General features: G+C 42.5%; 2 protein-coding genes across 3 annotated transcripts; one reads left to right on the top strand and one right to left on the bottom strand.

The window, feature by feature from the left end:
- The first annotated feature begins 13,414 nt into the window (after nucleotides 1-13,414).
- LOC103061524 (lipopolysaccharide-induced tumor necrosis factor-alpha factor homolog) lies at nucleotides 13,415-17,524 on the top strand. The gene is made up of 4 exons (XM_025169532.2): nucleotides 13,415-13,670; nucleotides 13,806-13,880; nucleotides 15,940-16,099; nucleotides 17,416-17,524. Exons 1-4 carry the CDS (start codon nucleotides 13,415-13,417, stop codon nucleotides 17,522-17,524), a joined length of 600 nt encoding a protein of 199 aa, XP_025025300.2.
- An 11,821-nt stretch (nucleotides 17,525-29,345) lies between these two features.
- USP7 (ubiquitin specific peptidase 7) lies at nucleotides 29,346-101,318 on the bottom strand. Of its 2 annotated transcripts, none has more exons than XM_088152846.1 (31): nucleotides 100,646-101,318; nucleotides 68,044-68,148; nucleotides 63,569-63,767; nucleotides 61,999-62,137; nucleotides 61,221-61,309; nucleotides 59,434-59,542; nucleotides 55,299-55,429; nucleotides 53,950-54,004; nucleotides 53,036-53,116; nucleotides 52,860-52,950; nucleotides 52,069-52,151; nucleotides 50,730-50,839; nucleotides 49,547-49,703; nucleotides 48,712-48,856; nucleotides 46,576-46,706; nucleotides 45,193-45,327; nucleotides 44,939-45,040; nucleotides 44,120-44,225; nucleotides 42,707-42,799; nucleotides 42,295-42,362; nucleotides 39,833-39,933; nucleotides 38,627-38,780; nucleotides 38,419-38,486; nucleotides 37,049-37,157; nucleotides 36,871-36,948; nucleotides 36,220-36,320; nucleotides 35,793-35,892; nucleotides 32,696-32,815; nucleotides 32,222-32,293; nucleotides 31,175-31,265; nucleotides 29,346-30,962 (listed from the first exon to the last, which is right to left on the bottom strand). In XM_088152846.1, exons 1-31 carry the CDS (start codon nucleotides 100,755-100,757, stop codon nucleotides 30,856-30,858), a joined length of 3,342 nt encoding a protein of 1,113 aa, XP_088008972.1. In that variant the 5' UTR covers nucleotides 100,758-101,318; the 3' UTR covers nucleotides 29,346-30,855. The 2 variants fall into 2 exon arrangements, with proteins under 2 accessions (XP_088008972.1, XP_088008978.1); XM_088152852.1 differs by having other exon boundaries at nucleotides 37,049-37,151.
- Nucleotides 101,319-114,285: the final 12,967 nt, after the last annotated feature.

The raw sequence follows: 114,285 nt of genomic DNA, 5'->3' as shown, positions 1-114,285 counted from the left end.
ACTTTAAGATGAGTGGACTTCAACTCCCAGAGTCTCTCTGGGAGTCCCAACTTCTGGGAGTTGAAGTCCACTCATCTTAAAGTGGCCAAGTTTGGACAACACTGCTTTAGACTTTTGACCAATTTATTCTCTTCAATTTAATTCTTTTTAAATGGTAGTCCATGCTGTTGTCCATGTTTATAAAACATGCCCTGCTTCAGGATTTTTCATGATGAAAGTGGGAAAGAAATTTTATCAATAGTTTTTAAAAAATCAGTTGATATGTAACTTTGAATTATGACTTGGGATAACATTGGTCTGTGCAACCCGTAATCCTGGAACCGGTTTTATGTTGTTCTTGGAGTTTTCTCATTAGTTTAAAAATGAGACATCTGCAAACTGTAGTTTAAGCTACAGTTTAACTTACAGCTAAGGGTGTCTGCCAGGAATGTCAAAAAAGTCAATATGGCAGCCATAATGTTTACAAGCAATGTCTGCACAATACCTTTAATACAGTAATCAAGTTCACACAATACATTTTTAAAAATATATTTTTATTAGATTTTAACAAACAAATATCAGGTAACTACATTAACATAAATCCAAGCTACATATAGAAAAAAAAAAGAAAAAATATAGAAAATAAAAAAGAGATCTACTGCAATGAGAATAAAGAGACAGGTGCTATACATATAAACATTTGCCATATACATAAAATATATCAGATTATATTCTATGGCTATTGAGATAAACCATAAAATCCATCCAGATTTGTTAGAATTGTGGTTCCTGCCTCTGATGTCTCATTAATTTAACTTTGTGATTTTTTTCTGATGTAGCCATCGAAGAGGTCTGGTTAATCCACAATTCAATCGTTATATGATCTAGAGTTTTCCAATGTTGCACAATTTATTGTGCAATAAACAATAAAGATTTGCACAATACATTAAACAGAAACTAACCAGATAGAAACGTTCACACAACACTGAGCCTCACACATGCCAAACCAAACCAGAAAGAACTAACCAAACTTATAATACTGTGTGAATGCCGCCCTGAGATTTTTACCTGATCTGCTTAAAAGTGTTATGGGAAGAAAACAAGTGTAATTTAAAAGCATGCATACCCAAACAAAGCCAGTCGTCTTGCAAAAAAATCAGGGGAAAGCAGCCCAGAAAATCCTACCAACCTAGGCGGGTGCTTCTCCACCCAGCACACCATTCAAAGGTCGAGGACACCCATGACCCCTAAACTTTACACAAGGTGGATATATATCACATTTTCCCAAGCTGGACACTCTCCAGATGTTTGGATTTCAATTCTCAGAATTTTCAGTGACGGCCAGGTGGGCTAGGAATACTGAGATATGGAGTCTACACAACCAGGGGAGGTTGAGGTTGAGGAAGACGCAATGTGGAGAAAGCCAAGGTTTTCTGGGGGGGTTTCTCCCTTGTACTATAAGGCGAGTTTGGATTTTCTTCGTTTCATAAATTACATTAAGACTGTTTTAGGTTTTACGCCATGGAGGGGTATGTTTCCCGTCTCAAAATAACAGGAAACTGTAACATCTATTTTGGGTGACCCTATTCAGAGGTGGCTACAAAAGAAGGGGGGAAGAGGCCAGATGTGGGCCTGAAGCCTCAGATTGCCCACCCCTGGCCACTCCATGAGGCTTTCCTCCACCTCCCAAGAGTAGGGGAGGTGCAAATAGCTGAGATGGTAGGAAAAGAGCCTTCTCCATCATTACTCCCATGCTGTGGAACACCCCCCCTAAGAAAGGCCCGTTGGCATTTTCTCTACTGGCTTTTTGCCATTTGACCAAGAGGGCTTGCTTAGTAGCCCCTGACCTACTGAGCTGAATGACTGATTTCTATTTCAGCCAGGAGAAGGCAACCTGGTGTCTTCTAGATGTTCTGAATCACCGTTTGTAGAATTCTTTGGCCAGTTAGGTTAGCTTTACTCTGTTCTACATAAATCATCTTCCTAGAGATTATTTTTACTTTTAATATGTTGTAAACATTTTTTAACCAGAGGCAATCTAGGCGAATCTATAAATTATCAGTAAAAAGCTGATCACTTTAGTACTAAATGCAAAGGCATGCGTGTAGGTTTGGGCAGAAATTCATCAAGCACAAATAGAGCAGCAGCATCGCCCTTGTTTGCTTCTGTGAAATGCGGAATGCTCCCTTGTTCTTGTTTAAAGAACAACCTGATTCCTGCCCCAGCCTGGTTCCTCCAAAATATGTTGGACTACAGCTTCCAACATATTTTGGAGGAATCCCATATTCATTAACTCCTCTTAGTTAATGAATATAGTCATTTGGCAATAACTAGCTTGGGTGTCAAGCTTCACCCAACAGGCAGGACCAGAGCCACCTGATAAAGCCACAAGAATCCAAGACGAACTCCTGATAAGTAATCTTTATTGAAGAAAAGCTAGGAAGCCATTAGGAAAGAGTTCTAGCGACTGCTATGTTTCAAGAGCAAGCCCTATTTATAGAAAAACTATGGAAACCCTTTGTGCCTCTTTCTGGTTTCTATCCTATGTAATGGACTACCAACCCCTTTTTTGTGTGGGAGAGCCAGTTTTCATCTCTCCCTTGTTTTTGTAATATATTTGTTACCATGCTGTTTTTCAGAGGCCACGTGAGATATAACTCATACTGGGGAAGGCTAGATTTTCAGATTCAGTGGATTTGTTATCCCCTCCAAAGACTAGCTTCTTTCTCTCCTCTCCTCAAAGATAGTGACCAAGAAGTGGTGAGTCTGTATCGCCATGAGCCTCCCCAAAAATTAATGGGGAGGAAATGCAAGAGGGTGCGATGATTCCCAAATTACTGGTATGACTGTGTTAGGTTTTAAGAGCTGAGGTCACAGCCACTTCATAATCCAGAGGAGGCTGATATGTTGGAAGTCTGAGTTTCATCACAGATTACAGAGGAGTGCCCAGAACAGCTGAGATGATTCAGACTCTTAGCAAAATAGAGATGTGAGTGAACAACCCTCCAGTCTCCAACTCTCAGCCCCGATTTGCCCAGAATTGATGATGCTTCCATTCAGGGATGCTGTGCAAAGCCAGTTCAACCAACTCTTTCAAAGCAATAAACTGTCTGAACTGATGTATCCAGTATGATCAAATCCAGTATCGGTATGCTTTCCTGACGTCGTCGGTTCCATTGAAGTTAGCGTTGAACTGCAACAAATTGAACTGGGTCAGAACTGAATATTTATCAGCCAGGTTTATATCCACCTTTTCTTCTGAACTGAAGCCTCACACGGCTTTGAACCAGTCTGGAAAATAGAATCCGCTCCATCTGATTTGATGTTTAGTCCTGAAAGGTTGGGATGAATCAGCTTGCTTACATTCTGACTCAATTACCATTCTTTGAATCCAATTGAAATGAATTGGCAATTCAAAGCAGATTACAGCCAGTCTACACACCCAGTTGTTTTTTCTTTTTTTAAACACGCTAAGTGGCAGGTGAGCTCTGCCAAAAGCATTATCTGTTTGAGACGGCAAGCAGATTTGGTGTGCAACGGCCCATCTGCACGCTCAATTTCTGTGTCACAATCCACTGGCCGACAGGAGTAGTATTTTCATTTACGGTCATTGACCAATCAAATACAGCATAGAAAAATGCAACGAAAACATCCTGTTGTTATTACAGCCCATTAAGTTAATCCTGACTCCTGGTGACCACAGGAACAAGTCCCTGTGGCTTCCTTGGCAAGGTTTTTCGGAAGTGGGTTGCCCTTGCCTCCTTCCTGGGGCTGAGAGGGAATGGCTGGCACCAAGTCACCCAGTTGCAATCCAGAGTCTCTCGGCTACTATTCTCTGACTTTAACCACTACACCCAACTAGCTTTCAAAAAACATCCTCGAAAATGAAACATAACCGTAACGGACCAATTAAAAGATAAAGATGTGGATAAATTTATGGAAGAATGGTTCCCTTTCTTGAGTTACATAGAAGAATCACAAAATATAAAAATAACTGATACTTAATGTAATAGTAATATAGAAGTGAAATAAGTATATAAAATAGTATAATGAGACAAGAAAATAGTAAATTAATGGTAATAGATTCATTGTGAAGAGATTTGGAAATCACTGTATGTATTGTTCTATGTGTAATTTTGTAATTAATGTTAGTATATGTTATGTGTTTTATGTATATAAGTTTATTTATAATTACATGGTTATATGTTTGTTTTTTTAAAATAATAACGTTTGTTTTTAAAAGAAAAAAAGAAAAAGAAAATGAAACATAACAGTAAAGTGAAAAACAAAATTACAGAATTACTAAAGGGAAGAGGAAAATTACATTAACTAGATAATTTCCTATCAAAAAATTCATTTGGACTGAACACATTTTCACTTCTGAACCCTGGGCTTCAAATCTGGTGGTGGCGGTGGTGATTTCAGACCTGCAGTGTGGTATAATTAGCAGTCTGAATGGTTGTAAATGTCTGGTGAGACTCCAGATGAAACTCGAGCATGCATCCTCATAGCTGCTAAGCAACATTTGGCTAGAGAACATGTCACATTGGTCTGACAGTCTGACAGGAGAAATGAAATTTACACCTTGTCTCCTCGGCCTGGTGAACAACCTAGTGAATCTCCGAATGGCTCAGGGAAATGCTTTACACTGTTCACACTGAACAGGTTTCCTTGCTTGCAACCATGAAAGATTTTGCCAGATAAACGGGCTTGCAGTGGGAGGACGCAGAGCCACAGAGAGGCCCCTTCTAAGTCCTTCCAATCGAGTCCATTTGCTGCAGTTGCACAAGATAAACGGGTGCCGTTGTGAGAGCGAAGCTGAAACATAATAGTTCTCAGGGCAGAGATGCCAGGGATGTCAACAGCCAACAAAGGCTTGACATCAAGACCATGAAACAGAGGGCAAAGAGTCCGTTGAAATGGGTGAAAGGCAGAAAGAAAAAGCAATAGGCTTAAACTGACCTGAGCAAGAGAGGAAATTGCACCCTTGTGCTGGCACAGGGCAATCACCTCTACGACGTAGCTTAATTCTAGTTTGCAGGAAAGATTCTTTCTTAGCTGTGCTGTGCTGCGTGTCTGAGAGAGAGACAGCTGCCGAGTCTGATCTGTGTAAAGTTGGGGGTCCGAGATTTGTTGCCAACCTGGGAACTTGGCACCATAGAAGTAAGGACTGATTTCTTTATGCATCCAGACAGCGTGTTTTATTTATTTACTAGATTTATTCCCCGCTTTTATTCTATACAATTCAAGGCAATATACATAGTGCTCCCACCTCCTGTCTTCACCACAATAAGAACAACCCTGTAATGTAGGTTGGGCTGAGACGGAGGGCCTGACCCAGAGTCACCCAGATGGCTTTCACACCCGAGGGAGCACCTGAACCTTTACACCAAACTGGCTCTCGGAATGATGAACTGAGATAGTGACCCATTCCAAGGAGAAGTTCAGGGCTGTGGCCCCATGCCTCCTTTGGCAGAAGAGCCATAATGGTGGCAACTCAGCATCTCTCAGGAGGCCTTTATCATTTCCTGAATCTGGTTGCCTATGCCCTGCTGCCCACCTGAAGGATCCAGGTCAAGCTGGTGGGTCCAGTCCACTGGTGGCAGAGTTCATACTAGAGAAGGCCTTCCTGCTTACTCAGGGTTTTTGTTTAATCAGTCTTTCCCAACATTCTCTGGAGGGATGACAAATTCCATCCTTTATGAAATAATGCTGCCCCATTGGCTGCGTCCCTGATATCGTTGCTAACCCAGCTGGACTCCTCTGTATCTTCTGAGAAGGATTGAGGAGAGACAGAATTGTGTCTGGACTGGCTCCTTCACGATTTTCCTTGGCTGAATGTGAAGGAAGGCTGAGACATCAAAAGTGTTATGGTACCTAAATCTACCTGCCAATATGTAATTAACTGTTAGGCTTTGAATCAGTAGATCGGAGAATGCATATCAGGGAAGTGGAGAGCATGCTATGGCCACCCTCACAAGTGGTCTCCCCAACACCTATTTACCAGATGGCACAATGACGGCCTTGCTGTCTAATTCCTCTTTTCCTCTTCTAGGATATTTTCTACCACCTTTTGTTTTGTTTTCTGGACACATTTGCAGACTATGTTCTGGAGTGGTACCTTCCAACCTCCACAGTATTTCCTGAACCTGTGTGGCCTGGAGCATATCTTGCCCACAAACATCATGCTGGTGGCAACGGCTTTGATGTGCAGCCTTTTTCCTTCCAATGTCAATGATAGGAAGAGTATGGATGGTCTTGAACTTTGGTGTTGGAGAAGCCAAGAAAACAAACCGACGGATCATCGAACAAATCAATCCAGAGTTGTCACTTGAGGCACAAATGACCAGGCTCAAATTATCCTACTTCAATTTTTTTTCATAGTGGTGGAAGATCAATGTTAATAATTAACAATGAGCTAGTACCAGGACTGAGAAGTAGGGCCATAGCCATTTGTTTTAATGGAGAGATGGGTGTAGATGTTACTCTCAAAGAGGTAGAGATGAGGATGTCTAAAACGTCTTTCAGCCACCCTGGCCCTCTGCTTGGAGTTGCTTCCATTTTGGATGAGTGGTACCCATTAAGCAGGAGATTGTTGACTGTCCGTGTTTCTTGTACCAGAATTATGTCCTTGCTATGCAGGGGATCAGAAAAATTGGAGCCTCTATTGCAATACCAGCCAGCTAGATCCTATTCTGGACACATTATGCGAAGATCCAACTCTCTGGAAAAGGCTCTTGTGCTGGGAAAGGTGGAAGGAAGGAGAAGAAGAGGAAGAAAGGTGGATGGACTGTTACAATGACAATGAGGTCACCATTGGGAGACCTGAAAGAACAAGTTAGGGACAGACTGTCATGCAGAAAATCCATCTACGTGGTCTCTAGGAGCCAAAAATGTCTTGATGGTACATAATCAATCACCTTCCACTGTCACTTTTTAAAATTAAAGATGTCTCTTTAAAAAGGTAAATTCAGTTTTGGGCAAGGACTCAAGACACGACAGATCAGGTGCTCCCTTGTGGTCACCCTGGGGCAGAAGGACCCCACATCCCCTGCCCCCTGTTAGTCCAACAGAGCAAGGTTTGCTTTTGAAAAATCTCTATGTAGGGCAATTTGGTGACTTGGCCATTGGGTTAGTCTCTCTTCTGGAAGGGATGGGTTTGGAGACTGCCCAGTGATTTTTGGACCCAATTCATGGCAAAACGTTGTGAGTTCTTCTTTAAAAAGAAAAAAAATCAGGAGTAGGCAATTTTCCAATATATAGAAGGTGACAACCCTTCTTCTTTCTTGGTTTGCATGCCAAGGTAAGTGGGCAAGCCCATTTTTTTCTCTCTGATTCTAAACTTTAAACTCGTCCAGAAACTGGTCAAAAACACAATCTCTATTCTAAATGACTGGGTACTTAAGCTTTGGCAAAAAAGCAATGTGGGTTGTCCTGTGGACCATTATGACTTGTCTCTGTTTTATTTATTGGCAGCTTAGTTATCAAGTCAATACAGGTGGAACATTAGTAGCCCTCCTGATGTTATGGTTCCTAGCACCCCTCACCCTACTTGGAATTTCGCTAAGAAATCCTACAATATAATCAAGATTTCGGAATCTTCTGTAACTGCAGAGTCCCAGGATCCAAATGCATTTCAGCAAAGGCTTGCAAATTCACCAGCGCTCCCATGAGAAAGGGGTCTTTTCATTTTAAGGTGGCCTCCACTACATGGGTTTTTCAGCTTTTGTCCATCCTCATTTTAAAGGGTTTGTTAATGGATTCGTAATTATGATTGAAGAGGTAGTGAAGAACGTAATTGCAATGTTTCTTTGATGAGCTGACTAATAAGGAACAACATGGTATGGGCAAAGCATGATCAAGCTTTTTTTTCCCAGTAGAAGCAATGAAGAAATCAGCCAAGGGAACATGTGACAGTGACTTCTCCACGCAGGTTCAAACACTTCGTTGAGGTCAGGACCAAGTCATGTTGGCCGGAAAAACAAGGGAGTACAAAAAGGAGGGTGGGGTTTGAATATCCCTTTCCAAAACCTCATGCGAATTAAAGACTCTTCACACCTTAGCAACCCAACCCATGGCATTTAAAACATATCCTGCCACAGTGTGGGTGTGAGGCTGACTTCATACTGATCTACCTGTAGAAAGTATATCTCCCATATAAACACTGCGGATCCGAAAGAGGTCAGCCACCAGCTGACTTCCGGGTGGTGATCTCCCTGTGATTAGCCAAAAGGCAGCAGATCAAGCCACTCTTTCTTGCAATCCCCAGCTCCAAACTGCCACCTTAAGAAGACTTTCAATAGGTCATGTGAATCCCTGAGGAGCTCAGGTACTCTTGAAAAGATCCCGGCTGGAGAGCACATTATGGGATAGCTGCCACCAAAGACCCAAGCAGTTAGACTCCTGTGACCATCTGATGGATCATGAAACAGGGGACCGAAACAGACTGCACAGAGGCTGCTCGTATAGATGGTCTATGTCAGACACTCCACTGTCTAACCCAGTGTTTCTCAACCTTGGCAACTTGAAGATGTGTGGACTTCAATTCCCAGAATTCCCCAGCCAGCCATGAAGTCCACACATTTTCAAGTTGCCAAGGTTGAGAAACACTGGTCTAGTCCAATAACTCCTAACTGATAGCCCACAGACCACATATGGCATGCAAGGGAGGATCCAAGAAATCAAGATGGCAGCCATGTCCAGCCAATCCAAACCCTAACCCTTTTTTCCATGGGGTGGGGCTTTGCTTGTATAGGCACAGCTGCCATGTCTTCACTCTTAACCCTCCCATCAGATGCCCTTGACAGTATGTAATGGTTTTCTGCATGGGCAAGTACCAGCATCTATCTTTTTAATTAATGACCAACATCTTGCAAAAAGTTGAAAACAGGGAGTGAGAATTTCAAGGCTTCCCCACGGATTCCTTCCAAGACAGTCGAGAGGTTGCCCTGAAAAGAAACAGGCTTTGCACCCAGGTGACATTTCATGTGGGAGAGCCAATAAAGTGGTGGGATGACGGTGCTGGCCTGGGAGTGGGGAAATCGAGGTTCAAATCCAGCCTCAGCCTTGGAAACTCATGGGTGAGCTTGCCCGCCCCTCTAGCTCAACCGATCAGACAGGGTTGTTTTGTGGGGGGTGGGGGAAGTAGAAGGAGGGGGGGCTATAAAGGTAGGATATAAATACATTGGCCATATTTTCTTGGAAAAAGTAAAGAACAAATCTGAAAAAGGAGTCAATCTTTTTTGGTTCCTAAGGATAAAAAAAAAAATGTTTATGTTTATAACGTTGCTTTACAAAGGAAAATTCAAGAGCAAAGCCAAGGAAAACTTTACAAAAACACATCTATCTAAAATCAAACAGTACATGTAAATTTATTTTAAAAAGACCGTTCAATTTCCAATTTTTTCACATGAATGTGAAAGGCTGTGCATTGAGGGGTACCATTTGCATGGTAAAAGTTAGATGACCAGAATAAAGGACAAAAAGCGAGTTTTTGAAAAATAAGCCTAGAGGACAGCTTTCTGATATCAAGGACTGCCCTTTAAAATAAAGGACATATGGTCATTGTAGATATAAATCAAATAAATGAATTTGATATACTTAAAGAATGTATTAGATCGTTCTACTCACAAAGTGAGATTCTGGGCTGCATACAGTGTTAAAAAAACCCAAACTCTACTCTGTTTGGTATCTTTTACTAATGTTACATTCAGCATTACTGTATATAAAAATAAGCCAAGAACTTTAGGTTCCAAAACACACCCCCAAAATTGGTTTCAGCTTCTCAACTTTCTACTGAACGCACACTCACAAGTGCACACAGACAAATGCATTGCTTTGAGGCTGATTTTGAAAAATCAGTCCCTTCTTCCTCAAAGTCATAAAACCACTGAGGGTATAATGAGAAATGAAGGCAAGACATTGACAGTTTCAAAAACTGTTCCATCAAGCGTCATAAAAAGACTTCCAGCCATCTTTCTCACTTCAGGGTTTTAAAACGCATTTGATGCTCTTCACGGTGAAGCTCGGTTGTGAAACTGAATTCTTTCTGAAGGCTTGATGTGATTCAGTCGTGGACCTGGGCCTGCCCTGAATTAAAAGGACCAAGAAAGACCTTCCATCCTGATATGGTGATGCTTCCATACAAAACCTCGGGTCATGAAGACGGATTATCTTCAACTGACTTCCATGTCAAGCTCAAAATAAAACACTTGGCTTAAAAGAAATTCGCCAAGTCCTGGCAAACATGTTTTCCCACATTCCTCCCAAGGATATTTGCAAGAAATGTTTGGAGGAGGCTGGAGCACTTGATTAACCTGGCGGGGTAATTAAATGTTCCTGCCTCCCCAGTATTTCCTTCCTGTCACTTCAGCTGATCTCGTTCACTCTTTGGTTCCACGTTGGCCGAGGTCGGAGGACCATAGCATGCTCCCGTTTAAGTATTCAACCCGGGGGTGAAGCGATCAGCAGTTGGGGAGAAGAACAACGGGCCATTCGCAGTTCTGCCCACAAAGGTATGAGATTTCTTTTGCATCCTAGTTCCTGAAAATAGAGATGGGAAGGAAAACCCAAGAGAACAAGAAGATCTTCTTGGAAGTCTTTGGGACTTTCTGATAACTCTGGCAATATGGATCGGCACTATCCCCAATATCTCTTTCCCCCCAGGTTTTAAATCATATCGTAGTAAGAACATTTTTAGTGCACCCTGTTCAGAAGCCCCGTATCTGCTTGGCGGGGTTTATTTTCAGCTACTTGGATGCAAGGTAGCAATGTTATGATTTTCTTTCTTTCTTTCTTTCTTTCTTTCTTTCTTTCTTTCTTTCTTTCTTTCTTTCTTTCTTTCTTTCTTTCTTTCTTTCTTTCTCTCTTTCTCTCTTTCTCTCTTTCTCTCTTTCTCTCTTTCTCTCTCTTTCTCTCTCTCTTTCTTTCTTTCTTCTTTCTTCTTTCTTCTTTCTTCTTTCTTCTTTCTTCTTTCATGCAATCTGAGAGTCCAGTTTTAAAAGTAACACTTGGAAAAAGTTAAAATAGGGAAAAACAGAATCCCAACATTCAGCCAAACGTTTTGAATTTCTCAGAAAGATTCTCAGCTCTGGCTAGAAAGCTGAATAAGCACACATTTTTACTCTATGAGGTTTGGAGGGGAAAGGTCCCCCTTCCCTTCCTTCTTGCTGTGAACTATGGTCATGCAATTTATTTCTCCGCTTGTTTTAATGCACTGAAGTCACTGGTTCAGTAACTGAGAGCGTGGGAAGAAGCTAAAACTGAGAAATATGACTATAGGATTAAATTTGTACTTCTTCACTAGAACGGAAAGTATGGATCGGTCTGATTGTTTCAAATTCTGTAACATGTGTTGGAAAGGCTCCCCTCCAACCCCTGGAAAACCCTTATCGATGAAATAAATTAGGCATGAAACGAATCACAGGATGCTTACTTTCACCACGTTGCTAGAATTATAACTGAACAGCAAGAACAGCCTGTAGGTTGGGGTCTGTGGACGGCTGGGGTGGGGTGCCTACACGAGCACGTTTTCATGATTAAATGTTGGGTGAACCACCCCCAAATGGAAAAGATGCTCAAATCAGGTATATGAATACATGCAATACCTTGTGACCCTGATATCTAGATTCTGGATATAAAATTAGAGTTCTCCTTCTGGTCTTCATATTATGCTTACTGTGTGTATGTGGACCACTTCTGAAGACTATCTCAGCGACACTCAAGGAGTGCAAACAAGGAGCTTAAAATCAAACATGTAATAGATTAATAGCTGGGGCAGGAGAGTGAGGCAAAGAAATCAAGGGGGGAAAGGTCAGGCTGGTTGCAAATGAGAATCACTGTTAAAAGGCAAAGTCAAAAAAGATACACAGAGTAGCTGAGCTTAAAAGGGGAATTTCAAGGAAGAGCGATTCCAAGTTACCTTTTGATTTTTAAAACAGTGACCTCTCCTTTATTCATGATATTCATTAGGAAGAACAGCAACAACGACATTTGGAATTGGAATTTGGAACAATAACATTCTATTAGTAATGAGAAAAGGCATCATATCAGTGTAGAAAAGCAAAAAATTATTATAAAATAAGTTAAACAAAATTGCTCCATTTTCAATACAGTATATAGAGAGATCACTGAAGTATTTTGTAAAGAAGCCAGAGAAACAAAGCTCCAGTTTTACATATGATGGTTGAAAATATATTTACGCATGACTCTGCATTCATCTCATTATTCACAGGTTTATTTGGCACAGAATACAAGAATTTAATTTCATAATCTAATTACAAGGGCTGTGCAAGTCTTCAAAGGTGCATGTGAAAATCCATTTCTGGCAAGGGAAAATAGTGGCAAATGTGCTTTGATCATTGAGGTACAGATGTGTGCTGGCCTTTGATCATGTGTCATCAAGTCAGTTTTGACTCTTAGAGACCACATAGATAGATTTTCTTCATGATGAACTATCTCTAACCTGGTCCTTCAGCTCTTCCAACGGTGCTCCCATCGCCACTGTAACTGAGTCCCTCCATTTTGCTGCTGATCACCCTCTTTCCTTCCACCTTTCCTAGCATTAGAGCCTTCTCCAAAGAATTGGGTCTTCACATAATGTGTCTAAAGTAGGATAATCTGAGCCTGGTCATTGGTGCCTCAAGTGAGAGCTCTGGGTTGATTCGTTCGATGATCCATCAGTGTGTTTTCTTGGCTGTCCATGGTGTTTTCAGGAGTCTTCTCCAACACCAAAAGTGTTGATACTCTTCCTATCCTGCATCTTCAAGGTCCAACTTTTGCTTCCAGGAAGTATCACAGGGAAAACCACGGCTTGCACTAGTCTGATCTTTGTACATCACCACATCTGAATATCTTCCAAGGCCTTCATGGCTGCTGTACCAAGTGCTAGTCTGCAGTGCATTTCTTGAGCTAACTGAAGCAAAATTTGCTCAGTTTGCCCAACGCTACCAATTTCCTGGGTTTTTTTTTAAAGCACTGGTAGTAAAAATGGGAAAGGATTTCTATTGCTCATCTTACTTGAAATAGATGTTGACAAATCTAGGGTGTAAAGAAGCTTGGGATCTATATTTAGGAAAAGGTTATCTGATAATATCTGGCAGATTCTTTGGCAGCATGGGAAAGGGTGGTTATGCATTCTGCTTACCAAAGTCTTCTCCGTGCTTTGGTTTTCTTTCTGGGGCCTCATCTGGCAAGCAAGGTTCCTACACCCGACTGTTGCATTGATCTTTCAGTTCAAGCTTGGTTTGAGGTAGGATGCATTCAGGCCAAGATTTAAGTGCTACAGCTTCTTCAGTCCTTTGCTAGAGATGCCCCCAATGAAGCTAAGTGAGAGCGAATGGGTTAAAATGCAACATTACTTTCAGCACCTGAGATGGCTAACAGGTGGAAATCAAGGCACGTGCCCTCTGACTTGTTTGTTATAATTTGTAGGAAGATGTCTGGAATAAAAATGTCACAAGAGAAGGAAAAAGTCTCCGTTCCTATGGCTATGTTGAATGAGCCCCAGGAACCTTATGCTCCCGGATACGCTGCTTCATGTCCCCCGAAGCTCTACGCACCACAATCCTACACTCCAGGATTGTATGCACCGCAATCCTACAGCTCAGAACAACAAAACTACCCTCCTAAACAATATGCATCAGATTCATACACACCCAAGTCTTCAGGATCTGAGCATCATCTCATCTCAGGTAAGTTACAAGTACATTCCCAGTGGTTTGGATCAAAGATGGAGGAGATTCAGTTTTGGGCTTGATTGGAAATGACCCGTGAAACCCAGTGCAACTCTTTTCTTCCTCCCTCCTCATCCTCTTCTCTCGGTGCAGATGCTTGCTGCTATGACTGTCCATCTCCACCACCTTATACCTGTGAAGAAGTGCCTTGTGACCAAGTAGGACCAGGTACGCTCCAGAAACTTACATGCTGAATATTGATTCATATAATCCTGGGAAGGAACACTGTAAGATGTCTTGTGCTCAGATGTCCAAGTAGTTACTCTTACTCTTTGATGTATGTTCCCAAACACTGAGGGTTAAGGTTTCTAATAGACTTTTCACGGGACAGTCATCAGTACACCGATGATACCAACTATACCTTTCTGTCCCTGGTGACTTAAGCGATGCTGTGAATGTCCTATCCCGGTGCCTGGAGGCTGTGAGGGTCTGGATGGGGAACAACAGGCTTCAGCTGAGCCCTGGCAAGAGTGAGTGCATCTGGGCTTTGGGGCCCTCCAGCACAGGGACTATGCCATCTTTGGTACTGATGGGGTTGTACTACCCCAAGCGCAACTTGACCCAGTGCGCAACTTGAGGGTCCTTTTGCACAGCTTCCTGTTGTGCGCCAGTTGCACCCATTCTTGGACCAGGAGGCTCTGCTCACAGTCAACTCCATCCACTACCACAGTCACTCGTGCCCTGCTGGGTTATTTGAGGGACCGCCTCCAACCGATTACCTCTGCCTGTCCCATCAGGTCCGGCAGAAGAGGTACGCTGCGGGTCCCGTCTCCAAAAGAGTTTCATCTGGCGGGACCCAGGAGGCAGGCCTTTTCTGCCGTGACACCCACCCTGTGGAACATTGTCCTTCACAAGGTGAGAATGGCCCCGTCCTCGCCATCCTTCCAGAGGTCCCTTAAAACATGGCTGTGTCAGCAGGCCTGGGGATCTCAAGGCGATGGTGAATCGATGAGATGGCTGCATTGTTTTTAACATCAGTTCTCTCCACTATCTTGTTAATAATAATATTGCTGATGTTTTTTAATTGTAGGGTTTTTTTTAACATTTGGATTTTACGATTGTTTTTATTTTAAGCTGCCTAGAATCCCTTTATGGTGAGACAGGCGACTATATAAATGTGAGAAATAAATAAATAAATAAATAGTCCAGAATCCTGGAAATACAAGATGTCTCACTCATGGGCATTTGCAGGTGGGCAAAGTGGGTTGCCGGTGTCCACATGCATGCGCATGATGTAATCATGGCTTACTCTGGACAGCTAAGATCTCACGCTAGACAACTCCCTGGAGAGGACAACATCCAGGTCTCCCTGAATTTCCTGCTGAAGGTTCTTAAGAAGGTTCTTCTCAAGGTTCTTCAACTGAAGGCTCCCATTTGGGAAGGGCCCAATGGTGGGGATTGGGATTGGACCAGGAAGAGTCTCAGCACATGTTAACTACCAGGGGATTGCAAATCACCCATTTATCAAGAAGGAAACTTAGGAGCTGAAGTTGCTCCCTTTGTTGGTGTTCCAAGGAAACCCTGGACTGAACTTGTTCAACATGTTTCTTTTCTATGAATGCTGGTGGGGCCTCTGGGAGGCCCAGAGGCATTTGTATAAATAAAGCTGATGTATCGCCCTTACTCTTTTTAATCAAAAGACTCTTATGAAAACATTTAAGGACAGATACAGCAGAGCACCTGCCCGGAACAGGTTGAGAGAGGTGTCCAGGGATGGACTGGCGCCCAAGGCCATAGCATTCAGGTTCCCCTGTTTCCAGCATGGTGCAAATTGTCAACCCATTCTTATCTCACCACATTGTTCTACGGCCTTACATGCATCCCTCGGGGTTGCTTACAATTTGAAACCCTTCCTCCCATGTCTCACAGTCCGAGAACCATAACAGCAATCACAATAAAGTCACAACTATTATTCACTGTACAGTCTCTGTCACCTCCAGCGGGTGACCTCTGTGGCCACTTCCATGTAGTTTTGTCGGCAGCATGCAAATGTGGTTGGCCATTGTCAGGGCGGCCTGAAGTTGTGGGACCGCCGGCGGTCTCCCATCTAAGGACTACCAGGTCCAACCCCTTGCAGCTTTTTCTGGATCAGCCGGTCTTGGCAGTATCTGTAGGATACTGTGAGACTTAACAATTCGAACCTAAGCAGAAGTCCTGTCTACCCTGAAAAGCTCTGGGCGTAATAGATGAAATGCACCTTGATGGCTGTCACCTCTCTGTCCTGTAGTCTGCATGGACTCTTCCCCACCTGTTGTGGTTGCGGGGATCTTCTCGAGTAAACCCGCCTCCACCATCTGCCCCTGCTGCCGACAGATCATCACCACCGAGGTGGTCTTCCGCGTGGGATCCCTAACCTACGCACTCTGCACCGGCATGTGTATGGTGGGGTGAGTGTCCGTGCCTGATGGCTTTGTATTTATTTGTCTTTGATTTGTCCATAGAGCTCATCAGCTAGGTCAGAGTAGCCAAGCTCAGGCCCAACTCTCTTCCCCATGTAGAGACTGGAGTCTTTGCAGGGAGGGTCAAAAAAGTCAAGATGGTGTCCACACCCATGCACTCAGCCCCACTCTTTTTCACCTGCATGGTGATGTCTTGACTTTTTTAATCCCCTCCATGGGACAGCCATGAAATGGAGGCCTGAGGCCAGTGATGGGAAATGTTTTGGTAGCTGAATGCTACCCAGACGTTCATTGGGCATAGCCCAGAGGATGCCATGGGTGGGACGCTGGTGCAGTGGGGTAGACTTGGGGCTTTCTTTTGGCTTTTCTGAGTTGGTAACCCAGGGGCTCCCACAGGGGTGCAAATAAGGAAAGCAATACTGCACCTTGGTGACGGAAGCTCCACCCCTTTGGAACTGCACTGTGACATTTGCATACAGGTACCAAAGGGGCGGAGCTTGTGAAGCTGAATTTGCCCTGTTGTGGAAACCACCGGATGCCTCTGATCTGACCTTGGTCCTCCTAGCCCAGGGTTTCTCAACCTCAGTCACTTTAAGGTGTGTGGACTTCAACTCCCAGAATTCCCCAGCCAGCATGTGAGGACTTCAACTCCCAGAACTGGCTGGAGAATTCTGGGAGTTGAAGTCCACACACCTTAAAGTGGCTGAGGTTGAGAAACCCTGTTCTAGCTCTTATGCAACCTTGGGAAGACTGCTGCTGTAAGGCGCTTACCATCTATAGAGATAACGCTGATGAAGTGGGCGGTTTCTTCAAGGAGGCCATATTTTGACCTAGTTATACTAAAATCTCGGACAGCCTTCTCCAATCAGGACGGGGACTGCAGCCATAAAGATTGGGAACTCGGGAACTGGAGGGTCAACTGCAAAGCACCCGGTTGAGGTTGCAGTCGGCCAGTGTTGTCCAAACTTGGCCACTTTAAGATGAGTGGACTTCAACTCCCAGAATTCCCCAGCCAGCATGGGGAAGTTGAAGTCCACTCATCTTGAAGTGGCCACGTTTGGACAGCACTGCAGTAGGCTGTCTAAGATCTAGAGTTGCAGGGAATGGGTAGGAGGAATAATTCTGTATTTATAGTTTTATACCTTTGGGGACTACGCCATCCTCATACTGCTGGATCACTGGGGATCGTCCTGAGCCAGTATGGATGAGGGTTGGACTGTGCATATTTGAAATGGATTTCTTGGCGTAATAAAAATCCTTCTCAAGTCTTTGTCTGTCTCCCTCTTTTCTTACGTTGCTCTCAGCTGCTGCCTGGGCTGCTGTCTGATCCCCTTCATGAGCAAATGCTGTAAGGACGTTGACCATTATTGCCCTTGCTGCCGGTACCACATCTACCGATACAAAAGGATCTAGCTGCTCTGAAGAAAAGCCGACCCAGTCATCTCCTCGGAAATTAAGTCAGAGCAAAGGCGTTCCCAGCTTGGGTGGGTTCACACGGTCCATCCTGGATTGTCCTTATGTCTGGAACTGGATTGCACTGCGGGATTGGCTCCCTAGTTTGCAGTGAAACTGACTGGGACTTGGCTACTGTCAGTGTTTGCCTTCAGCATTCTTCACAGGCGGTCGACGACCTGCTCTAGGGTTTTCTCAGTTTTGTTTACCTGGTGTTTGTGGTTCGTGTGTTAGCTCCGCTTTGGTTTTTCTTCTTCAAACCATTTCATGCGCTTTATTGCCAAGGCTGCTTAAATCCACCGGTGCCTTGGTCGCCATGGATCTTCTCCGAACACCATGTCAATGATGCGCCACTTAGGTCCTACCGAGCATCTCACAGCTCCGTCCCCACAAACATCCCTTAAAATCTAAGCAGTCGCTTCCCTTTCATGGCCTGATAGCATGCAAGTGACCACTGTTTCATGGTTTATTTCATGGTGGACTGAGAAATCCTACATTTCCCCCCTGACCAACTTTCATTTGGTCGGATAAAAGAAACTTCAGAGGAATTCACAGACATCACTCCGTTTCCTGGCCCACCGAGGGGTCCAAACAGTGAAGATGAAGTCCAAAACCATGTAATGAATGCCCCTCCCTTTACATGCCTTGGAATGCATTTAAAAAGAGGGTGGGGCTTGGATTGCAAGGTTGCGGGTGCCATCTTGACTTTTGGGACCCCCTCCCTGTAGAAAACCCTGACTGCCCATATATTTGGGACGGACATTTGAAAAGCTGTTTGCTCCAGCTCTACTTTTAGGAGGTTCAGTGTTAAGCATCGGGACTCTTTACATTGATGGGGTAATGAGACCCATTGGGTCACTGGACGGGGGAGCAAGACACTTTCTTTGGGTGATGTTCTATCTTGTTGCACCGGTTAAAGAAACGCTGCCTGTGTTGTTCCCTACTATTGTAGGGAGATGGCAGCCATGGGTGGGTGCGAGAAAGGCCCTCAAGAGCAAAGGAGGTGGAGGGCATAAGTAGATATTGGTTTCTGGTCCTCTAGGACAGTGTTCCTCAACCTTGGCAACTTTAAGACGGGTGGACTTCAACTCCCAGAATTCCCCAGCCAGCCTTGGGAGCTGAAGTCCACCCGTCTTAAAGTTGCCAAGGTTGAGGAACACTGTCCTAGGGAGAAAAAGAGAGGAATCGTCACCTGAGCCAGATTTTGAAGAAGATATGGCAGTGCCAGACTCGCTTCTCAACCAGAGAAGATCTAATGTGCATTTGAGGGACTTAGACTTTGCCTGGCCTGTAAACATCCTGCATGTAGAAGGATAGCATCTCAGAGTCTCCTCCATGGACTGGACCAGCATGGCATCACGGCCCCCAAAGGGAGTCCTGGCATGTGCCTCTTCCCAACCCAGTGAGATCTGGGGCGTAAACGCATCACCGCTTGGAGGATTGCCACAGCCTGAATGAACCTACTTAGCTCTGAGCAAACTTCTGCAAGATGCAAAATCAGCTGGGGAAGGAGACGACTTCTCAAGAGGCCAGAGACGGCGGTGGGGAGAAACTGCCCCTGTTTGTCTTTTGATAAGGGTTGTTTCATGAGTGGCCAGAGAGACCCCTGTAATGGGATCCATTTTGGCAGAGCAAGCACAATATGTGCACAGGTATCCCTATGGGCCCACAGGACTGCCCAGCACAGCTTTTTTCACAAGATGATTAAAAATCTGTAACTAATTCACACGTGCAATAGCCTGTCTTTATTGCAAGCTCATTAGCCATTGACCATAACCTTGTAGAGAGCAACACTCATAAAAAAAACAGGCTGAGCTTTGATCATACCATCATGGCTGCCATCTTGACGTTTTTGACCATAATCTGCTACTACTCCTGGAAGGAGATACCAACACCCCACAGACAGATCCTCACTGCTCAGCATCCTGTACTTTGCGTTTGGTGTCCAGGATCCTCCCAAAGACAGACTTTGCAGCAGATCTGAACACATACTGTATATTCTTCTATAACCTGTCAAGCAAAGACACCAAGGACTTGCTTTCTTGGGAATATCATGCCAGCATAAACTGCAGAGGGCCGTGAAAATCCGTTCTTCCGTGCAGAAAATTCAGAGTCGCCCTACGGTGCGTTTGTATGGCTTGCTTATCTGCAAGCTTGTAAAAAGCCAGCATGGTGTCATTGGTGCTGATGCTGGACTAGGAACAGGGAGACCCAGATTTTGCTCCCAGTCAGCCACTGAGGCCCACGGGGTGACTTTGGGCCAGTCCCGCCTCTCATCCCAAATCGGCGTCAGGCCCTGCAACAAGCTGGCTGATAAACGAAACCCTGTTTGCATGACGCATTCGTAGCTTCATGCGAAGCACCAGGTGAGTGGAAAAGACAAGCGTGCCCCACAAACATGCAGGACAAATGCTGAGGAAAGCCACATTTTTCCCGCAAGCATGAATGGAACCACGGTTTATTCAATCCAGTTTTCTGGATCTGCGGAATACACTGAACAACAGGTTAAGTGGGTGGGTCTGCTTTGCACAACGCACAGGGCTAAACTGCAGGTGAATAGCTTATGGTTCACAATACAGTGTCGTGCAAACCTGGTCACAGATTCTCATGCAAATCTACCAGCAAAAATACGACGTTGGAGCCATTCATTTCATGATCCCTATCACTACTACTCTCAGACTCTTACTACTCTTTCTGTCTTGATTAACATAAACCACTGCCGAAACCTGTGAAACTTTTATTTTGTATTTATTCTGTAAAAGATCCACCGAGCACAATTAGAGACGGTATTATATTTCGATTGTTTGCAGAAGTTCAGGTCTGCTCCCCCATTCAAGCTGTGGCACTGAGTGGCATTACACGACGGTACCACTCAGTTGAGCTCATATTTCACTTTGCTTGGGTATTGCAGAAAAAAGGAGAGAATCCCTTTCTGAGGGTGTGTTTCTGAGTTTGGGATTCTCGTACCCTCAAATACAGCCTGTATGTTTATTTTCCTTCTGCTGCATTGGGGAGGGCAAGAAATGCAGCAGAAGGACAATCCCAGTTAATCAAAACAAGTGACTCAAAGCCAGAGTCCAGATTGAAGGGATGATTACAAATGTTATCGTACGGGAAGATTAGGCAAGAGATGGAAACGCCGAGTCAATGGCCACGTCATTCAGAATTTACATTTCAAAGTCCTTTGGCTGGTTTAAAGTCCTGAGTTGAGCAATTCAACCATCTGCCATGGCGCTGGATCTGAAGATGTGCCACATCTGGCTGAAAATAGACATCTTAGTATTTTAGCAAGGAGCACCTGAAGAAAATGCTCAAAAGGGAGAATGCCTCAACTCTGTCAAATTCAACTCATTCAACTGGCATGTATATGATATGGCTGCCGTATAGGTTTAATCAATCAATAAATGTAAAAAGGCATGCTAAGTATGGTGTGTATGTACGTGTGTGCATGTGCGTGTGTAGTGTCAAAGCCACTGTCCTGGATGAAACCCGGAGCATCCAGGAGCACATCAGTAAGATGGTACCAAAGATGAGCTGCTGAGAGAAGGCCTCAGGCAGCAGCAGACAAGGCAGGAGGTTCAAGCAGAGGAAGCACCATGGCAAGAGAAGCCCCTGCATGGGATGTACCATCGGCAGATAGCTGAGGTGGCTGGCATTGGGAAATCCTACCAGTGGCTGGAAAGGGCCGGACTAAAAGACAGCACTGAGGCACTGATCATAGCAGCACAAGAAGAGGCACTAACATCAGATCCATAGACTCAGGCGTCTACCACACTAGACAGGACCCAAGGGGAAGACTGTGCAGAGAGGCCTCAGAGACAGTCCAACACACAGTGGCAGGATGTAAGATGCAGGCAGGAACAGCATATACTGAACGGCACAACCAAGTAGCTGGCATTGTGTACAGGAACATCTGCACAGTGTATGGGCTAGACCCCCCCACGTCCAGATGACAGATTCCACAGAAGGTCATGGAGAATAACAGGTCTAAGATCCTGTGGGATTTCTGGATCCAGATGGACAGGCAGGGACTGGCCAATCAACCAGACATCGTAGTAGTAGACAAGGACCAGAGGACAGCGGTGGTGATAGATGTAGCTGTGCCAAGTGGCAGCAACATCAGGAAGAAGGAGCAGAGAAGCTGGAGAAGGACCAGGGCCTGAAGGAGGAACTAGAGAGATGTGGAAAGTCAAGGCCAAAGTGGTCCCAGTGGTGGTAGGAGCACTCGGGGCCGTGACTCCTAAGCTGGGCGAGGGGCTCCGACAGATCCCAGGAACGACATCCGAGCTCTCTGTCCAGAAGAGGGCAGAGCCAGGAACAGCCCAGATCCTGCACAGGACCCTCCAACTCCCAGTCCTCTGGTAGAGGACCCGAGACTGAGGAAGACACAGACCACCCAAAGGGGTGAGAGGGGAATATTTTTATATGTATATGGGTTGAGTGTGGCAGAGAAATAATGACAAAAGCCCCCTTTGACATAATAGCACAAAATCAGTTCAGCCCAATGATTTCATTGCTAAAATTTATAAGCAATTCCAATAGAAGGGGGGGGGGGATCCTAAAGTTAAACACACACCCACAGCAAGACACACACCCAACGCAACTCATGTCAAAGGGGTGGAAAAAGGGCCGTGGGGGGTCATATGCAGCTCGCCAGCATTCCTCTTGTGATCCCGAGTCCCCTCCAGCAAGAATGGGGCCAAAAAATGGCTTTTTTTGCACGGGGTGTTTGAAGGGCAAATGGATACCTCTAACCTGCACGGTCATGTGACAGTGTGCTTTACAACCGTGTTGCTTAGCAACAGAGTCGCTGGTCCCAATTACCGTCATTAACCAAGGACTACCTCCTGACCACTATCACCTCCATTCAAAAATTGTGGAATGTAATTTCTCATGTCAAATGGACAGATTTTTTTTTTTAAACTATTATATGGAAGATCTGGATGAATTCTGGCATTTTTATTTTACATTGATTTTTGGATGATAATGATCCGTTTTTATTATTTTCTATATTAAGGTACAAATGCTATTTATACCATCGAACAATGGCTGTATTACCAAGTACATCATTTGATGACAATTTGATTTGAACCACTGGAATTTTCAGCTTTAAAGATACCTAATTTATTCAAAATGATCACTAAATCTTTTGAGGGAAAAAAGCCCACGAAATGTGTTTATAGATTCTTGTCATTAACAAATCAAAGTGATGTGAATATGTTAAAGACTGAGCGGAACAAGGAATTGGAGACCTCCACTTTGTCTGAACAATGAGAAACTGTATTGTTTTATATATAATTTTTATTAAAGGTTTTTAAAAAGGAAGATAAAAACTAATACAATTAACAGAAAGTAAGAAAAAGAAAAGAAAAAAGAAATCAAAGAGAAAGCTAAAAGGGAAAGAAAGGGAAAAAAGTAAAAAAAAGAGAAAAGAGATATAAAGTAGCTTTTGATCTTCTTTACAGCAGTTATAAGTACAAGTATAAATTTAGCTCTTGCTTTGTGGTTACAACATAACTCTCTTCTTTCTATAATCTATCCAGTCTAATCATCAAAACCACAAATCATAAGTGCATTTTTTTCCATTTCATGCAAAAAGTCCATAAGGGGTTTCCAGTCAGCAATAAATGGAGATATTTGTTCTCTGATCAAAGCTGTCAATTTGGCCATCTCAGCAAGTTCCATCCTCTTCACCAACCACTCCTCCATGGTGGGTAGTGCTGAATCTTTCCATCTTGGTGCATGCAATAATCTTGCTGCAGTTATCAGGGACAAGAACAACGAGAATCTGTCTTAATGTCAGTATCAATGATTTCTGTAGATCTGAGATTTTAGCAACAAAAGATACTATTTTGGGCCGCAGTGTGTTTGCATAGGGAAGGAATGAGTAAAATGTTGTTGGAGATGCAATGATAATGTTTAAGACACCTTCATTGGAACAAAAAAGTTACATTTTAGGAAGAGGAAATTGCATGTATTAACTCTGAGACAAGGTTTAATATTTCCAGGTGGTCATGTTCTTTTGAACTGTATACCTATTAGGTATGACATTTTCCATCCCTCGTTTTCTGGAAGTCCCTCCAGACCTGGCTTTGCCATCAGACCTGTGGGGTCTAAGGGGACCGGTGAGATCTTAAGGTGGCCTCCTTGCTGGTCTAATCTCTCTCTCTTTTAAATATGACTAGTGTCTGACCTGTTTATTGTTTTATATTTTTTGCTTTACCCCGCCCAGAGTCACTTCTTGTGAGATGGGCGGCCATATCAATTTGACAAATAAATAAATGTGTGAAAATTGACAACTGAACAACGGAAATTGATTGTCCATGCCCGTGTTACTTTCAACATGAAAGATGAATTTATGGCCCAGTTGCTCAGTAGATTGAAGGCCTGATGTAATGTGTGACTTATGAATGAGTTGCTTACAGGCATAAATTATAATTAAATACGGTCAGGCTTTATTGCAGCTGTTGTATAAAACATATGCACTCTCACGCACATATGAGAAGCTCTTATATGATTTTTGTATTGCTTTTTCCTTTCTTTTGTTATTACTTTGTTCAAAACAAAGCCCTTTGTTTTGTTTTATTAAAGGAGGGGTGGAAATGGAGGTTCCTACCAGAGTTTCCATTCTTGCTTCCTTGATTGTGCCGTGATATGACGCTTGACAATCCATTCAGATGCTCGGGCTGACATAGTGGATCTAAAGGAAAAGGAGATCAGCTGAGACCAACTAGGGGGAGAGGATAGATGGTGTGAACTCACATTGGACTACCCAAAGAACTGCAGCTACAGGGAAGTAACCAGTCCTTCATCGTGGTCTGTGTGACGCACCCCCACAAGCAAGGAGCAAGCTTCTTACTTGGAGGAGGTTCAACTCACGATCAGGAGGTACAAGAGGACAGCCAGCCAAAGATCGCATCTTTCTGGGAATGAAGGTGCAGCTAGAGTGCTGGACGGGGGGCCGAGTCTCCGTGGCGGATTCCAGTAGGGGGAATACCCTGGAGGCAGGCTGGCAAGAAGCGAGCGTAGGCCGAAGGTGGCAGGTCCGTTGAGCCAGCTTATAGCAAAGCTGCCAGGCATTTGGAGAAATGCTGAAGATGGCCTGTGGAAGGCAGGAAAATGCACTGCTCCCAGTCGAATGGTGCCGTACGCTCCATCTGAAAAGTGGGAATGAAATATTCCCAATGGAGTTGGGGGCTGAGAAAAAAGTGTCTGACTAATCAAGTGCAAAACCGGGATGGACTTTGGGAGGAAGGCAATACGCGTGGGGAGGACTTCTTTGCCACTATGTGAAAGAGGAAGGAACAATCACTTCATAAGGCCCACAGATCTCCAGTTTGAGAAGCCAATGTCACAGATATTTAAAAAGCTGCCTTCCATGAGATGAAGTGGGAGCGTGCTACGGTCTGAAATCCAAGAAGAAAGGAGAGGTCTCAGGCTGGAAGTGGAGACTGCAGGGTGGGCAGGTGGGATGCCAGAAGATAGAGAGGTGCAAGGGGTTTCATGAAATATTAGTGGCTTAGAAAACAAGATAAGTTTATTTATTTATTTATCAAGCTTATCCCCACCCATCTCCCCCCAATGGGGGACTCTGAGCGGCTTATAACAGATTAAAACAATAAATATATAGTTAAAATTTATAAGAAAACACATTTACACAGAATAAAAGGAAGAGGAAAAATCCAGGAGGCCGATGGAAGCAACACCAGGCCTCTAGCCAACCTCATATCTGATGACCTCCCTCCCCACCCCAGGCCAGATGGCAGAGCCAGGTCTTCAAGTTCCTCCCAACAAAGGAAGAAACTAGCCATAAAGTGAACCTATTGTTTCAGATGCAAGAGAAGGACCAAAATTTGATGGAGCTGATAGCGCGTGGGATTAAGCAGCTGTTTCTGGGCGAACTTCATAAAGGTTTTCCATTAGCTGCATAAGAAGCCCTGGCAGGTTTCTGAGAAGCCCACATAGGTCGCTCTACTTCATTCTGAAGAGGTTGTAGAATCCAACCCTCCAAGCTGTTAAGATGTGAGAATTATTAAGCAGTGGAACAGCTTGGCTCCTGGAGCTGTGGGTGCTCCATCACTGGGGGTTTTCAAGAAACGACTGGACCACCATTTGCCCAAGATGGTATGAGGACTCCTGCCTTGGGCAGAGGGTTCGACTAGAAGACCTCCAGGGCCCCTTCCAACCCTAGGATTCTATGATGGAGAGAATCAATGTTTGAATGGAAGGTTTGACCATGATGGCCAGAAAAGAGGTTGGGTTGGTAAAGCAAACCCTAATTGGCAAAATAAAGCAACAGGGTGAGCCATGCATGCCACGAATATTGAAATGTAGCAAGATGCAGCTAGTCACATCTACATTGATCTTTGCCAGGACTTTGATGAGCATTGGAGGGAGGGGTGTGAGATGGGCATCTAATCATGCCTCTGCAACATTACCAGTTATTACAAGTAAAATCATCCCATTTTTTCAAGATGGAATTTAAACATGTCATTATTGAGTGTTATTAAACCGGTGTAACAAGAGTTTGAAGAACGCACTCTTACAAATCTAATTGTTCTTTGGGACACCTTTAATATGGTCTCAATTATTGTTTGTGCTTCATGAAGAAAAACAGGAAAAAGGAAAAAAACATTATGGGGGAAAATAAGGAATTTTTGAGCAAGATGACCTACCTCAGAATTATCTAAAGATGTAATAATTGCTAAACAGGAACTCTATGCACTCAAAACAAATATTCACAGAAATGTATAAAGCAAAAGATATTGCAATTAAGGTGGGAAGAAAAAACCCCAGGAAATTACTATCTTCTCAGCTGAAAACCTGCAGCAATATAATCTTCTACTCTTATGTATACCCAAGGTAAAATATGAAGAATTCTGACTCAATGTTTATTTATTTATACATCACATTTGTATAGCCACCCATTTCATAAAGCAACTGTGGGCGACTGTATATTTTTCCATTTTTGTTCTCAGCTGTATAGCACCGAGCCCAACGTAGCCAATGCAATGGAACCTTTGCCCTGTCTTACCAGAGAAACAATATATTTGGGGCAAACATAAATGGTCACTATAGGCCAATTTCCATAGAAGTATTTTAAATTATTTTACTAATTAAAAGACATTTGAGTGCACAATAACTTGGCCATGTCTCCAGTTATTCGATGAAGTGAAGTGTTTTTTGTAGGCTGTAATTATAGTTTCATTGACATTTGCAAAAGCCACCACAAGGTTTCTTGGTTGCTTGGATTCTTTGAAGTATCTAAGAATAATTATTCCAAGGAAGCTTCTTCATTCGTAGATGAAAGTAAATCAATAAATCTCAGATAAATAAAATATCCAATTGAGTTTATGGAGGAAGACAAGTATTATTTCAAGATTGACATATTGACATATATTCCTATATTAATACCTGTAAGTTAAATAGATTGACATTTTCTCTTCATCTAAAACATGGTTACCCTATGATTGTGCAGTAACATTCTCAACACTTTATTGATATTGTAATTTCTTCACGCAAGCAAGCAACTCAGAAAACCCGATGGCCACACATTAGGAAATTATGCAGTTCCTCTGAAATCACGGCGGGGCTTAACTTCATTTTTATCAGAATGAGACCAAATCAACAAAAGTATTTTCTTCACAAGATAGGACATCTCAGAGAAAGTTGATGATGAGTTGTCAACCTCATTATGTTGAATGGGTGAAACAGAAGAGGGGACACACCTGCGTGAGATAGGCCCATCTGGTTTTAACATCCTTGTGTTTAATATGTTGTGAAGATTGATACGATTTAAAAATGCAAATGTAGCTTTGAATTCTAAACCAAAAATCTGGAATTTGTCATTATGAAGACTATGGATTTACCAAGTACAAGGCAGAGATTAGTTTTCGAGGTTGGAAAGACAATGCAAACCCATTTAAAATCTTAAGAGAAATATCTTCTCTGAGAAAGATTAATGAAACAAATATTGAATGATATTCCACGAGGCCATAGAATGATGCTAAAAAACTGGGCTTTCTCTATATGTAGTACGTTGTTGTTCCCTTTTGTTTCTTCTTTTCTTTTTGCAGCACAATACAAAAAATTAAAAAATAGTTCCTTTATAAATCGGGCAGCTTAATTTTGCAAAGAGAAGTTAACGTATTTTAAGTTTTGGACCAGGGATTTCCAAGCAAGCATCTTCGCCTCAAAGGCTGACTTGATTACAGAGTATCTTAATTCACTATTGAAAACACGCACCAACTCTTAAAAATACAACTTGTCACAGCAAAGTATTCGCTTAGGATGTGCTTTTGGAAAAATTAGCATCCGAGTAAAAGAAAATTGTTCAAAAGCTACACAGTACACTTTTTACGTCACTTCAGTGCTCTGTTAGAATATTCTGGGATGGGAAATCAGGGAAAAAGTATTTCAAGACCCCGAAACTGTTGTGGTGACAATCCTTTGAAAGTTCACATTTTGCAGAGTTCAAGGCACTGGGGAGAGAGAGACCTCAGGGGTCAATCAGCAACTTCTTTGGCCTCCTTCTGGTGAATGGAGATGACAGAACGGTTGCAGGAGAGCTGTTTTAGTCCACGGTAGCCAAAACCCAGGAGGAGCCTGGTAGCATCTTCTTCAGGGTAATAAATTTGGTTAAAAAGCATTCGCTTTCGCGAGCTTATGCCTTTCAGTGAAAATGGTCACTCTAAAAAGAGGCTACCGGGCTCCTCCTGATTTTTGATTATAAAGTGATCGTCCTCCTTCCAAGGCCAGATTACAGCCCAGGACGTTGCTAATTCCCTTCCCTCTGCTCCCGAGGCCAGTGTGATAAGGACGATGGGAACTGTAGCCCAGCAGCATCAGGAGGGCCCAGATCCCCCCACCTGGAATACTGTTGGCATAATTCAACATCCTAAGACGCCACGTGGCCATTTTTAAATGATTCGCTTTCCTCAAAATTCCCCACGTCGTGAACCTCGATGAAGGCCTTTTCTACTGGGAGGGAACATTTGCTCCAGAGAAAGCTTGAACCCAGAAAGGTGCCCCCCTGAACCTCTGCATCCGCAGGGAAGATTCAGGCAGCCTCTGACTGCCTGCGTCGTGCTAAGCCATGATTAAGCACAGCTTGTTGAACAAGCAGCAATTGGCCACATCGAACCATGAGAAATTATAAACTATGGTTTACAGATCACCAATGCTGGGCTGAAATAAGCCAGAACCAACCAATCACAGCACCATGCTTTGGGAGGTCGCGCAAACCAGTCTATTTGGTAAAGTGGCTACGTTTCTCCTTTGAGCTCTCTGTAAAAAAAGAGTGAGATGCCGCTGACAACGCCAACCGTTCAGGCTTTTAGGAGCAATTTTTAACTGGGAACTGATAGACACTGGGAGAGGGGAAGCGACTTTATGGAAAAATATTGGTTATTGTGGCACAAAATGAGGCAGAACATGCCCACAGAAATTGAGCATCGTTATTCTGCTTGCTGTAGGAAAATTATTAACAGACCAACCTCTCACAGAGCCCTTGGAATTAAGACATACCCCAATTCAGCTATTCATTGCAGTTAGCTGTATTTATGCACTTTCATGCTGCAAACACAATTCTATGTACATTATTTCTTCTATCGACACCAATGTCTAACTTTTAAAAATTCAAGCGTGGCCAAGAGAAGTCATTTAAGCTTATTCCTAAATGGAGTCACTTTCTAAAACAGATCTTGGTAAAATAAAAATCCTGCCTTAATAACGTCTCCCAAAACTATACTTGTAAGGAGAAGTCGCCTTCGACTCACTGAAGTAAAATTTTATAGAAAATTTTTATTCAACATACAACATTTTTTTCCAGCCAAAAAAGGCAATATACAGGAAGAATCATTGCACACTGTAGCTACAGAAACAGAACAAAAACAAAATATGGGTGCAGAAGGGAGAGTAGACGAGAACAGAGGAAGGGGTAAAGATAAAGAATATGAAATTAAACAAGGGTGAGGGAGTGTAAATGGCAGATTCTAGTTTTACCCACTCAAAAAAGGAAAAAAAAGTAGAGACACACATAGGTTGTCATTAGCTCCAAACTAAAATAGGAGAGGAGGCTGGGACTGAAATAAAACTACACACAATGAATATTGACATCTGAGAAATTCACTGGCAGACTCCCCCTGCCCCCCCCAACCCACCCACCAAAAAGAGAAATCTCCAAGTGTTAAATTGTACATGTTCCTTTGTTAAATATACAATTCCATTTTCTGCCCCCTCCCAAGCTCCCCGCCCCTTTTTACAAAGTCAACAGCTTACTAAATGCTAGTGAACATGCCCTCGGTGCTAAAAGGCTAGTTTGCTTGTCTTTCCGGATTAGCTAAATTCAGTATAAACGTGATGCTTTTTCCTCCTGCAATCCCACTGAGATGGCGGCCGCTACGCTTGCACATTGGATCATAACCAAGGGGTTCTTCTTAGCAGTTTCTAAAAGGAATAGAAAGGTGCCACCGCTCCTTCGTGGATTCTGAGGTCTTCCTTGGCAAAAAGTGATGTGGGGGGGGGAAAAAAAAACTCTGACTCAAAAGTCTTTTATTTAAAATAATAATAATAATAATAATAATAATAATATAATAATAATAATAATAATAATAATAATAAAAAGAGAAATCCTAGGCTGATTGAAAAGACATTTTTCCCCCGAATAAGTGCCAACAGTGTACACAATGAAGTAGAGATTGCTATTTATTGATGATGTGAGTTTCTCTTCGCATTTACAAATGCACAAAAAATTCATTTAAAGTATATAACTGAAGGAAATAAATCAAACGTGAGCCTAACCATAGTGCCAACTAGCTGCAGTGATGGCAGGAGCCACGCATTTGGGAAGAGGGTTGGAGGAAGGAGGGAGGGGCGAGGGCGGCCTGCACAGACTGTGCCAATGAAGGTACTACAGACAAATACTCTGCCAATGTCAACTGTTCTATTCCACCCTTCCCTTGCGATGCTGACCATCTTGCCTGCTTTACATTTCCCATAAAAACTCTCCTTGGCACCCAAGCTTTTTATAAAACACCTTCATTTTTGCTCGAAAAAAAAAAAAGAAAAAAAAAAGAGGGCAGTCAATAATAGATACAGAGAAGCCAAACTGAACAGCCTCAAAATAAAATTAATAAATCAGCAGCAAATCGTCTTGCTGGAGACTTCTGATCTCAAGTGCACGTGTACCAAAAGTCCTACAGTTGTTAAAAAGGTGCGCGCGCGCACACACACACACACACACACACACTTATTGTTGCCCCTTTTGCCTCGAACAAACTGGAGAGGGTAAGTCAGTTATGGATTTTAATAGCTTTTTCAAGGTACGTGTAGCGGCTTCTCTTTGGGGCTTTGTTGAAATGATCCAGCCCCAGCCACGGTCTTGGATGAGACATGTTGCCTAGAGAAAGCAGGCAGAGAAAGGAGACGGGTGAGTTTGCTCCCGGGGGGCTGCCACCACATTCGAGTCCCAAGGGGCCGGGCCACGCAACCCCACCCTCCCTTGGGCAAGACGACGCCGGCCCCTGCCTACTTGGAAGCACCTTCCCCACCCCTACCCCCACCCCCACAAAACCCAGCTCAGCTCCCAAACAAGGATAAGCGGACTCTCACCGGGTTGGGGCTCAAAGTCTTTCAAGTTCACTTCATATTCGTCTTCATTCAGATACTGGTGCCGGCCCATCATTACAATTGCAAACTTAAACTTCAAACAGAAAAAAACAACCACAGGTCATCCTCGATCACGGTCCGTGACCGGATGGTAACAAAAACTGAGCCCCAAGACAAGGCAAGAGAAAACAACAACATTTTAGAAAGGCATTTCGACAATCACCAACTCTAGGGGAATGGCTGGAGAGAAATCAGCTGAGAGTAAAACCAGAACCAGCTACAGGCCCTTGATGACTTTATTAAGCCACCGTCTTCAGGAAAATTATTACTGCAAGCTTCAATCCTTGGTGAATTCGGCCTGCATGTTCCTTTTGCCCACAGCAGGGCAAGAGGCCTTTAATGGCTTGTCTCCTCCCAATCGACTTGCAGCCCTGACTGGGGTCTGTCTGGGTGCGCTGGGCGTCTCTCTCTTCCCAGGGAAGGGCGTTTCCACTCTGCTCTTCCGGCATTTTATCAGAAGCAAAAGGAGCGACTGCTGAGCCTCGCTCTGGCGGCAGAGACCCTCGAGCAGAACCTCGACAGTCACTAGTTAAGAGCCCTGCCCTCCCGATCCCGAAACTGGAGGCAAAGATTTTGGAAGCGCCAGAGAAAAAGTATTTGCCTTCATCTTTTTCTTTTTCTTTGCAGGGAAGAGCAGAAGATGATATATGAAGAAAAAAAACAAACAAGAACAGAAATATGGGCCATGCTTTCCTTTGCATTAAACCTGGTTGTATTTTACCTCTCGAATGTAAAATCCAACATTTGGAACATGAAACATTTGAGGTATTTAAATTTAGAAAGCAATTCTATGCAGGTTTATTCACAAGGATGTAGGCAAGAACTTTGTGGGATGGGGGGGCCGCTGGGGTCCTTACAGATATAATGATATAATGTAAATCAAAAGAAGTAACACTCCTTCCTTCTACCTCACTCTTGCACCAATTCTAACACACACCATTTAGAAGTTACAGTGTGCAGAGTAACAGACATTCTATTCCACATCAGTACCTTTTCAAATTCCTTCTCTTGGATGTCCAGGACTGTCTGAATCCTCTTCATCACTTCTCGAAAGTGTTCACCCTACAACAGCAGAATTCCAGAGATGCAGGACGTTACTTCTAGCAGGTTAAAGACTCTCAAGCACATATTCTGCTAGTGGACTGTAGTTTTATGTCCCTCTTTATAGGCCTTAGAAATGATGCCTGCTGATGCCGAAACTTTGCTTTCTATGCATATACAGCTGTGTGTACACATTTATAAACACTCATGCCCACCCACTCTTGCACACTGATTATGTTTACCAGTCAGAATGTTGACCAATCATTATGGGGAGTGGCTCAGGGTGAACAATAATGTGAAACTTAGGAGAACGGATAGTCACTGGTTTGGGAAGACAATCCATCAGTTTTGGACTCCAGTGAAACCAAATCTCCCTTTCGGTAACCCAGACTTAATGCAACAACCGTCTGGAACAGAACTCACTTGGTGTATCCTTAGCAAGAAAGGGGTGCCAAAAGTTCCAAAAACCTCTTTCTGGAAATGAGCCACTGTAATTAGCATCTCATTCTCCTTGTCTAGTTCTACCTGGTCCAAGGGAATTTCCTGCAGTGAGAAAGATCAGTACAAGATGCTGATTAGGAAGACTGTACAGCAGCAGCATTAGCAGGGCAGTGGAAAAGCAGGAGAGTAATGGAAACGGAGCTTCGGAAACCAAACGTCTACTACGGAAAGCAACCAAAAGACAGTCATTTGATTAGGAAGCAGCGAAAAGATCACAATGTGAGCACATCCAAAGCTCCTTCAGTTGCTTCATCAGCCTTTCAATGTGAAGCAAAGGTTGGGAATTGTGATGGGAAGTGTAGGCCTGCGGGGTACCCCTTCAGGCCTCAGTAACGCTACGTCTTCTGCATCACGCGGGACCCAGCCTGATCAAGTCTGCAAAATATATCTTTGTTCCCTCATTAGCCCATTATGAACAGCTAATTTGAGGTTTTTGATGTGCTCAGAAGCTCTTTTTTATGCCTGTCCTTTACAATATTTATTTATTTTGGTAATCTTTGTTTATTTTTTAACTTATTTTGGTAATCTCTAGCCTGATGAAGAGATTTGATGGTATCAAAAGTTTACTTGTGCCATTCAATCAATCAAATGGTCTGGAGAGAGATGTTATTTATTTATTTATTTATTTATTTATTTATTTATATTTATTTAATTTGTCCCCGCCCATCTCCCCACAATGGGGGACTCTGGGCAGCTTACAACATACTAAAAAACATAAATATAGTTATAAAACCAGACATTAAAAAATAATAATGTTATACAGGTAGTCCTCGACTTATAACAATTGGGACTGGAATTTCCATCGCTAAGCGATGCGGTCATAAAGTGAGATGTCACATGACCACATTGGTCAGCAATGGCAATCCTAGCACTCCCAGTTACCATCGTTAACCGAGAACTGTGGGTTGTTAAGCAAGTACCCACTCCAAGCCAAGCCATTCTGGGCTTGGTTCTTCCCAGCCCCACTCGCCTATTTCCCCCCCATCTCTGCCCTTTTGGCCACTCTGCACCCTGCCTTGCGGGGGGGGCAAGCAGCTGTAGATTGGAACTGTCTGGAATTGCAAGGAAAGGATGCAGCGGAACTGAGCCAAACTGGGGTCTGGCTTTGCCACCCTATTCCTCCCTGCGCCTCCTCACCCCTCTTCACAACCCTCCTTCGCCTGTTGGGTTTTTCCAGGATGCAGCAGTGCCCCCCCAACCCTATCATTAGTCTAATTCTGCAGGCAATGGCTCCCCCCCCAAAAAAAACATCTGCCACCAAAGGAAGACCCAAAGGAATGTAGAAGTAAAAAGCAGCCACGGCTCAGCTTCTCCGGCGAACACAAATAAGAATGCCGGCCGATGGGGAAGGCCAAAAGCCACGTGTAGCTGGAGAATCTGACCCGTGGCTGCTTTTTACTTTTTTTCTCCACAGCACAAAAAGACACCAAAGAGCATTTGCCCAGGAAGCACCTTGCAGGAGTTGAATCCGCACCAGAGTGTGGCCTTTTAGGGACAGGCGCTCTCCCCTTGGATGGGGAGACAAATACGGTGGTGGCGACGGTCCTTGCGGAAATGGAGCCCCGTGCGGGAGGCTGTGTTTGCTCTGCTAGCAACCTGTGTTTGCACACTCGTTGCCTGTGAGAAACCCAAAGCCTGAACCCTCTCTGAGGTCTTTCTTCCAAATTGGAGGGTTGGGTGGGGGGAGGAAGCGTGGAGCTCGGGCTCCCATCCAGTTTGCCTTGTTCCTTCGGGTCTTCCTCTGGCGGCAGCTTTTTTTAAGGGGGGAAGCCATTGCCTGCAGACTTAGAGTAACGACAGGGTTGGGGGGGGGGCGCTGCTGCTTTTATCCTGGAAAAACCAAACAGGCGAATGAGGGTTGTGAAGAGGGATGAGGGAGCGCAGGGAGGAGTGGGGTGGCAAAGTCAGACCCCAGTGTGGCTCAGTTCCGCTGGATCCTTTCCTTGCAATTCCCCTGCAGTTCCAATTTGCGGGCACAGCCAAGACGGCTTTTTGGCACACCACGGCTCAGGGGCTGCTTGTTGCCCCACAAGGCAGGATGTAGGGTACCCAAAAGGGCAGAGATGGGGGGAAAATAGGCGGGTGGGGGGAGTTCAAGCACCCCTGTGGTTGTGTGGGCAGGCTGCCAAGCGCCTGAATTTTTATCACGTGACCGCAGGGATGCCGCAATAGTCTTAACCTTGGGTGCAGGCCGCCATAACTTCGAACAGTCGCTGAACAGATAGTCATAAGTCGAGGACTACCTGTACTACAGTTTTTTGGCCTGCTGTCTCCTGGAAAAAGTTGCCAGCATGTTTTTTTTTCTTTTTTTGAAGAGGGGAAGCGCCTCCTTTTTTCTTTAAAGGGCTGCTGCATTGTAGTGTCAGATGTACAGGATCAGTACAAATCTGGTCTAAGGATCTCGGTCCTTGAAGCAGATAAACCAAACTGCCACCTGCTCCTGAAACAAATTAATACAAAGCACATACAGTCTAACCCGGTGTTTCTCACCCTTTGCAACTTTTGGACTCCAACTGCCAGAGTTCCTCAGCCAGCATGGGGAATTCTGGGAGTTGAACTCCACACATCTTAAAGTTGCTGAGGTTGAGAAACTGATCTAAGCAACAATTCTCCTGAAGCAGCTTTACTACAGTTGTTGTTCATTTCAATGAGGCCTGCAGGAGTACATCTTTGTGAGGTTATCCTACGCTTCACTCAAGTCTCCTCTCTCCTAATAATGTAAAAATTATTTCCCATCTTGCCTCATGGTATGCAAGCTTTTACATGGACCCCTGTACTCTGTAAGTGTGGTAGGACCCACTGGGAATTACTGGGTCTTCTCAACTGCAGTAAAAGGAAATGGGTAATTCACCTGCCAACTATGACCTTCGTGCATCTTGACAAGCCAAAAATCAAACAAATCACATTTGGATTAAAAGGAGGAACCCAGCCATGAAATCTGCTTGGGCCAACGGCCCCATCATTTCCAAGGATCTGACAGTGCTCAGATAGTCACACTTCACATTGTCTCAACACTGACCTCTATTCGAAATGTCCGACTTGTTGCTGGCGATAAGCACTCTAATAATTCATCCTCCTGATGGACACCAATGATTTTGTAGCTTACAATTTCTAGCAGCCTTAACAGGAGAAAGATGGTGTAAGAACACTTGGTAACTCATAACTGAACTCCTGAGGAAGTTCTCTTTCTTGTGACAGAACTTACACAGGAGGTGAGATCACTTTAAATAAAATGCATTAAGATGTGGCTCTATATACATTTTTACAATAGTACTTTGATCAAATGAACCCCAGGAAAGATAAGGAATACCATCAACCATTTCAAGTTGTAATCAAATTAAGATTTGGCTTTGCTAGTTTGTTTAAATACACTTTCCATTTTCTGTAGCCTTCTGGGGGGCGGGGGGAGGAGGGAAACCTTTCAATTCAGTAAAGAACACACTTGCCTTAATTTCCCTGAACCTCTTTCAGCAAGTTCTACAGCTTTTTTACATTCATCTAGTAAGTCCCGCACACATCCATGCTTGTCTGGATATAGTGTTATTTCCTAAACAAAGTTAAGGAGAGAGAGAGAGAGAGAGGAAGGGGGAGAAAACAGCCAGCCAATAATTAATTGCCAGGAGGTGCAAAAGGAAATTAAACTTAGAAGGTATAGGTTCTTGGAGTTATATCCAAATGCTAAAACTTATCAAGTACCTTCCCTACACAAGCATCACTAAAATGAAAGCAGGCCACCAGGCATATAGATGCTCCAGTGTTTCCAACAGGGCTTGCAGAAGTATTGTATCAAAATGGAACAGCTGGTTTAATTACCCCTTTTGTGCAAACAAAAAGAGACGTGTGAAATTAGAACACTGTTGAGCAATTATTCAATTAGTTCATATATGGAGCTGAAAAGCTAAGTAATAACAGAGAAACTGATGCAGATAAAAATTCTGATTTGTTCCTCAAATACTTTTTTATTACCAACATTCTGGAATTAGAAAACGTTTTGTACTTTGTTATGTGAGTAGATGAGTAACATGAATTTAAAAATTGAATAAAACTTGCTATTTGACCATTCTGAACACCACAGCATGGGAAAGGGCATGACTTACCTCTTCCCTAAATTGGCTGTTTAGCCATATGCACTTAAAACTTCTCCTGTTTTCAAAGTCTGTGATCTTCATTTTAAGCTATGGAGATTTGGGGAAAAAAGACATCGGTTTAATCATTCTGAAAACAAGCCAATTGTTCCTTCCTGCATATGGCCCTACCTGCTGATAAAGCTCCTACCTGCTGATAATAAAGTTTCTTAGGTTGTCTGGGTTTGAAGAACTGCAGGAGATCTCTTAAAGTTCCATCATAATTATGTCTCAGAGGGTTACCTGGACCATCCCTGTAACTAAAAACCAGACAGACAGAGAGAAAGAGAGAAAGAGAGAAAGAGAGAAAGAGAGAAAGAGAGAAAGAGAGAAAGAGAGAAAGAGAGAAAGAGAGAGAGAAAGAAAGAAAGAAAGAAAGAAAGAAAGAAAGAAAGAAAGAAAGAAAGAAAGAAAGAAAGAAAGAAAGAAAGAAAGAAAGAAAGAAAGGGGGGGGGAAGAGGAAGGAAATTTCACTTTAAAATACTTTCTGCACAGCTTTTTGTTAGATTTTTTTTGTAATCAGTCTTCAACATTTTTTTCCCTGCCCCTAGAATAAACAGGGGGATATATACCAGTTTTCCAGAATCAACATTGGTTTACCACCTTGTGGAAAACATTTTTTAAAAATCCTGCTATTTAAAAGTATGTACATCTTTGCAGACTGGAGATGCACTGGAAAGAATGTTTAAGGATATTAATTGTACCAGGATCGAATACTACCTATTGTAGTATGAACTAAAATCAAATTGCAGGTAGTCCTTCACTTATGACCATTCGTTCAGCGACCATTCGAAGTTATGATGGTGCTGAACAAATGGTGGTTATGACTTGTCCTTGGAGTTATGACCGTCTGGGTGCTTGGTGACCTGCTCGCAATTATGACTGTTTGCCAAGCACCCTGAGATCACATGATCGCCATTTGCAACATTCCCTCCTGGCTTCCCCAGAAAGTCAATGAGGAAGTTGGCAGGGAAGGTTGCAAGTCGCTGTGGTAATCTTCCCCACTCATGCACCCTCCCCAAACCATGCACCCCCTCGCACCCTCCCCTGCACTCCCTTGCTCCCTCCCACACCTGGCAGCAGCCACTTACCTGCCTGCAGGCCTGGGATTTGCAACTTCCTGCCGGTTTCCCCACTGACTGGTTGTGGGAAGTTGGCAGGAAGTTGCCTCGCCTAACGACCATGGGGTTCAGTTAATGATGGTAACCAGGACTGCAGGGATTGCGTCGCTAAATGATACAGTTGTGCTCTACAACCACATTGCTTAGTGATGGAAATTCCAGTCCCAATTGTCGTTGCAAGTCGAGGACTACCTGTAACCTGATAGCAAATTTCCAGCTGTGCAAAATGTTGCAAGTTCCCTTCTGTGCACACCTGGCGTTCCCTCCCCAAATCTGGGACTCCAGCATGCTGATGCTTGGGATCAGGATTATACATGAGCAGCCATTCTCTCACATTTGCAGTTTTCAGCACCTATGCTACAACATTAACCAAATGACATATTTGATCAACATCTCTTACCCTTGGGACTTGAAAAACTGCAGTAGCATAGGATCAGTATTAAGCCTTTGGGCCACTGTCTTTGCGACCTGAGAAGATTTAAAAAAAAAACAGAAGAGAAGAGAAAGTGATCTGAATTTTGGTAAACAATGAGTGATTCAGATATTATGATTGTAATTTGTATCACATTATCTGAACCAGCAGAGGTGCTTGAGAAGGGAATAAATACCTGAAAATAATTCATTCTGTTGGACAATGTGACAACAAAACCAGGATCATTGGGGATAGTTTTATCGCAAAAAATGACATCAACTCGGTGATAGAGATCTCGAAAGTATTCTTTTGCTGTCGCTAGTTCACTGTTGTCATTTTCAGGGTCATCCCTTGCAAGCAGGAAAAAAAATAGACATTTTAACTGCAAAAAAATTGTTGAAACACTGAAAAGATGATAAAAATTTTCAGCTCTTTGTCAACCTTTAGAAATTATTCTGTCCGACTGAACAGAGCTGTGTTATATAAAGTAATTTTTAACAATGAACAGTTTACTAAAATAATACACGCATGCTAGAAAGGATAAAAATGAGAGTGAACTGTTCTTTGAAAGAATTTTGCAAATAAATAATTACAAATACAAATTGTAGCCAGACAACACAGCGGATTACTCAACTAAAACTTCACAGATTACGAGCAAGGACAAAATAGGATGAACATTTTGTTTTGAGTAAAACTGACTCAGAATGCTCTGCCAGAATATTTCAAGTGAACTGCATCCCACTAGAATGAAATCTGAGAAATGTGGAGTGTTTCACTAAATGGTATATAAGTACTTGAAACAAACCCTTGCTCCTTCAGTTTCTGTACTAAGGCCCAATATTAAAAGCTGTAGTAAGTCCACCCTTCCTGCCACCTACCAGTTAACTACAGAAAAACTAAGGGGATAATTTTTAAATTTTATTTTAAATGCTATTAAACTTTGAATAGGCGGGGTACAAAAAGTATGCCTGTTGTTCCCACTGTTTGTTGTAAGAAGTTACGTTGGGTGGCACTCACATATAGCCTATACTTGTCCTAGGACAAAAACAAATGAGGGCTGAAGGGCTTCTTGCAAAAGTACCCATTTTTCTCTCCAATGGAACAGTCTAAATCCCATGGGATGTGAGGTTCCCCCCCGCCAACCAGACTGGATCACTTGAAATGGTTTGTTTTGAATTCAGAATGCTTCAAGTTTGCAATGCTTTGCACATCCCATCACAGATTTAACCCAGCTTTCTCTTAACTGGTGGTTTCAGATGTGTTGGACCAGACCCTCTGAACCCATACTGACTGGGCTGCCGGGGGTTATGGAAGCTATACACATCTGAAGGGCATTAAATTGGGAGGATATGGGGCTGAATGTTTTTCAGAGCTCTTGAAGCAAAAATGGTTGCAAGCCTACTTTTGAAATACAATGATGTCACCATCCATGAGTTCATCAAGAGCTTTGTCGAGGGAAACATCATAGTCTTGAATTCTCTCTGTTAAATTCGGTTTAACTTCCTGAAACAAACAAACCAAGAAGTTAAGGGACCAATGATCAGACGTCACAATTAAAATAGTTGATTTTCAATCCCAAATAAAGATTGCATATACTCAGCTACATCAGTCTACTGAGTCATACAAGTACCTTTAACCATTATTCATGAAGGATAAAAATGTACACAAGCCACGCCCTGAAGATAGTTCTGAGTTATAAACACTAAAAAATGTATTCTGGCATTAGCTCTTAGGGATCAATCTGATTTCTATTTTGGAAAGAAAAAAACCCCAGCCTCTAAGGTTCCGTAAGTCTCTTTTAGAAACATTTTACGATGGGTTTCTCATAATCCAGAAAAATGGCAGTTTGGATAACAGTACAAGCACAGGAAACCTGCACATTCAAAGTATCACCAGTGTAATGAACTTAAATTTGGTGCTAAAGTAAAGAAAGTTGCGAAGAATTCTATAACCCAATTCCCCTTTCCCTAAATCTGATTAAGGAAGACTGAGAATCTTGATTCTGGGTTCTAAGCAGCTACTAAGGATGTGATTCATTTTCAGAGATTTAGCTATGTTATTCTGCTGCATTAAAACCAATTGAGGTTCTTATACCACTGACAAATTTATGGTGGCATAACTTTTTCTGATGATGTATTACCAAATATTATTTTTGTCTGTATTCAAGAAGACCACTGAGCAAAAATATTGTAAAAATTTAAAGTAGAACTTCAATTACACAGATTAACAGAGGCAAAGGAATCATAGCAGCATCTATAGCTCCTTCTTTTAATTTCTTTTGATGCTATTATCTTTCCTTCCTCCTTCCCTCCCTTCCTCCATGCGTGTGTATGTGTGTGTTTATTTCAGCATAACACCCTATGTATGTAAACTGTATACTGTCAACTATAATTCAGGACATCTTAAGCAATATTAACATTTGTTATGTGCCACAAAACTGCTTTCATTTATAATTTACTGCAGTCCCTAATTCACTGCTGCATCTAAGAGTAGAATTGCACTATCCTTCCTTTCCAGCACACTCCCTTCTGCTGATATTTCTGGGTGGGGACTTAGAGGTGCTTCAGAGTGGGCAGTGACATGCACGCTTCACATTGTTGGTGCCTTGTCAAAGAACCTGCATGCTTTCCTAAGTTCACACAGTAATTGTGTGATTTCAGGAAGACATGTTTTGAATTAAGGAAGCACTTAATTTGCACCAACTCTAAAGCAACTTTTCATACTCTGTGGGTACCTCCTTAACAAAAATGTATATTTTCTTGGGGCTGATTGGCAACCACAACCACTCTGAAACATCTTTTTGGCTTTGGCTGAACCCAGATCATCAATATTAGAACAGTAAGTTGTAGTAGCCCAAATTTAATTGAAGGCCTGGGTGAACAGCTGTATCTCAGTTTGCACCAGATGCTTATAAAGTTTGGACACAGCAAATAGGACACCTTCAAGGAGGCCTTAATTCCTTGGGGAAGGATATAAGGAACTTGAATTTAGCTTGACATTGCAGTTCCCTTAAAGCAACAAAATCCTTTAGCAACCTTGCCATATGATTCACACCAGCTGTAGCTTCCTGACCCACCCCACAGACAGCATGTTATAATATCGCCCATCTTGAAATTAGTATGTGAGTCACTAGGGCCAGCCCTATATACCAGTTTTGAACATAAAATTCAATAAGCAATAATAATGAGAATCTATTGCCCATAATAAGCATTCATAACAAGCATGAGAGCAGTGTATACATAGTGGTAGAGCTCTCGCTATGTGTTATCACGTTAGTTTTAACATACCCGTTAGAAATGACCATTTTCCTAGGAGTGTGCAAAATGTTTTGGATGCAAAATAATTGTTCAGAGTTCAAAGTGGCTATTCCAACCTCACAGGAAATAGTCCAGTGGCTGTCTGACCTTACTGGTTTGTGGACAGAGCCCTGAACACTTCCAGGAAGACCAGGACACCACTGAAATGCTTCCCTGAGGTTAAAGCAACCCATTTCAAACTCAAAAAATTTGGCATGTCTGATTTTAACAACAGTCCTAGAAGTTTAAATGCACTAATTTCCATGCAAGTTTCACTCCTTTATACCTTCTTTTAAAAAAACAACAATTCTTCTAAAAAACTTAAATCATTGATGAGAATGTAATTTGGAAAAACTACCAAACTTGCAATTCAATCCAAGATTTGGAAAAAATGTAGACTTTCATTTACAAGAAAGTTGTTCAATTTTGGATTGCTTAAAGTTTAATTTGCTGTAAAGACATTTGTTAACTATGATAATATTTTGTAACATTCAACCTATTTTCTTCCAAGCTAAGTTTCTCAAAGAATAATTCTAGTTTAATGACAAAAAAAATAAATGCCCCAAACCTCATAGAGGATAAGATTAGATTCTTGGGGAAATCCTGCTCTTTCACACATGACTGGCAGCAAGTCACCTTTGGAGGAAGAACAGAAAAAATATACACATTGCAACTTTTGCTACTATCAAAAAACAGTGCGTCTAGAAATCTCTTTAATTATTTCTTGTTATAGTTTAGCTCAGAAATCAAAATTATAGGTCAAAATTAGTTGCCCCCACCTCCCACTAAGATTCAGCACACAGGTGTAATGTTTGCTGACCTGTATTGAATGAGTTCAGACACATACATGATCTGCAACTACAGTACTTTATTATGCCAACTGCTTGTGGGGATGGGGTATGGGGCAAGAAGGGATTTTCTTTTGACCTAACGTAATTCTTAGTGTGCTCTTAGGAGTGACAGGCCAATCAAAAACTTACGTATTTTACAGGATATGGGTGTGTAGATGTGTCCACAATAATTCAAACTCCGTGTCTTTGGATCATACATTTTCAGGAACAGCATTACATCATCTACAAGTTCAGGAAGAAATGACTATTTTCAGAGGAGAACAAAACCTCAATTTGTGTTCAAGCTGTTTTTGTATCTATTTGAACTGATTTTGTTTTGTATAGTATAAAATACAGTAAGGCAAATGTCTGAGATTTAATTATTCAGATCAGGCTCCTATCTTTCTGAAGTGATTGATCATCAGTCATACAGCCAATTTTAATGGTACTTGCAATAAAAGTACAATTAGTCTGCTCACTCTTAAAACATTTTTTTAAAAGCAAATCATGTTCTAGCAGAATGAGACAAGAGCCAGGGCCCATCACTATTTCTGATCAAAACCCAGCTTGAAACATCCCTTCTTTTTCTGTTTTCAGCTCATCAGTCTAGGAACTATCGTGCAGTTTAAAGGATCAGTCTAGGAATGTCCATTCTCTTCTCTCTTCGACCTCTTCTCTTATAAAGAAAAAAAAAAAGCTGCTTTAAGCTTATTTTTAGGGTTTACACTATACTGTTGGTCTAGTTCAGGATTCCCCAAAGTGGTCAATACTGACCCCCAAGGGACTATCCAGGGGGTCAGTAAATATCTGAGGGTCAAAAGGGGGCCAGTAAATGGCTGGGGGGTTCAATAGAAGGTTGACAAATGATGGAAAGTTGTTTGGGGTCAATGGAGGGGTTTCTGTAAAGCTCCATGCCAGCCCCTAGTCCTGGAGGTGAGGTGGCTAGCAGCAAGACAGTGTTACCCAGGGTTGGATGGTCAGCTGTCAGAGAGAGCGGTCTTGAGTTGTTTGGGGGCCGATGAACAATTGGAAAATTGATGAAGGTGTCAATGAGCTGAAGAGCTTGGGGTCCTTGGTTGAGTTCTTGCCTTAAAGTGGTATGAAACTGTTCCACTGGTGTTCACCAAACATGGGCGGAGGGGGCTTCAAAAGCTGGAACTGTGGGTCAAGAGCAGGCTATCCATAGGGCTCCTTTTGACCAGTGTTTCTCAACCTTGCCAACTTTAAAATGTGTGTACTTCAACTCCCAGAATTCTGGGAGTCCATACAACTTAAAGATGCTTAAGGTTGAGAAATATTGCTTTAGACTCCCAAAGACTTCAATGGACTGAACAACATTTTTACTAGATGAGGACTTTCAGGTAAGCAGGTTCATCCTGGCTGGGGAAAGGTCAATTGATACAATACTACCAGGAAGTCACTTCATCAATAAAAGCAGCTGCAAAAACCAACAATCTAAAACACTGACTTTTCTATGGAATGGAAGATGTCCATATTATATTACAAATAACTCCCTTCAGCACGAGACTCGCAGGGTCTTAAGGAACCGGCCACAGGACTTACGGTCTTTGTCGAACTTGGGTAACGTTGCCCCCGTAGCAGCCATTTCTGGATCTACTGTTTCAAGGAATATTGTCCACGGGTTTTCATTGTCACTGAGCTCAATCATCTGTGAGTGATTAACCAAGGAGGGAGAAATAAGTAACACTACATGGAATGCAAAACAGAGTATAGAACACATAATATTACATCCACATCATTTGAAGAAAAGCAGCTTTAAAATATTTTAAATAATTCAACGTTGCATGTGAATGTTAGAAACCTTGACTCCAAATTTTGCTATAGCCTGGGGGAGGAAGGCCTTGGACATCTAGCATAATCAAGGGCTTTGGGTTTTGTTTTTAAATGCTTTCAAGTCAGTCTTGACTCCTGGACAAATCCTGGCATTCTTCTTAGGGCTCGAGAGAGGCAGAGTGGCCCAAAATCACCCAGCTAGATTCACACCTAAGACAGGACTAGACCTCACAATCTCTAGTTTCTAGACCGGTGCCTTTAGCCACTACACCACACCGGCTCTCAATCTAGAAACTGAAAATGCTATTTAGGTTACTTAGAAAAAGAGAAAGAAAAAAAAGATTGAACAAAACGAACCTTTGTATCTACTTCACTTTCTTAAGCAGAACAATCATTTAGTGTATGCTCAGCAGCATTTGTCATGTATTTTTCAATACAATAGTATTTTACATGCACAAATGTAAATGTGCATCTTTTATGCATCTATCTTAGACAAATGCAGAGAAATGACAGAGAATAGGTTACATTAACTAATTTGGAACCAGACAAGACTTTAAAAGTAATATTTCTTCCCTAATGTGTACTCACAGTTTTATTGCCATCAGCTTCATTGTCTAACATGGCCGGTCTTTTTGTCCCATTACTCCGAGCTTGCATTGGCCACAACCGTATCTGGTCTTGCGGGAAGCCCTACCAAATTAAAAGAGAAAAGAAAACATGCTGACTGGAGAAAGATCAGTCATGGCCAGGTCAGTGTCAGGTCTTCAGTGCCCAAAGGACAAATTATTCTTTGCAAAAAGTCAGGGACTAACCCCCCTCCCCCCCGCCCTTGCGGAACTCACCATTGTTTGGGAAAGGTTTTGAACAAACTCTGTCAATGTGGAATTTTTCAACACTTTGAACACTGTATACTTCACTTTTTCTTCATCATACATGTCATTGCCTTGATGGCCACAGAACTGGTCCTCTGTTACTATCTGAAATTAGACATACATTTGGTTACTGAAACCACATAGATCACAATGGGAGTCTTTCCTATTTTCCGCATGGACAGGTACCCTAGAAGTCAAGCATCCATGTTCCAGGTTGAAGTTACTGTCCAACTCCTTTGGGGGGCAAATGCTAAGATCTAACTCAGATTCAGAGCCATAACTGAGCTAACACCTTTCACTAACTTCTGCCCAGCAGGCCATAGTCACTCAAAGGCTGCCTGGCTGCTCCAGCATGAGGCAGATGCAAATGAAGTGGGTTGCACTTTGCAGCCCCCAAACACAAGAGGGCTCACTGAGGCAGGCAGAAACAGGCAAGGTGGACTGTACCTTTAAAGCCCCAACTACCACCATCCCTCCATCAATGCAGAAGAAAAGGGTTCTGTACGAAGTTAGGAAGTGCACAGCAAAAATGGATACAACGCAGACATTTGAAGCAGAATACATCAACCGATACAGGTACTCAGGAGGAGTCTGGTAGCACCTTTTCAGACAGGCATGAGCTTTCCTGACTCCTCCTGATTTTAGGCTACCATAGGCTAACACAACTCTCCTCCTACAATATCTACAATGAGAGGTACTTTACTATTACCTGTACTGACTGATACGCATCAACTATCTAACTCTCCCAGTTGGTTGGTCTTAGTTCTACATTAACTATGTTCCGCTTAGTACCAAATGTAAGTGGGGGTGTGAGCTACTTTAAGAAGTTGAGAAAAAATGCATGAAGTGTACTTAATATTGTAACTGTAAAGAAAAAAACTAAAGCCAAGATGTTTAGTTTCTGTTAACAGGAAGCACTTCTGAAAAATGTTCGACTGTGACTGACTAGGTACTGGGGAAGAGAAGACTCTGATCAAAATGCAAGAAGTCTGCCTTGCATACGTCAGTGCCTTTTAGATTTGCTGGACCACATGCCAGCTGAAGAGGATGGAGGCTGTAGGACACCAACCTGGATAAAGATACATCAGCTCAACTTCCATGGCTTTTACTGAAGTCCTACAGCGAGTTCTTGCACAGTGTCACAAAGGTACTAGATCTTGGGTGGGAATTTCAAGACTCCATTGAGCCATAAACCTAATCAGAGTTAGGGATGCTTTTAGCCTTACCAGTTCTGTTATTAGGACAGGTTAGAATGACTGCATCCAGATGGACAGAGTGAGAATGAGCTCCAACAAAGGGAAAATGAACAGAAATACCACAGAAAATCCAGGGGAGTTCCTTCTCAAAACTCACCTGCACTTGCATATAGAGATGGGCTTCTTGCCTCTCCTTTCTCTTTTGGGCCTCTATTCTTTTTTCTTCCTGCAATCGTTCCACTAGCTGCTGAGGAATATCATGATCTGTGACTGCTTGCAAAACTTCACCTGCAAGAAACGCAACATTAGACTAGTGGAGTTTTAACAGCAGAAAAGTGATCAAAGCAGCCAACGATTTGAGCATAGCTATTTAATTGAGTGTTTATATATATTTGGGGTATTTGAGGGACTGCTTCACTCTAGTCACAACTACCCGTCCCGTGTGAAAGGGAATGTTGCGGGCATTGTCCAAGAAGGAATGTCATCTGATGGGACCCAGGAGGAGAGCCTCTTCTGCTCTAGCTCCCGCCCTCTGGAACATCACTCCCCCGAGGTCAGATTGCCCCCAACTTTATTGGCCTTCCAGAAGGGCCTGGAGACACGGCTTTGCCATCTGGCCTGGGGACCCGGTGATGTTGCTAGAGAGTCTGCTAAGTGGTTGTACTCTTAGGAAAATGAATGGTGCTCTACCACTGATTACGGTTTTACAGTTTTAACAGTTCTCTTCTTGTTAATGATTTTTGCAGTTACTTTTTGGTTGATTTTGTATTGTCTGGATTTTTAACTTTGTAAGCTGCCCAGTGATGAGATGGGTGGCTATATAAATTTAACAAACAACTGCTCTTAGGTAACAAGGACCAGAATTTCTGGTACAGTAATACACAGCCACCTTAGAATGCTGATAAACTGCTTAAAAAGTCTATAAACTTAGCATTTAACGTAGTCTCTGGAAAATACAGGTTTTTCTTCTGATTTTTTTTCCCCTGTGGCAGAGATATTGTCTAACAAGGACTCTCATTAGTAAATGACAGCTTGAGGCTGGTCAGTTGCCTTGAGATGCAAATAACAAGTCCTTGCTTCGGATTCTGGCGAGAAAGTGCCAATGAGAAAGGAAGTGGTGCTAGGTGAACCATGGGCCTGATTCTCGCCTAAGGCAGCTTCATATGCTTCTACAAGAAAGCAGAATTTATTAGCCCCCCGCCTCTCCATTTTGGGCACAATACAAATAGTATCACAATAGAGGGGTTGTTTGCAATTGTTCAGAGAGTCAGTTTCCTGTCAGACATGGTAAACTGTCCATTTGCACTGGTGGATTGCTAGAAAGAACTTTAGTATTTGAAATTTCACTCTTCAGTTTAGACTATTTATTTATACAGTTACTAATCTTTTAAACACTACAGCACAATATTCCTTTGTAATGTTATTAAGCTTATCATTTCTTTATAACTGTCAGGATTACAGATTCCATGAAGTATTGCCCCAACTGACATCATTATGCCATGATGCAAGACTGCCAAGCACGTCATAATTTTTAAATTCTTGCATCTCTCAAGGACAGCATCTTCTTCGGTAGGATTTAGAAATCTTTCTGTACTCAATATGCCACCCACATTATCTGTGCATGCCTTTGTCTGGAGAAAGAGAGATAACTTTAAAAACAACAAACAGAACTTCAGATAAGTTCATTCTGGATCCCAGAGGGAGGCAGCCAATAGCTTAAATCTTGTATTTATTGCAATGATTAGCAAAATATTTGCTTTTATAATTTAAAAGCAGATTATTTTGGCTTCTGGCTTTTTTAACTACTCCAAAATGGAGTGCAATAGCCAAATGTTAAATCTCAAACCCTTTTAGTAAGAAATATTCCAAACTTTGGGAATATTTGCTATAGAGAAATGCCCAATATTACCCTTCAGATGGAGACCATGTGGCATCTAGCCATTTCTCACTCTTCTTTGGGAAAGCGAGTGACCAGAAATTAGACTTCTTAAATGCTGAGTTTCTGCCTTTCTCATAACAAGAAACCTGGGACCTCATGTGGCAGTTTCATATGCTACCTTAGGATGAAATATATCCTTTAAGTAATCAGAGAAACAATTAACACTTTTTTTTATTGTAAATCTCATTTGCCTTCCCTTCATTTCAACATCGCAGTTTTGCAAGCGTGCTCTCTGAAGTGCAATATGTGAGACAGTTATTAAATACGGCTTGGAGAAAGTCAGTATGTAGGTCTGTTTTACATTTCAAAGGCCACATCCTAGTAATCTGTAGAACTGATGAAATGTATACCTACTTAGTTTTGACTCCCTGATATAAACCAACATGTATGCGTTGGTACAGTGTCGCACAGACAAGTCATCATCATGGCCTCCATAGTTATGTTCAATTGCTTCTTCTTTTGTACATCTAGATACAACGTCATCATCAAATTTACACCACTGTGAAAGTAAAAAAATGAATTTAAAAATTGCAACGCACAGAAAGAGTTCAAATAAAACATTGATGTTCTAAATATTAGAAACTTAACAGAGACAACATTATTCTAATTTGGGATGCTAAAGCTTTGCAGGCTGCCTTGTACCAAGGAGACCCAATTACTAGCTCAGAACTGTTTACGCGGACTAATAGCAAGCCTCAGGTTTGACTCTAGAGTTTCTCTTGAGTTGCTGGGACTGAATCTGGACCTTTTGCAAACCAAGGTGAAGTCCTAGAACTGACCCAGCCTCTCTTTGCTTGAAGCTCTATACTAGAATTATTTCAAATCTCTCTTCCACCTTAAATGTTAGCATACAGATAGAAGACTTCACAGCTATTTCTTAAAAGAAAATAATTTAATATCTAGCATATTAAAAAATATTTGGTAGTACAGAAAACCGCCGTATTTAAATAGGAACTACAGGTTATTAAAGTTATGCACACAGTTTTTTTTACTGACATCTGATAAAACGCATTTTTATAACCTTTCCAAAACCTTCAGCATTAACCTTCCCCAATTTCCAAGATATTTTATGTGGGGAAAAAAATATCTCACTTCTGATGTTAAAATCGTTAACACAGAACATTGAGTTTCAAAGTGCCTCATTTCAAGGATTTGCAGTTAAAAACATGACTGTTTTTCTATTACTTACTTTTCCATCCCCTTTCGGGTTCAAGTAAACAACATAATGCCCCCCGTGGTTATCACCACTGTGTACTAGCACTGCATGAAGAATATAATTTGCAGCATCTTTAGGATCAGTTTTTTGCAAAAATTCATCCAGAGGCAACTGATCTGGAAATTCAAACCTTTTATAAAAATGGAAAAAAAGGAGTTACACATGGTTATTTCTTCATTTAGAAAGAACAGGTTTGTTTGGAAACATATGCAGTAAAATAAGTTCTGTGCGACACATAAGTGCATCATCTTTGAGAGATCAGTTGTACTGCTGGGTTTCTTATTAAGTACAGCTACCATAAAATTTTATCTCTATTTACTTCGGAATTTTTGTTACATGTATTTGTTTGTCAAGTGCCTGGAGTTGTAATGAGAATTAAATGAAAAGAAAGGAAGAAAGGAAGAAATCTGTGAGGTATTGCCAAAATTACTACAGAGAAGTTTTCCTAATGCAGGCTCTGAAATCACCCCACCCAACGCAGAAAAATTTCAGCATTATCTTTTCCCCATCTTCTTAATTCCATGAACGTTCACATTAGATTGTGTCGGCAGATGTCTCAATTTCAGCTGTTCTGCACAGGCCTCAGCTTTAGTTGCAAAAGCTAAAGAGGCCATTTCTCCACAAATGAAGCTGAACGCTTTTATTCCACTTGCCAAAAGGACAGAATATGGAGAGGAGATGGCCTTCTGCTGATTCACAAGTCACCAGCCCATGTATGTCTTTTTTATCAATTGCCAGTGGTTCTCCCAGATTTCAGGTGGCAGTGTTTCCCAACCCTACCTGGAGAAGACAGGGACTATCTGTTACGGAAAGCATGCCCTGTAGCATTAGGGCTCCTCTTCAAAACCAGGGGAAGACAGCAGTTCCCTCACTGCAGTTTCCAGCCGGTACAAAGAGGTTAAGGTGCACCTTGTGCCAGCACTGAAAGCTCTAAGGCCAGTTATAACTTAGGCAGCATGAAAAGTTTATGAGATTCCAGCTAGAGTATTCCGGGATCTGAAGACAAACTTTTTAGCGCTGCACATGCATCACCGCGCATCCCGGCATCATGACTTCGACGTACAGCGACTAACTATAGTGCTAAGTTACCCTCATCTACTCAGGAGAAATTTAAGGGCCACATTAGAATTCCAACAATCATTCATACATATATTACCTATCGTTTATCTTGATGTTCTGGTCCGTCTGAGGATCGTACATGAACCTCATGAGCTGTAGGTGCAGCACGGGTGGCAACGTTAGGAACTTTACCCCTTTTTCTGCCTCCTGCGTGTTGAAGAAACAAATACACGAAAGAACAACTGTGTTAGCATCATCCACTGAAGCAGTGGGTTTCAACCAGAATGGAAGGGTGGGGCCCAGCTGGCACTATATGCTGTAGTCAGATTGCTGGTAGGGCGACCCAGCCAGTGTAGAATAGCACCCACGTTCAAGCTGCAGCACTGGTTGCCAGCCAGCTCCCAGACCCAAACTGAAAATGGTGGTCATCTCCTTAAAGCTCTATACAGAGCAGCACTAGAATCAATCAATCAATCAATTTGTACAGCTGTCAATCTTAAAAGAACTCTGGGAGGCTCACATCAACAATAAAACTACAAAAACCATAAAAACCGGGCGCCTCAGTCATCCTCCTGGGATGCCCCAACAAAGCAGCCGTCTCTCTCTAGCCCAGCGCTTGGGGGAAGGGCCAGCTCCTCAGGGCCTTCCGGGAGGCTAAATGGGGGTCTGCAGGATTGCCGGGGGGTGGGGAGTGTCCACGGGGCAGGGGCCGCTACGGAAAAGGCAGCCTTCCCAGGTCCCACTAGACGGCCGCATTTAAGGGAGGGGACCTGGAGCGTGCCCGCTCTATCTGACCTGGTGGGGCGGGCAGATACCCTCAGGGAGAGGCAGTGACCTGGCCCCATGCCACGTAGGGCTTTCAGGGTGATGACAGCACCTTGAATTGCACCCAGAGGGGAACTGGGAGCCAGCGCAGCTCGGGCAACAGTGACGTGACATGGGCAAATTGAGGGGCGTCCAACATTGCGTGTACCGCCATATTCTGAACCAGTTATAACTGCCGGGCGGTCTTCAAGGGTTGCCCCACACACGGCATGTTGCATAATCCAAATGGAAAGTGACCACGGGGTGAGTGACCTTACACTCACCTGTCTGTCCCACTCATCCACAAAAAGCCCCAAGAGGTACGTGGACAGGAAGTCAGGCCTTGTCTGGGATGCTCCCCCTTAGGAAGCCCTCTTCCCCTTGAAGCACGGGAGGTCCCCGCCTGACTAACATTCTGCAAGTTAGTTAAGTCTGAGGGTGATTTGACTGAGGCTGCCGGCCTCAGCTTCCAGATTTCCGATTTTACTGCTATGTTTGTCCTTGTGGTTGTTGGGTATGCTGCCGTGTGTCGCCTTCAGAACTGGGGTAGGCTGTAAGCACTGCTAACAAACAAGCTGCTTTGGCAAGCTATGCTTATGGGATTTCACGGACCCCGGGGAAGGCTAGCATACCTGCAAACCGTGTTCTCCTGCGTCGTACTTATTATCTCCATCCAGCTGTTCCACTGCAACATAGTCTATGAAAGACTCAAAGACTGAAAAAGACGAGAGACAAAGAAGAAGAGCTTTACGTATAAATTCCACGTTAAAGATGTATGAAACACGTCCGTGCGCATTATGGCGCAGGTCTTAAAGGGACATTGTTGTATATATACTTTCCCCCCCGCTGCATTTCTTTCTTTCTTTTTTTTTGGCCCACAGGGATAACTTCGTCTATGTGAGGGGGGGGGGATTACACTCACTTTGTAAACAGGTGAATCTCCACCAGCAAGACTAATGCGAACAGATCTCCTACCAGGTTGGGAAGAAAATCCTATCCAGAGAGATCGCGCTTATCTGAATGCTACTGTGTTCTTATGCTGAAAGGACACTCCCCACCCCGCAAGCCCCTCTAAACTGGCACTCTTCCAAGGCAGTAAACGTGGAAATGCTACATTCAAACAAGCGCGGTACAACCTGGGTCAGAAGCTCGTATTTCTCGCAGGGAAGCAAAATGCAAGCTGAACAGACCTTGAGAGCCAGAGGCCCAGGGACGGTTTCCAATTCCCTTCATGCGACGGATTCAGAGAAGTCAAGGCCGTGAAAGAGAACAACCCCCCCCCCGCCCCCATCTGAACTAAGGTATTTTGGAAGTAAATAAGAGTCAGGAGATTTCTACAAGATAGATCAGGCACTGAATTACACAGAAGAAGGAGGACTTAACTGAAGCACATGAATTCTTATGTAAGGCAATGTATACTTACTATTTTTCTTTCCTTTTATACTAAGTTGAATATCATAATAATCCTCTATTCGTTCAGACCGATAGTCTACGTGTTTGCACTGGATATAGGACTGCAAATAAAAATCAGGGAGTGGGACATCGAGACATGTGAACAACACGAGCATTTGTCCTCCACCCCACGAGCCCAGTACGTACCACCATCTTCCCTCTGAATAATTTAGGGATCGTGCCTTCTACGCAGGTGCCCTTCATTTTGTTTTCAACATTATCAAGCAACTGAAGGAAAACAGAATGCCTGAATTAATCATGAGCACGCATTCGATTTTTATGTCTCCGACAACTCAGCAGAGAGAGGTGCTCAGCAACCTCTCGTGCAGGCACTAACAGATCATTATTTGGGTTTCGTCTTAATTCTGGCTGCAGGTTCTGAAGACTTCAAAATGGCATCTTCTCAATTCAAAAAAAGGCATAAACAGCCACTAGTTGCTGGAAACCATGTCTACACAATACTTGGGTTTTTCACTTGCCAAATAGGTTCCCCGCTTGTCAAAGTAAAGCCTGCTTTGAGCTAAACTGCGCTCCAAGTGACCTCATAGCCATTTCACATAGTTTCCTTGGCAACAGTATGGAAATGGTTTGCCACAGCCTTCTTCTGGGAGGGCTCGTTCCCTCCCCAGTCTAACCTATATTTCTCAGGGGTCTCTCATCCAAATAGGAACCGGGCCCATCACAGCTTAGCTTCTTGGGATCAGCCAAGAGGCTGCCATCTGCTAGGACCGTAACAATCTGAGCTCAACTCCTGGCGACCGCCTTGGGCCAATCCATTCTACAAACCAGCAATCTGCACGTTTTTTCAGGCCAGGGGCCTCTTTTGCTTTTGAGTGACATGCTGGAGGCTGCACCCCAAAAAGTAGGTGAAGCCAGGATAAGGAAATGGATGGGACCAAGACAAAATTTAAAGCCCATCAATTCAATCCAGCTGGAATGAATGAAGCGCCGTTAATAAAAGTAAGGAGTTAATATGATTACTCTTTAGGCAGAGGCTGCATAAAGCACAGGAGTCTCAGGTTCAATACTCCTGGATGAAAATAAAGAGAAATAATACATACCACTCGACATAGTTCCTGAACATCGTGTTGCATGAAGCTGTCTAAAGTCTCCCATCTTTATTAAAAATGAAACAAAAGACACTACTTACAAAACGGTAACATTTGAAAGCAACTCAGAAGTATCAATATATCTGGTCCAGTGCGCAAACAAAAAGGACATATTAGAATATGATTAACTGAATTCCCAAATGCTTCAGAGCTAATCTCTTAACCAATCATCAAAGCCTGTGTTCTGCTCTGCTCTGCCCAACAACGGTGTGCCACATGCACACACGCTGCAAAAACGATTTTCTGTTGCGAAGAAAATCACAACTATAGCTTAACCTTACATCGAGGAGGCTGTGCAGCTGACCCAGCGGGATGTTACATGAAATTAAGAAAGGTATTTAGCAAAACAGTAAATACATTGTAACAAACACAAATTACAAATAAAAGGCAAATGTTGATCTATGATGATAAATAAAAGGGAATGAACATAAGCAATGGCAATGGGCCACAAATGAGAGTCTCTCTGTTAATCTTGTGAACGCTCTGCATGAGAAAACCTGACACAATCTCCTCTGGCTGCACGCACTACAGACTAATTCAAGAATCAGACAATGATTCTGGTTAAGGAATTTTCTCCAGGAAGTTCTGGAAAAAGTTCTGTCTTCAACACAGGGTTATGCAAACTGTGTTGGGATCCCTTCCATCAAGCAACCATCCACAGCCAGGGGACGAAGGCTATGGAAGGCCACGCTCCGTAACAATGTCCTAAGCATGAAGTTCATTGTTACGTTAAGTAATGAACGCCAACTAATTCCCCCTGTGAATCAAGGCTGCTCCTTTCTTCCCCCAGGTTAAGCTCGAGAACGACAGGATATTGGTAATGGGCTTTTAAATACTTCAAATAAGGGGCTTTCTTTGCTGCAGGCGTTGGTTTAAGATGCAACAAAACTAACTCAAATTACTCACCTCCATCAGGCCACAGGGCATAGCCACATTTATTCAGTGCCAGAGTGCGCTAGGTGCTGCACCTAAGTAGTGCTGCAATGTTTAATTGATTAAAAAAGGTTTAATTGTTGTGATTAAGCACATGCCTCCTAATTAAGCCAACAAGTTTTTTTTTTAAAAAAAGGAACACGGTTTCTCCCTATATGCGAGTTTAATCAATACACTGATTAAGATTTGTATGGTTAATCAATTAAACATGCTTTAATTTTGTTGCAGCCCTAATAAGGTACCATCTGCACTCACAAAAGGCTTTGTACATAATTTAAGAGGCCAGAAAAGCCACTTATGAAAAGTCACAGAAACCTCTGTTAATCACTTAGCTGTGAAGAGCTCTTTGAAATCTTTCCAGCACTTACCCAAAAGATTTTGTTAGCTTCTTAGTTCCTACTGGTTTGTCGCTATGTTGAAGTTCATAGAACACTCTCTGCAACGCTAAAGGAACACTTTTCGAGGAGTCGTCCCCTTCTGTAGGCATCATATATACAGCCTAAAAAAGTAAGCCAGTTGAGTTAAAACTGCAAACAGGTTCCTTCTGCTTTTAATCTAACATCTGGTTCCCTCTGATGATTTGCTGGCCAGTTCAGTTAAATACTTCTGAATAACCTGCTTTGCGATATTCAACACGCTTGCTCCATGCTGCTTGCAGTGAAAGACGGTCTACATCAGACAATATTTTAATCTTTGAGACCCAAACTACCGCCAAACCAGAGCCATGTTCGGGTCTGGGAAAAGAGCGCTTATATTTCATTGAGCTCTATGATACGACATTGGATTGGGGATGGGGGAGTGGAGAGGAGTCCCTAAACAAGATTGCCTTTCATATTCCCTTATTTCTGGCTTATATCCAGCCTTTACCCTCACATGTCCACGATCCTGGGATGTCGTTACAAAGCTGGACCCTCAGGACTCTCATGGTTGCACAAATTTCAAATAGGACTGAGATCCGTTGTGAAAAAAGGGCAGTCTGAAGGCCATCTGAATTATTCTTCCAAAAACCAGAGCAAAGTGCAGATTTCTCAGCTAGAGTAAGAACCCTCAGCAACCTCATATCTCCTTAAGGCTACTCTCTCAACTGTAAAGTTGGAGCGGAGGAGTCCAAACGCATCTGAAGGCCACTGAGAAAGAAATACAGCCGTGCCAAACCCCAGTTTAGGCAGTGCCCCCAGACAGGCCTTGACTATTCACTCTGTAGAGCTGCTATTTTGGCACTCCCTCTACCTTGTCAAGGTGTCTGGGAGACTCAGATTGGAGCTGTCCAGGTTCTAACCTGCCTAATTCTCCAGAACACTCTGAATACCAAACTCACAAGGCAAATCAGTTTCTCCCGGGTCTTGGTCAAATCCTTGTAGAACCAGAACTATGCTGAAGAGGAGATTTTATTGTGACACCCTCTCAAGTCAGTGAGGAAAACTGAAATCCAGGGCAGCATTTGGTACCACACTGGCTCACATGCTCTTTTATCCAATTATATTCACATTTTGCTTTATATAGCAGGTTGAATTGGGTCAAAATTTAGGATAATGTTTGCAATAGATTATGCTGTCCTTCTTCCCTCTTACATAAGGTAATACAAGGCATTATGAACGGGATACGTATTCTCTGCAATCCCATAACAGTGCTCTACAAAATAAAATGGGAAAATTCTGACTGCAAGAATTTTATAGCCAAGAGTTTCTAGAGCCACTGCAGAATTAGGAGCAGTTAATTAATTAAACAATTAATGTATTGTCCAGAACTATATCTTATTGGCTTGGTTTCAACAAACATTGTGACTCAACTTTGGAGAATGAATGGAGCTCCATGGCTGACCCCCTGCTCTGCGTACAGAACGGCCCTGACTCCATTCCTGATCTTGCTATGTAGGGCTAGAAAGGGTTGTGAAAGGCTACCAACAGAGGGTATTAACGGTTCTGGGAAGCAATGAGAACAGCCACGGACTTAGCCAAAGGGCCCTAAGGAGATTAAAAGGTGAAACTGCAAAAAGTGAAATGATGCATGACTTAATCAATGAATGGGAGAACAGAACCCATTAATTCTGACCATGACATAGAGACCCTGCTATACTATCTAAATAAGACTAAACAGATAAAAAGAAGATCAACCAGGCTCAAGTTTGACTGCTGAAGGAAATTGGCTGCTGAAGCTAATTCTTCAAAAATTGCCAGCACCCTTTTTAAAAATCCTGAGTTGGTATTTATAAACTGCTTACGGTGGTTTACATAGAGGCATATCTATAGGTACCTGAAAGACAAGGGTGTGCTAGGTGAAGCAGCACATGACCAAGGAAACAAGATTCATACTAACTCTCATTTAATAGGTTTAATGCCAGGGGAAAATGGACAGAATATTGAAAATTAGGTAAGAAAACTGCAGTCCATATTTATTAGTCAATACGTTGATGTGAGATCTCTGTGACTGGTTTGAATTTCCTTTTCATTGTCCTACCTGATGGACAGATGCCACACTTAAGAGATAAAACAGAAATGCCCATCTACTCCGCCAAATTTTGAAAGACTCTCCTTTTTTCCACAAGATTTCAGGAATTCTCCTACAGGCTGATTTTTTTCCTGGTATTCAGGAACAACTGTCTGCAACCTGACACTTTCAGAGTGTACTGGACTATAGTTCCAATCACCCACAGCCAGAAAGTCCAAAGGAACTATCCGGAGCACATTAGTTGGCAAGGCTGTCCCAGTGGTTAACTTTGCTGTTTCCTATCTAAGCTCAAAGAATTAGAGATGGAAAATAAAGTGCTCTAAAAATGAGAGGCAAAAATGTAGGACGGGGGCTCTCTTTTGGCACAGCGCCTAACAATGAAGAAGGACCCGCAAACAATGATCAAGGGGAGAAGAGGGGGAAGGGGAAGGTAGTTTGACACTTTCTAGGGGCATAAAAACCCAAGAAAAACATATTCTTTGCTCAACTGAAACACTATAATAAGGAAACAGGACAGCTGAGGAGGGAGAAATAATTTCAACTGCCAACTTTCCTGCAAGATGATGAATGGAACAGCCATGAAAATCCAAGCACTTTTGCTCCTTGTTTTTCTGAGGGATCAAAGCTTCTGGACTGAGAGGATCCTTAGAAGTTCCTGAAACTGGTTTATGAAGGCATTTCCTGCCACCCCAGACATTCACATTGGTCTTCAAGATCAACAGGTCTCAAAAGACTCATCTTCCATTAATTTATTCCATCCCCTTTTAAAGCTGTCCACGCTAATGGCCATGTTTTGTGGTGAGGAATTCAGGTTAACAGTGGTTAATAATAGGTTTGTATGAAGTTGTGCTTTCTTTTATCTACTCTAGTTCTCTTAATCAGTTTCACTGGCTGACCTCTGGTCCAATTGTCAGAACCACCTCTACCTGTCCACTTTCTTCATGCCATAACCGATTTTTAAATGCCTTGATCACATCTCTCTTCAGCCATCCTTTTTCAAAGGTAAAGACCCTTAAACTTTCTAATCCTTCCTCCAGAGAAGGTGTTTGAGTTCCCTGATAATTCTGATAAAGCACTTTTTTGGGCTTTATTACCCCTTTCTTTCAGATGTGGTGATCTTACTATACTCATCACAGTAATTTAGTAAAACCAGTCATATGAGGATGGATGGAGTAGGGGTGCAGAAAAAAGGAGCACGGTGACATGAACAAAGCCTCCAGTTCCTCCTTGCCCACATCATGGCTTCTCAGCTGTCCAACACAAAGCAAGAAAACACATTCCCTTCTCTTCTACAAGTGTGGGGGGGGGGATGGTTGGACAGAAAACATCTCTTTCATGAGTTCTTCACAGAGAAGAAGAGCACCCTCATCTTATATAAAAGATGGCTGTTCCCAGCAGTTAATATTTATTTATCCTTTCTGTAAAGCCTGATGAAAACAAACATCGAGCAGGAAAAACTCTGGCAGATACTTATTGCTCAGGGAGAAAACTAACTTAAAACCTAAAGGCAAAATTCATAAAGAAACAAAATGCAAATAGCAGCCAATTTAACCATGCTTTCTAAATTTTGGGCCTTATATAGGGAATTTGGGACCTTATGATAGTCCCCAACACTGGGTATCTCTCAGATGTAGTTTTAGAACTGGCAATCAGGGATAAAAATGGCATTGCCCTCCTCCTTTCACTTATTTGGATCTCCATTATCTTCACTGCTGCTAACACTGCTTCCAAGTGCTTGGAAGAGCCCTGCTTGTATGCACGAGACACAAGATTATACCTAGGATGACTGTGCACAATCACACTTGCTGTTTTAAAAGCAGGGCTACCTCAATCGTACAAAGAGAATGAAACCGGTAGGGAGGGGAAAAAAAACTCTAGGACAGAACAAACAGGAACTGCAAATTAGGATTCCAATGTAAGGTAACTGCAAATATGGTATTACCTGTAAACCTAAACACAAAACCTATTGAAACAAATGTAGAGGATTGTTCCTAATATTTCTTCTCCAATGCGACAATATACCAATACCGGCAAGCAATAGAAGTCTTTGTTTACCTTTCGTAGTTGGTTTGTGAAAAATAGTGTCTGTAACAAACTGTTCATGTAACAGGTTGCACCCTGGTTCTTCAGCCCCACATATCCTGTGTGCTTTTTCGAGTCCCATCTGAAATATGTATGGAATTGGGATAGAAGAATTGGGCATACAGAGATTTTACACACACACACACAGAGTGAACATTTGTACTGAAATCAAGCTAGAAGCATTTCCATCACTGAAATCCAGCTGGTTTAAATTTAACAGTCAGCAAATTGCACATCTGTTATGGAGCAGTTAGGTTAACATTACACATGTTCAGAATTCTGAAATCTTTTCAAGACTTCTAACAAAACAACAACTAGAAGAAGAGAAATATGAAACAAAGACATAGCAAGAAGAAGTCACTTATGTGAAAAATGAAAGCTACTTTGCTTGGAAGCTGTGCTTCTGTAAAATGATTTGCCCAAAACCGAATGATTGAAGGTACCGGTCAAATTTACGACGACTGAGCCTGTACCTATTCTACAATACAACCACTTACTGTGGGAGGGGGAAGATCACTGTGTAGACAACTGTGACCTAGGTCAGAATGAGATGTGATTCTTCCCTTATTACCCACACTGTAGGCTCCTTTACTAAGGGAAGTCTTCTCTGACCTGCAGTTTCCACAAAATACAAGGCCTTTGGACTCAGTTCTATCAGCCTCTCCAAGCAGCCGGAGTATAGTGTACAGGTATGGTGGTGGGTTACCTCTGTGTCTCAAGATCAGCAAGGATGACAGGGAAAAGTGCATGCAAATCTCAGTTGCAAAGGAAATTGGGGAGACAATGAGATCAGCATAAGAAGCACACTTAAGCATTTCATGTTCAGTTCAATGCAATATGATTCTGCTGGCTTTCTGAAAAAAAAACTTGGTGAAGATTGCTGGGGGGGGCAGAGGTTGCAGGGTTTTAAAGCTATCAGTTTAAAACTTCTAACTGTCTAGGCATATATCACTGGCTTTTCCGCATGAATAGAAAAAAAAACAGGCACTAAGGTTACTAGATACAACACTTTAATCGGCTTCCAGCTTTGCATTATTTGTGCAAATGTTATACAGAGGAATACATTTCCCTACCCAAGACCCTGTTCAATGAAACCCTGGGAGGATCCCACAGGATTCATTTCTTGGTTCTGAAAAGCAATTAAGGAAAGGAATCTACAGCAGCCTCCGCTTTCTGAAGATGGTCCTTTCTTCTCAGATAAATACAGAACTCTGGGAAGGGATGGAAAAAGCTGAGGTACCACTCAAGGAAAGCAGAGGAAATTCCTGCTTCCTGAAGCTGTGGGTGCTCCATCACTGGAGGTTTTCAAGAAAGACCGGACAGCCGTTTGTCCAGGATGGTATGAGGATTCCTGCACTGGGCAGGGGGTTGGCCTAGGTCACCTCTAAGATCCTTTCCAGAAACCAACTCCATTTGAAGGAAGAGCCTATGACTATAATCCCTCCTTCTTCCATTCTATGTCAGTTCCTTAGAAGGAAATTGTAAACATGGTAGGGATTGTTTGTTAACCCTGCTAACTGTTAGGCAAGTATTATGGAATGTGAGAAACAATATGCATGAATATGGAAGTAGGACTTTGATTCGGTGAATGAAAATTAAGGTAGGAAAATAGGGGTTTTTTCCTCTTAACTCCGCAATTAAAGAAAAGAGAACATTTCTTAAAAATAACCCATAAGTCCAAAAAGGAAAAAGTTGCAAAGGAAACAGGTAAACAAACTACTTCCCCCCCAAAAGAAAGAAAAAGAGCAAAGGCTACTTACGCTACACCATGAGGGGCATCAGCTTGAACATAAACTTCAAAAGTTACTTTGTCATCTTCTATATAGCCTTTATCTGGATCAGTAACTTCCTACCAAAAAGAAAAAAGGGGAGGAAAGGATTGAACCAAGAACATCAAGATCAAGCACACAGTAATCTTTTGGATGCTTTACAAGTAGCCATCTTGAAAGGTCATATCTCAATCTGAAGCTCAGGTCAATATAAACATAAATCAACGTTTACCACTGAGTTCAAATGATATGGGGATGTCTCAAGCTGTCAACAGATGGCCATTTCTATAAATCAATAGAAGCCACTGATAGCTTGACAACTGCAAACACAATAACTGAAGGGCAAGGGGGACTGGTGGGGCGGGGCAGAGAGCCACTTCTATTACAGCAGCTGGAGTGGCTTCCTCTCTCTCTTCCTGGTCAATAGAGCTGACATGGTATTTGTGCCCATAAAGTAGTCTATGAGCATTACAGCAATCTGGCCAATGTCTCAGAATGTTTTAAGGAGACTCATAAGGGTCGCTGGATTGTACTGTAGTTTGACTCCAAGGATTTCAGATTATGTATGTTGCTCTATGTACATCAAGCAAGTTTTACCCTCACAAAAAATTCTGAAAAATTATTTAGGCTAAGAGGGGAGGGAGAGAAGACAAGAAGGCCAAGGTACCCACGAGCCCCGTGCTGGGATGGGTTCTGAATCTGGGTTGTGGTGTATTCTAGCCCACCCAACACACCGTGCTTGCTCCCGTACTGCCAAGCAGTTACTTACACTCCAAGACATAAAATTGGAAAAGCCCCAGTCATTTTCCTTATGAAAGAATAAGTGGCTGATACGACGACTGAAAGATTTCTCATCGTCCTTGTAATTTATTATCTTGAGTACTGCCTGCGCATGACAAGACCATGACCTGCAACAATTAGAGAGATAACACTTGACATGCTGAGTTGCAGAGAAGCCACTCATAAATTGTGCTTTACTGAGCAAGCCCTTCTTTCTTTCTTGTCACACCTGGATTTAAAACTTTCTTTTGGTACTCTCAGGGGGGGATAGCAGTTATTAATATCCTGGAAGCAATTTATGAAAAGCTGCTCTTTCTAACAAAGCTGTTTATTTCATTTTTTTTAATGTTGCTTTCCATACACATTTTTCATCTCAGCGGATCATTTTCTTCTACAGATAGTTAAAAATGCTACAGTTTCTCTCGAGCAGTTAAATACACCTTGAAAACTTATATTTCTACTGACCGAGGAACAGCAAATCATAATGATAAGAAATAAAAATTCCACTGAAAAATAATTTTGTTTATTTAATGGGAATATGACATTATTAAATAGGTGATAATGTGAAAGTAAATTCTGTACTGTGTTGCCCACCTAGTTTTCAACTTTTGATTATATCTCAAAGTTCAGCCGCCAGAGAATAAATGGAAGAAAGTAGCCAAAATATTAAAGAAACCAGATGGCTCTTTTTGCATCCCATTCTGCTTTGTTAGAACTACAAGGCTTAAAATGTAAATAAGCAAAATTGAGCAATCAGCTAAATAAATAAATGACAACCATTTAAAAATGTTTTCAAAGTTCTTTTATGTTCTTCATAGCTCAAAACCATATTTGCCAGTGATCTATTTAGGTTTGTTTATATTTTGAGTTGACAAAGAAATTAAAAGGGAAATTCTTTAATATAACTGTCCTGTTCTGCTGAAGAGCTTCTACGTTTACTGTTTTTATGAAAATGGCAGCAGCCAAATGTTTCAACACAAACAGGTCATTCTGCAGAAATGCAGATGTGTATTCACAACCAGTATCGCAACAGAAGGTACAATAATGTGCGTTAGTATATCAAAGTTAAAATTCAGTATAGTGCATCTTTACGTGATGCAAACCCCCCCCCCCCAGTACTAGTTATTTTCATTAAATGGCCCAGATTAACTGCTTGATAGGGTTGTGGGAAAGTGTTTACATTCCCAGTGATTGAGGATTACCTTATTAATTGGTGTCTATAAATCTATAAATCAGTTATCGTGGCTTCTTCCCCAACAGCAAGGCTAACAATTCCCAACACCGTGCATTTCCATGTCAAAGTCTGGACTGATAAAAGTCATTGTTCTCGTTATATTCTCTGGAGCTACCGATACTGTAGCCAACACCCAACTTTCAAAAATGATGAACAAATCACTTGCATATATGCCCATGTACAGTACTGTTCTGATTCTGCCCCTGCTTGCTGATGCCCCAGGCTGTATACATTATCATCTGTGAAGCACCATATCCATGTGCAGAAAATGTTAAGATAATGCATTAAAGAGAGGAGCTGTATATCAATTCATAAAGGGTCTTACGTGGAATCAGACTCAGCGTTGCACTGAAGAAAGAATCCTACACTTTTTTGGTGTGGCCTGTCTGGGTAAAGCCGTGGCATCACCATGATCTTCCAAGGCAGGTTCCGTACAAAACAGGGGGGACTTAGGACTGATTCACTCAGCCGATTGAAACGCTCAACCGTGAACTGAAATGTCGCTTCCGACCGCCAGCTTGTGTCTGAAAAATATGAAAAGAACAATTCAGAGTCTGCAGCCTTGTCCGTGGGCCTCCAAGACAGAATTGAGGCCAGTGGAACATCACAGTCTGCAGCAAACTTGCCAAAGCATGTTGTACAGGTACAGAAAAAGAGATCCACAAAACGAAATGGGAGAATTGTTTCTCAATGGTTTTCAAGCATTACTGCCCTATGATGAAATTCTCAGGCTGTGGCAATTGGTTTTGTGCTGCATTTCCATTACTTACTGAATATGAAAGTGAACCTTAGAAGTGGGGTGCAGAATTCAGAAGCTACTGCACTGCTCCTCAGCCTTTCAGCAACAAAATTCCATTTAATCCCCATATTGCTCCATATCTACATGAAGCCAACAGGAGAGGTTATTTGGACATTTAGAGTAGGGCGTCATCAGCCTCAGACTGATTCTCAGCTTTCTTTTCCGCATCCTGCATCCGCTTCTATGAAAGCAGCGAATGTTGTGTTGATTTCTTGGGGCTGAGACATGTTGGGTCTCAGCTGACAAGCAGAGCCTTAGTCTGGCCAAGACACGCTTTGATCCATAGGAAAGCTGTTATTCTAATTGTTAACAAGACATGTCAGACAAAAATCTCCAGAATCGCCCTTTGTAGTGGGAGACTGTCAGTGCAATTATACAGCAGAGCAAGTTAAAGTAAAATTAAGATTCTACCACCACAAAAAAATATACAGTATTGGGATACAAGTTATACAAGATGCCTCTATGACAACTTTACAACGTGTAGGTTTTTATCCTGTTACATCATCACAGGCACTGTAAGTTTTCAAGCATAAATATGTTTTAAAAATAACATACACTTGTAACATAGATCTAGATAAATCTTTCCAGTCCTGATTTATGTTCACTCACTCAAGGCTGCCAAAAACCCCAGAAAATTAGAAGGTAGGAGGACATGGTTCAACTTCATTTCCAAAACATCACACGCATTTAACCTTTTAAAGTAAATCATGAGTCATTTTAATTTGAACTCAATGGCACTCCTTTAGGAAATACAGTAAGTGGTCATAAAGCAAAATTCAATGAACGTATTAGTATTTTTGTATTTTATATGTACTAATTCAGTTTATTATTGAGGTATTTTGCCAAAAGATTTTAAGCAACTTTGGTGTAGTGGTAGAAGGGACCAGGCTAGAAACTGGGAGGCTGTGAGTTCTAGTCCTGCCTTAAGACACAAAGCCAGCTGGGTGACCTTGGGCCAGTCACTTTCTCTCAGCCCTAGAAAGGAGGCAATGACAAGCCTGTTCCAAGTGTTGCCGACCTGTTCACAGAGCATCTCCAATACTCAGCTTGAATTCACACACCATGCTAAGCAAATTTTGATTTAACTGTGTTTTGTTGGACAAGCCAGGTTCACACATAACATTAAACCATAAACTACAATTTACAGAGCACAGGAGGATTCATACATCGCTCTAACCCAAATCCAACAAAACATATTCTGGCTTAGTACAATGTGTGAACCCAACCCAACCTCAGACTCCGAAGTGAATTTTAATGAGGAAGGGCGGCTCTGCTTCTTCTGGCCAAGTTCCCCATTGCTGGAGTCAAGGTGCCATTCTAACTAAAGCCACGTCTGCTCAACAGTAGGCAGCTCCATGCATCACGTGTGATTGACTGCTGCTCGGGAGGGTGGTTTAACTTTTTAGAAAACCTGTGGCAACAGTCCAAAAATGGTTCCCGTGCACTCTCATTTTAGCAGAAAGCTATTTCACGCACTTTCTTGAAGAGGTCCCAGCCCCATCACCTCCTGTCCAAATAACAGATTGACCTACAAACATTATCAAATAACATGGACAAGAAATGAGCAGAAAGATTACCAGGAGCCCTCCACCTAGCCACCTCTGGTGATTTAAATTTAAAAAACGCCCAGCCTGTGCAATAAGGGAAGTTTGCTTTCCTCAGCCCGAATGTTCGTTCCCTGAAAGGACACATGCAGCACAAATGAATTCAAGCCAGGGCACCCCCTTTCAAGGGTCCTTAACTAAGTTATCCACTCCCCAATTATTCCTGTGCTTTTGATAAAAACATCTTAACTACTGTAAAATTGCTCATCTGGTAACTTTTCTCCAAAAGATCCTTCAGGGCACAGTATAAGATTATTATTGTTATTTGGTTCACATATACTAGAATTTTTACCCCCAAGGTAGGCAACCCTCAATTGAGACGATTCTTCCAAGAGAAGAAGAGAAACATACTTGTCTGCCTGGGTTACCCTATTTTCAGCTAACCCATGGGTTCTTAAACTGTGGGTCATGATTTCCCAGAGGATCATAAGCAATTTGGGAGCGGTCACCCTTTAAAAAAAAAAGCTGACTGGGATTACTCAAGTGAAATGGGAATGCTGTCAAAACTCACTCCTGCTTTGCCTGAGCATGTTCACAGTGCACTTATAAAGACAAAGCATGTAGCAGAACTTGGAATAAGTTTTGAGAGATGGCTAAACCTGTGGGTCCAGCCATCCATCAAAATCTTCTATCAATCAGAGCAGTCCTGTGTCAGGCAGACAATTTCCTTCCAGCTGGTGACGTCTGGTAAGGCATGTCATAGAACATTTGGCGTCTTTGGAGAGTATAAGTGCACGTGTTTACTATTTTAATCCTTTTAAAAAACATTCCTAGCCTTTTGAAATGAAAAAAGGTTTTGCTGGGGGGGGGGTAAGAAAAAAGCTAAAATTGTCAAGAAAGCATAATGAAAATTACGTATCTTTTAGGGGTAATGTTTATTTCTTGCCAAATTCAAACACAAATGAAATCATTTGTTTTATTTATGAGGGATTGCACAAATTCATTTTAGGGAGTTGTAGTATTCCAGTGTTTGAAAAACCCTGGCAGTTAACCTAAATTATCTTCTCATTGTTATATTATTTTAGTGAACAAAAACTACTTTTTCTTTCAGGCACATATAGTAACAATAAACAGTATTATTTAGAATATGTATGGGAAACACTATCTTAAGGCCTGGTTACTTGTACAAGTATTTAAATCTTAACTTGTGTAGTTTAATGTACTTCAGTTTATTTACTCTGTTTTATAATACAGCTTATTTTGTATCTGCTGAACTGCTGTAACTTATTTTACTAACGTTAAGGTAACAAATACTTTAATACTAAAATGCATTCTTTTTTCATTCCATAGCACAAAATGTATTTACTGAAATAAGCTACTTGCACAAACGAGATATAATGTGTTACCACTGCTATATTTTCCTATTAAAAGAAATAGCATAATTTATTCTTTAAAGAAAAAAGAATAAACCTTTATTTTTAATTAATTTGTATCTTTGAAGTTTATCAAATTAAAGCCACAAACAAAGAGAGAATTCAGCTTCTTGAAAGAACAGTATGAAAATTTTATGAATAAAATAAAATATTGCTATGTTATGTTCTCATTGTCTAACCAGCCTATCAATTATTACGGAACTGTAAGGGAATTACTCATTCAAGAGTTCATTAATAGCATCTGATTATGTTCTATTGGATCAATGATTCCTAAGAAACTATTAGCAAAAATTGTTGGTTTGGGAAATTTCAAATCCATTCCCTATATAGAATACCTATTATTTGTTTTGTTTCATCTATCTGCGCAACCGGATGATGAATACTGGGAAAAGAAATTCAGTCCATAAAAGGAACATGTGTAACATGTTTCTTAATCTAACTGGAAAAGAAGTAGAAAACAGTAAAAAACAAGGGCTACAAGAACTCTGCTGTAACAAAAGTTTGCAATATTTGGGACTTTTTAACTTAAAAATAAGAAAAGCAATGACAGAAATGTGTAAAATAATGCACTCTGCTGAGAGGGGCTAGAAAGACAGTTTTTTCCTTCTCATGTAATCCTCGATGACAATCCTAGAATCTGGGTTCATCCAATGAGGATGAATAGTGGGAGATTCAGAACAGATAAAACGAAGCAATTCTTCACATAGCATATGGCAATTACCATGTCCAATTGCAATGAATCCCACTAGTTGTTTACACATCATGTGGGGAAGTATTTTGCTTTTTCTGCCCTGAATCTACTGTTAATTTAACTTAATAATTCTGAGTTATGAAAGAGGAAAACTTTGTTTATCTGTATTATCCGCTATACACTTCATTTGAAACGTTTTAGAAGTTTTCTTCTCTAGTTTAACAAGTCTCAGTACATAGAAGAGCATATAAACCCCTCAGGGATTGACTACTTGCCGAAGAAAACAAAGCCAGCTTTCCACATCACCACCAAAATGAGAGCAAGTTGACTCACCATCTTCCATGTCTTCTTCTGTGTTATTGTGACCATCAGCCATGGCTACATTCCCATTGATGACTGGATTTTGGGTGATTCTTGGTGGATCATCAGCATCTCCAGCTTTGGAAGACAAAGAAAACAGAAACAAACAATAAATCTGGACTGTGCCATCAGTGTAGACCAATACACAGAAGGAACAGATAAAGCTGTTTTCCCCGATCTGGCACCCTCCTGGTATGTTGGGTCTGCAGTACTAATGTTACCATGTTGGGGGTGGGGAGGTAGGGGGCAGTAGCAAGGGAAACTGTATATTAAATTCAAAAGATAAAAATAGCATTAAATGTAATAGCCACACAACTGTAACACAAAATCAATATCCATCTTATTAGTTCACTTGAACCGTCTCTTCTTGCACGTAATAAAAGTGAACAGATTATCAATTTATCAGCAGGTCAATACTTTTTAAAAAGATATTGCCACTCTAGCTCTACAAATTACACTTCTAGCTTTTTCATCTCTCTCTTTGCATGACATTTCTGTTTGTATTATTAATAAAATACTTTAGCTCATTTTTCTGAAAAGTAATCACAAAGAAGGGAACAATAAACACTGTCACAACTGTTTGATGACAGCCTGCTCTTTCTCATTTTGCTTCTACAATAACCCCAGCTTCTTCTTTCAAAAATTACTCAGAATCACTATTCATGTTAAAAGTTATCAAATCATAGGTTTACACTGCTTTTCTTCCAACAGCCTAATCTGGCAATAGATGTAAAACTGATATGCTCTCTTTTTCTCATTACGTGTCAAGCATTTGGCCTTCCAAAGATATTCAGCACCCAGGACAGAGCTTCGGTTCCCTTCATTATACAGTATTTACCACCGAGTTATATTACAGTACTACAGGTGGTGACTTCACTGATCATAGGGAAAACACAGGGCTGTGTGTGTAAAAAATTCCAGAAGAGAAGAGAGAAAAGAAGAGAAGAGTTGAGTTGAGGAGGCATGCCATGTCTTACTGGAAAACTGTAAAATTTGCTAAGCACTTATTTTATGTACTTAAAAGGAGCTTTCTTCTGGAAAAAACAAAACACAGTCGAGGCCTTTAAATCAATATTGTATGTAGAACCCTCCATCAACCCTACAGCCAAAGATGCTATCAGCACGAGAATAATATTTACCAGGAAAATTGCATAAAGAATTAAACCATTCCTCTCTTTGTGCTGCTAGATTAAGAACAGAGTTAACATTTTTCCAGAAATAAATAGAAGAGCTAGCTGTACATAAATTATAGTTTAGCCTTTCAGCACTCTAGAACTGTCTCATTAATATTCTCTTTTCCACTACTGACCTACTGTTCCTTTCTGCTTTGAAAAGTTTTCCAAGTTACTTGATGATGCTACAAAACTTTATTATTTGATGGGGTAGCTCCAAAATCTAAACTTTTTTACCTGGCACTAATGGAAGTAATGGGTTCCATTTTAAATTCTCAATTTATTATTAGGCAGAAACTAACTTTTCATTGTCCTTCTGATGGAATGTCCTTTTGTTTAGGGCAGCTTTTCCAACCCTGTGGATTCCAGGTGTTTCACTACAACTCTCATCATTCCTAGCTATCATAGAAATTACAGCCCACTGTAACTGGAGGCTACTAGGAAAGGCTATTCTATTTAAAAGCTAGTCTATTATTATCACCAAAACACAGCTTATGAATTGGAGACTTGGTGACCTGTAAGTAGTTTGACCTCCTTCATTAAACTACTGAACAAACTGAAGCTGGTTAAAAAATTGTTTAAAATCTATGGGATGGTCTCTTTTTCTTTCAGACATGACCAGACGTGTTACAATTTTTACCAAAGCTCAATTAGTAGTTATAAACCAGAGTTTAAGGAGCTTTTACTCCCAGACCTCTAGAAAATGTCAAAATTGCCACCATAAACTGAAACATTGTGCTATCAAAGAAGCCTGCCTAAGAGACTTACTCTGACAAACTGCTCAAATCTGATTTAAACCTCTTCGTGCTCAGTGGCAAGCCTTATTTCCTCAAAGGTATGTGCCTGAACATGTGGCTCTGTCTATTTTTATGAAATTATTAGACTTGTTCATGTGATATGATTACACAGACAAATTCTTTCCCAACCTGGTGCCCTGCAGATTTCAAATAATCACACAGTTGGAAGGGGCCACTCAGGCCATCAAGTCCAATTAAGACTCCAAATTAAAGCATTCAATAGTAGAGAATCTCTGTAGCTCAGGGTTGAACTGTGGAGTCCTTGGTGCTCTCTGAGCTCGGTTGGTGCCTTGCAGATGTTTCATTACCTGATTAAGTAACATCATCAGTGATGCTGATGAATTAAAGCATCCCTGACAGACGGCTCTCTAGCTTTGCTCCAACACATTCAATGAAGGAGCCCGCACTGGGTAACTCGTACTGGTCCCACTGTCAAGCTACTTTCTAGAAGGAGTTTTTTCCTAACTTTGGACCAGCCTATCATCTTATAAAATAAAAACACCATTTCGTACCTGCTCTCTGAAACAAGAGAAAACAGGACTTCCTTCAAATAAGGAAATGTGACATCCATTTTAGTACTTTTTTTTTTTTTTTTAAAGACAGAAGACTTTTATCATTATTATTTTGAAAACAGAAACAAAGATACATTGGGAATATGACAAGTTACACAGGAGTTTCCTTTAAAAAAAATGAACTCACAGATTTTACAAATCTGTGCCAGAATTATCTTGAAATAACAGGGAATAATTGGGTGTGTGTGATGATTGGGCTTTTGCACACTTTGCTTGAGGCAGCCAGGTGAGCAGGGGAAGAAAGCCTTAAAAGCCTTCTGGAACATTTACTGAACTTTGGGATTGAGTGTGCAGACTCTGACACCAAGCTGAGGGCCACTTGCTCAAGTTCCATGGGCTCAGGGAATCATATCCTTCAAGTAAGGAAAACTAGCCCTGATCCCGTCTGGTCCCTGAAGGGTATTATGGTATCCCTCTTCGGTCTTCGCAAGGGTAGACATACCCAGTTCCTTAACTGTCTCCTTGCAGCACCTATGCTAAGCTCACCGATTTGGGAATGGGGCATTCCAGAATTCCACCTCAGGACGATGCCAAACCTTCTCCCAAGCACACTGTTCCAGGAGTGGTTCCCAAAAATAAGCCCTCCAAACCAGGAATGGAACATTCTAGAGAATGTGAGAATGATCGTTTCCCCCCAAAATTCCAAGAAGCTTTCAATTCAGAAGAGTGACTTCCAGTAACTGCCAAATCATCCCTCTGGGATGGCATAATCCAGAGGAGGTTCAGCACAGCCTAAAAGGGAAATGGAACATTCCTGAGTTCCTCAAAACAGTCCAGTCCCAGATCAGCTGGTTTTGCACATCTTCAGATCCAGTCTTTTGCTCATCCGCATTAGTCTTCTTTACATCTATTCCAGTTTGTCTGAATCCTTCTTAAAATGTAGTGTCCAAAACTGGATATAGAACTCAATGCAAAATGTGATGAAAGTAGCTTCCCAGATAGGAAGATGAGATTTTTTCCCGTCCCAAATAATTAGACACGACATCTTACATTGAGGAGGAGAAGACACGTGAGTAGAGATTCAAATAACTGCCAACATCACTGCTGAAAAACATGAATGCCTCTGAAGACTGGTCTGAAAATTAACCTGGTGCTTTGCAAAGGCTGTTCGCCAGGGTGAATATGGCCTTTTTAAAATGCCTAAATTGATTATTATTTATTCTTCTCCTTCTCTCTCTTTTTCTCTCTTTCCTGTCCAGGTACCTCTTCCCATTGTCACATATTTACCCTTATTTTTTTCCCCTCTTACATTGTTGTTGTTTTTCTTCCTTTCCTTTTGGGGAATAGCCTTCCTTTCAAATATATGGTACGTTTTGAGATTTAGCAACCATTCTGATGCACCCTTTGCCATTGTCATCACTTACTTTTTCAACATCCTTTTGGCCCATGCTATTAGCAAGCCAGATACTTCACACACTATACTTATAGAGTTGATTTCTTGTGGTCTCTGGAGTCTGTTCTGGCCCTCATTGCTAAAAAGTGGTGGCACAATTTCTCCTAACTTTGAGGCAAAAAACCCTAAGACCCTAGTGAAGTGCCATAGTAGGCCTAACAAAGTTTTAATAATAAAGCCCCCTGCCCAAGGCTAAAGAAAAAAATAGCTCCAGGTGCTATAAATCACAGCTCTACCCACTGGGGCTCGAGTTCTCAAAGATGTAAGTGGATCATGGCCACCAAAATGTTATGCCCCGTCATAAGCAAGGACTCCTCATTGCCTCTATTAAATTCATTCTGTCATTTTCAGCCCACTTCCTAAGTTTATTAAGGGTTTTTTTTTATTCTAGGTTATTAGCTGTCTCCTGTAGTTTTATGTTACTTACAAACTGAATAAATATTTATTGGGCTACAACTCCAAATGGACCGGCCACAAGACCACCCAGCAAAATAATGCCTCGTGTTTAATCTACAGTACCATTCAATAAATGAAAATAAAATACATGAAAGCAATGAAATGACTGTAGGACTCTACAAGCTACACAATTAAAAAGCAATTTCAAAAGCTAAGCTTAAAAGATGCATGTTTTCTAAAACCAAGGGGAGTGAGATCTACAGGTAACTTTTAAAAAGTGCTTATTTCACAGTTGATCTGACACAAGAAAAGCCCTTTTATGTAGAGCTGATTTACAGAAATCTCTGAAATACCTAAGATACCATCTAGCAAATATCAGTAATTTGACAGGTTCAAAACCCGACAGTAAAACCCTTCCCTTCAAGCCATAAGCTGTTCAGGACTTGAAAGATAAACCCACACTTGAGCTCAGAAAACAACAAAAGAGCAATATATTGGGAAAATAAAATCTCCAGACCATTCACAGATTGGCAACCTAACGCTGTAATCTCACCTATGCAAAAGGCAGTTTTTTCTTATTTCAGATGGCTCACTATAAAGCGGGAAAAGAAGCCATATATTAAATTAGCCCAAAGTGATTAATGTAAGTAGTATATATGCTTTTACTAGTAAATACATGCCAGTTACCAAGCTCCTGAAGTTTGATCACGTGACCGCATGGAAAGTGACTTATGACCAGTCCTTGCACTTAGGACCATCACAATGTCCCCACGGTCACATGGTCAAAATGTGGGCGCTTGGCAACTGGCATGCATTTACAATGGTTGCAGTTTCCTGCGGTCACGTGATTGCCATTTGCAACCTTCCCAGCTGGCTTCCGACAAGCAAAATCAATGAGGAAAGCAGGATTCGCTTAACGACCATGGCAAAAGGTTGTAAAAATTGGGTGCGGTCATGTGATGCCTCACTTAATGACTGCATTGCTTAGTGACCAAAATTCCAGTCCCAATTGTGGTCATAAGTTGAAGACTACCTGTAGAGCCACACTGGGCCCAAACTTCCACAAACACCTCCAGATAAATGTGCAATATCTCAAAATAGCTCTCTTAAGTACAAAAGTAGTTACAAGAGTAACAGCAGAAAAGGGATTTCAGATTCTTCTGGCAGATAATAAAAGATAAACAAACACATCTCCTGAAGCATGTCACTAATATGGCTGAAAAAAATCCCATGCCTCTTATGAATCTCAGCCTATAAAAACCTGCTATCTAAGAATGCAAATTATTTTTCCATTGAGAATAAATGTTTTGATAAAAATCTTCCTTATTTACCGAAAAATGGGTTTGATAAACATGAAGCTAATTTCTGTGACTGTAACCACCCAGTGTGATATATGGGCATGGTGCAACGCAGAAGATTACATCAACTTACTGGAAGTAACAACATACAGTGTTCACAGTCAACCATTCTGAATGTCACAAAATATGGTTTGCAAGCTCCCCTCTCCAGCCGCTCATAGGAGGAAGCTCTAGGAAGAAGCATTTATTTGCTGGTTAACCCTATTCCATGGTTAAGGATTATGTAGAAAACAGCATCTGGAGGCAACTGTATCTGACTAATGTTTTTGTGAACACTGAGAAATATCTAACTGATGAGTGAAGCTTAGCTTGGATATTAAAATCTCACCTGAGTTGAAGACATAGAGTTCAAGAAGGCTCATGTCGATTTAAAAGTGACGGCAGGTAGAGGTCGTTCCTACCAGTGCAGAAATGTAGTGATAAAAGGTGGCCTAACATCTATCTATTGTGTCCAACCAGCTTGAGGATCAGCTACATCACCTAGAGAGTTGCAAGAGAAGCGATTAACCCACCCAGGCAACGTCCAATGGTTCTCAAGATACAAGATAAGGCTTCCTAAAAAAACAGGAAGCATTTCAGGAGATATAAAAGTATAAACATCTTCGTAAATTGGGAGGGGAAAATCCCTGGGCCATCTGTGAATGCAATGCTTCAACCATTGACTTCTTCATCTCATGTTTAGTCTTAGGGTTACTGGGCTGTTAAGCTGGAAGGAAGAAAGGAACATCCCTTCCAAGGCACTGTCTCACTAATACTGGCAAAGTGAAGAGTACTGTACGGTGGGGATATATTTGTGACTGACTCATGCTCTCTTTTATTTAAAACCCAGTAGCTGCAAAAGTTAAGGCAACGAGAAAATCCAGCAAGCAATCTTATGGCAACACTACCCTGTACTAAGTGGCTCTGCAGCAGCATTATTGCCTTAGCAGCTGGTATGCTCCTGAAAATGGCTCTTAGCAACTTTAATAATGAGACGATGGCTAAATTCTACAAGGCAGTTCTATAAAATGCCGGGGTTTTTTGGACTGGCCAGCATAAAGGAACATTCATTAAAAAGAAAGAAGGGGGGTGCATCACCCAAATCCATTTAATAGTAGTAGTTTCCCCCGTCCCCAAATTAGCACACCTTTACTATGCAATAGTTTCAGAGATTACGTTAAATATATTTACATAAAGGATACAAGTATAGAATGCAATTATTGGAAAAAAGTAGCAGCCTAATCATCAAATCTAGAAATAATCCCTATTACAAAAGCAAGGTTTTGTACAATTCTGAGTATGTCAAATAACTAATCTAAGGGAAGGCAACACGATAGAGGCAAATATACTGTTGCTATTTATTTGCCGTTTTTCAAAATAACTCTTCCAAAGCGGTTTGCAAGCAACTGTAACTGAAAACAAAACATAAGAATCCCTCAAAAGCTCAAGGCGACATCTTGAATTCATGCTTAGACCCGCTAAAATCAATGCTAACTTACCCTGCTGCGATTTACTTAAGCTCTAGGATTTCAGTAGATGTACCTTGACTAAGCTTGAATCCAAGCCAACATGAAACCAGAGTTACTAGAGCTGATTATGGCTATGGAGGAACATACAAAGAGAAGGCTGGCACTTTCTCATTCTGTGACGCGTTATGGATCTTGCGGAGGAAGTCTGATTTTATAAACCATAACCTTCAGGTTCTCTTGGCCTGCTAAAAGTACCTAGTTTTTCTATCTTGAGGAAAGGCAGGGTAGCTACTCTATAATCCTTTGGTGGGAAAAGCAGAATGCTGGACTCAAGAGTTCCATGGCAGTTGCTGTTGCTGAACCTTTGCATCAGCCAATGGCTGAAGGCCAGCTTTCAAAAAAAGCTCTTATCTGCATCCAGGAGTACATCTTAACAAAAAGAATAATCAAAACATCCAAACACTCATTGGAAAACAGTGCTTTTCCAGCTGTGATACATTAAGCAATCGTTTAGTTTCTAAGGGAGAAAACTTAACGTAATTTAACATCCTGGCCACGTCGGACAGCAAAGAAAGGACACCTTCATAGCCACCCCATGTGTGTATACTCAGTGAAATGTCTCATTGAATTAAATGAGGCTTATTCCATGATGTGTGTATGGAGAAAGAGTGCAACCCAAACACACACACGCACCCATATTCTGGATAAGGAAGAGATCAACTAAAAGGTCTTGCTGCCATGCTGAGTTTTTTCCTGATACCACAATGCTCATGATTTCTGAAAAGAATCTTCATTGCACAAAAGAACAGCTAAGCAATGCTACATTTAAAAAAAAAAAAAATCACCGTTATCCCAGGAATCAAATGTCACCCTGCTAAATAACTGGAACATATTGCACAAAAAAATAACCAGCTTAGGAATGACCTAGGAGAATGAGCAAAGGATGCCTGTTATGCTCAGGAATCCCATAAAGACATGTGGAATAATAGAGATTTCCTAGAGCACAATGTCCTTTGCTACAAAGAAGAGTGAGACAGCAACTGCTAGCATAAAATGGTGGGACACAGAAAGACATTATTGGAAGTTACATTCCATAATTTGGGGGGGGGGGGCAGATCCGTTCCTGGAACATGGGCCGATTCAAGAACTCTAGAAGTGGCTGGCGTCTTACTGAAAGTGAATCTTCCAGAACATGTCCAGAATATTTGGCGGGAGGAGGGGCAGAAGGTTCTCAGAATGGACCACACTGTTCTGCATACGGGTACTGAATTGTTGCAGGTCCAATTGAAAGTGCTGGGACTTTGGCTCCTAATATGTACAGGACCTTCTCTCTTTTTAAGAGTTGGCCCACTTGATCTGGAGAGACACATGAGGGCCCCCAGCCTGTGAAGTCAATGGAGTGGGGGCCTGACATATCTTCTCTATAACTGACCCCATACAATGGCACACACCCCCTCTTGAGATAAAAGGCGCCCAAATCTTCCTGCCTTTTGTGAGCCATTGAAAACCTAGCTGTTCTACCAAATATTTGGGGCCTAATGGTGCATGTGTTGCCTTCTAGATGTTTGCCTGTTCTGGTTTTAATTATAGATAATTAGGCAACATTATCCATAATGCATTTCTATCCATAAACAAGCAGAATATTTCTATTCATAAGCAAGTGGAAGCTAAATATTTACTACAGAAGCTAACTTAAAAGTAAAGAACTTCCCTATATCATACATTTATCTCACATTAAAAGTTGTATGTCTGGTAGTAACTTCTACACCGGTGCAATTTTGTACAAAAAGGAAGCGCATATTTTTCATTGCATTAGGCATGACAGCAACAGTTTAAAAAAAGCTACTGATTGTGAAGAAAGTGTCCAGAGCTTGAGGCAAACAGCAGAAATAATCCATGGTTTAAAATGTTCCCTGGAACAGGAAAGTTGGAGGAAGCACCCGCAGCCATGCGCTCTGGGCCACCAAGTGTTCATCTAAGTTATATATGATTAAGATGTTTGGAATCAACCCTAAATACTTCTCTCATGAGGAAAGCAGCAAACATGAATTAGCATTGTTTAAACATTATGTGTAGAAAGGGCTTCAAACTGTCCTTATGGCCATTACACAAGCATGCATTCCTTTGAAAATTCATGCAGAGGCAGAATGAGAGCTGCTCCAACCAGTCCAGGATCCTGCCAATGCAGATTCTCTGAATACAGGTCAAAGTCATGAGAAGGCGGTGTTCCAACATGGCTGAGGCCAAGGAAGATGCTTTTTTAATGCCCTTCCCATGCAATCAAAACCTCCATATTCTATTCAGCAACCTACAAAGTGCCATGACCAAATACAAATCATCCCTTACATTCCATTGTGGTTGATTCAGAAGAAGTCACCACCTTCATGATTATTATTATTATCATCACAGGCCTACTAAATCTTAGCTTCGTCCACAAACACGTACAGGAAAGAAGGAATGGGGAAAACAGCCCCATTTCTGGGCAAAATAACGTCTGTGAACAAAACAAGGTCACTGCAGTTAATAAACCAATACAGCCTATTGAACATTATGTAATTTGTCTCCTTCCAGGGACTTGCAATTAAAAAAGCAGAAACTGAAATAAAAAGCTGCGTGTGTTTGATGCAGTGCTGTTTTAAGTAACTTTACAACAATGTGGTTTTCCATGATCCAAGTTTCTTTTCTGACCCTGAAACCGGGAAAGCAGGTAGAGAAGTTCCTTGATTTGAGCATATAAAGTTAGAGCCAGCAAATCATATAAACATCTTAATGCAGATGATGAAGATATATCAGAGTTAAAATAGTGTAACATATAAATGTTTGCATTTTTAGAAGCCTATTAATTCACTCACCACTTCCCTTGGGTTTTAATGCTCTGGTTTGAGTATTGTGAGAAATGTTTTAACTGCCGGTGTTCGCTGCATTTATTGATGCTTGATTATCGCACTTCATTTTTATGTTTTATTGCATGTGATTTTAATTTCATAAGCCACTTTGGAAAAAAACTGTTCTTGAAACCTGTCTAAAAATAAATCTAAGTAAATTTCATCCTCTTATTTTTGCAAATATTTATTTAAAATATTTTATATTCCACCTTTCCAAGCCCAAAGAAAACTTCCAGCAAAAGGTGGCCAGGGGAGAGGGGGACCAGTGTTCTGGGCACACAGTTCCTCTGTTTAGCAGTTCATACTGTCAGGAAATTCTCCCTAAAACTGTCTGAATCTGCCTCAGTTTCCCCCCCTTGCCTCTTGTCCTGCTATTGGTTTCAAGAGACAACAGATCGCCCCCCTCTTGCACATGGCAATCTTTTAAAATATTGGTAAACCGCCAGCGCTTCTCCGTCCAGTTTTCTCTACTGCAAGCTAAACATCCCCAACTCTACCCACTGCATACAGGGCTTGGCTCCCAGATGACAATTCTTATTATGCATATCTCCTCTGCATAATAACAGAGGATATCTGCATATCTCCTCCGCTTCAGTTTTGCCATGTTTCTTTTAAACTGTGCTGTCCATAACGGCACAGTATGCTAAGTACAAGCTAGCTAGTGAAGAGTACAATAATTACACCCCATGATCTGCACGCATTTCTTCTGCTAAAGCAGTTTGTTCATCTGCACTAGACTTTTCGGCTGCTTGCTCAAATTCAGCTTGTGGGCTACGCAGACTCATAGATCTTTATCACACACACGCTGACCACCCTAGATTCTACAAACTGAAACATATATATTTGACATTTTCTTCAGAGGTAAAGTGAACAAAATATCTTCACCACTGAATTATCTCCTACTGGATCTGGCCCAATGTTCAAGCTTGTCAGGGTCATTTTGCAGGGTGGTCTGGTCTTGTAAGTTAAACCAACCTATCCTGTACATCATATTGAATAGCACTGGTCTCCATTTGAAGCAGCCTTACAGGATGATGCAAAACCACTTATGAGCATCCTTTAGTGCAGCTGTTCAACTACATGTGATCCACTAGTTACGCAACCAACCACTTCACATGTCTCTGTCTTAAACACAAGGACATTATGACAGACCTTCTCAAATGCCATACTAGCATCAAGGTATACCATATTTGTAGCATTCCCTTGGCCCACCAACTCATCATTCTGTAATAAAAGGAGATAAGGTTAGTCTGACTTGATTTGTTCTTAGCAAAGCTGTACTTGCTCCTGGAACAGCAGCATTATTTTCTAAATTCTCACAAACGTGCATTCATTCTAATCTCTTGCTCAATACAGACATTAAATTAACTGATCTGTACTTTCCCCATCCTCTCCCCATTTCTCAGTATCACAAGGAAAATTATTCCAGAAATCCACTACATTTAGCACCTCTTGTTTCACAAGTATCATGCTTATTACAGTACATTCAATATAGTATTTGTGTCCGTACTTCAATGAAAATAAAAGGCAGATATAAACACTATTTATGAATTAGTGTCCCAGCCACTTCTGAAAAAATAGAAATCTTTAAACTAGCCTCATAGACAAACCCACAACATTTATTAGCCTACACAACCTCTGACTAGTTGCAAGGAGCTAGCCAAAGAGGAACAAAAAATGTCTGCTGTCTTTTGTTACCTCCCATATTTTTATCCTGGGCATAAAGGGCCATTTGATTTTGGTGCAAGGTACAAATAACTGACAAAGTGTGGCCCTTCCACCAGCAAAATCATTTAGTCATCTGCATGCACAAATTTCTGTCACCCCAATAGAGATATTGCATTTTTTGTATGTACAAAACAAGAAACATACTTTATTTTGTGGTTCTGTCAAAACAGGCACTTGGAACGTTTCAGGGTGGCTGTGCTCCGAGAGAACAAAACTCAAAACAGCTCAAGGGTTTTTGGCTAAGAAACAATGGGAATGCAGAGCAAGACCTTCTCTCCTTTGTTTTTCACTCCAGGACATGAACCAAATACAGTTGTACGTGAACATGAAGCTCAGAAACCCAAGTAAAACATAAGTAGTACTGTAGTGCTCTTTGCATTTAGAACTTCCATAAGTTCAGCAAAGTTAGCAACATTTGTATATGAAGTATGCAAGGTGTGCTTTTGCAAATACATTCTTCTAACTGCATTTATCTGGTTGTTTTTGCAGTTACCTGGGATTACCTGAGATGCAGTATCTGCTATACAGCTCAGCCAGCTGCTCCTAATCTCCTTTCCTTAACCTGAGCCACTTCAGCAACCAGAGCCCTCCACTGGGAAAGAAGGTTAGTGCACACGATGCACCCCTTCACTCTTCAATGCAGAACCTGAAGCATAGAAACAGCCTTGGCCAAGAGGGGGTCAAAAAGACATCTTGACATTGCACAACTGCCTACTGTTTTGGCAGCCAGCTGAACAGCAAATACATGGAGTTCTACCTGGTCTGGAAACCTTTAGGGTTCAAACATCTAAGCAGAGTTCAATCTGGTGCTGATAAATCTCTTTTCCCTCCTTCTAACATACATACATACATTTGCAACAGTAGGTTTTAACAAAATTTTCTAACATACCATTACATTGCTTTAAAAAATAAAAACCTAACGAATTACTGAAATGGATTAGTTTTGGATCAGCTTAGGGGTTGGAAGTGGGGGCAGGGTTGTACAGTGGTTCTTTCTCCTCCGAGGCTGGTTCCATTTAGTACTGGTAGAGGAGAGAGGCCCAGCTCTAGACTCCTGTACTGCAGGCTGCCTCAGGACCCAACTTTCTCTCCACTCCTATTTAACATCTACATGAAGCTGTTGGGTGAGGTCATTCATCAGCACAGGATGAAATATCAGCAGCATACTGGATGATAGCTGAACATATCTGCTCCTGCCTGTCCAAGTAATGCCATCAAGGTTCTCTTTCAGTGCTTGGAGATTGTAGGGACCTGAATGAAGAAGAAAATGCTTTGACTCAACCCTAGAAAGATCAAGTGGCTGTGGGATCTGGAGATTTTCCATCTCTGACTCTGGATGAGTTAGTACTCCCACAGGCAGAACTGATGCACAATTGGGGGTTCCTCTTGGAGTCACAATTCCTGCTTCGGGAGCAGGTGGCAGTCACGACCAGGACAGCCCTTGCGGAAATTCATCTTATTGCTCCAGTTGTGCACATTCCCAGAATGGGAGACTCTACAGGTAGTCCTTGCTTAACAATGGTAATTTGGACCGGAATTTTCATTGCCAAGCAATGCAGTTGTAAAGCATGACATTGCATGACTACGCCACTTACTGACAACAGTTTCAGCAGTCCCTGATTACTGTCATTAAGCAAATCACTGCAGGTTGTTAAGCAAGAAACTCATGTCCCTGCGACTTTTTAGGGCCAACTTCCCCATTGACTTTGCTTGTGGAAAGCTGGCAGGGAAGGTCACAAATTGTGATCCCATGACTGTGGGATGCTGCGACAGTTGGAAATCCGGGCCAGTTGTCAAGCACCCAGATCACAATCACGTGATCCTGTGGGCGCTGCGATGGCCAGGACTAAGTTTGAACGGTTACTGAATGAGTGGTTGTTAACCAAGGACCACCTGTACTTGCAGTCACTCATGCCTTAGTTATCTCCCAGTTGGACTATACAATTTGCTCTACATAGAGTTGTCCTTTAGGAGAATTCAGAAGCGGCAAGTGATCCGAAAGCAATGGCACATGCAGTTTGGGGCACACACCAGTACCGCACATAACATCACTGCTTTGTGAGCTGCGCTGACTTCCAGTAGACTTCTGGATGCAATACAAGGTTTTGGGTGTCATCTATAAAACCATGCATGGTAACATCCATGTTACCTGTGGGACTGCCTGTCTCCAGTAGTTTCCATTCATCCCACCAGATTTGGCAGGGTAGACATTTTCTGTGTTCCTCCTGTGAAACGGTATCATCTAGTGGGACCCCAGAGGCATGCCTTCTTTGTTGTGACACCTATCCTTTGGAACAGCCTCTCCGCCTGAGAGCTGAATGGCCCCAACCCCGTCAGCCTTTGGAAGGCATTGAAGACCTGTTTTTTTCCCCTCAAGCACTGGGGCCAGGATGTTAGCTGAGCCTAAGTATATATGTATGATGCATTATGGAAGAATTTTGCTAGGCACCTCAGCTGCATCACATTGCATAGTATTATATTGCATTGTTTTTATTTTGTACTGTTTTATGGCTTGGTACTGTTAGCTGCCCAGAGTTACTTGATTATAAATTCTTTAAATAAAAATATTTTTTAAAAAATAATAAAATTGGGATTATTGTATTAGCAGACTCCTGGACCTTCACGGCGGCTTACTAACTTCATTAAGTTATCTAGCTTGTCCTGATCACTGGTCCATCTTGCAAGTTTCTCCAGGCATCCAGGAGCTAAACAAGCAAGACAATGTAGGCCCTTGACAAAGCACCATATTTGTTTCATCCTTTTATTTACAGCTCCTTATTCTGTGCTATCATTTAACCCTAAAACTCTCACAGGAAGCCTAGTAATAAACAACTGCTTGGGAGCAATCAACTCTAGCCCTCACCTTTGCTTTCAATTTAGGACAACAGAGTCAAGAAAGGGTTACTACATTGGAGCTTTGCAGCTCCATAATGTAAATCCTAAGAAAGTACAATACAAGTCTGATAAACAACAGGTCAGTAGATACAATCTGTATCTTATTACAAGCAGTAAGTACTGTTCTATCCATTTGAAAGATGTTAGAAATAACTCTGAGTGCAAATCAATCAATTATATGTTATTTAATATTAAAAAGTTCCTAACAGGAATTGAAGGACAAAGTTCTTCAAAAGCATTATTTCAGAGGAAGGAGCTTGGAAGAAAAGTTTATTTTATTCTATCTATTTATTTTAAAAAATACAAGCACCTGCATTTTACAATATCACTCTGGGCAAAGTTAAAGCCAGACACCCTGAAATGAATACAGTATGTTCTTTTGCCGCAGTAAGCCAGAGTTTCAGAGAATTCAGGGTTACTATATATAAGCAGTGTATTGCTAGATATTACTCCCATTTGGTTCTTCCAATCGCTTGGAGAAACTAACAAGATGCTTTGTATCTTCTGCACTTTGTTTATTCCAGTGTGAAAACTGGAAACTCTGGAGCCCTCCCCTTCCCCCATTATATTTGCTCTTGGCTTCTGATTTCTGATTTGTTTGGGAGTCAAAAGCTAGAGATCCCAGATCACACATCACAATCAATACATCATGGAAGTAGTTTCCATGGTTTGCTTCATGATTTCGCTGGCAAGGGATTATAATCTAGTAGGACTGTGTGCACTGGCACAGTATCCGTTCCCATCAAGCCAACATTCTGGCTTATCATGACACTGCAGTTTTCATGACTTTAATTTCTAAACTTGAAACCTGCCAAGCCTGTATTAATTCAAACTCAAGAATCTGGCAAGACTAAACTTATTATTTGTGGTTAAAGTTTTTTAATGACTGAAGCAGTAATGAACTTTCAGGCTGAATGAATCCAATCGGACGCTCAAGTCATGGACCTGCTCCTTCATAAATAGCGTAGCCCCATCCAGATTAGTGTAGGGGCCACTAAAGAATCAGATGATTTTTGGCACTGCCATCTTGTCTTGCTGCTTCATTTCTAACTGATGGATGACACCTCTCAATAGTTTCATAGGAGAATGGGGAACCCTGTGGTACCCCACGCTGGAATGGCCAAGGGCTTCAATAGTGGCTCCCCACTAATACTGACTGGGAATGTCCTCTTAAAAAGAAGGGGAACCACTGTAGAACAGTGCCAGATCCCAACCCTTGCAGATGATAGAGAAAGATATACAGTGGTACCTCGGGTTACGAACGCCTCTGTTAACGAACTTTTCGGGTTACGACCAGCTCCGGCCGCAAAAATTTACCTCGGTTTGCGAACTCCGCCCTGGGGTATGAGCAGGATACGCGGCCATTTTCCCTCCCGTGACACGGTCTGCGGCCATTTTTCTGCCCCGACACGTGGTCCGCAGCCATTTTCCACCCCTGACACGTGGTCGTAGGGAGGGGGACTCTCCCTCCAAGCAATAGCCGCCTCCCTGTCCTCCACGCCAGAACGGATTAACGGTAATTACATTGAACCTTATGGGGAAATTTCCTTCGGGTTGCGACCAATTCGGGTTGGGGCCAGAGTCACGGAACGAATTAAGTTCGTAAACCGAGGTTCCACTGTAATGGCTAATAGTATCAAACGTGGCTGAGACAACTAAAAGAACCATAAGAGCTCCTCTTCCCCTCCATCCAGTTCCTCTCAGAAATCATCCACAAGCCAATGCCATATCTGGACCCAATCCCTGACAACTCAAAATCCAGATAATCTGCTTTGTATGAAACAGCAGGCCAACTATCTCCTCTGAAACATTCCCTAAAAAGGAAGGTTGGACACTGGGTGGTAGTCATTCAACACAGTTGGATCAAGAAAGAGCCTCAAGTAGTAGTAGTACATCAGTGCCTTTTTCGAGGAGGCAGGCGCTATCTCCCCCCTTCAATGAAGCACTGATTTACTTTCTAAGCCCAGCTCCTTATCCACATTGTCTGGCTGCTCAAAGGAGCCAAGGAGAGCCAAGATCTAGTCCAGAAGCATTTGAGCATATGCTACAGAGGACCCTGTCTGCTTCCTCAGAACCCACAAACTCAAAAGAATCTCAGGCCACTTTGCAAGACAGCACCCCAGCTACTTCCTTTGCAATTCAATCAGGAAAATGTACAGCCAACCAATCATAGCGGCCAGAAGATCTTTCAGCTTCTCCTTCTGCAGAAAGATACAGATGACCCTAAGTATAGCTGCTGGGCAACATTTTGCTGAGGCAATACAGGCAGAAAAGTATAGACTCTTCACAAGTGCACATCTTCATGCACTCGTGGCCGTTCCTCACCTTCTGCCACTATCACTCCATGCATCATTTCTGGTGCTTCATTTCCTGGAATTTCTAGCAAACCATGGAGCTTCTTAAGGCTTGCAAACAGCAAGAGGCTGCTTAGGGGGAATTGCACTGAACTTGCTCTGCACTTGCTCTGTATTCCAGAGATCAATGAGAGTTGTGGCATAAGTGCCTGCCATACTGGGGAAAACTCCATGCAACTGCAGGAAACTGAACAGTTCCACTAGGTAACAGAGGTGAAAGGTCTTATTTGGTCCCCCTTCTTCTTATCTTCAGTAGTGGAGATACGCTGATCAAGAAACAATCTGCTTATGACAAAGATTCATTCTGATGTCCTCCACCTTCTGATATGACACCATTTGTTCTGAAATAAAACTAGATTATGTCCCTCCAAGCCTCCTCTAATTATGTCAACCAGCCCCATCTTGGATATCCAAGGATCTTCAAAGAACACAACCCTTACCCCCCCCCCCCAAACCAACCACTTACTGTCTTGTAACCAGCCTACTGGCTATTCTTGCCAAGTTGCTACCCTTTTCTTCTCCTTCCAGGTCCTGCCCACATGTTCATACAAACCCAACAACCCTCTTTTTTTCCTTCTCTCTCTCTCTCCCAAGTCTTCATCTCACCAGAACCAAGCTCCCCTTACACTCCTCCTCTGGTGCTGAGGATGCAAAATCCTTCCTCAGCTGCTCTCTAGTTCTTACTCAGAGAGCAGCTATGTAACAATTTGTTTTATAATCTAATCAAGATATGCCCTAAACATCAAACCAACAGGTTCCAGAAGGGAGGTAGGCTGACAGCAGCCCTTGTTAGCAGACAATCAGGCTCCCTCATCTTCAAGAAAAAGGTCCCTCACCCAACCCAGATTGACAACTCCCTTTACTAATCCCAGTAGTCATGGTCTAAGACCACCTTTCTCCTTAGCAGCTCACTAACAGCTACAGTTCCTAAAATCTCCAGTGAGGCCACCGCTGATATTAATAATAGTAATAATGGCAAGAAAGTGCAGCCCTTCTCTTTCACTGTTGATTTCATCTCCCTCTCAAGAGTTCCTTGCAGCTCTCCTTTCCTAAGCCCCAAATGATTACAGAAATCCTCTTTCCCTTCCACATTCTACTTCCGCCTTCTCCCCACTTCATGTCCTATTCACACAAACCAATCAATCTTCCTAATACTAAATCTGCAATCACTCTCCACTATATCTTGCTTCCCTTCTTTTCCTCAACTACCTGGCTTCCATTTCCTTTCATCATCAAAAAACACCAATGTCCTTTGTCCACAGTTATCATTTTCCTCATTTCTCTTCCACCTCCTTTAATAGCTTTTTATAATGCACAATAAAGCAAGTCAACTTTTCCACTTGATTGCAGAGCCCTTTAGCTCTGTCCTTTCACCTTCCTCTTCCAGTACGGTGCGGTCACGTGATGTTCCACTTTATGGCTGCAACTGGGACTGGCAACTCCATCACTAAGCCATGCAGGCATAAAGTGAAACATCATGTGACTGTGCCTGACTTACTACATCAGTTCTGGCTGCAGTCATTACACAAACCACCATACCAGTTAAATGCAATGTCACATCACCGCAACTTGCGACCTCCTGCTGGCTTCCCCACTGACTTTGATGGAAGCCAGCTGCGAAGGCTGCAAATGGCGATCATGTGATTGCAGGAAGCTGCAATAGTTGTAAATGTGTACCAGTTGCCACGCGCCTGAATCATGATCATGTGACTACGGGGACACTGTGACTGCCGCAACTTCAAGGACTGGTTGTAAATCTTTTTCAGTGCCGGTGTAACTTTGAATGGTTGCTGAACAAGTAGTCGGTAAGCGAGGACTACCTGTACTGCCTGCCACCCTCTCTATCCACTCCTCCCGCAATATTCTCCCTACTCTATTTATTTCATCCTTTTTCTAAGCAGCCAGACATACATCCAAAGCATGGGGGCTTTCTCTGATATAAGGATAATGCCGAAAATGGACATCTTGCTGCCCTGTTTGCTTGTTTTTATTTAAAAAGTAAATAAAGAGCAGGAGAGTAGCAAGCCTGGCAAATCCTTACTGGTAGGTGCATGGGTACATCAGCCCAGAAAGATGCCAAGGTTCCCAGCATCCCTAATTGTTTCAACTAGTTGCAAGACTGCCTTCGGACAAGCAGAGGAGAACGTGGTTCCTAATTCTGTATGGACAATCTCTCACATTTTTGCTCCATGATTATTAATAATACCTCAGAATTAGAGGTCTGGAATATGCTATATTTTATTCATCCATGCACAGGAATACTCTGGGATCAGAATTTTACTCATTTTGCATGTTCTTGTCCTATGACAAAATTTCAATTTAAGAAACAAAAGCAGGCAAAAGCAATTTTGGCATCTGCTGAAAAAAAGTTAAAAGTTTGAACCCTGCACCAATGTAACTTGCACTGCTTTAAATATCAGCTATATACAAAGTCTACATTTTGATTATTCTGTGATTAAATATAACCCAGAAACCTTGTTTTTTTAAGTTTAGGAATCTACACATGTATACTTAAATTTTCTTTTAAATCTACAGATGACTCTCAAATGATCCCACATATAGAAGAGTTTGGGAGCCTGTTCACTTAGGTGAGTCACACACACTTCACAACTGATTAACAATTCACACTTGACAGTTTAAGAATTAACTGAAAGTACCATGGTAACAATGTACCTTGAACAAAGAGATTGCTTCTACTATGGTCTCCAGATATTATTATAGCAAAATCGCATTTCAGAAAATGTTACTCCACTCTGTTTTTCAGTCAGGTAAAAACCAATACTCCTTTGCTTCCCTTCCTCCTTGAACAGTACATATATTGAAAACAAAACACCAAATTACGTGCCATTTAAAAGAGGCACAGCCTTCAACTTCTGCACAGGCATCCTTGCATCACTGCTCAGAAGAAAACGGTATGCCTCAGACAAGATAAAGAGATTAGATCTATGCTCAAGCTTCTCACTGTGACTTGCACAAACTACCTAACATCCCGGTCATGAGCAGATTAACAAGCAGACTGAATCAGTGAGTCTTTACCCTTGCTCAAGTGGAGAAACAAAGCCATATTTTCATGCAGCTCCATGTCAGAATTCCAAAATAGCTAATTTCACCTACCTTACAATTACACTGGGGGGTGCCTTCTGCAAAATTCAACTTTTTCAGACCTGAGACCCACTTTTACCCAAACATGCATTGGGGGGAGGGGTACTTCATAATTTGTGACATCTATATATATATTGCCATTATTGTTGTTGACTCACCTTTAATCCCGCCCCAGCAATATAGGAGTGAGCAACTCAAGGATCCCATGCACCCTTCAGCACCCATTTTACAATATCCAAACATCCCCCAGTGGCATTGTATTTTTTCAACTTCTCTCCTTAAATAAGAATCACAATAGATGTCTTAATTCTGAAAGATTTTAAGTACCCATTTCATCCTTTAAAGCCACCTCAATGCTATACCTAAAAGGCTTGGCTCTGCCTATTATGGTGGTGTTATCACTCCATGAGCCATATCCCCAGAGGCCAAAAAAGGAGAAAAGAAGAAGAAAAAAAGAATGTTTGCAGAAAAAGATATACCTGCCCTACAGAGTCACTCCCAACATCAGTTAAAGGATAATTATTTATAGTGTTGGACTGGACCAGCTATTCTGAGATCATCATCATTTTCACTTTATACATGAGGTACTATTATGGACAATCACAACACTGTAGAAAGGAGGAGAGGGTATGAGCTGGCGCAAGTATATAGTGCACTAGAGAGTTTTCCCAAGTTATCAACAAAACTTTCTCCTTTTCTCCCACTTTTTCCCAAAGGAAGAAGAAAACATGGAATCTCAGGGAATAACTGAAAGATGTGCAAAACTTATACTTCCTTATCAAATCTTAGTTTAAGATAATATAGTTTTAACATAAAATGCCTTATCAATCAAACTGAATTATGCCATGTTTTTATCAAAAGCGCAGAGGGCATTTATGTATTTATATGACTATTTTGAGGTGGCCCTTTTAAGGCAAATCTTTCCAAAGGGCCTAACCTAAAAGCTGGCTATTCAGAATCCGATCATTTGTTTACTGGACCTTAATTCCAAATAAGCAGATCATGGACTGTAGTCCCTCAAATCTAAACACCTTACAGTTCACCCCACATAGCTCTATTCGAAAGTAAGTACCATTGGGTTCAATGGGACTAGCTCCTAAGTAAAACATCATGTTTCTTTACTCTAAAGCAGGGATTCTTAAAATGTGGGTTGTGACAAGCAACCAGGGGTCACAAGCAATTGGGTGGGGGGCAGCTTCCTTAAGATCAGGCTTTCACTGGCAAACCAGGATCACTGCCAAACTCTCTCTGGTCTTTGCAGCTGCAATACCATGAAGTCTGAGAACCTCTGTGATACTTAGATTAAGAAGCATATCTACATCTTGCCGAAGTCGGCCTCTAATAAAGGCATTAAAGTTATTCATGAGGGGGTCATACAAATTCATTTATCATTTTAGGGGATTACAGTGCCATAGAAATTGAGGACCCTCTTCACTAAAATCTAATAAAAATGAAATGCATTTTATGTTTTGTAGTGCAGAAAACAAGGACAAAAAAGAATAAGCACTGACACGTTTTAAACACCAGATAAGACTTTTTAAATGTAGCAATTTAATTGATTATAACATTATCTAATCTGATAATTTTATAGTATCTGATCAGGAGAAAAAATCAGTAATGTATGTTATATTATCTTGTGAAACTATTATTTTGAAAATCCTGAATTTCAGGAAACTGTAAGAAAGAAAACACACCATTTTCAGATTAGCTCTGAATTATTTTAATTCACAGAATTTCTTATAGATCTCAGTAATAATGGAGAAATAGAGCACCATGTACCCATTTCACCTGTAGTACCCAAAGTGAATTTCAGCTGGTATCTCCCAGGATCCAGAGCTACAGTCCTCCAATGTTTTTGGTTTGCTTGTTCCTGCTACAGGCTGATATTACTACAGAAAAAAAGCAGCTCTAAATGGAGTTAAATATTCCTGCTAAACAAGAATGGAAGATCTTTTCACTTCACTCATCTGTTTAAAAAAAACTATTTTAAATCAGGGCACTATCAATGGCCCAACTGAATTGAATATGTTATGTCCACAAGTAGCCTTTGCCCCGGGGAGCACAGTCTTAACCAACTTTTGCACAAACCCCCCATTGTTTTGAGTTCCTTGATCTTTGGTGAAGAGATCTTATCTCAAACCTGGTCTATATCAACCTTGTGATCATTTTAGCTGTGTTAAGTTAAATAGGTCAGACCTTCAATTTCCTTATTTTATTTTTCTTTTCATCAATGATGTTGCCTTAGTGAATAGACTATATAGTAGGTGTGGGCAATGAGTGCATTGTTCAATTACAATTCCAGTTATCCAGCCAGAAGTGCAACACTTTGAGCCACACATTCTGTGTTTTATAAGACTGTTTTGTTTTTATTAGCTGTACAATTATCTGCTTTCTTGTATGAAATATGAGTAACGGCAGCCCAATAGGTGCTTGTGGAAATCCAAAGCTATAGCTAAAAGTCTGTCCGTGATCTCTGGGGTTTTAAATAAATTAAATAATGCCACCACTACTCTATAATATATTAAAACCTATTTTTGAAACTCCCTACCTTCCACATCTAGCCTTCAAAACTATCCCAGTATCTAAAAAGCCCTTTTGGATATGCAGATGTGATTATAGGGACTGATTCTGAACCTAAACCATTTAAATCAATACAGTAATGACATATTTCAGGATTCCTTCTTAAATTCGTACATTTCCTGAACAGATTAAATGACCGTTAATACAAATAAACTTTTACAAGTGAACCTTTTGATACTCTTTCAGCATAATCCAAAAGCCCTTGCGCATATACCCCACAGACCACTTTCATCAAAGAAGCAGAAAAAGACAAATTGTGCCCTCTACATAAATGCAAACACATTGACTAAGAATTTAAGTTAGGGATTCAATTCACATTAATTCTACTATTCAAACACAGTAAAATGCACATTTGAGAAAACATGCATAGTTCACACATGTTGCCAAATCAAAATTTGTTATAACTAATGCTGGTTTGTTTGCACATCAAAATCAAACTGGTCTAAATTCACACCAAACCCAAGCTTCAATTTGTTAATAACTAACTTTAACTTAGTTAGTTATTTAAACAAAGCCCAAATCAAATTTAGTTTTTGTCCTGGCTACAACATGCCTCTCCAAAACCAAGTGTTGCTCTCAAGTGGCATTTCTGGATTCACTTTATGACTGGACTACTGCAACATGCTGTACACGGGGTTGCTCTTGAAGACCATCCAGAAGCTACAGCTGGTCCAGAATGTGGCAGTGATGAGTGTACCATGATATGCTCATGTCTCATTGTTGCTTTGTGATCTACACTGGTTACCAGTTGCCTTCTGGGTGCAATTAAAGAGACTGGTTATCACCTATAAAACCCTTCATGGGAAAGGGCCTAATTATTTGGTAAGTGCCCATCTCCCAGTGTCCACCTGCCCAGTAAGATGGGGCACCGAGTGCGCTTCAGGACCCTTCAACTATGCATCATCATCTAGGAAATGCGCTTTCCCTGCCCCCAGATCTCCATATGGTTCCCACTTGGAGGATTTTCCACAAGTCACTGAAAACTTGGCTTTGCTCCAGGTTTGGAGGAAGATGGCTGTTGAGCCCCTGTCAATTTTTCTTTGGGTGGTTGTATTGGTCCCTTCCAAATGTTCAGGATTTTCTTTTCTTGGTATTTTATCATGTAAGCCACCCGGAATTATCTGGCCTCTAAATAAATAACAAAAAAGCCAATAAATAAATAAATAAATGGGCCATGAACTGGGAACTTGACTGATTTCTATCTTGATGATCAGAATAACCAATTAATATTATGGACAACTTTTACAGATATCGCCATCACTGCTCTTGTCAAAATATAAACGTAGTTGAGAGCTCGGCATGCTCAATAAAATGTAAATTGATCTGTAAAATTTCAGGGAGGGAACAGATGTGCCTTGGGAAATTCTTTCAAAGTTTTTATCCTTTAATTCCATTCTACAAGTCTCTGGCATTCACAGACTTGCTGCAAGGCTTCAGAACATTGCTGTCATTGTCCCCATTTTCCTAACTATTATCCATAACAATCCAAGGGATTTGGGGCAAGTTGGAGCTCATCACCAAGTGACTCCTGCCTCCACACCTTGACAGCCACTTCCAAACATTCTATTTTGTCATTCAAAGTAGTACAGGCTGAACTGGTTTCACGACTGCAGCTTATATATACACAGCATCATTCTCCTGGGATAACTACCAGAAAGTCATCTGAACTGAGTCACCCTCAAGAATTTTTTAAAAATAATTGTTATATCTTTGTCCAATATCCTGAAAAAAGCACAAATTGCAGTACTATTTCAGTATCAAATAAAGTACTGAATAGTTACATTCAATCATTTGAAAAGCATAATTGTATAATCTCCATATAGAGAGCACCCATCCAAGGACCTTCTAGTAAAAAAGAGGGTGGCCTTCACTCCTATTTTTCACATGCAATGAGTTGAATTTCTTTTTCCCACACACACCATGTATCTCTTGTTTCTGATTCAGACCAAAAAAAAAAAAACCCGCACTGGATTGTTCCACAGAATTTTCTAATTGAGTTCTCTTCTAGATGTCCATAGATAACTCAACCTGGACACCCTCCAAAGGTGCAGATTAATTCCCCAAACCTGTCTTAGTTTCAATATGTTGTTGAATAATTTCTACATATTCTAGAAGCAGCTTTTCCCACTGCCTTCATTTTTAAGAGGGTTCCTAACATTTTTCTTTTGGGCTTCCTTGGCAGTTTTTCACTTACGTATAAATTGCATTTGATAGCCATCAGTGCTAGAATTCATGCTTCCTCTGGTCAGTTTCATGAGCTATTCTAGTTCAAGTTATCTCAACATATTTATTTGTAACACACATTTATCCAGTCTATGGAACAATAAATGAAGTCAGCCGTTATTATACACTTTTACTGTGAAAATGTTCTGATGTCATTCTCCTAAATATTTCCCTGAATATTTTGGTGAGGCAGCATAACATGTCTTAGTACCAAAATTACTTTTTAGACAGTATTTGCTAGACACAGTGATTTTGCTGAAAAGTCTGGCATTCTAAAGCTTTTAGCTTGATATTATGCCTTTTCTGTAGAGAGAAACTCCCTCTGATATCAATATGAACCAATCCCATTAGGTTCCTGCTTAGTTAAATATAAGGTCCTTTCATGCTGCCGTTTGCCCCACAATGAATCCAGTCTCCAAAATAATTTATATCCTTTCCCTTTATGCTACCATTAAAACCTTTAGTTTTGTCTACCTACCTGACTTTCAATGTGGAAGAAAGAGAATTTCAGAGATGGAAGATCCTAGCTTTCAACAACTTCACATTTCCTCATGACACTGGTAGCAATAAGTGTCACACTAGTCTCCACCCTAGCATTCATTATGCAGACAATTTCCAGGTAGGCTACATACCTGCTGCAAATAATAATTTCTAACGATTAAGTAACTCATTACCAGGCGCTCTCCGTCTACTGAAGGTATGTCCCTCTTCTTCCAAGGATGAGTTCCCTCGTATGAATTCTTTCCCCAGACACATGCTTTCCCACAAGACCCTCATTCTCCTTTCTGTCAGGGGAGTGGTCATTTTTAGTGGGCCAGAAAGCTGCATGGAGGAGCTTTTCTCCTCCCTCAGTTTCTTCTGATCAGTAACTTTTTTCCCCAAGGAAATAGTATTCCAACAGTCAGGAATTTAATGGAACTAGCTTACATCCTTATAACCAGCCACCAGGTGGTCCTATGAGACACTCACTGCAATATACAACTCTCATATCCCTGTTGGCTTTCTATCTCCACAGATTATACATATACAAATATATAATTGGATTAATCAAGTCCATGGGATGCTACGAAAAATAATAACTATTATGTGTTTCTTTGCACTGAGTTAAGAAGATGTAGCCAGGGAAGAGACATAATAGTAAAAAAAATAAGGTTTGCCAGCTTTACACCAAACAATCAATGGTCATAATCAAAATATAAACCAGCACAAGCCTATCACAAAACAATTTATCAGTAGAAGCACAATCTAAATAGGCGTTTTAACACATGCACAAGTGAGAGCACCTTATTACTGAAAATGCCTAGTTACTTTCTGTTTACCTAAGTAGGAGATGCCTCCTCTCCTCCCTAGTGGCTCATCCTGAAAAGGACAAGGTTTGTTGAGGTTTAGCAATGACACATTATGATGACGCCCAAGGAAACTTACCAGCAGCTGCAACATGGTTGTGTTTGCAATTAGCAATAAGCCATGGTTGAATATCCTGACCCTAGCCTCAGGCTCATGCATGTCTCCTTCCTCTTCTGAAGCAATCTCAGGAGTCAAAGCACTGGGTTCCATTTCAATGAATCTTAGTCTACTCTTATATATACACAAACTATGGTTAGTTTCCCCTATGCTGTAATAAGCCAATTTTGAACTGTACGAAATAAGTCAGTTTATTTATTTTAAAAAATGCCACCACAGATCAAACGCACAAAAATTTTAAAAATAGATAATGTTTATTAAAAATCTATTCATGTCTGAACACTTTTTGTGCAAAATGATGCTACAATAAGTCACTCTTAACATTAACCACAATTTGTGAGAAGTTCAGAAATAAACAGCTGAAAAAAAAAAGATGTCTTAGATCTCCAAGTCACGGGCTCTAAACTACCAAAGAATTTTTTAATCATTATTTTTATTTGGGGGACAGTAACATGAAGGGGAGATGGAATTTAGTAGAAATAGGAAGAGGGAAAAAAGCCTTGCATTGACACTTTTGAATTAATGTCTTTCAGCCTTTTATTCCAACATCCCCAATACAATACCCTGAAGCTGTAAGAACAAACTAGAAAATAACCTATATAGGTTTTACTTCATGTTTATTTATAACCTGCAAAAATAATTCCACAAGATAACTAAACAACCCAAGTCAGGTTTAAACAGCTGAAAAATTAGTAAAGCAAGCGCCCCCACCCCAAGGATCTCATTCACTAACTAATAAAAGCACAAATAGGAACAAAATCCCAATGTTTTCACATCAATAATCAACTCAGTTTTGGCTTCATATGTGGTCTGTCAAGAATCAAACGGAATGCTTGAGATGGTACTGCACTCTGGAACACTTTCAAGATGCACGTAATCAGGAGTAAAAGGCCATGATCAAGATGATGGAGAGGCATCTTTGGTATTCTCACAAGATGTCAAAAGGTTGAATCACAGTTAAAGCAGTCATGGTTCTCATCTCAGAGAAATTACCATATTTTTTAGTCCCTGAAAAAAATCGAAGACTATTTCTCACCGACATCTCTCTCATCTGTTCCAGCAACGCAAAAATGGAACTACCTTTCCTCTTCACCCTGTGCAATTTAGGCTGCTTTGCTCCTCTAACATCCTACCATTTTAGTTAAACGGTTTTGCTTTTAAGAAAGCAAATTTTATCTCTGACCAATTCAAGAAAACAAAAAACATCTGAAGTTTCATTAGAAATGATAATTTGCTGCCACATGTTCAACAGTTATTTACTGTTCAAGAATCAAAACATGGGACATGCAAAATATGTGGTAAAATCAAATAGCCAAATTCAGAATAAATGGAGTTTTTTTCCCCCCTAAACTGATTTTTACTTAAAAAGAGCAGGAATTAAGAACAATTGAAGCAATTAAGGATTTGATTTACACCTCGATTAACTTGAGTCTACAGACACAAAAGTGTCAACAGCAAAATGAAAAACATCCTTCCAGAAATGCTGGAGAGGGTATCTGGCCAATGTTCAAAAAATATACTGGTCATGTTCTCAGACCTCAAAGAAAAAGAAAATATCCATGTTAGCTTTCAAGTAATATCTGCTGGAAGATTATGTCAGCATTTTAATTTATTATCCAGGTTAAGATACCAGTACAAGAATCTCTGTTTATATCTAAGGATGCTTTATTTACAATCACATCCAGTACTCCTGTAACAACGTCCAAGTACATAGTAGTGTCTTTAACAGTCTATTACAGTGTGATTTTCTCTTCAATCCCTATACAGTTGATTTCTCTCCTGCTTTGTACTTGCATTTTGCTACACATCTTTGTAATTTACCCTAAGGTCTGCTCTCTTCCCACCTGACTGCTCTTTTATTGTTTCCATAATGTGAAGCACTTTCATCTTCTATTTCTTTGGGGTTCCTCCAGATTTTGCTCTTGAACTGCAATCATTCCTCTTTCCACAACAGTGTTCCTGGCTCAGCTCACAGCTTCCAGCATCATCTATATCGTAATACCACCACCTACCCATCTCCCTGATAATCCCAAATCTGAGAGAATTTTCTCCTTTATACTACCCCCATTTTCAAATCACATCTCTTCTCCTTTGACAGCATTGCAAAATCCATCTTTCCTTTAGTCCAAAAACTCTGCTCTACATCCTGGTCATCTTTTACCTTATCTATTTAAAAAAAAGTATCTCATTAACCCTCATACCATCTATCCAAAATTCTCTACCAAATTTATTCACCTGCCTTCAATCAGACTACAAGGCATCTGTTTAAACTCCCTTCCTGTTTACTTCTCTTTCCTTTCACAATCCTCAATGGCCTTGCCCGTCTCATGCCCCATCATCTATCCGGTTTCTCCACTCACAATTAGACAAAGTTTTCCTACTTCCTCAATTCTGCCCTCTTTCTCCTGCTGTCAAAAATTTCTGGAGTTACCTCATCTACTTATCTTTAAATGCCTCCTCAAACCTAAACTTAATGTGAAGCCTTTGGAAAAACAAAACAAAAACACCCCCCAACCTTTAGTCCCTTACTGTAATTAACCTAAGGTTTATATAACTGAAATAATTGCATCCTCTTCCCCTCCTCATTCTGTCTTTGTTTTTACTGTTCCTTCCACTGGATCACTTAACTCTGAATCCTTTTGGACAAGCATGTATCTCTCCATTCTTTATAAAAACATTTGTGCATATGGTTGGTGTTATATTGACAGTAAACTAACAGTACAACTGGACCCAAGCTGTATGTGGAATAAAGAAACTACTACTCGCATACCAGGAGCCCAGATTAGGAGATTCTTGGCTAGATCCTGAGGTGCCTTGTAATGCTATTAGGGTTCCTTCAAAGAACAATACAGGTAGTCCTCGACTCATGACCATTCATTTAACGACTGTTCAAAGTTATGATGGTGCTGTAAAAAAGTGACTTATCATCGCACTTACAACCACTGCAGCGTCCCCACGGTCACGTAATCAAAATTCAGGTGCTTGGTAACTGGCATGTATGTACGACAGCTGCAGCATCCCGGGGTCATGTGATTGCCATTTGTGACCTTCCCAGGGGGCTTCCGACAAGCCAAGTCAATGGGGGGAGATGGATTAACACCATGGCAAAAAGGGTCGTAAAACTGGGCGCGATTCATTTAATGACTCCATCGGTTACTGACGGAAGTTCCAGTCCCAATTGTGGTTGTAAGTCGAGGACTACCTGTACATGAAAATGGTCCAATATCATATATAGGCCACTGGAGATCAAACAGGGATATAATTATGCCCCTTAAAAACAGACAGGGGTATAGCAGAAAGCTAATTTTATCAGAGATGGTGATATTACGTAGAATGTTTTCTGTGTGGACATGTAATTTTGTTCATTTTTTTTCTTGTATGAAAGTTTTGCAACCAAAGAAATGTAAAATATTTTTTTTAAAAAACCCCAAAGACACCAATACAACTTTCATATGCCCCAGTTCCATTAACTATAGCTCAACCATCCCATTTACATGTATGTGATCATCCCATAAATAAATCCAACTCCAACCTGTTCTTGGTTTATAAGGCAACTAACAAGAGGATAAATAAGGGAAAGAATAAACATCATGGACACAGCAGATAAGGCAAGATTTTTCTCAAAACAGAACTTATTGCTGCCAGGCTCAGGAGAGACAGGACATATTAACACACAATAATTCATCACTGTGCATAAAGTCCACTAGCTTAGGCAGCTCTGAAAAAGGATTAAGTAAATTCCTGGCAAATAGGTTTATCCATGGCTATTATAGTCATTAAAGCTCTATAAAGAAACCTCCATATACAGACATAGTATATCACTGAATTCCAGGTCATGCAGACAAACAGTAGGAAGTCACTTTCATGTCATGTACCAGGGCAGTGTTTCTCAACCGTGGCAACTTTAGGATGTGTGGACTTCAACTCCCATGGCTGGCTGGGGGATTCTGGGAATTAAAGTCCACACATCTTAAATCTGCCAAGGTTGAGAAACACTGTCCTAGAGGCCTCAACTACTAACGATAGAAGATGGATTTTGTTGGAGATAGGATGAAGAACCAGAAAAGTCCTGACTAAACCTGAAAGACCATGTTTTCATTGTTATTTCAGTTCAGAGATGGTGAAATAACTGAATTTCTAAGTATTTGCTAGCTCCTCAAAATACATATACTTCTAAGAAAGTGTTACTTTTCATTCAACAAACTACTTGTGATTACAAAAAAATGTGAGTTAACAGCTAAGAGAGTTTAAAATATAAATATAGCTTTTAATTAATTTGGAGCAAAACATACATACTTATGAACAGAAGACCATAATATACCATTTGAGATTTTTTTATTTCTAGAACATAATAGGAGAGAACGGTTCTGATGGAAGACCCGTAAGCTAAGCTGGGGCAAACCAAACTGAGAATTATACCTAAATTCATTTCATTTTACAAGAAGCACTCAGTTCTTTAAATATGGAGTAACTAGGATGTCAAGGAGAATGATCCTTAAGTCCCACATAAATGGGAAGGAAAAAGAATGGCCCACTGAGGTTCAAGCAATTCTTAAAAAGAGGAAACCAGATTAACCAAAAAAGTTCTGCGCCCCATGACAAGTAGGTGAGGACATGTTTTACCCTACAACTTGCACCTTTCCTCAGCTGTCACAAAGTGACACAATTCTAATCTTCCCCGGAGTAGTAACCCTGCATGTCTGAGCTGCATGATTTTGGATCACAGGTGCAGCCTTGCATGACTGACCACTTCCTCATACACACCGCCCCCCCCATTCTCCATCACACTATGCTAGGTTTCTGTGTGTAGAAAACTTCTTTTGCACCATGGAGCTCTGGGTTGCGTAACTTCACACAGCCCAACAATGCATTACCATTACTTATTGTGAGCAATAAAGTCCTGAAACGTACCGAATTTTAGCCATGCACATACATCTTGTAGCAGCGACTACGACTGACCCTTCCCATGGTTCTTTATGACACCCCCCCCCCCCCGCATTTCCAGGGTGTGGGCTTGTTCTAAGCAGAGCACCGGAGTAGCCAAAACGTGATTTAAGGTCAGAAAATCCTTTGCCGAAAGATGTTTCTGATTTCTGACCCCACAGCACGTAACCTTGTCTGTCGCTGGGCGACGTAAAGAGGACAGAAGTTTTAAGGTCCAGCTGTTTACAGGAGAGCAGCGCCAACCGCAACCGAAAACGGAGCTTCAGCCGGGGGGCGACCCCGGGCCTGGGGGGCCAGGAGCATCCCCGCGGGAAGGCCACCTCCTCCTCCTCCTCCTCCTCCCCCCCAGGATGACTGAGCAGGGACAGCGGCCTGCTGGCTCGGGGCGAGCTGGCGGCGGCGGCCGCGCACCGCCGGGCTTCCGCCCGCGTCCCCGCCCGAAGGCCGGGGGCCTGCTGTAAACAACCCCCGGAGCCGCCGTGCCCCAATTAAAAATGGCGAGCCTCCCGCGCGGCTGGCTGCGTGCGAGGTACAATGGAGAGGGGCCGGGGGCTTTCCGAACGACCCCGGACAGACGCCCGGCGGGCGGCCGAGAGGAGCGCGCGGGCAGCCGCCGCCGCCGCGCATTCCTGCAGGGGCAGCCCCCTCCCCTCCCGGCGGCGACCCCCGTGCTCCCCCGCGCCGACGCCCCCCGGCCAGCGCCCGCCAGGCAGGCAGGCAGGCTCGCAGCCTCCGCCCCCCCGCTCTGCCAAACTTTTAAACTTCGGCCTCGCGCGAGACGGAAGGCGCCTCCCGGCCCGGAAGGGGGGCGCTCGAGAAGGCCTCCTCGGGTGCCGCGCGGGCCGTCGAGCGCCGAGCCCCTTCCCCACCTCCGCCGACGAGCCCACACGTGGCAACGGGGCTCCGCGGGGGGCAGGGGAGCCAGCCGCCGGCCCTGCCGGAGAGGCCGCTCTTCCCGGGAAGGGGGGACGCAGGAAGGCCGCGCGTCCACGCGGGGGGCACGGGCCCCGCCCAGCGCGCCGGGGAAGGGCCCTCGGGGCCCCCAGGGACAGCCTCCTCCGGCCAGGCGGCGGCCGGGGCTGGCGAACTGGAGCGACTCCGGATTAGGGAGGTCAGGCGACCGGCGGGGGGCGGGGAAGGCCGCGCGGGGGAGCGAGGGAGGGAGGGAGGGAGGGGGCCGCGCCCCGCTTCACCTGCGCAGGTGGGCGCGGGGCCGGCCGGGGCCGCGGCGCGGGGGCCGGCGGGGGGCGCGGGCGGGGCCTACCTTCCATCTCCATGTCCTCCGGCTCGCTCAGCTGCTGCTCGCCCGGCTTCTGCGGCGGCGGCGGCGGCGGCTGCTGCTGCGGGGGCGGCGGCGGGTGGTGGTGGTGGTTCATGGCGGGCGCCGGGGGCCCCTCGGGCGGGGGCTGCGCGGCGGCGGCGGCGGGCGGGGCGGCGGCTTCCTCGCGGCCTTCCTCGGCGGGCAGGGGCGGCGGCGGCAGGGAGACGCGCACGTATTTGCTGGCAATGCGCCCAATGGCGGCGGGCGAGGCCGAGGGAGGCCGAGGCCCACCCGGCGCGGGCTGCCGGCTCCGGCGGGAGAGCGGCCCTGCGCGCCCGCCTGGCTCGGCCGCGGCTCCTCCGCCCTCGCGCTCTCAAAATGGCCGACGCCGAGTGTCACATCCGCATGGGCGCCCCGGCCGGCCGGGCCGGGCCCGCGCCGGCGCCGCCGCGACAGTCGGGGGGCCGCCGGCCGCCCCGGGCCCGGGCCTGGGCCTGGGCCTGCGCTGCGCCGCGGACTCGCCTGCCGGCCTGCCGCCGGCCTGCCGCCTGCCTGGCTGGGCAGCGGGAGCGCAGAAGGAGCGGAGGGAGCAGCCAGGAGGGAGCAGCAGCAGCGCCGCGGCCGCCCCGGGAACAGCAACCGACGCCGCCGCCGCCGCTGCCGCCGCCGAGGAGGAGGAGGAGAAGGAGGGGAGGGGAGGAGCCGCCATGGGGAGGGGAGGGGCGGCGGCGCGCGCGCCCCGCGGCGCGTCCCCGCGGCGGGGGCGAGGCGGGCTCCCCGCGCTCCCCGCGCTCCCCGCACTCCCGCGGCCGGGCTTCCCCGGCCCCCGCGGAGCTCTGCCCCCAGGACGAGCTGGAGCGGCGAGGGGGGCCAAAGGGCCAAGAATGGGGGGGAGTCCCGCCACCGCGCCCTGGCATCCTCCCCATGGCAAACCGGGGGGCGCAGAGAGGGTCGTGGGGAGGGGGGCTCAGCCAGCTGGCGGGGAGAGAGCGCCGGGTCGCGCCCCCCGTAAGGGCAGGCACGCACTGGGCAGGGGGGATGTCGGGTTCGTGGGAAGGGAGGCGAGGGGGGCCGGGAGTGGGCGCCCCTCTCCCCCCTCCGCCCAGGGCTCCTGGCCCGTCCTGGGTTCCTGGCCGTGGGGATGCAGCCGCCACTGCCACGGATCCCCCCACGCGCCGCCCGCTCCCGCGCCTGTTTCGCGGCGCTCTCCGGGTTCCGTCGGGGCAGCGGCGTGAGAATTGCTGCGCTCATTTATGGAACGCGAAACCGCGCGTAAAGGAGTGCCGTGCAAGGACAGATAAATCGCCGGATTGCGCGGAGGAAGCAAATTCACTTCCCATTCCAGTAAAGCTGACCCAGCTCTGGACACTCGTTTGCACCCCGCCCCAAAGCAGCAGTTCCTCTTCAACTGCTTTTCCACCCAAATCCGGCTCCAAACCGCCTGCAGTCATCCCACTGCACGTGTGTACACCAATACGGTACACATACGCTGTTCGCAACATGCCTATGAAGCTGATTTAATCTGGAAAAATGTACAATATATTTTGGACGGGTGGGGTCTGAGAATTTAACCTGCAAGTTTAAACTGAGATTGTCTGAGAAAGAAATCTCTCTAGGGGCTGGGAGACGTGCTAAAAATGTTTGTTTACAGGCATACAAACCGGGCTCCCTTTGAGCCCAGGGAGCAAAATTTAATGATATTTTCAAAAAGCAAGATTGGCTCTCAGAATTGGGCTCTCTGCAAAAATCTGCACGGCCATTAGACTTTCCAAAACTAGCTTACCACCATCTAGTGATCATCTGGATTTTTAGTAGCTCACCTCCGGTACCCCTTTTTTTAGTGGAAGATGGCAACTTTTACCGATCGAACACAAAAACCAAAGAGAAGGAAAAACAGCACACAAAGTTACAAAGAAAGAAAAACAAAACTCAGAAAGAAAAACAGGACATACAGTCATGGATACATACATAAATATTCTAAATATAAGGGTTCCGATGAATAATAACCATATTTCACTATAATCAGCCATAGCTAAATCTACATTGATAAATGATTCATTTGTAAGTTGCTAAACTCTGCAAACAATTGAGTAACCCTAATATGAGAGAACAAACTTTTCCAACCTCTGAAGCCGTGTAGACCTGAGTGTTGCCTTAACCCACCTCTTTACCATCTGTAACGGTGAAGGATTTTTTGCACCTCTTTTGTAAACATTTGGAATGCGGACATGATGCGTCTTCTTTGGGTGTATCATTCGCTACTATAGAGGTACTCTGAGGTGTACCTGAATATGGCACATGCTTCATTTGCCTTTATAATAATTACTTGGCAGAAAACCATTACCCATTAAGCATTGTTAAGTCGTGACCATCAAGACTTTCTTCCTGTTTTCTCTTAGAAGCGGTGTTTGGCACAACTTATGTTGGGGAGTCCCATAAGCTTTAAGCGGCGCTGAGCTGGCTCTTCCCACGGGAATGAGGGAGGGATCCAGGAGAGGTGAGATGGGGAGAAATCAAGAGGATACGTAGGGGGAGAAGTCTAAGGTAAGCAGCCCGAGGGTGCTGGTGTGGGTTGAGTTGGGGGGAGCAAGCAAGCAGGTGAGAAGGGAAGAAAGGAAAACCGCTCAAGTGGGTTGCACAACATGCTGCGTTAAACATTATTAGATTTTTATCCCACCTTTTATTTATATATATAGAGAGAGAGTCAACTCAAGGCAGCGAACATACTTAATGCTCCTGCCTCCTATTTTCACCACAACCCTGTGAGGTGGGTTGCGCTGAGAGTGACTGGCCCAAAGTCACCCAGCCGTCTTTCATGCCACAGGGAGGACGAGGAGTCCAGATAGCTTGCTTATGGGCCGGAGTGGTGTGTGAACCCAGGCTGTTGGGCCATCTCAATAAATCAGGCTTCGCTTAACTGTGGGGTCATGTGAATAAGCCCCTGACACGCCACACGCATCACAACGTGGTTTGTATGATGTTACGATGCACATGATCTCGTCATGGCTTCTGCTGGATGCCTGTGATGCTAAGCTACAATTAATTGGATTCGGTTTGACCGAATTAATGGAATGGCCTGGATTCAACGCAACCCACTGACTCATAAAGTTATCCCGTGGCTAACTGTCAGTCCAGGGAGTCTGCAGGACACGGTCAGAAAGTCGGCTTTGATGGCATCGCTGCGTCCGCCGTCTTGACATTTTGTTTTGCTGAATGTTGCAGACTCTCCTGCTTTGCACAGAAACATCCAACCGCAGTTTAGCCTTGTGTGTTGTGAGAATCTAGCCCCACGGAAAGTTTGTTGGATTAATTATCCAACGGAAGATAGTACACAATTCCAGGATATGGAAGATACCACGGGAAGGAAAAGTAGGAGAAGAAGATTGTAAACCTATCATTTTCCAGGAGCTCAGCGCATCTAGGGAAGCCAGGGCGACATATCTTCCACCCTCTCTTCGTTCACCGGGATCTTGTTACTGAGATGAACTGCTTTGGACAATGGAGGTTTCATTATGGCATGGGGAGAGAAATAAAAGAGAGGTCGCACGTCCAACTTGAAGCAGAGCTGAGAGGGGTACAGGGGTTGGGAGTTGCTTGGGTCCACCCTTGTTGGAATCCATTGCTGTATTCACAGTGCATGTTAATCAGTGATTAACTCAATCCTATCTTCTGGGTTCACATAGCCTCCTGGACCATAAGCTAACAAGATGAGCTGAGCTTTCCCAACACGACAGGTAAAATCATGGAGGGTTAGTTGATGAACGTGTTGGGATTTTGGAGATGTAGATTCGAGTCCGCCCTCAGCCGCAGAAACTCCCTGTGTGACTCTGGACCAGTCCTTGTCCATCAGCCCAGCCTACCCCAGAGTGGTAATTGCAGTGTTTCTCAACCTGGGCCACTTGAAGATGCGTGGACTCCAACTCCCAGAATTCCCCAGCCAGCCATGCTGGCTGGGGAATTCTGGGAGTTGGAGTCCACGCATCTTCAAGTGGCCCAGGTTGAGAAACACTGGGTTATTGAGAGAAAATGGGAGTCGAGAGTGCAATTGTGCATTGCTCTGAGCCCCTGAAGAAAAGGTGGGATATAAAACTAATGCATAAATAAATCTGTGCAAACCCAGCTCTTTTTCTGAGTTCCAGACTCAGTCTGCGCCCTGCTTCTTGCTAAACCTTGTCAAGGCCTCTTGTAAAAGAATTGTGCCCAACGCTCATTATTGTATTAAAAGAAAAAAACAGTAGCTTAAAACCCATTTTAAAAACATTCTTAAAATCATGAGGATGGCCTTTGACTTTGGGGGATTTCGATCAAGAAAATCATCTTAACAAAAGCAGTTTCTGCATGAATGTAAAGTCTTTAGTGAGAATGCTAGCGTTTAGTGAGATCAGCCTCGTGTTTAGAATTATTTATCCATAGTTCTCCCTGTCAGGTGGCCAGACATACTTTATTTCTATTAACAATAGATTACCTACATAGTATTTTCAAAGGCGTAGATTTGAAACCAAGGTTTTCCATACGGAAACTTCCCGTCCTTTCTCAACGGGAATTTATCTCTTTCTATTAATCAGACCGCCTTTACACTGAATTTCATCTTAGTGCCTGGAAAAGAGTAGCCATAACTGATTCTTTGATAGTCAGTTTTCAGAAGCACAGCTGCATTGCTTCTGGTACATTATTGGACCAGAGTTTGAAAATGACACAATTTTACACACACACACACATATATGGTGTGTTACCTCTTACTGATTAACTTCCTCGTTTCACAGTATGAGATGGTTATGCTGAAATTTTGGCCGCGGGCAAATTTAGTTCGGATGAATCCATTAAAAGGCAGGTGTTAAAACCATTAATTGAATAATAGAGCTAATGAACCCCAAAATGCATTTGCCTCCCTTGATGAGCTTGCAAATATTCGAGTGAAGATTTTCTGCTTTCACAAGCACTGGGGCGTTGTAAATCTGTAAGCCTTGATCTACGAGGGAGATCTACTGATCACAACGCTTGTCTTTATCTTCTCTGAGAGGGCAAGGGCTGTAGATAGGCAACGTGTGTCTCAATTCACAGAAACAGGATCCCGTAATAAGCATCCTGTGAAGTTGGTTGGGCGAGAGTGATTGATTTACCCCAAATCACCCCAAAAGTGCTGTCGTCATGTCAAGACGATGCGGTCTAGGCTCCCGTAGACGCGGAAAGCAGTTTTGGGCCAGTCTGTCTCTCAGCTCAACCACCTCACAGGATTGCTGTTGTGGGGAAAATAGGAGTTGGGAACTTTATGATGCATGTCACCCTGAGTTGCAAAAAATAAAGGTGGGATATAAATCTAGTAAATAAATAAAAATAAATGCAGGCAATAAACCTGGGTCTCCCTAGTCATAATCCAACACCTTTACCACTCCACTATATTCCACTATACTGTTTACACCAGTGTTTCTCAACCATGGCCACTTTAAGATGAGTGGACTTCAATTCCCAGAATTCCCCAGCCAGCCATGCTGGCTGGGGAATTCTGGGAGTTGAAGTCCACACATCTTAAAGTGGCCAAGGTTGAGAAACACAGGTCTACAGTAATCATTTTTGTTGCTTAAACATCTGCTCCTCAAACAATTCATTAAACTGAAATACTTTTATATTCTGCAATGCTTGTTATAGAAATAGGTGGAACCAGAGATGACGCTAATTTTTTCAAAACCCGAAAAATCTGGTGATTTTTCACAAGTCGGCGGGATTTCTGAAACCAGTTTTTCTCTTTGTATCTTCTTGGCTTGCTGTGATGTTCTGGTTCTATTCCAACCACAGTGAACAAACCACAGTGTGAGCGGCCACACAAAACATGAAGCCAAATCATATTACGTACTTTAGTTGGGGCTTAGCCTAATTCCTACGTACATCACAATTCTCAGGATTCTTTGGGGCAAACCCTAGCTAAATGTCCTTGAAACGTAAATTATAATAGAGAAGTGTCTTTTCTAATACAAGTTGCATATTTTTCCAGGTTATTTTTAAAAAGAATTACTTGAGAGTATCCTTGTAAAGTCCCAGTCATCTGCAGAGAGAGCCGTGTGGATTAGCTTCCCAAACATGAGTACGTATCACTTTGTTCTCCAGGAATGAATTCTCCTGCAAAGGTTAAAAATACAAACTAAGTCATGCCCTTGGGCTAAAACCAAGTTGCTCCTTCCACATTTCCATACTCCTCCCAATAGGAATGGCTATAACCTTTGATTAAGTGATCATGGTTTGCAGAGTATCAGAAAAGCACCATGACGACTCTGGAAGCCACTGCCTGCCTCCCTAACTGCTGAAAACGAGTGTTTCTCCCCCTCACCCCCTTTCTGAGATGCAGTATGAGCCTTACTCTAAGCTAATGAGATTTTTTTTTTTAAAAAAAAGAAAGATAAATCCCTCTAAATTCACCTCCTCCCCTTACCAAACCCAGAAAATCCTGGTTTTGCCCATGACTGCGCCGTGGCCCTCAGCATTGCGTTCTTCAAAAAGGCCCAGGCGCTGAACAGTTGCTCTAGCGGTGAATGTTCTGAAGTTGATGGGCTCTTTCAGATTTAGTAAACTTGTCATTACATTCCTAAACACTGCCTATAAAATATAATGTTTTTGTAGCGCCAAGGATTAAGCTGCCCCCAAGTTGCCAAGTGCACATTTGCCTTTTGCAAATTCGGAGCAGGGCTCCCACTGACTCTCTCTTGTCTACTCAGCGTTTGAACAAGACGCTGCAGTTAACCAAAGTATATTTTACAGAATTAACCCACTCTACAGCCCCGGAAGTACGGGAGCTGGTTTGTGATTGAACACAGATATTGGCCAGCAAAATCTCTCCATAGACTTCCAGAAAAAAGGATTTATCTGCCGTTCCCGCAGCTGGCTAGACTGGATTTGGCACACAACCGTTCCTAACCTGCTACGTCCCACTTCCAAGTGATGTATCCCTGTACTAACTCATGACCCTTAGACATGGTTTGTTGAATAACCTAGAACTGTCTGGACTCAAATCTCATACTCATTCCGAAATCACGGCTTATAAACCTCAGAGCTAGGTCCACTTGATTAAAACTAGACAAACTGCATTGTAATGTGAAAATGGCCTCTCTGTTTAATGGGTGAAACCCACAGAGCAGGGTTTCCCAAGTTGTGAGGTGTACCTCCCTTGGGGAGTGCAGTCAGAGTCCAGGGAAAGTATGAAGAACCTTTTACTTACATTGTTAAAATAAATCCACCTTTCCCAAAGTTTCATTGTAGTGTTTTCATTGTTCATTTGTGTTCATTTTGGTGTTTAGATTTTTAGGGGAGGGTGTACAGTACTTAAAGGTTACACTAAAGGGAGGTATGATGGCAAAAAGGTTAGGAACCCCTGCGATAGAGGAGGATTCAGCACTTGGTCCATGCGAAAAGCATGGATAAGATCTCTGGCAGACGTCGTTTCGTTGGAGTTGGGAACTACCCTGGGTCCAGCCATTACTGCACATAAATATGACCCAAAGATTTTCTTTTTCATGCACATTTAGGGATGACTGCCAAATCACACTAAGTTAAAGCTGAAACAGGGTCGGGGGGGGCATTGGGGGTCAGCAGGTTTGGGAACTGAGCCATTAGCTTCCCACGTCATCGGGTTAAGCTACTACACGATCTGTTTGTTGGAGGCATCGCGTCTGATGTAAATAAGCAATTGTGTTTGGGGTTTTAAAGCACTGTGTGGTACCCAGCCCTTAGGGTCATCTTCCACCTAGGTGACAATGGCTACAGAGAAATGGATATGTAACACTGGGTAAAGTGTTATCAGAATGAAAAAAGAGACGTGCCACTTTTCCATCTGTGCATGAACTGATTTTGATACTTCTCAGGATTCTGTGGAGAAGCAGAAATTAAGTCGACTCAGAATCTTAATTTAGAGCTAATAGGTAAGCAAGTGAAGCAACGTCCCCATTTTTTAAGAAAATGAAGACTAGAGCCTCATGGTAGAACATGGAAACATTTGACAGTAGCGAATCTTTGTGCTTCTTCCATGTTTATGGGAATAAGGCTGATGGTGACATCCCAAGTTTTTATGAAAATATTAAAATGGCCTTTGCTTGCCAGACAGGGAGAAACTCTACACATGGGCACAGAGACCAAATGATTTTTCTGCAGCTATATCCTTCTCCTGCTTGTTTGTCGATTCACATTAAACCAAAGAGTTCAGGTTAATTATATGAAGTTGGAGAAAGTCATAAAAATAATCAGCATTCTTTTGGGGCCTTGGATATCCCTGTGCCATCCTCCTCTGCAGCCACATATCATCTAAATCTTGCAAGAAGTTTAAATCCCATGAGATGCTGGCAAGCTCACATGAGATTTCACAAGATCACTTGGATCCAGATTCATTTATCACAAACTGGCTTGTGCTTCAGGCTTGTTCAGGCAAGCTAATACTTATCCTAAGTCTTTCCACAGAAGTAGAAGGATGAACATTTGTGAATAGATGGCATGAATCAGTGTCCAGCTTGTGCACATATGGTTTAGTAAGCCCAGATTCTTGGTTTTGCGTGAGCATTTGCACATCCCAGTACTCTAGAAGTCTTCAGCATTCAGGAGATGAGGAGTCCCAAGAGCTAGACCTCAGCGCAGAATTTATGGTGAAATGGGGCTCCTGCCGAGTGGTCTCTGGGCAATATTGATAAGAGTATGGACCCTCCAAGCCCACCAGCACAGTGGAGACCCCCAGCTCAAAGGAAAAGGGCAGGAAGTTCGGAGAAGTGCCAGACTTCAAGGAAAGGTACCACATGGAAGGTGGTATCTGAGGAGTCAAGAAGGTGGTATCTGAGGAGTCAAGAGCTCCTGCATCCTGCTTCCAGATCCTTGTTGTTGGCTGGGCTTGGAGGGTGGTGCAGGAAGGTAGACGCTCAGGTTTAAAGCATCTGCCCAATATCAGCGAGCATCTGACTTCGTAGCTTCCAAGCAGTGAATCCAAACCTTGTAACTGGTTCCCTGGAAAATGAATCCTTCTCGTATCCTAGACCATACCTTGTTTTTCAGCCCTTAATTTGCAACTTGTCCTTTGTCTGTGTATCTTGATCCCAGTGCAGTATTTGGATTCTGTCTTTTCCCACCCATTCTATTATGGGTGAACTGAGAAAAATCAGCTCCAGTTTGTTGCCTAAATTCTAGCTTTGAAACGTGTTGCTAGAGATCCACGGGAAGATTGTTACCTTCTGCTGATTGCTACTACGAAAGCCATCTTCCAGGGCAGGGTTCTCCAAAGTGGTCAGTATTGACCCTCGGGGGTCGATGGGACAATCCAAGGGGTTGATGATGTTGTTGTTGTTTGTAGTACTGTTAAAGTATTAAATTATTTTTATATAAGAAATGTTTGGGGGTCAAGGAACAATCTCAAACTTCAGGAAGGGGCTGATGAGCTGAAGAGTTTGGGGACCTCTCTTCTAGGGAGCTTGAGTCTCAGGGATCTCCTGTAGTTTTGGTTGGACTTAGGGAAGAAGGCTGCCTTATCCTCAGTTCTACTCATTCAGATTTGTTTCTTGCTAACATCTAGAGCTGGGCTTCTCAACCTTGGCAGCTTTAAGATGCGTGGACTTCAACTCCCAGAATTCCCCAGCAAAGCTCATCTTAAAGTTGCCAAGGTTGAGAAACACTGATTTAGGGAAGGCAGACTTCTACTTCAGTGAATGCCATAAACTTGAGCCTCAACAATAGCCTATTGCTTTAATGCTTGACAAAATGTGTGTCTGTGTGTGTCAGGGCAGGGGGATACGGTGTTGAACTATATTTCTGTTTCAGAAATGAGAAATGTTAAAAGATAATCATGCAGACGTTTCCGTATGTGTGTGTCTGTGTATAATCTCACACACAGAGGTTTGTATACAAAACACTACAGATCCAGTAGCATACCAAGGCAACTAAATCAGATTACAACAAATTAACCAGATCTAAAACACCATTAACAGTAATCCTGATGAATGGTAGAATTTAAGAAAGCCCATTGAAACAAGATTGCGTTCAGGAAGTTTCTAAAAGCTGCCAGTAAAAAAAGGTTTATCCCCTTTTGACCACCTTTGTGTTTTAATGGGCCATAAGCCGGGTTCCATGGTTACTAATGACAGTACAGACTCCCTGACCCAATCATCATAATTTCGCTTAAAGGGGAACTGTCCCCCATACAAAATGTTTTCAATAGCCTGACCCTGACTTGGAACAATACAAAAAATAATTTTAAATCTTACACAAGTGCTTTCCTCTTTGCTATTTACATCAGTTGCTTGAGAAGGGTTTCATCTTCCAAATCCAGGTCTACATGAACCAAGGAAATAAATGAGCAACGGATGGGCAAATGCAAGTATTCTTTGCCCACGTTTGGGTTGGAGGAGGAATTCGGGTGGATGCTTTAATGGGCCAGTGTCACCACAGAAGAGTATCTTGGCACATCTCCTTAATCCATGCTGGGTCTGATTTGTTAAATTTATAATTATCCTACTCTGGACACATTATGCCAACATTCCTCAACCTTAGCAACTTTAAGATATGTGGACTCAACTCCCAGTATTCCCCAGCCAGCCAGGCTGGCTGGGGAATTCTGGGAGTTGAAGTCCACATATCTTAAAGTTGTAAGGTTGAGGAACGCCGCATTATGCCAAGACCCAGCTCTCTGGAAAAGGCTCTAATGCTGGGAAAGGTGGAAGGAGAAGAAGAGGATGACCAGCAGCAAGGGGGATGGCCTCAGTTACAGGGGCGATGGGGGCACCATTGGGAGACTTAAAAGAACAGGTTAGGGATAGACCATCATGGAAAAGATCTATCCATGTGGTCACTAGGAGTTCCAGGTGCCCCAGACGCTCCATCCTCCACTTGTGAGCTACATATTTGCAAGGTTTTCTAAGCGATGGTTTACTAAACCCTGTTTATTGAATAAACCGGAACTTGCTGAATTCACAAAAATGCTAAGTCCAAATGACTTCTAAGGGTTGAAGCAACAAGCTGTTAAACGAAGCTTTCCCAGCTCCTTAATGACAGGTGATGGCAATTCTGCAGCTGAGCCTTCCACTGGCACGAAGGTTGGGGAAATACCTATTCACACCACGCTCTGAATGGCTTGGACCTCTGCCTCACACCTTCCCGTCTTCCACCCAAGGTTGATGGATGCAGGCAGGGTCATGTTGCCATCACTTTACAGTGTTAAGTTATTGCCCATCAGGGTGATGATGTGTATGCAAAGGATGGGTTCACATATTGCATTAAACATCATGCGTTTTATCTGGTTTTGGCTTAATTTTGTTGTTCAGTCGTTAAGTCGTGTCCGACTCTTCGTGACCCCATGAACCACGTCGCGCCAGGCCTTCCTGTCCTTCAGTGCCTCCCTGAGTTTGCTCAGTTTCATGCTCATTGCTTCAGTGATGCTCTCTAACCATCTCATCCTCTGCCGTCCTCTTCTCCTTTGGCCTTCCAGCTTTCCCAGCATCAGGGTCTTTTCCAAGGAGTCCTCTCTTCGGATTAGGTGGCCAAACTATCTGAACTTGAGCTTCATTTGGCTTAATATGATTTCTTTAATGAACGACCACTGGCTGGGTCCACTGAAAACGGGACCAGAAACATGCTCTGGCTTATCACGGTGAATAAACCACTCAGTGCACGTGGCTGGGTTGACACCTAGGTCTAAGCTGCTGTGTTTTTAGTAATGTTCAACTAAGCCATGTTGAGTCAAATACAGCGTTTACCTGGAAGAAGACTAGTTTTTTCCTCTATGTTGACCTTTAAAAATGGGAAGCGGCTTCTAAATCTGCTGAGAGAAAGTAAGGCAGCCGTTCTCAGACCGTGGGTTGTGGGCTCTGGGAGGTCCCTATCAAGTGAGGAGGGAGTTGCCATTCTCTAAAAGCTTGTTCAGAGCCCCAGCAGTGTCCAAACTCACCCCTGGCTTTGTCCTTGCTCTGCTTGCACCAACCAGCAGAGGGTAGTTGTAGCACCACCAAGTAAGAACCCTCGAATGGACGGATTCAAGTTACACTACTATAAGTGGTCTATTCGTTTCTTGCCCAATGCTACCCCCAGTGAAATCCTTCGTTTTACGGAAGGGGGAATCCCCCAAATTCATTTATCGTTTTAGGGGGTTGCAGTACTGCAGAGTTTGAGGGACCTTAAGCTAAGCCATCTTGGCTGTGTTTACACATAAGACATCCACCACAGCTGGATACATATTGGGGGCTCGGCCGGTGATGAGACCCCCCAAGATAGCAGCTGCAACAATTGAAACCTCCAATTTATGTGCACGTGCCACACAAATAATAAAGAAGCAGGACTTCAATCACACGAGCGTGCCCTAGATCTTGACTTGGGAGATAAGTTCAGCCTTTGCTGCTTGTAAACAAAAAGCAATTAAATGAATGCAATTTAGCTTCACGCAGGCTTTAAGGCAGTTGTTTGATTTATCCCTTCAACTTTTCTAGAGTGGCTTCATTTATAATTATGAACTTTCTTTTGTTTTCCTAAAGAATAGTTTTGTCCTTTGGAATATTTATATAAGATTATATGGGTCGTTAATATTTACCTACAAAAGATGAATCTGAGGTTTTCTCTGCAGCGTTTTATCACTATTATTTTTGTTTGCTTGTTTATGGGAGGAACCGTACACACGTGGCCATCATCATAGCACTGCGTGTCCCGATTCACACATGAATACATGAATCAGAATGTCATAATAGTAATGACTTTACATGATTATAATAATCTTTCATAATCACAATAATGAACTTTCACATGATACACAAGGCCCAGCTATTATTACATTACATTACGTTACATTTTATTATATTACTGTATGTGTGTGTGTGTATACATATATACACATACACATATACATACACATATAATATATTATATTATTATCTGAGCTGTGGCTGAAGATAGCAAGCCTTTTATCTAAGGTCAAGAAGGTTTCATCCCAACAGAAACAGTTAACAACCAATCCTGTTCAAAAAGAAACTTGTAAAAGTCATAAGTGCTTAGTGGTTTTCCAATAAAGCTTGTTTTGTTTTCCTTCGCTAAATGATGTTGGGAAGCAGACGTGTGCTGCAAGGAAACAAAACGAATCAACTCTGAAGTGGAGCAGCAAGCATTTGGATTTTTCTCAGCCCTAAAATGAATTGGTGGATGCTGTTCTCGGCCTAGGATGAACGCACTTGACCTGCACAACCTGGGAATACACTGTAAGTCACAAGTGGGGTTACTTTCCTGAGCAGCTACTCTATCCCTGGGGAAGTTCCAACAAGCAACAAGGAATTCTGGATTCTGCAGAACCGTTTGGAACCGAGTCGGACCCAAATTCTCCACCAAATACTCAGGGAGAGAAGGGGGATGGGTGATTTCTCCAGGGGAAGGAGAAATGGTCCAAGAATCTCACAAGAGCAAGCTTCTCCTGTAGAAGACCCGGGAGTGGCACACCTGAAGAAACTCTCTGGAAGGAGTCACCATGGGGTGCCTTCCCTGGGATTTGCATGGAAGGGTGAGAACTTGCGCCATGAAGGAAAGGACATTCAAATAGTCTTCTTGGCCACTTCGTCATTGAACTACGGTAGTGAGAGAACACCCTACTACACCCAGCCGAATTCCCTGAAATTCTCTTTAAGAAGAAATTTCTAAAGCAAGTGTCCTTT

This window comes from Python bivittatus, unplaced genomic scaffold (assembly GCF_059951505.1).
Source record: "Python bivittatus isolate LINGU-HERP-01145 unplaced genomic scaffold, Pbiv_v1 ctg000030_np1212, whole genome shotgun sequence".
Taxonomy (NCBI): domain Eukaryota; kingdom Metazoa; phylum Chordata; class Lepidosauria; order Squamata; family Pythonidae; genus Python; species Python bivittatus.
Note: the sequence above shows the minus strand (reverse complement) of the source record. Positions and strands in the feature narration are given on the sequence as shown.

What these genes read in the sequence shown, in the direction of transcription:
- LOC103061524 (XM_025169532.2), top strand. Translation starts at nt 13,415, where the DNA reads ATGTCTGGAATAAAAATGTCACAAGAGAAGGAAAAAGTCTCCGTTCCT. An exon ending in TGAGCATCATCTCATCTCAG is followed by an intron (nt 13,671 to 13,805) that starts GTAAGTTACAAG and finishes CTCTCGGTGCAG; the next exon opens with ATGCTTGCTGCTATGACTGT. An exon ending in ACCGGCATGTGTATGGTGGG is followed by an intron (nt 16,100 to 17,415) that starts GTGAGTGTCCGT and finishes CGTTGCTCTCAG; the next exon opens with CTGCTGCCTGGGCTGCTGTC.
- USP7 (XM_088152846.1), bottom strand. Translation starts at nt 100,757, where the DNA reads ATGAACCACCACCACCACCCGCCGCCGCCCCCGCAGCAGCAGCCGCCG. An exon ending in CCAATTTTATGTCTTGGAGT is followed by an intron (nt 61,310 to 61,998) that starts GTAAGTAACTGC and finishes TCTTTTTGGTAG; the next exon opens with GAAGTTACTGATCCAGATAA. An exon ending in ACCCGAAAGGGGATGGAAAA is followed by an intron (nt 48,857 to 49,546) that starts GTAAGTAATAGA and finishes TTACTTTCACAG; the next exon opens with TGGTGTAAATTTGATGATGA.